The following is a 142,841-nucleotide window of genomic DNA, read 5'->3' on the forward strand; positions in this document are numbered from 1 at the left end:
CTTTACATAATTTCTGCTGTAAAATGAAATCAGAATAAAAAGAAAACTTGCACTTTAATTAATTTTTTTCCTGATATTTGTTGCTTCTGGTTTTTTAATGAGGGAGTATAAGTCTATCTGAATGAGGATTTGGTTTTAATATTGATTTGTTAAAAATTGAAATGGTATCTCTATAACTTCTAATCCTTCAAGGAGAGAAATTAGGTTCAACACATATATTTTTTTTTGCTTCACAATCATTTTATTTTATATACACTGTACACTGTGTCCATTCAAGTCTTTGTCAGCTCCAGACCCGACAGGTCACCCAGAGGCTCCGTGGGACTCGTCACTCCTCTGGTTTGGTGGTTCCTCCACAACAGGCTCTGATGACCTCACGGCCGCAGTTTCCCTCGTCTGCTTCAGTGATGGAGCGTTGAAACGCGTCCTCCAGCTCTCCGGAGATGTGGTTGAAGCTCTGCTAGCGGTGAGAGTTGAAGATGGACCCCACCTAGTCGCGTGTCAATGAATGGCTCTCAGTCTGACCTGTCCCTGAGGTCCAGCTTGCCTCGGGATACCAGGGGCGAGTGTCCCCTACGACGTGGCTCCTTTATGCTTCAAGGAAGGAGAAAAAAACACTCAAAGTAATTTACAACTGTGGGGGGAACTGGGATTCGAACCAGCACATGCCACCCACTGTACCGCCCGTTTTTGGTTTTATCCAATTCAATTCAATTCAATTGTATTTTGTATAGCGTCTAATACAACAAAAGTTGTCTCTAGGCGCTTTCCAGAGACCCAGAACATAAACCCCCGAGCAATTATTACATAAACAATGGCAGGTAAAAACTCCCTAGTGGGAAAAAAGACTTAAGCCAAACAGTGGCAAGAAAAAACTCCCCTTTAGGAGGGAAGAAACCTTGAGCAGGACCAGGCTCATAAGGGGGGACCCTCCTGCCGAAGGCCAAACTGGGGCGGTCGGGGACGAGCACACAGCAGACATCCACACAGCAGACATCCACATAGCAGACATCCACACAGGCATGTGGAAGCAGCAGCGGGATGATCAGGGGCTGAAGGAATAACCTGGGGTACATAGGGTGTGTTTCACCACAAAGTGTTCTTAGACCCATCTGATGCAAACCGCACACATGAGGGTTGACCGGACAGTGCATGAAGTTAACCAACCCTCTTAGCAGAAGTCAGAGGAGGACATTCAACACCCTAGTATGAAAGAAATTGAACCTCAACAGAGCGCTTCAAGTAGTGAGATCAAGTCCCATGAGGGGATGCAAGGTTTAATCACAAGTCTCAGTCTGCGGGCACGTTTTTAAGAGACCCATGGAGCCAAACCATTAATACCAACGTGGCAGGAAAATATAATTTAACTGTAGAAAAACAGGAGAGACTGTTAACCTGCAACTGCTGAGGAAGTGTCAAATCATGTGTGGATTAAATATCTTCCCCCCTCCTTAGGAGGTGCTGCCATGCTTTGCTGCTAGCAGAATGATCATTTCAAAATGATGGCCACTATTGGGACAACAACTGCACACCCTCCAGAAATGGCAATAACATCTCCATCTGGGTAGGAATGCATGCAGGAGCACACTGGGACATGGAGGATCTTAAGAATATGTGAGAGACTGTGTAAGGAAAAGCAGGATTTTCTGATGGGAAGAACGGTGGCACTGTTGCCTCAGAGCAAGAAGGTCCCCGGTTCGACTCCCAGGCCCGGCAGGGTTTTTCTGTGTGGAGTTTGCATGTTCTCCCTGTGCTTGCGTGGGTTCCCTCTGGGTAATCTGGCTTCCTCCCACAGTCCAAAAACATGCATATTAGGTTAATTAATGATTCTAAATTGCCCGTAGGTGTGAGTGTGAGTGTTTCTGGTTGTCTCTCTGTATATGTGGCCCTGCGATGGAAAGGCGACCTGTCCAGGGTGGACCCCTCCCTCTCGCCTGTAATGAGCTGGGATAGGCTCCAGCAGACCCCCGTGACCCTGCAAAGGATAAAGGGGGTGTAGATAATGGATGGATGGATTTTCTGATGCTGGAAAGAATAAAAACCTAAAATCTAGCACTGGCATCCAGCACCTGTGTCCAACTGGACTCTCAGCAGTCTGACCAGCACTTATCCTATGTGTCCTATGTGATTTCTTGCTTTTGTGGTTCTCTCAGATATAAGTTGCTTTGGATAAAAGCATCTGCTAAATTACAGTAGTAGTAGTCATAGATTTGGTGATAATTTTCACTTACAATGCAGATCAAATTTCTCATCAAACACTTAAGTAAGTACCTGCAAAACCTAAAAGAAACAAAAATTGAGAACATTTATTTTCCAACCATGTCTCCTTTATTAATTATTAAGTAGTAGTAGTAGTAGTAGTAGTAGGTCATTCATGAGCAATCAATGGAAAAGTAAAATGGAGATTGTATCCAATATATCCTTCTATCCATCCCTTCATTAACTAATTTCCCTTTGGGGGTGACTAAAGTATTTGTTAGAAAGCCCACACTGCTTATGTTTACTAGTTCATAGTATTTTATAGTATTCATTTTTTCTATGTGTATATTTAATTGTCCTACGTTACTTGACTTTACAGACTTTACCAACGGTCCCTGAACGCACCACAACCGTTACGTTCCGACGCCGTTGAACCAAGGCAGTTTACTTTCTTTCATGTGGCTGCCGATAGATGGTGCTGTTTTCTTCGTCCGTTTTAACCATCCGCCTGTGTTTTTGAGTTTTTACTGTGAGTAGATGCCTAAAGGTGAGCTTAACTTAAATGACATTATAAGGTGAACTGAGCATCAGCATGTTTATCCGTTCACACTTTGTTGAAGCTACAGTTAAATTGCTGTTATGTAATATATTAGTTATGCTACTATGTTCATTTCTATAGTTTATAAACCTCTTTGGAGGTGATATGTTAATATTAAATGGTAATTTGCTATAATATTTGACTAATGAAACATGTATGTTATGTTATTTACTTTGTATTCTGGTTTCAGTATATTAATACGTTTTTCTCTTGTTTGTATTGTTACAGACCACAGTTAATTAAATTCATTTGACCTGGACATCCGTATCCGTGTCCTTTAACTTGGACACACATCCATACCTTGCCGCTCTAACCAGATATTTCCTGGAGACCCCAATTCTCCTTTTTAGTATTGTTGAATTAAATTATATGTTTACAAGTCCTCCTATTCAGGGTCATGTGAGTCTGCTGGAGCCTATCCTAGTACTCCTCAGGTACCGGTACACCCTCCAGCATACAGCTCCAACACACACGCACACACTTACTTTTGTGGGCAGTTAAGAAAATCTGATATAGAATGAGATAATATCCAAAGTAATATCATCAGATTATGTTATCACAATGACAAATCATTTTTATGATTGAACCATGAGAAACAAGGATATATAAAGTATGTATCAACTTTCAGCTCCTAGTTTGACGTTTTCTAGTCCACCGCTAGATGTCAGTGTTTTCCCTTCAATAAAACAATAATAGTTGAAAATAAACAAATGTATGTTTCTTGTACACTTCCAAAGTGTGTGTGTGTGTGTGTGTGTGTGTGTGTGTGTGTGTGTGTGTGTGTGGGGGGAAGGAGAGAGAGAGAGAGAGAGAGAGAGAGAGAGAGAGAGAGAGAGAGAGGGGTGGGAGGAGTGAACGTGAGAAATACTGAATGTGGTTGAGGAGTTCAAGTTTGTCCCCGCGTTTGTGTTGTAAGATTCGGCGTAACTTTACCACCATTAGCTACTTAAAAAATGACGCAGGTCAGAAATGACCGTGTTTGCTGCTGAATCATTTGAAACTGTCAGTTGTCTACAGGACAGCCTGGTCTCTGACGGCCAGCAATGAGCGCGTCTGCGGGGACGGGGGTGTTTGTGCTCTCCCTGATGTCCATTCCCATCTGCTACTTATTCAATTCCCTCGTTTACAATGACAGGTGAGTGAGGTCTACATCTTCTTCCCCCACACTAAGAAAAATAATTTTTAAATGCTATTCTTTCTTCCTTTCTTTTTTTCTGTATCTCTCTCTGGCTTTATTTCTTTTTTTATAAAACATTGCATTCAGAGCTGAAGCCTTCTTCTTTGCTGGATGCACATCAGTCTTGATTCTGGCCATTTCAGCTCGTTTTATGCTTAAGAGAAAGGTTCCAACAGACCCTCTTTTCTACGGTATGACATCCCAACCTCTAAACTCTATTTTACCCAACTTTTAAATCAAAACATAGGTATGTAGTTTACATTTTTGTGTAGGTTATTGTTTGCATGTAAAACATTAACCAAAAGGATCCACAGCCTATTATGTTTGCACCACACTTATGCTGATGGAGTTTGTCACCAGCTGGAGGTAAATGAAAGGTGTGTATCTGTGCAGTGTATGCAGTGTATGCATTCCTCAGTGTGGTGAATCTGATCAGTGCGTTGGAGCAGGACAGCATCATTGATGGATTTGTGACATTTTATATAAAAGAGGCAAGTGCTGTGTGTGCAGGGTGTAAATACCCTAAATGCTTTTTTTCTTTCCCCAACACGCATACAATTTACTGATAAAGCTAACTTTTGCTTCAGGCAGATCCACATATTAATACGGCACATGGGCACATGGTTTCCTATTGGGATGGATGTGTACACTATCTCATGTATCTGCTCATGATTGCTGCAATTACGTGGGGGTAAGGAGTTTTATACAACTATTGTATCTGTCCATGTGTATGACAATCTATCTCTGTTTATGATGTGTTCATATGGCTTTAACAACGACAGTGTTAACGTCGTTTGCACAGGGACAGTTACCGAGCAATTGGACTCTACTGGGTGGGCTCTTTTCTCATGCAAGCCATAGTCTACATTCTTGGGAACGCTGTGGGTAAGCGCACTAAAAATAATGAGATGCTTTTAGCCTATGTCAAGCCCCTCAAGAATGTGATAATACTCCTGGTTTATTTGGATGCTCTGTGGAGTATGATTGGCTCGTTTTAATATCTTATCTTTTTTCTTCTTTTCCCAGGAAAATATGGGACCCAATTTGGCCCACTCTTCATCCTCTACATGCTCTACATCGCTGTGTCTGTGTGGGCCTGCTTCCGTATCTTCAGTCAGTCTTCTATGCGTGACGTTCAGTTGACGGTAAGAAGAAGATCACAGGAGACTGGTGAGAAATTTAACATAGAAGTAGCTTTTAATTCTTAAATGAGTGGATATTTGAACGACCACTCAGTCCAATCTCATCAACTGAGTTCCACTGCACTATTAGCTGATGTATCAAATGACCAGCCAGGTTTTTTACATTTGTATAACTATCACTAAATTATTACGATAGCAAATAGTGAGAGCTCCTCTCTCTAATATATGTGAGAACTATGTTTTAGCTCCAAAGACATTTAACAATGTCCAATATTTCTACAGGGACTACAGTAGACTTAAATAGATATCCATTATAATCATGTTTAGAAAGTATATTTTGTGATTTTTGTGTTGTGGTTGCCAAATGTTATGAGATATTTCAGTTACAGGGGTTAAGTTGTGGAATAGCTTGCCAGATAATCTTAAACAAAGTAAAAACATTATACAGTTTAAAAATAGTTTAAACCAGACCATGATTGGTAAATACCAACAAGATTGAAGGATAAGATGCAAGAGAGAGAATCATTGAATTATGCAGGTAATATTTACTGATCTTTTTGTCCCTGTTTTAATCGGGACTATTTATTATTTATTTTTCCTTTTTTCTTTTCTTACTAGTTCTTTGTTGTTACATATATTTTTTTTGTGTTTTGTGTTTGCTTCTTTTTCGGGTGGAAATGCTAGAAAGCATTTGTTGCAGAAAGTGTAAATAATAATAATGTGAAGGTTAAAGGGTAGGCATTTATAAGCTCAGAGATTCAGCCTATTCCTTTTCAATCCAAATGATTACACGATATGCTATGAATGAGTGTACCATATTGAGCACATGATCGAAATAAATAAAAAATAAATAAAAAAAAAAGATATGAAAGAGTCTTATGTATTTGTATGTGAATGCCGGGTGTATTACGCGGTCAAATGTGTTTGTCTCATAAATATTAGGGATAATGGATGCATACTTCCAGTTTAAACTTTACAAATATTCTGGTTATTTTATCAGGACATTCAGGAGGCCGTGAGGACCAACCTTCGCCACAGACCTCTGGATTTATTGTTCATTATCTACCTCATCCCAGCATTTCTGTTCTGTGTCTTCAGAGGCCTGGTAAGATAAACTGGGACAGCTCATTGGAATGGTAGATTTATTATTTTTTTTATTTATCTATTAAAATGTAGAATCACTTTTTTTTTGTGTTTAAGATTGTTTTGGACTGTTCCTCCAAATGGTGTCAAGACTACACACAGCAGTACGAGCCTTATCTGAGAGATCCCTCAGCCTACCCTAAAGTTCAGGTAGATCAGTGGACTTAAACATGGTAAACCTTCATCCTTAAGCTCTCTTAAGCAGTAAACTGTTTCCATGTTTGTCAGATGCTGGTGAGCATGCTGTACTCTGGACCGTACTACGTAATGTCCCTGTATGGGCTGTTGGTTCCAGGATGTGAATGGATGCCAGAGCTGTCTGTTGTGCACTCAGGAGCGCTGGCACAGGTAGGCACTGCTTCTCTTTTCTGTTGTTCATCTGGGGGTAACCGGGTTGACACATCCACCCATGAGTGTAAAACAGTCATATTTCCTTCAAATGCTGGTATCCTGCCCCCTTCCCTCGACTAATGGAGGTACATAACATCTGCAACCTGTTCTGAGACCCCCTAGGGTTTCAACAACTCTCACCAAGCAAGTTCTTACAAATCACCTTTATTCACTAATAATGTTTAAATCCCCAACTGCAAATTAGATTGTTGCAGTCAGTCAGTTAGTGTTACGACATCACGATAAAAAGTCCTTGTAGAAGATTAAAGCTGTGGATGGGAATGATGTCCTGCTGTACTGCAGTGAACCCACAGGAGCATCTCACTGAAGTCATGTCATTGTCTCGTACTGTAATGTGTAATGTTTAGAGGATTTGTCAGTGTTGTCCGTTAAGTTTAGAGGCTTGTGCAACCTTGCTCTTCACAACGCAGCAGGGCTATACAACTAATCAAATCAAATACAACTAATTTAGTCATGATTACAATTTTGACTACGAACAACGACTTAAAATTAAGTAATCAATGAAAAACAATCATTAAGGTAGATAGTCTGTCCTGTGTTCTGAATAACATGACAGGTATTAGACTCCACCTGTCCAGAGGTGAGCGATTCCTTCCTCCTGTTTGTGTTTAACCTGAAATTATTAAGTAATATCAGAGTCACAAAAATGTTTCTGGCCAAAAAAATGTCAAGAGTTTTCTGAGCACCCCTACCAGCATGTTGGCATTACACCACTTTTATGTGCTCTGATATTTTATTTTGTTTAAAGTTGAACTTGACTAAAAATGTCAGTATTTTTGTAGCAAGTTTGATGAATGCAACATCAAAAGTATCTAGCTAATTATTTTAAGTAAAGGGCCAAAATAGTATGATTTATTTTCCATAATCAAGCAGCTCTACAATGCAGGGATAGTTTGCATCTGTATTGTGAAATCCTGAATGTTGACAACTCAATTTTCTGCAAAGACACAGACATGCAATCCGAAATCACACAGGGAAGGTTTTGTGTTTCCTATTTTCAGTTTAACGATGTGAGATATTTGTTGTGAGGTCTTGGTTTTGCCTATAAAAAGGAACTTCTACTTTTTCTATCAACCCATTACCTTATTGGCCTTGTTGTATTAGGAAAAACATGATTAGTGTATTAACATAAATTGTTTAATCTTTACTCTAAATCTCTGAAAAACAGACAACAGGTCTGAAGGAATATTTAAGAGGCTGCATGCTGTGCTGCCCTGCTTCTATACACAGTCCCCGAGAGAGGCTGCACCAAACCATTTTGAAATTACATCAGTCAACAGGAATTCCTTATTGACACTTTTCTGGCTGGACAATGGTGTCATTTCATCACTCAGTCAACAGCATTTGTTAATGTAGAGCTGCCCCCTTTGGTCCCACTGAAAAGAGTAAGGCTACATTTTTCATGTGAGTTTCCTAAAGCTTATCTGGGACTCTTTCAAATGAAATTCAGATCCACTTAAACTAGAAAAGGAAGCCAAGAGATACGGCCTGGTCCAGTTCAGGTATTTCCATCGTTTTCAGTTCAGATATGAGGTGAACTAGGAGAATAGGGACAGTGGGGTCTAAAAATGGAAACTGACCGGACTGCCAAGACAGGCAGCAGCAGCTAGTCCACCATTCTCATTGTCACCATACAAAGCAGCTATTGTGTTTGAGCTGCAGGCTGACACGACGTCACTCATCATTGGTGGGACTAAGGGCAAAAGCTGACTTCAGACTAAGAGCAACTGGGGTATTGGTGGTATTCATTTAGATGTCAGCTGTTCGACCAGTCTATAAATAGAAATCCTGATGCCGCAGCAGCATGTGGTGCCATGAAATCTGTTCATTTTCAGTGACTTTCTATGAAAATACAATTGGCAAGAGTCAAGATGGAAAATTATTTGAGGATAAGGTAATGTCTTAATTTCTTCATATTTAGCCATGAAAGGCATGATTCATCCTAAAACAATGACATGACCTACATCAGAGTTTCTCTTTGAAATGTTTCTCTGGGTGTCCTGTTAAACCTAATTTGGACTGAAGGGACCAAGAGAGAAATGTATCAAAGAAACCAAGCCAAATAATCTCATTATAAAAGAATGCCATGTGTTAAGACACCATATACAGCATATTTTATATAATGAAGACAATAGTTCTGAGAGACACTCTGACCATAACAACATTTACATCAAATGTTATGGTGCAGTTTATCTTTCTTTCACTCTCATATACTGTACTTATGTCAATTTCAAAATAAACTTTTTTGTCTTTTAAAGGTATAGTCTGTAATGTTGGAGAGCTAGCAAGATTTGAAAGTGGCACCTCCTCTAAGCTCCGCCCCCTCCTCCTCCTCCCGTCAGCGCTCCGTCCAAAGCCACGCCCCTACAAACTTTTGGGAGCGCGCATTTGCAGGAGTCGAGTTTTCCAGGACATTTTGGACAGCACATTTTCAACAAAACTACCCCATGTCTCATTCACTGTAAGCGAGGCCGGTTTTAGTGGGGGGCAGGGGTGGGCTGTGCCCACCCAAACGTGCGTCCTGCCCACCCAATCAAAGTTATGGGGATCCTTTATCTTTTTATGATTTTATTTTTTTATAAATATAAAAAAATATCACAGAATATCTGTACCGTTTCTGATTGGGTGGGCACTGCGCATCATTTTTAGACACAACAATGAACGCATACCGCAAAAGTTGTGTCTCGGCGGAGGGACCCGGCGTCCCAGCAAAATGAGCACAACAGAGAAGTTCAGAACAGCACACAGCACACACTGAAGACTGATTTATGGTTCCGCGTTACACCAACGCAGAATGGTGCGCGTCGCCGCGTATCCTACGCCGTACCCTACGCCGTACCCTACGCCGTACCCTACGCCGTACCCTACGGCGTAGCCGTGGCTCCAGAGCATAGCACCGCAGCGAACCGCCACCCACACCGGCGCTCTCCGCCCTCGCCGGGATGGAGACGCCTCCATCCGACGTCCCAGCAAAATGAACACAACAGAGAAGTTCAGAACAGCACATAGAGCACACACTGAAGGCTGATTTATGGTTCCGTGTTACACCAATGCAGAATGGTGCACGTCGCCGCGTACCCTACGCCGTACCCTACGGCGTAGGCTACGCCATACCCTACGAAGTAGCCGTGGCTCCAGAGCCTGCAGCGCACCGCCACTCGCACCGGTGCTCTCCGCCCTCGCCGGGATGGAGACGCCTCCATCCCCACGGACCCCACGGTCCTTGGCAGACCCCCAGTAGTGGACAACCTGTGCCGCAGAATCGCACGTTGGCTTTCTTTTTTTAGCCTTTTTAGCAGGGCGAGCCGTTACATTCGACGTGACGAGTGCGCGCATGGGATAGAGGGGGGCATGGGCGGGACTTAAAATGAAGGCATCTGATTGGTTCTTTCCCCCCTGCCAATCCTCTGGTCCTCTGACCAATCCGTGCCATTCGGTGGCAAAAAACAGATTGGTCAGAGTTTTTACAGGATTAAAGCTGTCAGAGGTCGGATTTTTTTCTTTCCTTTTTCTGAACACATTATTCACTGGCTACTCTCAGGATGGAAGGACCATTTCACCCAGTATAACAATAAATGTGTTTGAATATGATTACAGACTATACCTTTAAGTTATTCATTTTAATTATATTTTGTTTAGAATATGTCAATTATTTATGGGGGGGTATCAATAGACAAAGTTTCTGTTTGTGCGTCACAGTTGTGTTTCCTCTCTGCTTAACTTCAAGGCCCAGTTTTCTCACATTGGTGCATCCCTCCACACTCGGACACCGTTCTCCTACAGAGTGCCTGCTGCCGGGCAGCCCGTCTTCTTGCTGGTCAATATTCTGTACACCATGCTGCCTCAGGCTCTCTGCTACCGCTGCTGCACACAGCCTGCTTTCTTCATCAAGCCAGTGGCAGAGAAGAAAAAACAATGACTCAGTTGTCAGGGAAAGACATAGAGCCACAGATGTCAAGAAGGCCTTTAAGACAAATGCCTTTTAAATAAATAATAGCTGTACACGAGATTATCTACCTTTTTTTCCACAATAGCCTGCTTTTCACATTTGCCATACCACCCAACCCTTTTTTCTGATGGTTTTGGGAATCACATCAGTTTTGTTATTGCACTTCTGAAAATGTGAATATTGATTGATTGATGATGAAATGTCTTTGCCTACAAAAATGTACTCTTTGTTCACACTGATGTTTCCCTCTGTACTGACAAATAAAGTCATCTTTCATGTGTCCATGTCTATTGTAATCTATTGTAATCTGCAGTAAAGATGGTACTTGGAAAATTCAGGGCATAGCCTATGGCAAAAAAAAAAGATTCATGTAAAGTTTGTCAGGAGTCAACTTATTTGCACACTTTAAAGCTTATAATTATGTCATACCTACTTTTTAATTAATTATTTGAATGATTTCTGTCATTTTAATTGTTCGTAATGTCCATCTTTTTTTATTAGCTATGTTTTATGGAAATGTATATATATATGTGTAACAGGAAACTGACGTCTTTTAATTTGAAACATTTTTTACGAGTTTAAGCCGGAAGTACGGCACCACGTTTCCTGGTACTAGCATAACAACGTGTAGTCTGTTATTATTAAACCTAACATCAAAATTTCGTTGACTTCTTCAACAACAAAAAAAAAGCTGATTGCAGGAACATTTTCTCAGTGTCTTCCTCGGGCTATTAAAAAGCGCTCATTTCAAAATGCTTATGAAAAGCAAGAGCTTGGTAAGAATCAGGTTCACATACTGACCGGCTAGTTAGCTCGGATGGCAGCTCGCAGTCCGCAGGTTCCTGCTCCAGCGGTGAGGTCAGTTTCTTTATAATCGTGTTGAAATAACAGACACATCCCGAGGGTATCCCGCTACAACATATTAATGCCAAAAGGCGTAATGTATTTTAATTAGTGCTGGGCGGTATGACCAAAAATTTATATCACGGTATTTTTCAAAATTATATCGGTTTCACGGTATATCACGGTATTTTTTTTTTTCATGCACAACTGGGTGTTAACCACATTTTCTAATGATTTGGAAAGGAATTGCTGCAGTAAATTGGCTTAGAATGGCCTATTTTACTGTCATGAGGACGAAATATTGTAGAAAAACATTAATGTCCACACTAGTATAAATACAGGTTTGCATGGCCTCACAAAATTATGCCGTTTACAATGAGGTGGCGGCACTTATGATTCTAATGTAGGGCTGAACGATTTTTGAAAATAATCTAATTGTGATTTTTTTCCTCAATATTGCGATTTAATATGCGATTATTTTTTTCAAGGTCCTGTTCTCATGTATTTTACAACTACACAAGCAATAAATCAGTCTGTTTCAAGTAGATTTTCACTTGAAATAAGTAGAAAAATCTGCCAGTGGAACAAGATTTTTTTGCTTGTAATAAGAAGATAAATCTTGTCCCACTGGCAGATTTTACTACTTATTTCAAGTGAAAATTTACTTGAAACAGGTGAAAATGCTCAAATAAGTTATTTTTCTGGTGATGACTCTAAATGTTGAAATAGCAGTAAAACCACATTCATTGATGAAATGACATAAGGGATGGAAAGGGGGGATGGCAGTTTTACAGGGGGGATGATTTGGACCGTTTTTATTTAAGGGGGGTGATTTGGACCGTTTTTATTTCAGGGGGGGTGATTTGGACCGTTTTTATTTCAGGGGGGGGGGTGATTTGGACCGTTTTTATTTCAACTCGAGTACTGCTCACAGGGAAATCAGCTCCGCGTCGATTTAACGCGGAACCATAAATCAGGCTTCACAGCGCGACTCACTGTGCGCCCGGCTCGTACTCCTCGCCGCGCGCAGCTCATATTTTTAATAAATTTATAAAGCCCATATATTTATAAAGCCTCACCCAGCCGAGCCCTAAAGCTGAGGCCATGGTAGATTTAGGTTACACGCGGACACGCGGCACTGTTGACTTTTCCCTGCCGGCTCTGCTCACTGTTCACTGGCTAAACAGTCCCCTCACAAACAGGGTCCAGCGGCGCTGCGTTCCGCCGCGCTGCGCGGCGCTCCCAACGTTGTGTGCGCTACTCACCGGTATTACGGTATATGAAAAATTCATATCATAAGAAAAATAAACACCGGTATTCGGTATGAACCGGTATACTGCCCAGCACTAATTTTAATGCTACTCTGCTTACTTGTCGCTACACTGATTAAGGGCACTTTGCGACTTGTTTCTCTTTTTTCCAGTCAAGTGTCCCTGATGTATTTGTTTTTCTTAGTAAGGGACACAGAAGGCATTAATAACACGAACATTGCTTGTACTGCAGGGAGAAAGTTCAGATCCTTTCTTACTGATGATGTCCACAGCTCCTCACACATCTACTTTGCTTAGATGCGCGTTTATGCGACTCTGTCTTCAATCAATCAATCAATCAATCAATCAAATTGTATTTGTATAACACCTTTCATCCAGGTACATGAAATACAAAGTGCTCAACATTTTGACTGAAAAATAAGCATAATAAAAACAAAAATAAAAACTGGGAGACCATTGCACACTGACATACATAGTTAATTAAAATGAAATAATGATAAAAGTTCAAGAATTAAGGCTAAAAAATAATTAGTCCACAACAATAACATAAAATAATAATTAAAACATTTACAATTAATAGATAAAACAAATACCTCTAAAAAATGTTAATCAGAATAAAACTATAAAATTTTATGCTACATAAAAGCCAGACCAAAGAGATGAGTTTTTAGTCTACGTTTAAAAATGTCCACATTTCCAGCTCCAGTCAGATCCTCCGGCAGGCTGTTCCACAGTTTTGGAGCATCGTGGCTAAAAGCAGCATCACCAAATGTTTTAGTTCTACTCTGTGGAACAGCTAGAAAGGAAGAGCCAGAGGATCTGAGGGGCCTTCCTGGTTCATAGAATAAAAACCTCTCTGAAATATACTCTGGTGCAAGCCCATGTAGCGCTTTATAAACTAATAAAAGAACTTTAAAATCAACACGAAAACTAACAGGTAGCCAGTGTAAGGATTTTAATGTCTTGTCTAGGTAATCACTTTTCTGTTTGTCATGTCAGCCAGAAGCAGCGGAAGGCTGCTCTGAGGAAAGAAAGAAGAAGACGGAAACGTCAAGCTCTTGCTCATGTCCAAGGATGTGGTATGAAGATAACGGCCTCGTTGTCAAATGTGACCATTTGTCATCTCTTCGGCTCTCACTCACCACCCCAATTACTCTATTATAGATCCTAAAAATGCAGCTGAAGAAGAGGAAGAAGTAAATGATGCAAGTAGCGAAGAAAATGTCGCCACTGTGGAAGAAAGGTAGGTCAATACGTAATGTCAATGAAACCCTGCAGGTGCATAATATCACTGACAGGGAAAACAATGATGGCACAGTCCTTGTTTTTGTTTTTTATTTGTTCTCTCAGACTGCGGCTACATGAAGAATGGCTGGAAAGAGAAAGGTTGGCCCAAGACGAATTTAGGCTGAAGTCAGAGAGGGAGGAAGCTTCAAGGCAAAGAAAAGAAGAGGAGGAGGTAATCTGTCCCACCAGAAAGTGGGGGTTAAAAACATTTTTGAAGTATCTATACCTTGTTAGGTACATAACTTTATAGTTGACTTTATTGACATACTGATTACGCACTGTAACAGCTTGATGATTACGAATGTATTGCCGATATGGAATATTTTATTTAAACACCAAAATATATTTTCTTCAGTGCTACAAATGTTTTAGAGGATCACCCTGGAAAGGTTCAGTAGTGTGTCTTCTTCCTTCCAACAAATTGAATGGATCAACAAACACCAATGTTAAATTGAGCTCACTAAGACCTATTTTTGAAGAAGTATTAGACACCATGTGTGCTCGATGATACAACAGATATCAGATGACTATGTTTTTCTCCAACCAAAAATAATTCCCTGCAAATGCATAGCTTCCCCTTGTTTAATATGTTAATTGAAAATCTGCAATATAAGTTGTTAGTTTGTTACAGCAATTAGCTGGCTCGTTTAAGTAAGCACCTTAGCCTTTTGGACAAGTCATTTATTTCAAAATTTCATATTAACTGGCTGGCTTTGTGTGTTTTTGTGTTCACAGCGCATGATAAAGGAAGAATGGGATTCACAGCAGAAGAAAGAACAAAAGGAAAAGGAGCAGAAGCAGCAGGAGAAGCGAGACAGAGAGGTGAAACGGACTCCTGGAGGATAGAAACAAAAAAGGAATATATCCTCTACTCATGGACGTTTGTGCTATTTATGCAAAAGATAATGATACTGTTAAACATAAATCATCAGCTGAATGTTTTTGTCAAATGTATTTCTGCTTTGTTAATGTCTCTTTCCTTGACTGAGCGGCACAAGCAACCGTCCTACTCCTTAACTTAGATACACTCAAAGAGAAAAACCTTTACAACACCTTCAGCCCACACAACAAGGATGTATCTTTTACTTTGTGTGTAAGCTCTCTGTGTAATTGGTCCACAGGTCTGGTATTGATAGCTGTTAATCTCAGTTAATTTTTGTGCCTCAGTCCTTGTGAACGTGGTCTTAACCTTGAATAACAGATAAGCTGCAGTATGTTGACGTCTTCACATTTTCACCAGCCGTGTTTTTACACCATTTGTAGGAGGCTGTTCAGAAAATGTTGGACGAAGCAGAAAATCAGGTACAAACACGGACAAGAATGTTATTAAAAAGTGCATTTTAAAGCTAAATGTAAAACGCTGTGGCAGCACGTCTAACCTGGTTAGAAAACTAAAAGTTAAAATGTATCATTTCTCATCGTAGTTTTAATTGAATGGATTGTATAATCATTTTCGTTGGCACTTTCAGCTTCAAAATGGAGGACCATGGATGAATCCTGAAGCTCCTCGGACTGTGAACTCAGACAATTATGGAACAGAGCGTGATATAGCTAACTGTCCTTTCTTCCTAAAGACCGGGGCATGTCGATTTGGTGACAGGTACAGTTTTGTATTATTCACACTGGAATTAAATGACCTCTGGACCTGCAGTAATTCTAAAAGTACACCCTGATATCTGTATTTAGTTCAAAGTATTCATGATGTATAAGCAAAGTCTGGTTTACTGTAATTTACAGACATTGATCCAGTAAGTAACATCAAGGCATTTTTTTTTTGTGCATCTTATGAAACACTGATCCAACACTCAAGAGTTAGATTTCAGTGACTACATGTCACATTTTGACAAGTAACATTGGCCTATGTGTTCAAGTTGCTATGGTAACAGTAAACTTGATAGTAAATGTAACCAGAGCGTTTGTTGAAGCCTAAAGGTTTGGTGCTGTCGGAGGGGCTTTGAGCTTGATGAAAATGTTTCTTACTGCGTGATGCAGGCGTTCATGTCATCATCTCAATGTCACTTTTCTGCTGAACTAAACTTCTTCTTCGTGTGGATCTTAATTTTGAATCATTTCTTTATGTTTATACACTAAAAATATTAGATCATTACACAATTTGTGGTAGATACAGTATAAGCTAAAGTCATAATATAATATCACTCTACGTAGCGCACCTGCCATAATTATGCTTGGAAGGAGGAAGAAGAGGTAGAGGTTTTTTTTTTTTTTTTTTTAAAGATTCCTGCTGCACATCAGCAAATTTCTGGCATGTGGATGGAATTAAAATCCTCTCATGACCTGAGTGTTTGGTGAAATAGGGAAGGTCATTTGCAGTGGAATTTTTACTTTACAAATCACAGACATGGCACATTTGCCCAGGATTAAAATCACTATGTCTTTCATGTTTATTTCAAATTACGGCAGGTTTCCAGATCATTTGAATCCCTTGGGAATGGGGCGTTTGACTTTTTTTTGTGACTTGTCTGTCCAAAATTACAATTTCTTTGTTTGGCTGTTGATTACAGGTTTAGTCAAACTGAAGACATCTTTCACAATATTCCACTGTCTTTTACCTTTGTGAGTGCAGATGTTCTCGGAAGCATGTTTATCCCACAGCCAGCCCGACTCTTATGGTCCGTGCTATGTTTACAACGTTTGGAATGGAGGAGGTACGGCGGGACGATTACGACATAGACGCCTGTTTGGAGCACAGTGAGGAGGAGCTGCAGGAGTCTTTCCTTGACTTCTACCATGATGTTCTACCAGAGTTCAAAAGTGTGGGCAGGGTGGTGCAGTTCAAGGTGAGACAAGTTTAGGTAACTCTCTGAAGTTACTGATTTCTGTAAGTGGTCTTTGCATGAGTCAGATAAACCACCACTATTTCTGTGATCAGGAGCTCAGTTTTTCAGGCATGTATAGTCATATTAAAAATAACCTATACCATCTTTCCAAGTCTAAGGTTTGCAACAGAACATGATTAACTTTGGTTTGTTTGTTTTATTTGACAACAAAACCAAGAACCCCCTTACTGTATCAATACGACTTTAAAGAGTAAGTAGCAGCCAGGTTAGCTGATCAAATGGACTCGTTATTTGGAAGTGAGATCTCTTCTATCAAAGCAGAGGATTTATTAATTAATTTTTACATTAACATTAATTTTACATTTACATACATTTTACATGTAAAATAAATAATCAGTCATGCAGTTGTTACTGCACATCTGTCTGGGAGGGGCTATAAAGACATTTAACATAATTTGAAGTCCGTCATTTCACAACTAGAAAGATTGGTCTCAAGTAGGAAATCAGGTCAGGTCTTGGTGCACTCTACTATCAAGCTTTAGTTTGCTTTATTCATTTGCTGAGGATTGGATTTTGCTGAGGATGTAATTTAGTCTACTCAGGAGTTGGCGGGACACTTGGCGACCAGCAGGGACTGATAGCACACGTCAGGATTCTTGTGCTTCTACAGTAGATTAATTAATCAATAGAAATAAGCAGCATTCACTCAACTTCCATTTAGCATTTAATCTTGAAAATAACTAATTCCGCTTTCCAGTTTTGTTTTCTTTTGACATTTTTTTTCCCAAATATCTGCGTACCTCTTTTGTAAAGTTATGGCTTTTAAAGCAACACGTTTAATCAAATGTGCAAAGATATCAAGAGTCTCTGTGGAATATTTTAACTCACTTTATTTGAAGAGGACTTTACACTTAAAAATAAACGTAATTTATTTCTATTATTATTTAGTCTCCTGATACCAGAACTCTTAGAATGGAAAGATGGTGTACTTTCTTGTGTGTGATCTTAATTGACACCATATAATCCCATGATTGATATCCCAGGTAAAACACCTGGGATCCTCGGCTGCAAGTAACCTAATACATTAGCCAACAGTTGAAATGGACAGCAATTTTAAATGGACATTTTACTGCCCAAACATGAAATAAATATACTGGTACATTTCTGTTCTTAGGTCTGCTGCAATCATGAACTCCACCTGAGAGGAAATGTTTATGTTCAGTTTGAAACGTAAGGCATCTTTCAGCCCCTCTTTGACTTTTTCCAAATGGAGAATTGCATACTGTTGAGAATTTGAATAAATTATTGAATTATTTATCATCTTGTCTTTGTTCTCAGAGAAGAACAATGCAAAGAGGCCTTTATTAAGTTCAATGGGAGGTGGTACGCAGGCCGGCAGCTTCACTGTGAGATATCCCCCGTTACACGGTGGAAGAACGCCATCTGTGGTTAGTTTTCATCTCTATATGACGGGGACACATTTTTTGATCAATATTACTGCAGAAAGGATATCATTATATTTGAGTTTCATATCTTGCTTGTTTCTGTCTTTCCCTAAGGACTATTTGACAGACAGAAATGCCCTAAAGGGAAACACTGTAACTTCCTGCATGTATTCCGAAACCCCGGCCGGGAATTCTGGGAAGCCGACAGGGATCTGCACCTTTCCCCCGACCGTAACGTGAAGGGGGGTCGCAGCGACGGATGGCATTCAGAGCGATATTCAGAGCGATCATGGAGGCAGCGTCGCTACAGCAGAAGCCCAGTAAGATCAGAGAGGTCTCACAGCAGGCGAGACGCTGACCGGCAGAGAAGCAGGAGCAGAGAGAGGAGGGACTCCTACCACTACAGAGAAGACAGACAATCGTCCAGATCCCGACACAGTGAAAGGACAGACAGACGCAGAAGTAGAGACAGGTCGAGGAGCAGAAGTAGAGATGGAGAGCGACGCAGGCTCCAAATCAGGAGCAGAGATAAAGACAAGGAGCATAACTGTAGAAAAAGAAGTGAAGAGAGAGACAGCAGAGATGAAGATGAAGATACTCGCAGAGAAGACGGAAAAAACTCAAGAAGCACAAGCAGAGAGAGGAAAAGAATCAAGCAAAGTAAAGAAAGGAGCTCAAAGAAACTAGATAAAAGTAAGAAAATACCCACAGATAGTACAAACACACCCCACCGCCACAAACACTCAAAAAAAAGCAAGAAGAGCAAGAAGAAACACAAGAAGAAAAGCCACATTCCTGATGTGACAACTTCATCCGGAGAGTCTGAAAAGGAGAAAGAATCAGAGGAGACCGAGGATAATCCTTCAGCACCAAGTCCTAGTGGTGACATTAATGAAACTAAAATAACTCAGGAAAATGATTTTGAGGACAATAACTTGTGTTCGGAGGCGAAAAGTGAACAGTCCAACACAGAACCCAGAAGTGAGCAGACTGAAAATGGCGACGTCGGCTCTTCTTAGGAGCTCCGATATTTGGAATATTACGATATCTGTAAAATTGGTCAGAATGACTGAAATTTGTTCCCTTATTCACTCATCCTTGCATAATAACTCAACAGTATATAGCATACGGACGTTTTGGTTGTGCATTGTCAAATTGGTCATCAATTTTCAACGTCCATTCACTATTTGCATTCCATTTAAAATTGTATTAGAGATTCTACATGCAAATTACATTGCATTGTAAATTAATATGAAGTTTCTTTGGAGTTGAATCGTCAAACTCTGGATATCGAAGTACGTCAGTATTATCAGATAGTGCAAAGGGAATGTATTCATACACAGCCTTTGGCACACGTGACCACAAATGTTTTGGAAAGGGTTTATATTGCTTTAATTAAATGGTCACTTGTTTGAGCTCAATGGTTATTTTCAGGAAATGAAATTATTAAAACAAATCTTATGATCCTTAATACATTTATTGTTAATATTTTCCAAATGTAACAAAGTTTTGGCAGTGGTAAATACAAAAAAAAAAGCGGTTTGTTGAGCACAAATAAAAGGTTTAATTTGTTCAGTAATGGCCCATGACAACACTCCTTCATGATCCAGATAAAAACCACCACAGTGTGAACGTCTGCTCGTATGTTTTGTTTTCCTGCATGCTGCTGGTCTGTGAATAAGCTGACAGATGAACATTGTAGATGTACATGATATGTGCGTTTATCCTAGTCTTTTTTGGAATCAAAGCCTTCTATAGACACCATAAAGACTTTTAAACACAGTGTTCTTTGGTCATAAATTAGTCTTTAAGAGTTGGCTGTTTTTCTTTTTTAAATCCCTCCTAATCCTGGAAGAACTGACCCTATAGTCCAAAGATGTCATCATGGATGTCATCAACTTTGTTTTTGAGGGGACAAAATAGTCAAACATCACACAAGAAAAAGGATGGTAAAGACAAAAAACAGAAGCTTAGCAAACATAATACAAGTTACACAAAGAACTCCCATGTTTGGTAAATGTAAACAATTCTTGAGGGGGATCATGAGCATTAATTTGAATAACCCTACTCAACTGAACATTTACACTTATAATTAACTACATATATAATTCTTGGCTACATCTACCCATGGTGTAAGGAGATTTTAATAGTGCCAGTAATTCAGGAGCACTAGCTGCAGAGGGAGTCTTTATGCAACGCTTTAAAGACAAGCATCAAATTATCTTGGGGAAAAAAAGTCCAATGAAACCTGTTTTCTGAAAGCTAGACTGGTTTTTCATACATTTCCTGATGAATGGCACTAAAATATGCATCAGAGGGAAAGTAAATAATTCTGTGAAAGCTGCTGTTGTGGATGTATTTCTAGACTCTACACAGACCAAAAATCCCTTATATGCTTCACGCTACTGAGATACTTGAACATAATCAGACAGACCAAGTCAAACTTTTAAACAGAAAAGGTGGCACGTGTGGCATTTTTTTCCAGGTAAACTAAACTGTCAAATGAGTCAATACAATTTATTTGTAAGAAGAACAAAGGCTGGGATTTGAAGTGTGTAAACTTTGGACAAATATTTTTTGGGAGAAAATCTGGAGATTCTAGAAATACTTTAAGAGCAGCTGTAATCTGTGTTGACCTTCTGGGTGATAGTAACATATGAGAGTGATGATATTGGTAAGAAACTGGACTTGGCATGTTGGTGCTACATTGCTCTTTGTGGAGTTCAGGGCGTCGGGGGGAATGATGTACGCTAACTACTGAAAAATACTGTGCAGGAGCCTGTACACAGAAGACACATTACAACCACAGTTGGCACCACACCGAAAGGGTATTACAGAACAGTACAGAATAATACAGTACATGATGGTGGTTTGATACATACAACACTGCACGGTGAACAGGCAAAGACACAATAAAGACATGGAGACAATGTGACAGCTAACATGAGGCACCATGTTGATCTATGTCAGCCCAATTTCCTCCAAGACACTACGAGGTGCCTCGGCCTCCTGCAGAAAAACAAAACAGAAGAAAGTGAAAAATCTTTCTTGCAGTTCAATCACTGACCTTTTAACAGCAAAATACATCTTCAATTTATAATTAATAGCACATGAGCTATATAGTAATCACAGGTCTGTCTTTATAACTACTACAGTACGTCATGCTTTGCTAAAAAGCAATTGCTGAACATCAAATCTGTCAACTGCCAGTGATCAATGCCAAGACAGCCATGTAAACATGCCGGACAGTTTTTGTTTTAGCATCTAGGATGCATAAGAGAGGTCTACCTCAAGTATTAGACTTAAAATAAACAACTGACAGCAAATGCAGATGATGGAAAATGAATGTGACATCTATACTTCTGACTGATTCAAGTGATATTATGAAAAAATTATACTTGTAAAAATGAGTCAGTTAAATAATTTAAGCATATATGCAATACAAAGTGATCAGCCTTAATATCTTATTGCAATGTAATGTGACCTTCACATGAATGTTGTTCTGCCAGTTGCCGCCATCATTGCCCTACAGTGCTCACATACCCAAACAGATCAACAGTGGGCCTCGTGACAAATATTTTAAGAAGTGCTCAAAGAAAATATCAAAAATATCAATTTGATATTTTACATTAAGTATTATTTGTTTTACAGTGACATGGCTGCAAAATCATATTCCAAACGCAATCTCTGAACTAAACAACAAATGGTCTAATTCCGGACATCACACTGTCTCTGTACCCCAGATATCAAACTGTTAGCTTTAAGTTGCTTTTAATTTATGTATTGTAAGAATGTACCTGCATTACCTGCCAAACACAACATGTGACATTGTTGGCACCCAAATGCATTCACAGCAACATTAGGAAAGTTTGACACCTCGCCCTCTGCTATCCACCAACTTTCCAACAGTTTGCACAATTGATTTAAATTTTTTTTTAATCTTCTGACATGTATTAAAGTACAATTTCCCTTTAGTCATGAATAACATATTACTAAGCAACACTGAAAACAAGGTCAAACAGGTTAAACCAGGTGTTGTTGAAGAATTGATCATACCTCCTGCAGCAGGTCAGCCTGCTCAATGGCCTTCAGCACATTCTTCTTGGATGTTTCCTGGGCCTCTCCACCCAGCAGGAACTCATCCAGGATAAAGTAGGCCTTTTCAAAATTGAAGATGATATCCAGTTCACATACCTGTGAGACCAAAACACCACAAAGAACAGGTGAGATAATATCTTGTCTTGTAAAAAATAAACTAATTTTCTTCAAATTCCTTTTGAAAATATTTTTTTCTTTTTCTTGGGCAGGATATTTATGAAACTCACGCTGCCAAAATATTTGTCAAGTAGCTCCACATATCTATGGATGATCTCCAGGGTGATCAGCTCATTATCCTGATCCTCTACTGCACAGCAGAAGTACAGGCTGGCATATCTAATGTACAGGGAGAACAGAAATACAACAGTTCACAGGGGGGGAGGAGGATGTCAATTTTCTCTGTTCACATATAGTTCTGCAAATGTTAGTTAAAATGCCATACATTAAAACAAAAAAAATACCCACAACAATAATATGACAATAATATTATGATGATAAATACAAGTACATTTAGTGCGTGCAAGTACAATACAATTAGATTGTGATAAACTCTACAAGAGAAAAAAAGGTCACTCTAGCCGTAAAATAACCAAACTGAGCACCAGTACTCAAGCAGTGTATTACTTTCGTCCAGGTTGAATGGCTAAGCACAGAAGTTAATCTCTATATGCAAGAAATCTCAGTACTTCTTGATGGAAAAAAATGTAATAAAAATCAATGAATCAGGCCTTAAGGAAAAAATTTCAACCATCCATCTCTGCAAAAGCAGCAATGCACATGGCATCATCAAAATCAAGCTCTGACATAGAACTTCCATCACAGAACAGCCTCTACTGTTCTGTACTGTTACACTGTGTAAATAAGTATATGTCTGTTACACTCTGACTTATTTACAAGTTCAATACAAAGTTAGAACCGTCTAAACTTAGTCCTCAGGATTTCACCCACATTTTTAAAGATTTTTTAAGCGAATCTGCTGTCTCTCTCCCAAAATATCCAGTCATAACTTGATCAAATGATGAGTTACATTGCCACAACAAAACCTTTTCCATGATAACTGCAGACTTTATCAGCTGGAGGCACATATAGTAAAGTTAAAACCACCATTTCAAAAGATAGGAGTGAACACAAATGTTAAGCGTATTAAAAGACTGCAAAATATAATGTAAAAACAACTAAATGAAAGCTATCGCAGGACGGATAAAACTGGTATTATTTCTGTTAACTATTAAGAGTGCATCTTTAAAGGTGTATATTTCACAATAAGTAAAAGATGAGAGAAAAAAAAACATCAATGACAGCAACTAAAGAATCAGTTGACAAGGAAAAAAAGCTTTGAGACACAAAAATGCATCTCTGCTGCATATCAGTCACTTTTTGTAAGGAATGCATGGGAATCTAAATCCAAATCCGAAAAAGTGTCACAAGGAAGGTACAACTAGAAATGTTGCGTAAATGTGCAAAATGTTGTTGAAATGTTGAGTAAAAACTGTTTCACCAATAAGCCCAGTATTACAAAGTCTCTTGGTTTTCCACCTTTTGTACACGATCTTGAGATCCCTCCACTCCAAGAAGCTGCACATCTTGGGTTTCCTGGCCAGTATGGTTTGGACCAGGTCCCTGGAGATCTTCTTCCTCTCCTTGTCAGACAGAGGGACATACCACTTCTGCAGCCGCAGCTTTCCCTGCCGGCTGAACAGCAGCATGAACTGCATCTGAGGGATCAAGTTCCACCGAGTTATCCACCGTAGACTTAAACATCAAAGTAATATATCTGAGACCAGAGGTGTCAAGTAACGAGGTACAAATACTTTGTTACCTTAATTAAGTAGAAAGTTTGGTTATCTATACTTCACTGGAGTAATTATTTTTCAGACGACTTTTTACTTTTACTCCTTACATTTTCACACAATTATCTGTACTTTTTACTCCTTACATTTTAAAAACAGCCTTGTTACTCTATTTCATTTCGGCCTTTAAATAAAAACTATCCAGTTAAATTGCTCCATCCGGATAGAGTGAATTTGGTTGTGGTTGTTTCAGATGTTCTTGTCCAGTTTTGTTCTTACATCCGTTACATTACAATACTTATAGGCAACTAGTCATCATATCTCCTGCTCTCTGAAACACATGTTAATGCTCAATAGTACACATATATGGTCCTTTAATATATTTGCATTATACTAAGATACATTCATTTTCAATGGCTTTTGTCCTTAATGGACTTTTCCCCCTTACTTTTACTTTTATACTTTAAGTAGTTTTGAAACCAGTACTTTTATACTTTTACTTGAGTAAAAAACTTGAGTGGATACTTCAACAGGAGTATTTTTAAACTCTAGTATCTATACTTCTACCTGAGTAATGAATGTGAATACTTTTGACACCTCTGTCTGAGGGATCAAGTTCCACCGAGTTATCCACCGTAGATTTAACCATCAAATTAATATATCTGAGACAGTTACATTGCATGAAATAAAAAGGCACAGGAATAGGAAAATCGAAATCGTCCCAAGTAAACGAGTGCCAAATAAAGTGAGGGGAAAAACACTAGCGTAATACAAAAGTTCAATCGGTGCAATTAGTAAACACAAGAAGTAGAAAGGAGCTAATGGGAAACATGCATTACTTACAATATCACCTTGTGACCTCAACAAATCTACCTATATTAAGTGACTTATAAACCAAAGCGGCTTTACCATAAGGATGTAACAGCTCAGATGATGTGAAGAGGTTTAATGGACACATTTTTAACAGACACTTGCGCCCCCTCCCGCGACGCTCTTTAGCATGCATGAGGCGGAAGTCGAGATTCTTTACCTTCAAATGGGTCTTCAAGTTTGTCAACTGAACTTCGGGAAATTAAAACTAAATACGTAAAACTGGAAACCGAAAGCACTGCAGCAATTTTTGGAGATTAGCTTCTTGTCCAGCTTGATGCTAAAATGCCTAGCGGATGTGAGTAAGCTGCGTTCTGATTGGCCGAGGAGGCCACAGTTCTGCAACGTGATTGGATGCGAGAATCCGTTATCCGTGACGTCACCGCGTCACGCCTAGAAAACTGCGATGGCTTCCTGTGGATAAAAGTTTAGAAGCAATGATGCTTTCACTTCTCTTTTAAGGTAATGATGACGATGATTAAAAAAAGAAACGAATTTATTATTAAAATGAATAAATAAATAAAAAATAAAACAGAAATGTTCCATGTAAAAACACAAAAATGAAGTGTTTAGCTTTCATAATAACAGTAATTATAATTATAATAACACTATCACATGCTGTAACAATGCACCTTCCAACAATAGTGAGTTTTCTTCATTGGGAATACGAATGTGACATTGTGAATACGAATCTGAAAGGGCAATTTCAGATTCGTATTCACAATAAAGAAAACTCACCCATGAAACTGCAATCTGTATTCATAATCTTGTAAAGTTTTAACTTTATGAGTGGTATTCGCACAGAGAAAATACACACTACATATTATATGTATGATTTGACTTAAACAAATGTTTACATTTTCATTTATTTATCCACAACTGTAGAATAATATGTACACATTTGATTTATGTGCACAAATTCAATTGACAGTTCCCTTACCCAACATGTTTGCAGTGAACCCATTATAATATCTATGCACTTTTTTTTTTTTTTTTTTTACTATATCTCTCTAGGTAGAAAATGCTGTGAGACAGGGGAAAACCGGGCTTGCCTGCACTGACGGACAGAACCAGTGGAATGCTGGGTCTAAAAGAAATGCTGGTCAGAGGAAGATGAAGTATGTACGCTTCAAACGACACAACAGGAAGGATCTTTACCAGCCGTCACCAACTTCACAGCCAGCTTCTACCACTCCAGAACCGGCACAGGAGGACTTCAGGAAGTAGAGCGGAAACGGCTGGAGATGTTTTAAGTTGTAATGTTAAACGTTTCAATGCTGTGCAGATACATTTTTATGATTTAATTTTGAATGTTGTTTGGATAAATAGAGGTTTTAAATGTTCCAACCATAGCCTCTTGAACCCCTCATTGCCTTTATACCCACGAGAGGGTTCTCAAAGTACAGTTTTAATCTAGATTCCTTCTTTAAAGTGATGACAAAAAGAAAAAATAAGAAACAGCTTAGAGGAACACAAATAATCTTTCTCCTAAAAGAGTTTTTTTTGTGCCGAAAAATCATATTTGTAATATACTTCATTGTGGCAGGGTGGAGGAGCAGCAGCCACTCAGGTGATGGGTCACAGGTGTGTCCCATCAACCTCTCCACCCTGCCTGCCTTCATAAGGCGTGGCTGCACAGGAGCTCGGGGCTGCTGTGGGAGAAGGTGCTTGTGCACGTGTGAGAGTTTCCGGTGAATAAAAGAGTTCTTGCACAAAACCCCGTGTCCTCTCTGTCCTGTCGTTCGGGCCCCGTAGCACTCACCTTGCTACATTCATTTTCTATAAGGCTATCAAACTCTTTAAAATGTATTTTCTCGAATAGAAATAAAACATCTTTCAGAAGGTAGGAACCCTGGAGTACAATAATTGGTTTTATTGCAAACAAAAGAACAAAAAAAAAAATTATCTACCACCCGCTTATCTCTGATTCCTGAACAACATACAAAATAATTGGTCACAAACTGTCAAGATTTTTCAATTTTCTATGTGGCTTGCCTAAATTAGCTGTGAAACTTTGCTTTATTACAATTCTCTCAGTAACCAACTTGTTACATGTGTCCTTTCAGCGTGTATAAGGCATGATAATCAAGCTCTTGTCTATTCTGATGCGCTGACAGCAAAAAAAAAAAAATTAAATATGAAGTTGAAATACATATTAAAAGGAGATATCCGCCATCCTTTTTAATGATATTAATATCCTTTACATAAATGTTTGCAGTAACTATCACCTTTTTGCATTGTTAAGCCCGTTTAAGGCAACCAGCCATCCATTAGGGGAGTCCCGAACAAACTGTACACAAACTACTGAGGGATGAGCCGGTTCCACGTTAGTCCTCCTATCCATAATATGTACATGTATACATACACGAGTGATTGAAAATATTGCTGCCAACAAATAAAACTTCATGCAACCAAGAGGTGAGAGTCCATCAAAAATGACAACGAACTTTACATAATCATTCCCAACTTCAGCTTGTTTCGGTTTTTTGCCCGTTAGCCTCACAGGCTGATCATTTTTAGAGAAGCAGCAGTAGTTTGCATGAACGTGACCAAATAAGAAACCATCATCTGATTCAAACCTGATTTTTGCTCCATTTAAGGCCAGCACCTTCTCCATGTAGCATGTTTTTATTTTACATTTTTGTCACAAACTTTACCCTCCAAGATGATACCACTCACACCCAAAGAGTGGGGTTCATCAGATATTACCTCCAGAAGTTGGGAGTGAAGAGGATGGATTGGCTTGCCAGCAGTCCTGACCTCAACCCCATTGAACACTTGTGGGATCACCTTAGGCACGCTGTTTGTGCCAGAGTGACTGACTTGTGACAAATGCTGGTTGAAGAATGGGATGCGATCCCACAGCAATGTGTGACCACCACAGGAAGTTGCCAGACTGCTGTGTACGGTTCTTTCACAAGCTACTCAGGCTAATCTTTGTTAAATGAATACATTGTTAAATTGCCAATATGTGTTGCTTCTTCAAACATCATTCATCCAATCCACCAGACATCAAACAAGAGAGAGAAAAACTGTTTAGGATTGGCAAAGAAGATTTGACACATTATTCATGGGCACAACCCACATCGTTCTGCTGCTCATCCCACAAATGCATGTTCCTTACAAATGTGTTACCATTTAAAAAAGAAATAAACAGGCTTTATAATGGTGTAAGAATTATTGCCAAGAAGCATTGTTACAACAAAGAAATAATCTGCCAAACACAAATATCCTTATTTTTGGTGTTAAATTTATTTAAACTGTAATGTGTTTTAGGATTTCTCAGTCTGTAAGCACTAAACGGTACCACAACAAAGGAAAAAACAGGAGACACAAGAACAAAAATGTTAAAGATAAACCAAATATTTGTAGAGCTACAAATGAAAAACTGGAACCAGATCCGTTTCTTCTTCTTATGTGGAACAGACTGTTCAAGTGTCACTAGGAGGCGCCAAAGATAGAATAAACATTACTGGGGAGAATGAAATTACAAATCTATAGTGGCCACCTAAATAAGAGCATTTAAGTGCTATAATGTGAAGTGCCCAAATCATCGCTTCTGATGTGTATTGTCTGTGTTGTGATCCGAAATTGTCTTCTTAGAAATCTGCTTCATAAACTTACACATTCTATGTTTTCTCTTGGAATGTTGCAAATTTATAAAGATGACATTTCTGAGATGTCTGAGATGAAAAATAAATGAATTACCACAAATCAGATTTACAAAATAGGCCCCCCCAAATGGAATCTCATATAAAAAGGTACTGTGTGTAACATCCAGACTTTGTGAGATTGTGAAATGTTACTTTTTCAATATATCACAAGAATGCTCAAGCTTCACACTCAAGACCCTCTCAAGCTCCACTACAATATTCTGATGATGGCTCCCCAAACATAACATTATTCTGGCAGAGAGACCTGACAACTGTCTTCAAGGAGGAGAAACTGAATCAAAAGTGTAAAATATGTAAAAGAAAAGTTCTGCATACAAAATTATATATTGATACTCAAAATGATGCATCAAAAGCAAACTGTAATGATTATTACAATTGTATAGCATTCTTGTCAGACACTGTAAAGAGGTTAAAACACAACTAAGGTAACTGTGCCAACACCCACATCAACATATTGAGTATAATGATAAGACCAACAGCCCAAGCAAGTTATAACATAATACTGAATGATGTACTTTTGTAATTAAATCTAAGAATTTTGCTTGAGTGTTTGACTCCAAATGCAACTTTTTTCTAAAGCATTAGTGCAGGACTTTTGTATTTAGAACAAGATTAGGTTTACTGTTTCAAGATATTTGTATCCCTTTAATTCAACACTCTTCATTGTAAAGTGCCTTGAGATTATACATTTCATGATGGACTTTAATATTAGTTAACCTGAAATGAAGTAAATGGACACATAATGTTAAAACTAGACTGAAACCAACCATACTTTTGAGGAGTCACACTAAATGATGAAAACCTGTTGAATATTTCTCTATCTAAAAACACGAGAGCTCCACCACTCATGACGTCTGGAGAGTTCATTAAAATGCTGCTCACGTGGAACAGCAAACACAATCAATCTGGGGTTCAGTCACCATTGACCTGTTTACGGATATCATTGCATCTGTTTTTCCCCAAACCAGTTATGCTTTTTATGTCATTCTTTTTTTTGTGTCTTCATCTGTTGATCGTTTCTTTGCTATATCTATGTTCATTTGAATATCATAGTTATATTATATTTATGATAGAGCTGATATCTTGTATTAAACAGGTTATTTAAAAAAAAATTATATATATTTATAAAATGGAGTGTATAGTATAAAAAATAATACAGACATATAATGTATGTTTAGTTGTGGAAAGGGGGTGAGATTAAATAAATGTATACTTCCTCCCACTCCTTTTCGAATATGTAACTGAAATATGTGTTTTGATGTTGTTGTTTTTTTTTCTTTATGTGGTGGAGTGCCCACCTGTATTTATTTGTTTTCTTATCTTTTTTCTTGTTTTTTATACATGTTCGAAATAAACAAAAACGAACGAACGAACTAATGAAGCCTGAATTATGGTCCGCGTTAAATCGACGGCGTAGCCTACGGCGTAGGGTACGCGGTAACGCACAACGTACGTAGGCCCTTCGTTGGTGTAAACGCAGAACCATAAATCAGCCTTGAGCCACGATAGCTTGAGGAGGTGGAGATGGGAGTGTTTGGCGCCCTCTATGGGCACGGAACAACGGGAACATAATGTATTTGTGCCAGAATGGATGTACAGTCGCTCCCATATGCTCCCGGTCACATGTGAAGCTTCACATGCTGTCATCGACCAGGCGTGAGTCCTCACACCGAGCAGGACACACGTGAGCCGGCTCCGCGGTGTGAATCAGCCCGTCAGCTTGTGGGTGAATGTTGTGCAGCAGCTGGATGCTGCTCGGCTAGCACTTTACCACGTTACTGACATCATTTTTTAAGGTATACATATTTTTTTTACTATGAAGTCGTATTTGAAAGCGATGAAAATATCCCAGCTTTAGGCGTCGGACGCTTGTTGCCCCCTGAGTGAGGATGAGGAGCCGCAGTAACTCTGGAGTGCGGCTGGACGGATACGCCAGGCTGGTCCAGGAGACGATCCTCTGCCATCAGGTGACCATAGGCTGATTTATGCTTCCGCGTTACACCGACGCAGACCTACGGGGTAAGGTTCGCGTACGGTGCGCGTAGTCGCGTAACCTACGCCGTAGCCTACGCCGTAGGCACCATAATTGAGGCTAGAGACGCAATGTAGGGTTGAAAAGATAGTGGTGGATAAACAGGTCTATAATCACAGATTTTACCATCACAATTTCTTCAGCCCCCCCCCCCCCCCCAATCTATCTGTATCAAGCAATATATGAAATCAATTTCAGTTAGTTAGATTTTTTTTTTTAGATTTTTTAGATTTAGCCTATTTATTTGCACAGTTAAACATTACACACATAAAAGTACCACAAGTAAGTTAGTTAGTTAGTTAGTTAGTTAGTTAGTTAGTTAGTTAGTTAGTTAGTTAGTTAGTTAATCTTTATTTCGGTCAATCACAAGCATAAAAATCAACAAGCAAGATAACAAACATCCACAGGTTTTTCCCTGGTCAACACTGTGATTATTTTCACCATCTTTTAACATAATGGAATATGCAAAAAGAACAAATTAACTTAAGTATCGAGGTTACACAAAATAATAATAATATTATTAATAATAATAATAGCTGTAATAACTGTAATAATAGTAATAGTAATAATAATGATAATAATGATAGCTCTGAAAACCGAAAGTGAAAAGATGCTAAAGAAACCGACAAAACCAATTTAGGTTGTCATTTCATCTCATGCATGTGTATCGTGTCGTGTGTTCACTTGAATTCAGTGAAATTTTATTAATCCACAATGGGAAATTACCCAAGTTCAGAGGGATCTATAATGTATAATTAGGTTATAACTGTTGCACTACTGTCAAGCACTCTTGGAGTGAAAGGTAGACTTGTAGTGGCCACTCACTAGCAGGACACTGTGTAGTTTCAGTGGGTTAGAATTCAAAGTCATCATCATCGTTAATAACAGCTAGATTCTTGTGAATTCTAACCAATGAAACTACACAGTGTCCTGCTAGTGAGTGGCCACTACAGACTAAAATATATCTTCGAGATTTGATTAAGTATAAAGTAACAATAAACAAGAACTTAAAAGAATAAGAAAATTATACTTCAGTACAATGTGCTTGTTTAATTGCATGGTGTTACTTTCCAATCTGCAGTTACATGCACACTTTAAGCTTCACTTGGTTTACATCTTTATGTAATCAAATCCTTGATTTTTCCAAGGTCTGTTTACATTTTTTTTAAAGCTTGTATTGGTTAAGGTTCATCTGTAGCCGCTGCATAGAAATAAACAAAGTGCGAGCAAAGTTCAGCCTCTGGAATGGGCTGAGGACTGGCAAGCGGTGCAGCTTTATCTATCAGCTCTTGAGTTTAAATTGGCGCAGCAGGAACTGTCAGTTCTAGCTGAGACGCTGAGGGTCTGCAGCAGATAAACTGAAACTGTATCAGCTTTCCATGCACAGCACATACTTGTATGGCCGGGTGCAGGTTTATAATCAGATGGAGGTGCAACGCCAGCAGTCACAGGTTCCTTTTCCCAAAACTGAAACTGAAGCGACTGTATTGTTATGCGCAAACCAATCTTAATACTGTGTATATTTTTTTAACGACCCGACACTAATTTTATGTTTAAACATCTCAAACTCACTATGTGATTTCCGTTATTAATCTCTGTCATCTATTTTCTGATTGTTTTATAGACAATTCAGTGGTATTTTAACAAAGTACTAATTTAATGTGTTAAATGGCTCAGGTGAGCTGATGCCAGAGAGACAAATACAACAGTTTATAGAGTCACAGGTCACACTGCAGTATATTTTGTAAACAAACAAGGGACAATTTATTAACTTAGAGACATTTTAATTAAAGCAAGACCTTTGAGTTATTGAATAATGGTAGTTAACAGAAAAAGGTAGTTGAGAGAGATTTTAGTGAGTGAATTGAACAAAGAGTTGAAGAACTACACATGCAAGGAGGACTTGTTTACTGTAAATTAAACGTTTGTTTGCGTGTCTTCTTGTCAGAACCCAGTGACAGGACTTCTCCCTGCTAGTGTACAGAAGAAAGATGCCTGGGTGAGAGACAATGTGTACAGCGTCCTGGCTGTGTGGGGGCTGGGTATGGCCTACCGCAAGAACGCAGACCGTGACGAAGACAAGGCCAAAGCCTACGAACTGGAACAGGTGTGTTTGATTATGTTGGATACAGTCTACAAATAAAAGTAAAAGCTAGAAAAGCTTTTAGTGTCATGTTGTCAAGTGTACAGTAGTTTACACAACTGTATGCTTCCTAATATGATGTATAAAACAACTAAAACTCAGTAATTATAGCTACTATAGAAATAACTTTAAAAAAATTAAATTTGTTTAAAGAAGTAATTTAGAGACATAGGGTCTGATTTACTAAGATCCTAAATAAAGAGTACTAAATTGCGTGTGCACTGAAAAAGTTTGCACGTGCTGTTGTGTGTTTTGCGGGTGATCAACTAAGAATGCTTGCGCAATTGATAACGGGTGCAAACAGCAGTATTTAAATGAGGTGTTGCGTGTCTTACGGTTTGAGCCATGGAGAGTCTGGATGGAAAGCAGGATAGTCGCAAGCGCAAAATGAAATTTGACGCGTTGGAGTTAGAGATATTAGTGGAAGAGGCAAATAAACACATTCATGAACTACAGCAAAGAAATTTAAACATTACCAAAAGAAACGCCATATGGGAGAAAATGTGTGATAGAATAAATGCAGTTGGTAAGACAAAAAGAACGGCAGATGAGGTTAAAAGAAGGTGGAAAGATATAAGGCGAAGAACTAAAGAAAAAGTGGCCTTTAATAAAACTTGTGCAACCATTTTTAAAATAGCATGCAGCAGAATAAAGACTCTCTCTCTGCGTATTCTTTGATTTTGGCGATGTCGCCTCCTTGCCACAATAACAGCAGCCATCGGTGCGCAATGCTGGGCAGATTAGCACCTTCCTTTCGAACGTATTAAATACAGACGCAATCACAATCCCCGCAATTACTTTCAGGCTTGGTGAATCTCATTGCGTGTGGTAAATGAACCTATTTGCATTTTCCCCTCCCAGTATTTAGCGCTTTCTGGCGGGTACGCCCCATATTGATTATTCATCAGGGCAAAAGTACTAAATGAACAGCGTGTGCTATTTTGCTCATTTGAGAGGCGCAGTCCTCTTTGCACGCTGTTAGTAGATCAGCTGGCACATTGGTTTGCGGGTGATGTCAAGTTTGCACACGTTTTTACGCACGCAAACCTTTAGTAAATCAGGCCCATAGTGTAGCTACATCTGTAAATGTGTTGGGACACGTCATCAAAGATGTACCCCAGACATTCTCATCTACAATTGATCAGGAGCCAACTTGTGTCCCCACATAATTTATCCAAAGTTTCAAATGTATCAATAAAATCCACCTCGCGGCTCTCTCTGTAGCGCCAGTGGTGGACTTGCTTCCTTTCCTCTTTAAGGCTCCTGTGATACCAAGCAGAGAGTGAATGGTGCACAGGGAGTGGGCAGGGGAGCCTCTACATCCCACCTCTGTGGACTCACAGCCTGCTTTCACAGCCATTCCTCCAGCATTGCTCAACCAGCTCATGATACTTAAGCCACGTCTGCTTGCTGGCATCTTTCATTCCGTCCCCTCAAGAGACTGTCGAAAAAACGTGTTTGCTTCTGGCCCCGGGCCTCCAAGAGGCTGGCGTCACGTGTTCTGGTAACTTGAGCTCCCCACGTCCATGTCAACAAAGTAGTTTCTAGTCTGATGCAGACGAGAGTGGGCCCATTGCTGTTGACTGTGGCATATTTTATGGATTGAAATAACTATAAACAAATAAATTTGACATGTTCGATATTTTTTAAATAAGATAAGTTGCAGTTGTTTTTTTTTAACCATTTTTGCTTTTTATAGTAATTTACTGTGAGAAAGCACATGTTTGTTAAAAAAGAAAAAGAAAAAAGAGTCTCACATAATAATGGATGTGTTCTGTTTTGTTTTCTTCCTTGATTGGTACAATCACACTTTACTGGTTTAGAAATAGATATTAGTTTGTATTATAATTGTGACATGTTTAATATTTTGAGTTTATTAATGAAACTTCTGTTTGTTGACAGAGTGTGGTAAAATTGATGCAGGGGCTTCTGCACTGCATGATGAGACAGGTAAGAAAAACACAGTGCTCATACAGTATTTCATGTTGGCCTGCTCCCTTGTGCTTGCACATATACACAGTTTATGATGGTCGTAGAAAACCAGATGGAAGCACATGTTCTGCTTTTGGGGAGTGGTAGTCTAGTGGCTAAAGAGGAGGGCTTGAATCTGGAGGACTGGGTTCAATGGCAACCAAGACGAACCACCTTGGGCCCCTGATAGGGCTGGGCGATATGGACCAAAAGTCATATCTCGATATTTTCTAGCTGAATGGCGATACTCGATATATATCGATATTTTTTCTGTGCCATAATTGGGGTTTCCCCCAAAGCATTATAGCATAGCATCTCTGTTAGCTTCATTTTTTTTCTGAGGCAAACCCTTAAAAAAACAGTCAGTTTTAATACAAAGCCTCGTGCCAAATGTCACACAGGTACCTTTATTAACAGAGGTCTGCACAATATCAAAATGTATAAAACAAATGAAATGAAAATAAACTGCCTGCATATATAGAATAAAAATGCTTCTTGAATAAAATAAAACAAATATCCTTTTCCTGCATAACAATTAAATTAAAATACCCTGTGCAATTAATACAATGTAGAAACAGTAACAGGCAGACTTTTCCACTGAGGTTGACAGTTGTGCAAATAACAAAACATTTGTGCAAATCTCAAATAAAACACTCAAGTCAATTTGTCACAAAATAAGCTATATGCTATATCAAAATCATAATTTTTTTTTTTTTTTAATAATCGATATAAACGATATTGTCTCGTACCATATTGCGTTTAAAAATATATCGATATATATTAAAATCTCGATATATCTACCTGCCCTAGCCCCTGAGCAAGGCCCTTAACCCTAATTGCTCCCCGTGTGTTTGTTCTCTCAGATGTAAGTCGCTTTGGATAAAAGCGTCTGCTAAATGAAAGTATTATTATTATTAAAACTCTGGTGATGGAGGTAGTTTATCAGAAAAAAACAACCAAGATTAATAATGAACAGTGTTTGGAGATCTGCATATCAAAGTGAAAGTGATAAGAGGCTGTAGGAGGATTGTATTTTCTCTCCTGCTGTTGGTGTCCTATACGGAACATAAGATGACGATGCCACATCCACCAAGGGTGTTAAAATGGAGAAGATCTCATAAAGTCATAATGCACGTGGACTTCATCGGCTGCTGCTCAGACACAGTCTGTTGAAAATGACCATATCTTGTACAGTTTTACAAAACAGAGCATTATGAACAAAATAAAAAGATCAGGTGTTCCTTGCCGATATGAAGATACGTTATGTGTGAAAAAATAAGTATCACATTATCCAAACGCTTCTAAAACCACATTGTCACAATAACTTCATGTATTTGTTTCAGGAGGATGTTTTTTAGTCTTTTTTTTTTACAATGATGCTTCAATATATTGATGCCAGCAGTCCCTTGTTTGTTTGTGTGCTGAACTCTTGAGGTGTCAGCACAGTAGTTCAATCAGGTTGAAGTCTGGACTTTGACTGTGCAGTTGCAACACTGTTGTCCGTTTCTCTTTCAGCCGTTCTGTGCGTGTTGTCATGTTAGAAATGTTTTTGAGGCCCCAAATACAAACTGGAATGAATGGTTTCCAAGGAGGCGCAAGTAAAGGTCATGAAAAGTCTTTTATTGCTCCAAACAATCAAGAGAGCAATATCGCTAAATGTGAAGATACAAACACACAAAGGACCACGACAGGAATGGTGGCCTGAAAAGGCCACAGGTTTGCTGGCATAGACTTGACCAGTGCTGAACTGCCAACCATCCAGTGCTGCATGCAAACAGAGCAGAGCTTACAGTAAGTACAGACACCCAAAGAGGGTAAATGGAAAACAGTTGTGCCAGACACATCCATGGCTGCTGCTCTGCCTCCTCCTGGAGGAAGAGCAAAGAAAGAACAACTCATTAGAAGAACAACCCAACACTGACAGTGGTTTTGTTTTGATCAGCTTTATTTCTTTATGTGACAGGGACGGTGCACAATTTTTACCGTTGCCCCAGAGTTAGCTGGGGTGATCTTTGTCATGTACGACTCAATTGTGTCTGAGCTTTAAAGTGCCATAAAGGCACCATAGACGTTCCCTCTCTGGTCTCTTTGTCCGTGGAGTTAGGTTCTTTTTATGTTCCTTTCCAAGATTTACTCTTGTTTGGTCTCTTGCTTGGTCACTGTGTCGTTATCTCTTGCATCACTACTTTCTTGAGTGTCATCTCTGCTGTGATGTTCAGTGTGGCTCTCAAAGCTACTTTCAAGGTCGTTTATGTGTGACATAAAGTGAGGTGCAGTGGTTGTAAGACATGACTTCTTCATTTTGGATTTTCATTTTTCAGGCATACCCAAGATTAAATTGAGGGCATTCAGTGACATTTTTGAGACTGAACAAGAATCACATAGAAAACAACTGTAGGATTGACTGCAAATGAAAACAAAAGTTAGGGGCATCTCTGGGCAAAGCTTCTCTCTCATCTCTTCTCTCTTATTGTATGCTTTTTATTGGTGGTCATGCTTGATTTGGATTGTGTGTCTTCAGGTGGACAAGGTGGAGAAGTTCAAGAGGACCCAGAGTACAAAGGATTGCCTGCATGCCAAATATGATACCGCCACCTGCGCCACTGTGGTCAGGGATGACGAGTGGGGCCATCTTCAGGTGGACGCCACTTCCATTTACCTGTTGATGCTCGCACAGATGACAGCCTCAGGTGCGGTAGCACTGCAGAGCAGGGTTTATATTTGTTGACTTTTAGTTATGAGTGTGTGTTTATGCATTTTACAATACTGAGACCACAGAACACAAGATGGTTAATGCCTTTGTTGTCTTGACACACAGGCCTGCATATCATCTCCAACCTTGATGAGGTAGCCTTCATCCAAAACTTGGTCTTCTACATAGAGGCAGCCTACAAAGTCGCGGTGAGCAACATATCCAGAGGTTTGTTTTTCTAAAGGGAAGGTGTTTGAGGTTAAAATATTGTGTACCCCTGCCTGGTGACCAGACAGAGCTGGAACAGGCTCCAGCAGATCCACGTGACCCTCAACAACAATAATAGATGGATGGATCTGTAACTAGCCTGTCATCGTTCTGACTGCGGCATCATTCAAAATCCATGGTCAAAATCTGAGTTCTAGATGAACACAGTGTTATAGTGGGGGGTATTTAATATTCAGAATGACACACTGGCACATAAAAATGTACCACTTTTGTGCCATTTGGTGACAGTTTTACTCCTGCAGGATTACGGCATGTGGGAGCGAGGTGACAAAACCAACCAGGGCATCCCCGAGCTCAACGGCAGCTCTGTAGGAATGGCAAAGGTACAGGAGCCTCATATTGCTTTTACTATTTTTAATGTTCATGATATACTGCACTATGCATTAAAGACAAAAAAACATATATATATATATATGAGATGTAGCGTAGTGAATGTAGCGCAGTCTTGATGGATTTTGCAGGCAGCTTTGGAGGCCATAGATGAGCTGGATCTGTTTGGTGCTCACGGAGGGCCAAAGTCAGTCATCCACGTTTTACCTGATGAAGTGGAACACTGTCAGGTAATGTTGAATTAACCTCCAGCCATCTCAGCATCACCTCTGCTCGTCTTTCCTGCGCTCAGCATGTCTTATCTTTTTCCATCAGGCTATTCTGTGTTCAATGCTGCCCAGGGCCTCAACTTCAAAGGAGATAGATGCTGGTCTTCTGTCTGTCATTTCCTTTCCTGCTTTTGCTGTGGAGGATGCAGACCTGGTGGCCATCACTAAATCAGAAATTATAAGCAAATTGCAGGTACAGTCTAAACAGAAAAACCTTTCAATTCAATAATTTTACCTACACGTTCAACACAAACTCTCCACTCTTGTTATCAGGGTCGCTACGGTTGCTGCCGCTTCATTAGGGATGGATATCACTGTCCTAAAGAGGTAATACACTGAAAATAATCTAGGAAACTGGCAGCTCTGACAAAGAGAGAGAATTCATGTGAGAGATAAATATTTTAGAAAGTAAACAATGACTAGGCAGCAGGGTTTGTGTAGAAGCTTATCTTGTTGTAAGTTAAGTTTGTTTTGTACCATTTGAGCTGAAAGGGTGATAATTTGACTGTTTTCTCACTAGGACCCGACTCGACTGCACTATGATCCTGCGGAGCTCAAACTGTTTGAGAACATCGAATGCGAGTGGCCTGTGTTCTGGACGTATCTTATTGTAGACGGCTTATTTACTGGAGATCCAGTGCAGGTATTTAAACCAAAAGTACCAAATTGGGTTATTCTGTCTTAACCTAAACGCATTTCTTTTTTTTTACTTTCCAGAATGTTTTTCTGTACCCTAATTTTATTAGAATATAAAGTAATATTAGACTTGCATGGAAAATATGTATCTATGTCTGTCCCAAATGTATAATTTCTGCATAATTAAGCAAACATTTTGGTAATAAGTTCATAAAGGCAACCTGGATATATTTTAGATATATCTGCCTACGAATATAGAAATGTACCTGGTCTAGCAACTCTGCCCAGTCTGCTGCATTTTGTTGGAAACTTAAAAAAACAACTCCAAAAAAGTCAATCAAAACAAAAAACATTTTTTCTTTCAAAATTGTATTACTTGACTTCCTGAAAAGTCTTACAAATAGTCAGACATTAAAATGATTCAGATATCTAAAGTCTTACTTTAACATACATTGTTGAAGAGGTTCAATCTGATGGAAACAGACCTGTAGAAATGAATCCAGAAAAAAAGTAAGTTAAATCCCATCTAATTAAAAACATAAACAAACAAAGAAATTGTCACTATAAACAAATGTGCATTTCAGTTCATGAATTACCGTTATAAATTGCAAACACACTTTTTAACCTAAAAGTTCCACATACAGATTTTGAGATCAAAATAAGTAATTTCAATTGATAAAACATCTTAGTAAATATGAAAGAACAAAAATGAGTTACTGTGAAACACTACAGCTGAAATGGGACAATGTTTTTCAAAGGTTTCACCAACATGTCTCCAATTATTTATTTGCATTTAAACAGTTATTTTAGGTATCCAAAGAACTATAAAATGTTCAAATGCTGTTCACAGGTCCAGGAGTACCAGGAGGCACTGGAAGGAGTTTTGATCAGAGGGAAGAGCGGCATCAAAATGGTTCCTGAACTTTATGCTGTGCCGCTTGACAAGGTACATTCATAGAAAATAACCAACACAGCCTAAGCACCCACATTGCTCATTTAGTATCGTCACAGTTTAGATGCCTGGTCGGACCAAACTTACAAATTTGTCTTGAGAGAGATGAAGATGCAAGAGGATAACTTTCAATATTTCTGTGTTGCTGAACAGTCCCATGTACTGTAGATGGGACTGCCAGTTACCAACAGTCCTGTTAATATACTCCGACAAGCAGAAGAATCAGCCAGCAAATGTTTGTACATAATATTACAGCATATATTCCTCCCACAGGTGGAGGAGGAGATCAGCAATCCTCACTCAGTGGACAGACTGGCCATGGGGCAGCTGCCTCACATGTGGGGACAGTCACTCTACATCTTGGGCAGCCTTCTAGCTGAGGTACGTTATCTGTTTGTTGAAAATGAAGATAAAAGGTAGAAGATATTACCAGACCACAATGGCACCATGCAAACGACGTCACCCATCAATGTAAGCACGCAGTAGATATTATAATTCTTCTCCTCTGTCTCCTGTTTTCCATGTTGCTTTTAGGGATTTTTAGCCCCAGGAGAAATAGATCCTCTAAACAGGAGATTCTCTACAAATTTCAAGCCTGACGTTGTGGTACAAGGTTGGTCATTTTTCAAAGGTGTTAAATCCTCAAAAACAAAGCAAAAAAAGTGGCCTCTGTCAGATGTCCTACTTTCATCATCTCAGCTGTACCCTGAGTCAGCGTGGCCTTTTTGGCTAATTTCAAACATATTTGAAAATATGGAAAACTGCAAATGTCAATATCATCAGCTTCTGGTGCTTTTAATGTGCCTCTTTTCTTTTCATGGACTTATATCCAAATTTCTGCACAAAGTTTGGGGAGTAATATAATTCTTTCTATCTGTCTTTCAGTTTGTGTGCTTGCAGAATCAGTGGAGATCCAGGAGTTGCTGAGAGATCATGGGATTGAGGTACAGACAATGTCAGAAGTTCTGCCTATCAAGGTCATGCCTGCTCGGATCCTGAGCCACATCTATGTCAGGCTGGGTAAAATACAGTTCTTCAGTTTTGCGTATAGCTCAGTATGTGTGTGTGTGTGTGAGCGTGAGTTTGTCTGTAAAACAGCAGTAATAACCGGTGCAATTGCCACAGGAAACTGCAAGAAGCTGAATTTGAGTGGAAGACCTTACAGACACATTGGAGTCTTGGGAACATCCAAATTCTACGAGATCAGAAATGGCTCTTATATATTCACCCCCCAGGTAAAACAGCGTCAAGCCGAGATTCTGGGATGTTTTCATACCCAGCAATATATATGTTTAGTAAGGCTGGGATAAACATGTTCATTTTGCTTTGTTTCTGCCTGTTTTTATCCTCTATTCGTCTCTGTCCTTCTTGTTCAGTTTTTGGATCAGCACCATTTCTATCTGGCCCTGGACAACCAGATGATTGTGGAGATGTTACGAACCGAGCTGGCCTATCTTTCCTCTTGCTGGAGAATGACGGGAAGGCCCACGTTGACCCTTCCCATCACACGCAGCATGCTGGGTACAGAGACTCCACACCCAAAGAAAAATTACTGTTTAATCTGCTACATTTAATGTGCTTCATAATCTACTACTTTCTTCAGCTTTTATAGTAAATGTGTGTATCTTTTCCATAAGACAACATAGACTACAAACACTAAATGTGTGCAGCTCTCTGCATGTCTACGTCAGTCTTGTCCTTTTGGCAAAACCTCATCCATGTAAAAAAAAAAAATCTGTATTTGCATCTTTGTGCAATTATTCACAGTTTTAGCAGTTCTGAGCAATTTTTTCCACCTTACTTGAAGGTACACCCTTAGAATTAATGTGTACTTTTGCTTGTCGCTTTTTGTGTTCTGTTTCTTTGTGTGAAAATCTAAAAAGCTGAATACTTTTTGTGCAGACATGAGCCATGTTTAAAAAGTCACATGACTTTATTGTACAGTCTAGGCTGCTTGTATCTGTGAGTGTACATATTGTAAATTTCTATACTTTGATTTTTCTCTTATAGTACTCTAATGTATTTCCCAATGTTTGTTTATTTTTCATGTCCAGTTGAAGATGGAGATACCGTGGATTCGTGTATCTTAGCAACACTCAGGAAGTTACAAAATGGCTATTTTGCTGGAGCGAGGTTTATTTCTTTTCATAACATGAAATAAGAGATACGTTTGTAACAACATCCCTGTTATTCATTCCCTCCTACGTGCCATTTTAGACTAATCTGTGTCTCTGTTACCACAGGGTGCAGATGTCAGACCTCTCTAGTGTCCAAACCACTTCATTTCACACCCGCCTCACCTTCCTGGATGAAGAGGATGACGAAAGCTTATTTGAAGATGAGGAAGAGGAGCTCAATGATGAATATGGAGAGGATTATAACACTTATCTGACCTCAGATAGTAAGTAATGAACAGCACTTACCGTTCTAAACATGCAGTTTTGATTACATTTGAATTCTACTCCTTTTTCCTAAATAGAGGGCTCAAAGGACATGTTCGACCAGTACCTCAGGCAGCTCCACCACTGCACCACCACCAAGTCCCATCTTCCTCCCATCCAGAGGGGGCAGCACCACGTCTTCAGTGCCGAACACACCACAAGAGACATCCTGTCATTTATGGCCCAGATCCAGGGCCTGAACATACCCAGTGAGTTTTTTTTCTTTAAGAATGTAAGGGTTCATCTACAAAGGGCTGGCCGCAACTTTAAATCGTTTGATGGTAATTCCAGTTTGATATTTATAATGAATAAGTTCATATGTTTCAGAGTCTTCCATGTATCTACCCATCACTCCAGTCCTGAACAAGCACCGCAGATCTCTCAATCTTCTTGAAGTTCCTCATCCACATTCTGGCCCGCCAGCAAAGCCGATCAAGGTAAAGACACCAGATCCTTCCGCCAGAATCCACCGGCTGGTGTGTCTTTCTAACACCGACGTCTCCTCTCAAAGCACCCCAGTGTTGCTGACCTGCACCTGCCTCGAGACTCTCAGGGCAACACAGACATTGCAGCGTTGGTGAGGCAGCTGAAAGAGTGTCCCACTCTGCAGGACCAGGCGGACATCCTCTACATTCTCTACGTCATGAAGTATTCACATAGAAACAAAAAACACACTCACGCGTAAACAAACAGTGTTGCCTTTTATCACTGCACATTCTTTGTTTTTGTTCCCACAAACAGAGGAGCTGATTGGGTGGTGGAGTTATCAGGCCCTGGTCAGGGTGGGGTTAGTGTGAGTTCATTGTTAGAGGAGCTATATGTACAAGCCGGAGCATGCAAGGAGTGGGGGCTTATCAGATACATCTCAGGAATACTGCGAAAGAGAGTGGAGGTTCTCGCCGAGGTCAGTGAGAGGTCCTGGTCTGGACTGAAATGTATGATTTTTTTTCTGTTATGTACCACAACAATATATTCAGATTAAAATGTGCCCAAAAAGTTGACTTTCCGCTTTAATTGTAGAGGTTTGACAAACAACATTCATTTTAAATTAAGCACCTCCATTTTAAGGGAAACAAAAGTATTTGGACAATAAACTTAAAGAAGTGAATTGGCCGGTTGTGATCTATTACCTTTTTACTTTAGGACAGTTGAAGCACATTAAAGGTGTTGAGGTAATATCAGGTTGGCATTTGGCAACTGTTTATCTGGAGATACTAATATGAAGTCCAGGGAGATGTTAGTGCAAGGGTAGCAGGCTGAAAAAGAAAGATGCATGTGGGAGACAGCAAAACATTAAAGGGGACCTATTATGGCATCTAATACCTATTTTAAACAGGCCTTGAATGTCTTAAAAACAAGCTTTTGATGGTTTTTGCTAAATAAATTTGAAATTCAGCCTCTGAGCCATGTCTTTATCATCCCAGTCTCTAACCTCATTATCTATGCGGGATTCTGATCAGAATTTGGTTGCTTTCCTCCTTCTCTGAGTTGGCAGGTTGAGGGGAGACCACTTTATATATGTTAAAGCAAGAAAAAACATGTTTTTCATAATAGGTCCCCTTTAAGGTGCAGCCAAACAACAGCTAGGTTCATTTAAATGGAAAAAAACTCCAGTGAGTTTAACTTTATTTTAATATTTGGAAGACCCCAGGAGAAAAAAAATAAAGTGGATCAATTCCTCGGAGAAGATGAACGCTTTCACAACATCAAGAGAAGTCAAGTACATATTCAAGTTACAATCTAAAGACACCCTCATGAATGTAAAAAGTAGAGGGAGACTTTCTGAGGTGCACAGGGATTTACTCTGAGCACATTGAACCAAATGCTACAAAACTGATAAGACAGCGCTTCTAGAGCAAATAGATGGTGAAAATATTGTGCAAAATTAAGTGGAATATTCTTCAGTGGTCAAGTCAGTTGCCTGATCTCAACCAAACAGAGAAGCTTTTCACTTGCTGAACATAAAACTGAAAGCAAAAAGGGTCACAAACAAGCAGGAACAAGCATGCTCGGTGGCTGCATTGGCAAATAAGAAAGGAAGAAACTCAGAATGAGATGATCTCCATGCGCTCCAGACTTCAGTCACTAATGGTAAAGAATTTTCATCCTACTATTGAAAATTATGGCTTTGTTTCCAATCATGTTACCATGTCCAAATTCTTTTGAGCTCCTGCGAATGGAAGCAACTTGATGAAAGCAACTATGTTTCTCATGGTTTATTTTTGTAAAACCTAAGATTAGTTGATAATCATATGTGAAGTAAAGGCTTACGATGCAAAACACTTCATCAATATTTTTATTTCTATTTGTCCTCTATCAGGCCTGCACAGATTTGATTTCCCATCACAAGCAGCTGACTGTCGGTTTGCCTCCTGAACCGAGGGAAAGAGTGATCGCAGTGTAAGCTGTTTACCAGGCTTTAATGTTGAGTTTTTATGTCCCATTGAAATGAATAATAACCTTTTAATCTTGCTCACTTGTTCTTTTTAGTCCACTTCCTCCTGAAGAGTTGAGCACTCTGATATTCGAGGCCAGTGGTCAGGACATCAGCATAGCTGTTCTCACTCAGGTAAACCTGCAACCTGTCGGGTTTCTAACATGATTATAAGAACTTCCATCGGTCAGCTGTTTTCATTTGTCATGTAGGAAATCATGGTCTATCTAGCCATGTACGTGCGCTCCCAGCCTGCTCTATTCGGGGACATGCTCCGACTCAGGATCGGCCTCATCATGCAAGTCATGGCCACCGAGCTGGCCCGCAGCCTACACTGTTCTGGTAAGGATATGTCAAATAAGATCAAATGGAAAACACTTGACAAGTGAAACAACGCAGATGAAAGACAAGTAATGACGTGCCTTTACAGGGGAAGAGGCGTCGGAGAGTTTGATGAACCTGAGTCCGTTCGATATGAAGAACCTGCTGCATCACATCCTCAGTGGAAAAGAGTTTGGAGTTGAAAGAAGCAGTGAGTGTTTTCCACTTTTTTTTCTAGCAGCACTACTGCTTACAAATCTTATTGCATCTTAGAAACATGGTAGAGGTAGTATGATGTTTTGTTTGCTGCATCTGGGCCATGATGAAGAATTATACCGGGACATCTGTCCATGAACTAAAATCACAACAGGAAATGCTGCAAGACAATGACTCAAAGCGTTGTATATTCCAGAATAGCAAAGTCATGGTCCTGAAAGTTAGTTTAGTAATAATGATGTGGAAAGAACTGAAGTGAGAAGTTAATCGGTGGAAACACTTGTTGATGGTGGTTGTGGCGCCTCGGAGGAGCTGCATGAGGTACTGGATAAACACATCCTAAAAGCCTTTGTTTGAAAAGAAATGCATAAATTAAGAGACCACATTTGTTAATTCTCATATTAGATCACACCAAACACAGAAAACAAAGGTTTGATTTTTATTATTTTTTTCTTTTACACTTATTAGCCATAAATGATAACTGGTCAAGTATCTTCACTTTAAATCTACTTTGAATTTTGTATGAAAATCTGAGGATAATTCAGACTTTTATGCACAACTGCGCTGACTTTATAACTACGTCCTAGTTCCTGCTCTACCAAATCATTAACTGGTGTTTTGATACCTGCAGCAGTTAACCTGGAAAAACAGCTGCCTGAGTGTATCTGTGAAAAATTGGTCATCTTAAAATCATACATTTTAAGACGAGCAAAAGTCATAGATTTATTCAGACATTCAGAACCATGTGAACTACTGTATATTGTTTCTCACTTCCTCTTTATTTTTCTTCATCAGTGCGTCCAATCCAGTCCACAGCCACTAGTCCTGCGATATCCATCCATGAAATAGGCCACACAGGAGCCACCAAGACTGAACGCACAGGAATACACAAGTTAAAGAGTGAGATAAAACAGGTAAGAATGTATCGATCCATCATCCATCTATTTACTGTATCTATCTCTTGATTTACAGGCATTATATAATCTAACTGTTAACTATTTATGGGCAGACTAACATTGTTCTTGCCTTTGATTGCAGCTGGATGACTCTCGGCCTGTCAGTGTGGGTTGGCTTTGATAATACTTAGCATGTGACTGTTTCTAATCTTGGTCTAAATAACCAAACCGCCGGCTAAAACCTGTTCACTGGCTGTCCATGTTTTGTGTACTTCCGTGCCGTCCATAGCTGGAGGAACTCTTTCATCACATATCAGTAGAATAAAGCGCTTTTTTACTTTTCCATGTGTCACAGGGATCATCTTTGTCAAGTATGTGCTTTTATTGGAGGAGCATCTCCTTTAATATAATATTTCTGCAAGTTTTAAAGCCCTTTAATAACCCACCGAGACATTGATTAGGCTGCATCTAAGTATCCTGCCTCATAACTTGTTTTTTTATAGCCTCAGTGGAGTGGCATGCCTTTTTATTTTCAGATTCTCTCTTTTCACCAGCTGTGTACAGTCTCTAGTACGAGGATTATAAAACCATTGCACACTGTTTCTGTCATCCATATTCATGTGTAGATCATCAGTGGCAGTCATTCCTTGAGTAGCAATGTGACTTCTCCTCGCTCCACGGTAATCCCCTCATCTCATCTGCTTCATATGAACTTACCATGTCCTCTCTAGGTTTGTTGTTTTTAATATATAGTATGTAGGATATATAGTGAACAAAGCTGTTCATGTTTCATTTAGACAGTCATCATGTGCCTTTCTATGTTTAACGATAAGATTTCTTTTTTTCATTTACTTATTGTCAGCAATTGTTAGAAAATAGAACCTAGATTTCTCTGTCCAACAAGTTTTGTCTGTGTAGTAATAGCTTGCTAGCTTGTTACTCCAGTATTATGAAGGAACTAAGATAAGCAGATAGGCACATGGCATATTCCTTAGCAGACAGTTATTTACAGGGCATTATCTTATATAAAGTCCCTTATATAAAGTCCCTTTTAAGGTGGTGTAAGCTGGATCAGGCTGTTGCTACACAGACAAAAATAACAAAAGCGTGCAATAACACCTTTGTCCTTTATCACCCGCTACAGTGTCTTGTTTTTACATAAATGACCGCGTGGACTGTAACAGATTCAGTTCAAATGGTAATTTTGCAAGATAAAGACAGCATGACAAACCTGTGCATGCTATTGGTTTTTCAGTACTCAATATCTATCGCCATCCACAAATCTGAAATGGGATGCAGCTTTTTGGATCAGTAATTGGACCTAAGCTCTGATATGAGCTCAATATAAAAACAAAAAACAGCAGCTTTTAATTGTGTTGTGCAGCTATACCATTGAAAACGCGTTGAGATTGGTCTTGTTCACTAATGACAGCGTTGCAGCAGCCCCTCCACCCCTAGTGGAATCCTGTCTCCACTGGGTCAGAGTTCAGGCTGTGGGCAGCTACACTGGGAGGAGAGGCAAGGCCAGTGGCTGAGGAGACGCAGGCTAGACGGAGCTATCAACAGAGTCCCAATGGGATTCTACCAGAAGGTCTGGAAGATCTTACAGAAGTGCCATGGCCTCTCCATTGATGGATATGTTTTGCCGTCTTCTACCACAAGAGAGGTAACATGCTGCCAAAGCTGAAGTTGTAAGCGTTTGTGCCCATGGAAGTGCGTTTAATGCTGTGATTTCTGTATAGATGACGGCTGGAGAGATCAAGTTTGCGGTTCAGGTGGAGTCTGTCTTGAACCACGTCCCTCAACCCGAGTACCGGCAGCTGCTAGTGGAGACTGTGATGGTCCTAGGCCTGGTGGCGGATGTAGACGTGGACAACATTGGTGGCATTATCCACGTGAATCACATTTTGCATTTGGCCAACGACCTTTTCCTCAATGACCAGGTACTATTACTGACAAAAGTTGAATGAAGTACATCCTTATTTGACTGTATGTTTTAGTGTACGCTCATTGATGTTGACTCTGTCCCGTTACTGAATCACCAGAAATCTCACAGTGCCGGCGATTATTTCCTGGAGAAGGACCCAGCGACTGGAATTTGCAACTTTTTCTATGACAGCGCCCCAAGTGGCAGCTATGGCACCATGACTTATCTTTCCAAGGCGGTAATCACATATGTCCAAGATTTCCTGCCAAGTTCCAGCTGTCTAATGCAATAAAGAAGCAGACCTGTCAGTCGGGCCATTACTGATGGTTACTAAAGACTTGTAGAAGCATGACTTGTAAAGTAAAGATCAACTGGCCAAAAGCAAGCAAGGCTTCTCATTATTAGCTCATGTGGCACTTTGAAGTATCGACTCTTTACTTAGCTGTAGCTCTCATTAATCATGTAACATCACAGCCTTGGCAGCTGATGCAAGTCACTTTAACCAAATACATTTTGTCCTATGAGTCTGTTCTGTGAGTCAAGCTATTCAAGTGCATGTATTGGACTTAAATTGTGTTTAACAAAATTGAAATTGAAATTGTCTATGATATAAACGCATCTTTGTGCTCTTGGGAAGTGTTCTAGTGAAACTGGACACCACCAGAAGTTAATAACACTGGATAATTTTGATCAGTTTTCTATAATACTGCATCTGCCCTTATTACATAAACAATACATAAAAGGAAATTAAATTAATTGGAATTAAATTAATTTTGAGATATATGGCTTATAGTTTATGACAAAAATGTATTTAATGTAATATGTAATTACACTGAGTGCATCAGTTATTAGTTTGATAATTTATTCACACGTTACTCATTCTTTCAGTGAAATAACTTATTTTCAGCTGTTTTATTTTTGTTTGTACTTGGAAAAATTATGTATTTTTTTTCCTCATGTAAAGACTAACCTAAAGATGAGAAAGTAATAAAATATTAATCCTGAAAATGATTAATACCCTCAGATAACCTTTGTGCAACAAATGACTGTTTATATCAACTACTGAAGAAAAAATGTCTATGACCTGCCAAGTTAATCATCTTGTACTGTAATTAATCCATGAAGTAGACTCCTTGTTTACTTTGAATGCCAATACCTGTGTCGTGATGTATGTATGTATTTTACAGCGAATGAAAATCTGTCCATCAGTCTGCCTTTGAATGTTACTCTGTGGTCATGTAACAGATATGTCAAGTCATATTACCTCAATATTGTTTTTTTTCCTTTATCTTGAGTGAAAATAAATATATTTCTGTTATAACAGCACACGTCTGCTTTAATAATTATAGGAACCTCCAAATGGGCATTATTACAGAGTGAAGTTTGCAATAAATTGAGATATTTACTGCTCAACATCTCATCAACTTCGATGCTGTGTGGTCTTCACGTGCACAACTAAAATGACTGCTGTGCTGATTGTAAATGATATGCGTTACCTAGATGCTTCTTAATCATTGAATAGGAAGTAAGAGAGTTTTTTTTTTTAATCTATTGAGGTTGTACTGGATATTCATCTTAACAGAAATTCACCTCAATCAACTCTAACATAAAATCATCTGGTCCCTACCAGGTTCTTAAATTTGGTGAATACAACTTTAGTCGAACCACATATTCCACATAAAAAATATAAAATACATATTCCTTTAAGTATGTTGGTTTATCCAGATTCTTTAAAAACTGAAACTGTGCTGTTTGTTTTAAATAGAAGCCTTCAAAACAAGCCATGCTTGTGCAGGCTTTTTCTAATTAAAATGTTATAACCTGTATCAGTTAACATGCTAAGTAAGGGCATGTAAAGTCTGAGATGCCTGGAAAGCTGCTGGATTCAATGTTATCTTTCCTGCTCTTGTAACTTTCAGATTGGCAGCAACAGTTCAATCACTAAGATCCCTGATGTCTTTCCTTTTAGGCATTGTGTTAACACAGACTTGGATGCTTCAGACCATCAAACTGCAACTATAAAACCATAAAAGAATCAATAAGATAACATGGTCTTGTGAGAAATGTCATACATATTAGCTTTTGCTTGAAGGGACTATGCTTATAAATTAACAACAAAAAAACACATTTTAGTGATAATCCTAATCAGGGCTGCTTATTTTCATAGAGAAACTGAGCTAAAGAAAAATAGAAAAAAATGTTTAATGATTACCTGAACAAAAGAGTAGAAATGATTATAAATTATTCAGATTATTCAGTACATGACTTTCTCATTATGTGAAATACAAAATACAGACAGTAGAATATTGAGCATTTACAGAGAGCATACTCCAGCCTACAGTAGGATGCCAGTCTCAGGCCTGACAGAGATGCTTTGATGCTCAGCCTGCAGTGTTTGCTGTTTCCCTTGGCAGGCATGTCTTCCAGCTGTAGGGAGACAGACGATGGGAGGCTGGACAGGCACATTTATGCCCTCCTCTTCTATTCACACACAAATGGGAGCAACCTCCATTCTCCCGACTGCACTCATTAACATCTGGAAAGGAGAAAATGTTGTTAAAACTCAACACTCATACACACTGTCACTTCAGTAACATTTTGAGGTTGAATGGTTTTTACATGTTAACAAAGGTAACATTAACCAGATCAACTTAGGCCCCGTTTACACGGAGCAAAAACGGAGGCGTTTTCATGCGTTTTGGCCGTTCGTTTACACGAAAAACGGAGGTCAAAGTCACCAAAAACGATCATTTCTGAAAACTCCGGCCAAAGTGGAGATTTTCAAAAACTCAGTTTTCACGTTTGCGTCTAAACAGAGGAAAACGGAGATTTAGGCTTCAGAACGTCACATTATGCAACAGAAACGTCACCAGCGTCATGTGTGCGACCTGTGTTTACAATTAGTTTGGCCACCGTCAATATTTTCTTGTATTTTACCTGTTTTATATCAATTTTTTTATATTAAGTCACACTTAAAAGTAACTCCACTTCTCTGTCACTCCAAACGAAAGACTCTCGTTCCGTCTTGGAAGTAAAGCCTGAATTATGGTCCCGCGTTAAATCGACGCAGAGCCTACGGCGTAGGGTACGTGGCGATGCGCGCCGTACAGTGTGCGTCGCTGCGTACCCTACGCCGTAGGTTCTGCGTTGGTGTAACGCGGAACCATAAATCAGCCTTAACTGGAAGTTACACGTGTCATTTGTTGATGTTTTTCCAGGATTCTGATTGGCTGGCATGACGTTAAAAGCGTATTTAATGCGGATTCGTGTAAACGAAGAGATTTTGAAAACAATCTCGTGTAAACGATGGAATTTTTCAAAACGTAGAAAGAGATGCAAGACTCTCCACAAGAGACTCAAGCGTCAATCATGTGTTATGTCTGTGTTTTGAACCCATTGTCCATGTTACATACACCACAGTGGTACATGTGTGTATTATTGAGCTAACATGACCTTACTGACCCTTGCATCGCTGGCCATCCTTTTGGAGTGTGTATCCACGAGGGCAGATACAACGGTGGGAACCTGGCAAGTTTATACACTGCCACTCACACGTTTCTTCCAGGCACTCATTTATATCTGTGCACACAAGACACAGGCATTGAAGAAATATGTTGATAAAATGTACACACGTGAAAATATGATCATTTTCTGACCTAAGCACTTCTGGTTTAGAGATGGTGTTGTTGAATTTTCAGGCGGTGTGGTCGGTTGTTTCCTGTATCCAGCTGGACACTCTGCAATGCAGCTGTGTCCGTCTCCAGCCAAGATGTGCCCGAACGTGCAGGAACATCTGTAGGATCCTGGTGAGTTGTGGCACCGCTGCAGACATGGCCCGAGTCCCAGATTAACAGCACACTCGTCTATATCTGGACAAAATAAGAGCATTTACAAGAATAATGCAACTGGGTCAACCTTACACTTGTCCCTCATACACAGTCTAAGACTCATTTTTGGTAGCATGTTTGTCAAGATTACTTTTTCACATCTATTTTAATTTTCCATCAAACGCAAAATTAACGTCCGATGGGGTGGGGAGGATCTGGCTGGAATAATGTGATCCTTCCCCGCGCTACGTCTGGCCGAGAAGCCCCACCCCGTCGGGTGAAAAGAAGCATTCTGTTCACTCCTCAAGTAAAGGAGCAGACCTGAGCTCAGTGCAGGGCCCTCCTGGGGTTGGCAGAGGGGAGCAATGCCCAGAACTGACTTAGGTAGGAGCGCTGGGTGAAAAAAATGGGAAAAAATCAGGGATAAAAATATAATAATTAAAAAAGAAAAAGCAAAAAAAAAAAAGCGCCACATGAAAACAGTAGAATAAGGGGTCCTGCCTAAATGGTGGCAAATGTTACAATCTTTGAACTTGAAATGTAAGTGCAAAGACCAGTGACGTGTCATATTGATACAAGGTTGGATGAGATTGATAAGTCTGAAGTGGAATTTGCATGTTTTTTTTTCTTAAAATTTTTCTTTTTTTAACCAGTGACTATAAAAAGAGTAAAAAAACTGCAAAATTTTGTGGGGGAGAAAACATCTTTGCATGTTGCTTTTTCTCTTTTTTTGTCTACAGTGCAACTGAAAAAACAAAAACAATTCATTAATTTACTTAAAATGTTAAATTAATGTTGCATTTTAAACATTATGGAATTTGGAAATCAAATCTCTATGAAGACACTCATTTAAACATATACAGTATTGTCCATTACATTTTTACAGATTGCTCTCATGCCCCCTTAGGGCATCAATTTGTTGAAAACCTGGTTGTGATTTTTGATTGCACATTTAAATTTCATAAACAGATTAGTCCTTGTTGATTAGTTGAAACCATGCTTAGTTACGCCTGCTTTTACGACTGCATGACTGGATTATTGTAATTCTTTGTTTCTGGGTTTAGCTCAGTCGTGTCTCTTTCAGATTCAGCTGGTATCGAAATGTTGCAGCTTGGCTCTTAACTGGGACCAGAAATAGTGAGTATGTCACTGCAGTTTTGCCGTCACTCCACTTCCACTTTAGGATAGTTAAAGCTTTATTTATTCTTTCTAAGCTTCTAAATGATTAAGAGCCACCATATTTATCCGAGCTTATACATGTTCACGGTCCATTCAGAGCACTGCGATCTTCCAGATGGTCCTTGATGTTCCCAGATCTAGACTTAAAAATAAAGGTCTCAGTTGCTGATTCCTTTCTGCGAAACAGCTTACTGCGACAAATTAGAAATGCTAAAACTGTTGATGTATACAAATCCTTCCTCAAGACTCATTAACACTCATAAGCCTTCAAATTGGAGGCAAATATGTTATGTTTTTCCTTTATTTCTTTCAGTGTGCATTAGTCAACTCTGTTTTGTGCTGCTATATGACCTTGACCAAACTGAAATTTGGATGATGATCAAAGTGAGGCCAGCTGAAATTACTGTTCCATTCTGCCAAAAGTGTTATTTTTGCAAATGTTCCCCAACCTTGACAATGCCCATATGCAGTGTGTTGTCTGTAGCCGGCTGGACAGAGGCAGTGGAAGCTCCCTGGAGAGTTAATACATCCAAAAATACAGCGTGTGACAGCCACAGGCAGCAGACACTCATCAACATCTGGAAAAGTGGAGAGAAAAATAGTTTGTTTGTTTGATGTAAATGACCTTAACAGACAGAAATACACAGGTACAAACATCTAAATCAGGTCAGGAGGTCTGGTCAGGAGCTCCAACACTGCTGACACGTCTGCTGACCCCCCACACTCATCTAAATCTAGATTCAAACACAAACATGCACAACAACAAAAACCTGAAGTGATCCAAAACAAGGTGACTTACCTTGTACTTCTACTGGATTTACATGGTGAACAAATTTAGTAAAATACAACTACATATGGACACTTTCACAGCTAAACAAACACACACAGGCTATGCTGACATAAAAGAGATGAGCAGATGAAAGGTATTGGACTACTCAGGATTAAGCTGGAATGTGAAACATCATTGACGCGTGTCCCTGTTGGCCTGTAATGAGGAAACCATAACACAGATGTTTTCTTGCATCCTGTTGCTCAGACAGGAAAGAGATCCCTTGGAAAAGTATTGCTGTATAGTAGATCTGCTGTGCATTAAACCACTAATTCCCTAACATTTCGTGTGTACCTATAGTCATGTGCAAAAGTTAATACCCTTCTTTTAACCCTTTCAGTCATGAATCATGACTACTTTCCTCGGGATTTCTTTCCCCCGAGTGTTTATTATTTACCAAAGTTTTCAAGGAGTTTGTGACATGTCCACAAGAGTGGAGAACATGCGTTTATAATTCTGACTGTTTAAATATGGTTTTAACAAAAGAAGGGCTAAAGTAAGATTATGTGAGCACTATGGTATACTTGTTTAACTAATGTGTTCTCATTATGTGAAACGTGTTTCAAAAACATTTAAACTCCCAACTTTAAAATAACTCTTCTGTCAGTCAAACCAGAAAGTACAGTCTGACTGACTGGAATCTATCAATATATCAGACAATGAATATGACAAACATTCTCTCCAAAATTAACTTTAGTTTATCTATCAAGTGTCTATCTACAGTTGAAAAAATCTGTCTTGTATGGAAATCACAGACCTTGACTACGTCTGCAGCCATTCCCGATCCACTGACTGCAACACACTTGGCCAAACCATGATACACTTCCAATCTATGCATGTATCCAGAGCTTTCACCATTTGAGCTCTGTAAGGTGGGAAATCCTCAGCATCTGTAGCCCCACTGGCACTACTGCTAGCATTTGCTAATCGTCTTTTATTCCTGCAAGCCATTCATCATTACTGCCACCATCGGCACCCTCACTTGACTCAACGGTATTTGCTCCCCTGTCTTGTGGGCTTTTTCTGTCTCTGTGTGCGCCTGACCTCTACAGAACATAAAGATGCGGATCATTACTCTCATAACAGAACTAATTTGCACAAAATATTGGAATATTCTCATAAAAAGAAAAATTACATATAACATCAATTAATTTATTTACAGACAATAAAGTTACTGCAGATTTCAAAGATTTCAGATTTCAAAAACAACAAAGCCACAGTATTTGTATGAACCTTAGTTAAATAATAGCCAACAATGCATGATGTCCAGTCTAGTACACACGTGAGTAATAACAATTTCTTCCCACCACAAAACCAATACTTGGAACTTTCAGTAATTATATTACTCAATGGCTGTTGCTTGATGTCACCATATTTTTTTTTTTCTGCATGGAAGGGTCTCTTCTTGAATAGCAGGATTAGACCGCTTTTAGTGCCCTGTGCAAAACTTCTGGCCTTCCAGCGACCATCTTGCTTTTGGCTACTGTTCTTTTGAACAACGGTTGACGGGTGGGTGGAAGAGTATGGGACGACACACTAGCGTCCACTGCAACAACTAATGTGCAACTTTGACATCAAGACTTATATACAAGAAAGTGGTTTTTGACCTCTATGCATGAAAAGGATTCCATGTTGTATAAAAAGAAACATTAAACTGTATTAGATCTGATTGTAGTAGATCTCAGACAAACACAACCTCACACAAATAACCTGTAACTTTTTTCACCATGTAATTATTTACTTACAAATCACCCAAATGGAAATAAAAATAAAAATATCATATGGACAGCACTACCCCCTTCCTACTTCTTCTAAGATACAGTAAAAGGGTAAATTACCAGGTGCTGTTATTCACCAACCTTTGATGAAATGGTTTCTTAACAGGTGTGCAGACATTTATACACCATAACATTTTGGTATTTTGCTGGTCTAAAGCATTTAGGTGTGTGTTAACACAATACCAAGAGGGATTGGATTGGATTTTTTGACAACAATTGCTCTTCCAAAAATATTGCTTACAAGACGTAAGCAATATTTTTGGAAGAGCAATTGTTGTCAAAAAATCCAAATGGAAAAGGATTATTTATTCATTTCCAGTCAATTTGGAGTAAATATGTTCTACGATGAGGACTTTGGCAAATGTCTTGAATACTGGTCATAGAAATAATAAAAAAGAAGCTAAATGTCAGACCTCATGGAGCATGTTAGATGTCCGTGTAAGCAAGATTAGAAGAAAAATGAAAAAATTGTTAATTTGGAAGGGTTGTCAAGAGAAAGCCTCCCCTGTATAAGAATGTCATGAAAATATGACTGAGGTTTGTACAATTGCATCTAAATAAATCACAGTCTCAAGAAGTCTCCATTCACCAAGTATGAATGGAGTGTATGAATAAATCGAATCCCTTATTATTATGTGAGTAAAGTGGAGTTCTTCTACCCCTCTGCAGCTTGCCGTCACTGAGTAAACTATGAACTTGTCTGGATATCAACATTTTCAGAAGGTGACAGTGATGCATTTTGTCTGACAACTAAATCTTGGTTGATATTGGGTCATGAAACAGAACAAAGCTCTGAGGCACACCGGTAAATCCAGATGAAAATAACAAGGTTTTGTAATGGCCTATTCAAAATCCAGATCTCAACCCAACTGAAATTCTATGGTCTCTGCAAAACAATGTGAGACACTGATGAAGTCACATGCAAAAGCCCTGCTTCAAGTTAATGCTGCTTAAAGTGGATGTACAACATCGAGGAGGGCTTTATCTGCATGATTTTAACTTTTGGGCTTTATTTCTGTTGAAGAAATTATGGCGCAGAGTTAAAACATTATATGTTACAATCAGATGTGTGCACTCTAACACACACTATTTTTTTGGGGGGGTTGGGCTCTAGTGGCCCTTTATTCAAGTTGCAGACAGGAAGGGGGTAGAGAGAGAGAACGGGGATGACATGCAGCAAAGGTGCGCAGGTTATTAGAACCTGCGACCACTGCAGGAGGACTGTAGCCTCAGTATATGAGCCGCTTGCTTAAACCACTGCGCCACCAAGCGGCCCCTAACACACACTATTAAAGGATTAGGTGCTACTGACTTGCATGACTCTATTTGTGCGCTTTGGGTTCAACATCTTTGTAACTTCTGACACACCTCTATAGAGGACCCTACTGGAAAGAAAGTCCTCTGTGAAACAAAGACTCAAATAGAGCCTCATTTGTCTTCTGCGAACTGTCAAAAAGGAATGTTTATGAGCTATTTTCCTCCCCAATGCAGTGGAAACAGCTGAACTGCTGTAACTGGACAGCAGAGCTGTCTGGGAGATTTGCAAGGCCCTGTGTGAAATGGTCAGGGGGGGCCCTCGGCGCGAAATTTTTGGGTTTTTCGGGTCGGATAGGGTGTCTATATGCGCAATTTTAACTCTCCAATTAGCAAAATACTGGATACCTTCCCCTGCCTCATCATCATTTGGCTTGCCTCGATGCGGGGCCCCACGGCTGCTTGAGGCCCGGTCGGATCGGTGATTTTTGTAACAAATTGATCAAACAAGACTTTCAGAGAGGCATTAAACTCTTCCATTTTCTTTAGTTTTTTTCTTTTTTCATCCCCTGATGGAAATTCCCTGAATCTGTCTCGTTCTCTCGACATTTTGTGACAGTTTGTTACACACTCCACCCATCTGGATCAGAGCAGCTTGTGTCTGCGCTTGGTCTGATCAGTTGTATTGAACAACAGACACGCGCATCATTGCACATATATTTATTGATATGCACAGACTAGTACACATTTAGGTCTGTAATGGAACGTGAAAAAAAAAAAAAAAAGAAGCCCAAAGCGCAAGGCCCCGTGCGGTCGCACGGTTCGCACACCCCTTGCGGCGGCCCTGCTGGACAGGATCATGTCAAAGTACTCGCTTGTAATTATATTCCTCCAACGTATCATCAACACCATCTTCTAATGGTGCTCTTGAATTATAGGTTTTCAGTGAGTAGGCTGTGATGTGTATCTTATAAAGTAAAAGATGTGACATGCGGTTTAAGTCCTACAGCAGTGACATAAATTTCACGGCTCTCTTCTGTTGTCTGTGAGCCGTGAAACATCAAACACAGAGTGGAGGAATTAGCTATTTTCTCACGTGTGATGTAGATTCCCTGTTGTGCTGTGACATGTCTCAGTCGCTATTAAAAAGAGGCTGTGGCATCCACAGAGGATTCAGGAGGAATGTTTCAGAGCAAACACAGATAAAAATACAACAACAACGCATTAATGTAGTCACCTCGACATGTTAGACCGTCATCCAGCAGAGTAAATCCAGGTTTGCAGTGACACTTAACTGTGGTCTGTGTCTGATTGGAGCTCTGATTGTACATCTGGGAGGGAGAGCACAGCTGGGAACAGCCTCCATTGTTGATTGAACATGGTGTCAAATCTAAAGCAGAAGAAGTAACAGGATTATCAGAACCATCTTTTGAACTCTTCTGAACAGTTAACCCCCTTGTGTTTTTTGCTTGTAAAATGCAAGTAAAGTTATAAAACTCAAATCAGAAGAGGCTACCCATAATAGGAGAACGCTGGATGCCAAAATGTCTTGTTTGAAGGAAATACCAAAGTTATAACCAAAAAAATAGGTCTATTATTAGATGGTAAGGAGTGTAAACCTGATCTAGGCACCAAAATAATGCACACTTAGGGAGATTTAGAATAAATGTAAAAATTGATTATTTATTTACAGCAAAATAGCAATTAATGTTAGCTCAGAGGGCAATTAGGCTAAGTGAAAATAAATTGTGATTTTTAATCCTTGAAGTGACAGGGTCCTTGCTGACAAACTGAGGTATTTTTCACTCTGTATCTGTGCAAAAAGCACTGCTATCTTGTTATAAGTCTTTACAAGGCGACTGCCAATGTCGGGCAAAAAAACCCAACACAAAATGAGAAGCGTGTATGGCCTCTGTTTCCACAATTGGATCTGTAGTTACACATTTATGAATGGATGGATGGCTGCTAGAAGCAAGTCTGACCCACTGGGCAAACTTCAAACCAAAGGTGAGCAGCTGTCTTGCAGTCTATTATTTCTTAATTTCATTTTAGATCAGATTACGGTACATTTTTTTTCAGGATAGTAGGGGGTTAAAGAGACAGCTTTTAGAAGAGAGGGACAATAAAGATGCCGAAGCAGTGAACGGCGTAAGCAAAATCTTTTATTATTTCAATTTTTTTTTTCTTTTTTCTTTTTGTTTTTAGCTCAGTGCATCCTGTTATAGGTGTGGAGGGACAGTTGCTTTCACAACATAGTCCAAAGGACGCTAGACAACACTTCCTAAATTGACCAAATATTCCTTCAAATGACATTGATTGAAACTGATCATTTGAGACTGTGCTCTTCTGGACCAAGATTTGTAATGTCATCCCTTGAAATATGATCAGTGCAGTGGATATTTCACTGCCTTCAGAGATCCATGATCGAATCCCACCATTGTTGGTAATTTGGCCATAGAAGGAAGTAAAAACTGGTAAGACATGGTTTGGCTTGTTTAAAATTTGAATTGCCTTTGCATGAAGTGAATTTCATTCACATGCTTAAATAACACATAGATGAATGTGTGTATTGGGATCTTCGAAATCCAGTGTATTTGTTGAAATGATATCTTATAAAACACCACCACCTACCCAGACAAACAGGTGTGACTCCGCTCCAGGTCCCTCCTTGCTGGCAGTAACTGTGCACATCTCCATGAGCCAGAGTATATCCGGGGTAGCAAGTATATTGAATATATTGTCTGGATTCTCGAGGGCCTGGATTTTCAACATTATAAAAGTAATAAGTCCCATGAGCAGGAACAGGAGGGTATGGGCACACAGGTTGTCTGCTGACGTTCAGAAAAGGTGAAATTGGTTTGAAGGTCATTGTAAAGTTGTTGTTTTCAGTCCTTGTAGATCTCAAGTCAGTGTTGTTGGAGATATATGAAGGAACAGCGTTCCCATCAGGCAGCTGTGATTTCATATTTGACAGGGTGAAGCGGAGAAATGCTGAGGTTGCTGGGGATGAAGTGGAAAAATCCAAAGTTGTCTCATGTGATTGATCAGTGGCTTTATTTTGCTCTATGAACTGAGTTTGAGGCAGAAAAGGAGACTTGAAGCCACTTTCAGCCTGTTGGACTTTGTTTCCAGCCGTTACTACTTCAGAGGGAGTTACGTTATCTTGAGACGGAGCAGCTTCTTTAAATCCAAGCACGGGAAGAGAAACGTTGGTGTAATGACGCAGTGAGGTTTGCCTGAGAGCAACATTTGTGGAAGTAGTGACAGCTGGTGCATGGGTGGAAGAAAATGATGATGGCGAAAATGTTGAATGCTCTGTTTCTGACGCTGATGACAAGGCAGATGAGACAGTGATGGATAAACTGTGTTTTGTGGCAGAAATTTGTGTAACTTCCTCCATCTTTCCTACTTCTTCCCGTGACATTGTGACCTCTGAGCCACGTTTCCCACTTCCTTGGTTTGCCTGGACCACATCGTGGGCTTTTAAACTTGTAATGTGATCATGCGTCTTCGGGGGAATTTCTGTTGTGATAACATTCATTCTTTCACTGTTGAACAAACTAGTTGGTGTGCTTGGTAATAGACCAAATTTGACGTCCACTTCTTTAGAGGCTGCCTTTGTCACAATGTCAGAGTGGGAATGTTGTCGGCTCTTCACACCTGCAGAGGACTGCAGGTTCTGGTAAGAGTTTGATTTTCCCACGTTGATGCTTGAAACTGAGCTCATTATGTCTGTCTCTATCAGGAATAAGAAAGAAAAAAAAGATCAAACAGCTAAAAGCTGAGGACAGAGTAAGTCTTTTATGCATACATTTTCATACATGTGTAAATACATTGCAAAGCATGACGCAAAGCTATTAAAAAGGGGACATATCAATATTTACATGCTTGAGACACATTCTGGTCTCAGAATACCAACTCAAAAATTCTGAGATAACACAATTACGTTACTCTGTTTAGAGCTGCCTAGGTTTAGAAGTATGTGATCCAATGAGCAGTTCAATTCTGCAGGGTCCAGTGACATCACAGACTCAGATAGTAGTAGAATTATCCAGTGACCCCATCTTCATCGCCACCCAACTTCACATTGATACCTTGGAAGTGGGTAACACAAAGCTGTATGGCCAATTTTGAAGGAGCTTCACCACACAGGAAAGGGGGATAGAGTAGAGTTGCGTGACTGACTCCACCTCTACCCTCCCCCATCCCCCACAAAACCAACTGCTATGAAGAGAGCTGTAAAGGCAAAGTTGATAAGAGAGCTTTTGTGCTCTATCTCTGTAATATTTTCATCAAATGATGTTACTAACATTAATGATAGTCTTCTTTCAGAGGTAGTCCAAAGCCGTCGTCTACAATTTCTCTGGTTTAACATCTGAAGGCTTATCCACACTCACCTTTGCATACAGGCTTTGTGCTGTTCCAGGAGTGGCCCTTGCAGTATAACATGGAGGGCCCATGTAAGTGAAAGCCACTGTTACAGCTGTACACTGCCCAGGAGCCATCCTGATTCACACTGCTCGTTCCATGGATGATCTCTCCAGGGTCGGAGCAGCCGGAGCCTGATGGAAGACAAAATAATGCTGGAATAAATAAGAAATTACCCCTTTGTGTTTCATTAATTTCATTAAGACCTAACACAAACTTGACCTACTGTATCTGTATTTGTCATTAGCTGTATGCAGAGCAGATATAAGACTGATTTATTTATTTAAAGGTTTAGATTATAGGGACAATGCACATTAATAACACATTTAAACCAATGTAAAATGTGCCGGAATTAGCCAAAAAGGCTATTTTGCATCCGCTGTCCCTGGACTGGTGTAAAAATAGTCAACCTAAAAGAAAGAATTATTAGATACAATCAATAAAACATTTCCGAATAAAAAGGTTATATCAGAATAGAGATTAAGAGGTAAAAACTAAGCTAAAATACATAAACACACAGGTTAACATAAGCTCAACAACAGACAATTGCTACACACGAAAACAGAACAACATGAAGCAGCAACAGTAACATCAGCATTAATAACACAAGACACAATAACACACTAACAGGCCAAACACAAACAAGACAAAAGCACTAAACACAGAATAAAAAGCCATGCACAAAAAGCAACATTATGACTAGACAAACTAATAGGCAACATGACAGGTGACATCAGACAAACACCGACAGGCAGGGCAGCAAGCCAGGAAAATTACGCACTAAAATTCAATGTTGACAGCCTTGACCACTAATTAACCACTTTTTTAAATAGACTGATGACAACAACACAGAAAGAAATATCTAAAATTCCACTAAAGTCCTCACCAACACAGACTGGCGGGTCCCGGGACCAGTGTCCAGACACACAGCTGTTGCTTTTATATCCATGGAGTTTGTAACCAGGATTACACTGGAAGATCACCAGCAGTCCACCATAACGGAAGAATGTCTGTCCGTTGTCCAGGTTCCTCAGAGCATTGCATGATCCCATGTCTCCACACACTGTAGACAGTTTCACAATCAACGTCTTCTCTCTCAAGAAAGAACTTTAATGTTGACCTCAAGAAATACCTGGAACGGCGAAGCAAACTAGCGCGACAAGTGCTGCCAGAGGTCCCATCTGAATGCGTGCTCAGGACGACACTGCTCTGCAGAGCTGAGGCTCCGGGGAAGGAATGGGAGGAGGAGTGAAGGACTTGGAGAGAAAGTGGGATGATTAGTGGAAGTGGACAAGCTGGAGTTTTACACATGGTAGGAAGTTACCACGTTGCATAATCACTGAGCACTCTGACAGATGGAGACAGAGGTAACAAATGCTGTTTTTCTGCCATGTAGCAAATAATTACTACTTGTATTTATTCTTAAAATGACTTAAAAAATATGCTTTGCACATTAACATCCAGTTTAAAAATGGTCCCTTCACTTGTTTTTAAATCCTGTTTTTAAACCCTTCTCAGACCTTGTCCACCTACCATGTGTGCTGCTGAAGTATTGAGTAAAATCTGAACCTGTTATTTACTCTGGTTGATAGGATGTCTGGGCCTGTTTAACTGCTCTCACTGTTTGTAATTATGGTGGGCTGGATGCCAGAGGGAAGAACATTATAAACACACAAACACACCCTGAAACACACATTCAGGAAAAAAAGACACCAATATTACAGCTAATTAAGTAATGGAAATGTTTACCAGCAGTGTTTATATTTTTCCCTTAGAGTCTTCAGTCATTCATACTTGTAACACTACATGTAAGCGGCATCCATGTTCTTAGGTACATATGTGCAAACCTTTACCCAGATATCGATAACTGGACGTATATCAGAGCTACAGACTTAGCATTTAAATTTTTTGTTGAATACTAAGCTCATAGTTAAAACTGGGCTGGAAAATTGCACATTTCATTGACAGATGTCTGTAATGAAGTGAAGTTTTCTTTTTATTTATATACATGTACATGAGTGCAAGGGCATGTTAGAGACATCTTGGATTAGTATATAGTAGAGTACATCATCATAATGTCAAATATGTTGCAACCTAATTTACTGAATATTTAAATAAAAACCAACACAATAAGATTTAATCATAGTTTTAAATATTTAAACAAAAATTAGATAGAGAATACTGAGTGTAGTGGTGCTTAGGAAGAGACAGTTACACTAAAGTAAAACGTATGTGAAGACCTGCTTAAAGGGGACCTATTATGGCATCTAATACCTATTTTAAACAGGCCTTGAATGTCTTAAAAACAAGCTTTTGATTGTTTTTGCTAAATAAATTAGAAATTCCCCTGCTTGAACCGCCACCTTACTGTGGTGGAGGGGTTTGTGTGCCCGAGTGATCCTAGGAGCTATGTTGTCGGGGGCACTTACGCCCCAGGTAGGGACTCCCATGGCAAACAGGTCCTGGGTGACGGGCCAGACTAAGAGCGGTTCACAAAGCCTAACATGAGAAGAAAGAAACCAAGGACCGTGATGTCGCCCGGATCGGCGTCACTGGGGCCCTGCCCTGGAGCCAGGCCTGGGGTTGGGTCTCGCTGGTAAGCGCCTGGTGGCCAGGTCTTTGCCCGTGGGACCCGGCCGGGCTCAGCCCGAAACGGCGACGTGGGCCCGCCTTCCTGTAGGCCCACCACCCGCAGGAAGGTCCGTGAGAGGCCGGTGCCATGTGGACTGGGTACCAGTCGTGGCGGGGTGCCTCGACGACCCAATCCCGGGCCAAAACCCTCACAGTGACACACACAGGGACATGGAATGTCACCTCGCTGGGGGGGAAGGAGTAGTGGACCCTCCACTACTCTGGAGTTGCCCAGGGTGAGAGGCGGCGGGCTGGTGTGGGCTTGTTTATAGCCCCTCAGCTCAGTCGCCATGTGTTGGAGTTCACCCCAGTGAACGAGAGGGTCGCTTCCCTGCGCCTTCGGGTCGGGAAAAGGTCTCTCACTGTTGTTTGTGCCTACGGGCCGAACAGCAGTGCGGAGTACCTGACATTCTTGGAGTCCCTGGGAGGGGTACTTGATGGTGCTCCAACTGGGGACTCCATTGTTCTACTGGGGGACTTCAACGCTCACGTGGGTAATGACAGTGATACCTGGAGAGGCGTGATTGGGAGGAACGGCCTCCCCGATCTGAACCCGCGCAATGCTTTGTTGTTGGACTTCTGTGCTAGCCACAGTTTGTCCATAACGAACACCATGTTCAAGCATAAGGGTGTCCATCAGTGCACGTGGCACCGGGACACCCTAGGCCGGAGGTCAATGATCGACTTTGCTGTCGTTTCATCTGACCTTCGCCCGCATGTCTTGGACACTCGGGTGAAGAGAGGGGCTGAGCTGTCAACTGATCACCACCTGGTGGTGAGTTGGATGCGCTGGCGGAGGAGGAGGTTGGACAGACCGGGCAGACCCAAACGGATTGTGAGGGTCTGTTGGGAACGTCTGGCTGAGCCCTCTGTCAGGGACATCTTCAACTCCCACCTCCGAGGGAGCTTCTCTCGGATCCCGGGGGAGGTGGGGGACATTGACTCCGAGTGGACCATGTTCTCTGCCTCCATTGTCGACGCGGCGGTTCGAAGTTGTGGACGCAAGGTCTCCGGTGCCTGTCGTGGCGGCAATCCTAGAACCCGGTGGTCGACACGGGAAGTACAGGATGCCGTCAGACTGAAGAAGGAGTCATACCGGGCTATGTTAGCCTGTGGGACTCCTGACGCAGTAGATGGGTACCGGCAGGCCAAGCGAGCCGCGGCTCGGGCAGTCCTGGAGGCAAAAACTCAGCTCTGGGAGGAGTTCGGGGAGGCCATGGAGGAAGACTTTCGGTCGGCCTCGAGGAAATTCTGGAGGACCGTTCGGCGCCTCAGAAGGGGGAAGCAGTACTCTGCCGGCACCGTTTACGGTGTGGGTGGGGAGCTGTTGACCTCGACTGGGGACATTGTCGGACGGTGGAAGGAATACTTCGAGGATCTCCTCAACCCCACTGACATGCCTTCCACTGTGGAAGCAGAGGGTGAGGACTCTGGGGCGTGCTCATCCATCACCCAAGCCGAGGTCACTGAGGTGGTTCATAAGCTCCTCAGTGGCAGGTGTCACACACCGGGCCAGATAGTGACAAAGAGGGAGTCCACACATGAGTCACCAAATTCAAAAATGTAATTTATTAAAGTAAAAATTAAATCAAAATAAACCAAAAGTATATGTAGGTTTAAATGTAGAGTGTCAGTCATGTATGCTGTGTGTGGGTGAATGAAGTATGCTGAGTGCAAGTGTTGTATGCAGGAGGAAAAAATACTTAGTTCCCCATTGGCAGGTGGAAACCCAGAACCAAGCGCAAGTCTGGGAGCAGCAAGAGCGAGCAAGCCAGATCAAGCAAGCCCCTAAATACCCTGGCTCCCACACACACACACACACAGATGAGACCAATTGGGCTGACGAACTGCCAAAATTTCCATCCAGGAAGCAGAATGGCCAATCAAGAGGGAGAGGGCCTGGCCGTCACACAGGGCACCGGGGGTGGATGAGACTCGCCCTGAGTACCTCAAGTCTCTGGATGTCGTAGGGCTGTCTTGGTTGACACGCCTCTGCGACATTGCATGGAGGAAGGGGACAGTACCGCTGGAGTGGCAAACCGGGGTGGTGGTCCCTCTGTTTAAAAAGGGGGACCGGAGAGTGTGTTCCAACTATAGGGGAATCACACTTCTCAGCCTCCCCGGGAAAGTCTACGCCAGGGTACTGGAGAGGAGATTACGGCCGATAGTTGAACCTCGGATTCAGGAGGAACAATGCGGTTTTCGTCCCGGTCGTGGAACACAGGACCAGCTCTATACCCTCCGCAGGGTGCTCGAGGGTTCATGGGAATTTGCCCAACCAGTCCACATGTGTTTTGATGATCTGGGGAAGGCATTTGACCGTGTCCCTCGTGTCATTCTGTGGGGGGCGCTCAGTGAGTATGGAGTCCGGGGCCCTCTATTAAGGGCTGTCCGGTCTCTGTATGATCGAAGCAGGAGTCTGGTCCGTATTGCCGGCAGTAGGTCAGACTTGTTCCCAGTGCATGTTGGACTCCGGCAGGGCTGCCCTTTGTCACCGGTCCTGTTCATAATTTTTATGGACAGGATTTCTAGGTGCAGCCAGGGGCCGGAGGGGATCCGGTTTGGGAACCACAGGATTTCATCTCTGCTTTTTGCGGATGATGTTGTCCTGTTGGCTTCTTCGGACCGGGACCTTGATCATGTGTTGGGGCGGTTTGAGGACGAGTGCGACCCGGCAGGGATGAGAATCAGCACCTCCAAATCCGAGGCTATGGTTCTCCATCGGAAAAGGGTGGCATGCCTTCTCCGGGTGGGTGGAGAAGTCTTGCCTCAGGTGGAGGAGTTCAAGTATCTCGGGATCTTGTTCACGAGTGAGGGAACGATGGAGCGTGAGATTGACAGACGGATCGGTGCAGCATCCGCAGTTATGCGGCCGATGTACCGGACCGTTGTGGTGAAGAGGGAGCTGAGCCGAAAGGCGAAGCTCTCGATTTACCGGTCAATCTACGCACCTACCCTCATCTATGGTCATGAACTTTGGGTAGTGACCGAAAGGACAAGATCGCGGATACAAGTGGCCGAGATGAGTTTCCTCCGCAGGGTGGCTGGACGCTCCCTTAGAGATAGGGTGAGGAGTTCGGTCACCCGGGAGGAGCTCGGAGTCGAGCCGCTGCTCCTTCACATTGAGAGGAGTCAGCTGAGGTGGCTTGGGCATCAGTATTGGATGCCTCCTGGACGCCTCCCTAGGGAGGTGTTCCAGAGATGTCCCACCGGGAGGAGACCCCGGGGAAGACCCAGGACACGCTGGAGAGACTATGTCTCTCGGCTGGCCTGGGAACGCCTCGGACTGCCCCCGGAAGAGCTGGAGGAAGTGTCCGGGGTGAAGGAAGTCTGGGCATCCCTGCTGAGGCTGCTGCCCCCGCGGAACGGACAAGCGGAAGAAGATGAGTGAGTGATGAGTGAGTAAATTAGAAATTCAGCCTCTAAACCAGGGGTGTCCAAAGTCGGTCCTCGAGGGCCGCAATCCTGCATGTTTTAGTTGTTTCCCTGCATCAACACACCTGATTCTAATTAACAGTCGTCACCACCTTGTCATCAGTCTAGATAGTTCTGTTGATGACCAAGCTCCTTGTATCACGGTTTGATAAAAACAGGGACACATCTAAAACACGCAGGACACCTGCCCTCGAGGACCGACTTTGGACACCCCTGCTCTAAACCATGTCTTTATCTTCCCAGTTTCTAACCTCATTATCTATGCGGGATTCTGAGTGGGTGGGGCTATGATAATGAGGCACTGTGCTGATTGGCTGTCTAAATGACGCGATACACCGCTACGAAAAAATGGAGGAAGCTCCGGCCGGTGGAGTTAGTTGTTGTTGTTCCGGCCAGAGTTAGTTGTGTGGTTTCACGCATCGGAGGCCAACCTATGCAAATTGCAATTTTGTTACGTAACCACGGGAGCAGAATCTGAAGGGCTCGTAGAAGCCACATCACACTGGATGGCTCATCCGGGCGCTGTACAGACACTGCAGAATTTGGTTGCTTTCCTCCTTGTCTGAGTTGGCAGGCTGAGGGGAGACCACTTTATATATGTTAAAGCAAGAAAAAACATGTTTTTCATAATAGGTCCCCTTTAAGAATCATTCAGAGCCCTTTTCCTCCATCCATCATCTAAGTCATAAAACAATTTAGAATTAAATAAATTAAATAAAGTGTCTAAGTTACCATTAGGTGTTTTAAACCTGCAAGCTCGTTGATTTGAGAAAGAAGACACTTTGTTAGAAATAAAGACAAACAGCTTCTCTCAATTAAAGTTTTTCTTATTGGAGATTCAAAGCAAACTTACACACGGACCTTTTCTGTGCGGCAGACAACATAACAGAATCTGCATCATAGTTTTCTACTGACAAAAATGCAAATATTTAGACATATGATTACAATATAATTGGCTAAACTGATGTGGAGGAGCCGGGATTTAGACTTAGCCGTTGGAGCCTCGATTGGTCTTAATCACTCGGCTCTCTTCGTCTTCTTTCGCTCCAAACATTGTGGAATTGGCCTTGTACTCAAGTAAGCACTCTTGGCTGACTCCTCTCCATCGCTGTTTGCTTGAGATAAGGGAACTACTTCAAGTGATTAAGAGCTAAACTACGTAAACGTGTGTGATACCTCCATATCATACAGGCTTTGCCTGCATAAGAGTGTGAGCCAGGCCACAAGTTACAAATTATGTTTGGGCCTTTTTAATCTATCTCCCAGTTCTCTGCAACTCCTGCAAAGGTTAAAATAAATGTATTCCTAACATTAGCAAAAATAAGACTTGAAAGATGATCCAGATTTCAGTAGATTTAATCAAACAATTGCATGCAATCGGGTCAAAACATACACGATGTGTCTCGATGCAGAATGACAATGAAACAAAGGAAGCATACCGATTTTAAGGCATAAAGGATGATTCATTCTTACGATTCGAGTAGACAAAAACCTTTTTAGGGTCAGTATTAATCTTTACAGACTACCAGTCTGTACATTTAGTCGGGCCAAGGCTGTATTTTGCTGCTCTCTGCAGTTTTGGTTAATCAAGTGGCCAAGGCTTAATTTTCCATCACAGCTGGTTACTTCCACAGTTTAGCGCTTTTGTTCCTCTTCATGAATATCTCCCTTTACCCATCTTTTCCTGGAGTTGTGAATCCTTGTTGTCCAGTTTATGCACCACCCTAAAAGCCTCAAGAAATTCTGTGAAGTCTATACTGCCATCTTTGTTGAAGTCAATACTGCGGGCAAGGTCATCAATGGCTCTGTCGTCGATGGCAACGCCCAGGTGAGCACTGAAAAGGCGCCAGGTGTGACGAAATTCCTCGATGGAGATCAGACCTTAATGGGACAACAGGCATTATACATACTTTCATTAAGAACATTTTGAAAGATTTAAATGACAGCTGCAGCAATGACTCACACATTTACCCATACCTGAATGATCTTTGTCTATAATGTTGAAAATTATCTCAATGTCCGTCCTGTATCTGAAAAGAGTTTCTGCCAAGTTTGGAGTCACCTAAAGGAACAAAAGAGGAAAATAAATGAAAATCAAAACTGTAGTTTAGTAAAGATGCATGGGCTGTAAATAAATAGTAGTTGTGAAGTACAGTAAGCACAGCAATAACCCAGATTTTTTCTTTGCTCACCTGAGGTAGAGAAACTCCAGGTCCTACATTTTCAAAGCAGGACTGATATTCAACACAGCCATCTGGTGCAAGATGAGCTAAATGTGGACGAAGTGTCCTCCAGGGCAGGTCCAGTCTCAGCACAGTCTCCAACACCTGAGCCCATTCACTGACTGACACGCTACCTGTAAAAGTGTTTGCAAATGAAAAGTGTACACACCAGTCTGGGTAAATGCACGTCAGAATGAACAAGAAATGGAAGAAAACTGCACCCGTGCCAGTTTGGTCGTACTGCTGGAAGCCTGCCACGAGCTCAGAGCGATGAGCGAACAGCTTCTCCTTTAAGGCTCTGAGAGCGGAGCCTTCAGCAGCTCGTACCCTGCAGGCATAAAGGTAAAGACGAGTGCACATTTTACGGCTCAATATAGTGAATAATTCCAATACAAAGAGCAACAGAGTTATGAGTTATTTCTTATTGTATTAGAATCACTAATCAGAGATTATTGGACCCACATGTAATATTCCTTTGAAGACTGTGTGATTTATTATCTTGTCAACCTCATTTCATTTGTTATATCCATTCCTGCATTTCAGGTCACTACCAGTCCAAAAAGAGCAGCAAACAGCTTTTACCATTTTAGAATATTACCATTCCTCCTCACTTTCACAAAGATGTGATATTTACCATTGAAGCATTTCAGGTCAAACATGCATTGGGATGTGCAACAGCATTGTAACATCTTTACTGCATTTTTTTTTCTTCAAACTTCTCATGTTCTATTATGGTTAGTTGAGGACTGCAGGTAGGCCAGTTCCGTACCTGTACCCTTCCTCAGGCATTCCTTTGAAATGTCAGGAGAATGTAGTTTTGAATTGTCGCGGCGCAAAAAAGTGTGAACGTCCCTGGTTCTCAAGGCCGCAAATGTTGCTCTAAAATCTGAGTGTTTAATTCTGGATCAATGCATGAGAGAACTGGAAACTACCTCTTTCATGAACACTGATGCAATACCATACCAACACTGTCAATGCTTTTCAGAGGATGTCCATTTCTTAGAAAAGAAGATCTTTAACACTGATTCATATGGCCACAACTGATACTTCGAGTTTACTGGTGTCTAGCAGGCATGGGATGCTAAAATACATTAATATTAACAAACTCAGTTGATAAGATACAACATGAAATACATGCAATGAAATAAAGTCAAGGAAAATGTAGGAGGATGTACCTCTGTGTCAGAGTAAGTCTGCGAGTTGTCCGGCTGACTTGGTACTGGTAGAAGCGAGGAACCAGTTCTCTCCCCAGTTTGATGTAAGCGCCTCGGTTACTTCCCTCCTCATAATAGTTTGATGCTGAGAAGATGGTGATCACCTACAGCATTCCCACATCTCTAGTCTCATACATGTTCAGATTTTTCAGAATTTGTTTGAGTTCACTGAGTCATACCTTTCCACCATGACAGAGCTCATATCCCTCTTGTTTGCACTCATGCGAGCGGATGATCAGCTGCAGCCCGTGTTGGACCAGCAGTCTTTGAGTGATGTCCGGGCCAAAGTAGCAGCCTCCACCCCGGAATGTGTTGGGGTTGCAGCCTTCTTGGGTTTTAGGGTCACTCCACAATATATCAACAATCTGGTTGACAGAAAAGCAGACTGCAGTGATAAATATCAAAGATCACACTAGACGGAGCTGAAAAGTCACTTTTCACCTGAATCTACTCCTCTAACCTGCTTCCATTCCTGTTCATGTTGTGGAGGTGATGGAAGGGGAATGGAAGACATAGAGTCCAGGAAAGGCACATTAAGGACACCATGAGGCATGCTGGGAGTGGATGGCAATGGACGAGGAGAAAGGCAGGAAGGAGTTTGAGGAGAGCACAGTGAAGAAGAGGATGAAGATGATGAGGAGGAAGAAGAAGATGCTGCACTATCTTGTCGGTTGAGCCTGCATCTCTTCTTTCTACGGAAGCAATAAGGAGAAGAAACGATAAAATTGAGCTGAAAGTCTAATTAAACACAAGTCTGCATTACAAAATAATGAAAAAAAAACAGAAACCGTGGTGTTTGCCAACCTGGGGTTGGGTGTTCCTTGGCTCTTGTAGCTACGACTGCTGTTGGGTCTTGAGCTGTCCGTTGACCTCATTCTTTTGCCGTGTTTGCAGGATTGACTGATATCCAGCTGCTCTAAACTGCGTCTAGGAAACCTAAGGGCAGATTTCACCTAAAAGAGCAGACCGTGTATGAATGCTAAGTGCAAGAATGCAAGGATGTGCAAGGATGCTAAGTGCAAGGAAGTTGATTTACGGTATATTAACAACAGGATTCAGCTGACAGGAATCAGCATGAGAGACCATGTCTCTCCAGTGTTAGCTTCACTTCATTAGCTCCCCGTAAAATTCAGAATCCAACTCAAAATTGTACTACTTGCGTATAAAGCCCAAAGCGGCTTAGTTCCGCAATATTTGCAAGACATGATAGTACCGTATGTTCCTAACAGAGCTCTCCGTTCTCAGAGTGCAGGTTTACTCGTAGTTCCTAGAGTATCCAAATGTAGATTTGGACGGCGGGCGTTCAGCTATCAGGCACCGTTACTATGGAACCAACTTCCAATCTGGGTTAAGGAGGCTGACACCACCTCCACCTTTAAAACTAAACTTAAAACCTTTCTGTTTAGTAAAGCCTATAGTTAGTGTGTTTAGTAAACCTCTAGTTAGGGTTTAGTAAACCTCTAGTTAGTGTAAACTCTAGTGTGTTAGGGCCAGTAGTCATAGCTGCAGCTATAGAACAAGACTATAATAGTTAGTCTCAAACACAGCTTTGTTGTAGATATGATCCACTGAGCGGTGCCCATCACCCCTCCTTCTCTCCTCTTCTTCTCTTCCTTTCTCATTTATTAATTAGAAGTATAATCACTATCATTGTTCTCCATTGTTCTTGTAGTTTGTTGTGCTGGTCTGCCCTTCCCCCCTCTTTTTTCTCTTCTGCACATGTTTGCAGGCCAGAGCTTCAGGAGCTGCATGCTGACCTGCAGTCCCCCCTCTGATCATCCCAGTGCTGCTTCCACCTATCTGTGTAGATGTCTGCTAGATGCCTGCTGACATCCTGACCTGCAGTCCCGCCCCCCTGACCCCCTCAGTGTCTGCTGTCTACATATGTTTATATAGTCACCCCTGTGATGCACTAGCTCAGTGGTCCTCACTCCTGGTCCTCGAGAGCCACTGTCCTGCATGTTTTTGATGTTTCCCTGCATCAACACACCTGATTCTAATTAGTGGTCATCACCAATGTTTCCTCCAGGTCTGCACAGTTCTGTTGGTGACACAGTCATCTGTATCAGGGTTTACTGGAGCAGGGAAACATCAAAAACATGCAGGACAGCGGCTCTCGAGGACCAGGAGTGAGGACCACTGCACTAGCTGGACATTGTGTCTGTGTCTCTCCTTTCTCTGTTCTTTATTCTCTCTGTCTGTTTTCTCTTTTCCTGCTCTGCCCAGCTGGTGATCTTTATGATCCAGGTCCTGGGGTCCGTTTCACAAAGCAGGTTCAACAAACACTGAGTCTAATCCTGAACTCTTAGTTGATCTACTCTGAGATCGGAAACTCTGAGTTTTCGGTTCCAGAACAGCGGATTTGAGGTAATTTACTCAACTCTAAGTAGTTTCACCGGGAGTTAAGCGCGAGCGTGAGGGAAATAAAAAGCCAGCATCAGTAGATCGCTGATACAAGGATTCACCATGGCAACCGGCGACACAAAAGAGCGACATACATTTTCTTTTTAACTTTATTTATCTTTTCAATTTACAAAATCCCTTTGAGGAAACGTTAGTTTGCATCTGAAGATCCACATACTTCACGCCACTGGAGTTAGAAGCGTTAATACGTGCATATGGCGAGTATGAGAGCATATTTTGAAAAAAAAAATGAAATTTTATTGTCAATTAGATCAGGGCCGTCAATTGGGTACGGCAGCTGCCACACCTCGGCTTCAGGGGAAAATGTAAATGTTTTTTTTTAAATACATTTATGGAATTACTCTGTATCTATTTGTATTGATGTATTCTATTACTTCATACATATAAAATAACTACAAATGCATATCAGAACAACATGATGGATTTCAGTAGGTATTATCTTTCCCAACACTTGTACCCCCCCCCTCATATCTTGAAATGTCCCAGCGTCCCTGACGACAGTGGTCGCTATCAATCTCGTTTTTAGTGCGCTCTGCAGATATAATATATGTCCTGCCATTTTCTTTCTTTTTATTTAAATTGATTTATTTTATTATATTTATGTTACTTATGTAATGACTTATGCACTTCATCCACTTTATGTCTCATACTGTATTTGTTTATTTAATTCCTTGATGCCTGACTGTCCACGGTCAATGTTCTGACTGTAATTGGAACTTTTAAATAAAGTTTTAAATAAAGTTAAAAAAAAAACGTGCGCTCTTCAGTGTTACTAACTTACAAAAATTAAAATGAAGCAGACAACCACGCAATAAAAAAAAAAGAAAGAAGGCAAGTGATGGGTCCAGAATATATTAACGAGGCTGTTAGCCACTGATGGATTAATTATGCAAGTTCATCTCAAAGTAAGATATAAATCCTCTTATACATCTGTTTAAGGGAAATATTTGACTTTTTTTTACTCTCCCTCTCCTTTTTGCATTTGGACTTTAACTGTTTGAAGTTAAACTGGGATGTCCCTGTGATATTGTTGCACTGACATAGTGAATAAAATACGTTGCGTTTGTCAGATACGCCTTTTCTGCTCTCTAACTCTGCCGCTTGCTGTCCGTGGTGCAGAAAACGGATGCGTATCGCGTAAAGACCCATTGGCTGAATTGACGCCACTGAGGGAGGAGACGGAGAGAAACTCCAGGTTCGCTGAAATAAACCTGGTCCCGACCAGGTTAGGTTCAGAGCGTCTGTTACTACGGTAACTGACCGAGAGCTCAAGTTACCTCTCTTTGTGAAACGGGCTAGAGTTACCTCTCTTTCTCTGGTTTGAGTTACCTCCCTTTGTGAAACGGAAAACTCAGAGTTTCCCTCATTTCAGGGTTAACAGACTCAGAGTTTTCACTAAACCTGCTTTGTGAAACGGGCCCCTGCTCAAGGTTTCTTTCCTTCTAAAAGGGAGTTTTTCCTGGCCACTGTTTGGCTGAAGGTTTTTCTCCCACTAGGGGAGTTTTTAACTGCTATTGTTTATGTAATAATTGCTCGGGGTCATGTTCTGGGTCTCTGGAAAGCGCCTAGAGACAACTTCTGTTCTGTTCTAGACGGTATATGAATAAAATTGAATTGAATTGAATTGAATTGATGCACAGCGTACTTTTTTTACTCTCCAACTATGATGATAACATTTGTCACTGGCCTAATTATTGCCAGTGGCAGTTTATAATGTTTAGATATAAGATTATACACAGTATTTCAGCAGAACAGTTGTCAATATGATGTTGCAACATGCATTTTATGAAAGTAAAACAAAAGAATGAAATATATTTGAAACATACATCTCTTGATGTACTTGGATACACCTTCGGTCAAGTACCTAGGGTCATCTGGGGTTTTGGGTATTTCAACTTCAGACCCCTAGGCAACCCAACTGGAAGTGTTCAATTCCTGGCCTGGATCCCAGTAGCATCAGCCCATTTTTGGCCCTAATGATCCACTGCCAGCTTGAGGCCTTTTTGCAGCCTCTCCTGCCCTGCTGATTGCTTTCCTTTTGCGAGCTCCAGCAATGTCTAGGGTGTTGTAGGCTTTCAAGAGTGATCTCCCTGCAAAACCCCTGCACCCCACTTCAATGGATCAGCTCTGCATATTTCCATCTCTTTCTTTCACTGGCCTCCTCCAACATCTCCTACCAGGGCACTGTTAGTTCAAGCATAGGCACCTGCTGTGATGTTTTTGAGTAGAACACAGTCTATAGTCGGAGGCTTGTGTCTTTGATGGATTCTGGAAACCTCAGCTGTCTCCCCAGGTCTACCCTCATCCGTCAATCATGTGCTGTTTCCAGGAGGCTTAGCTGAGGTTTTGACAGGGAATTGGGACATTTTTCTGCTTGGATGAATGTTACCTGATGTTTTGATGGTTTAATTAAATTAAAACAAATACGTTTTATACTAGTAATGTTTGTGCACCTACTGACCTTGCGCCTCTCTATGCAGCTGAGGAAGTCCAAGTCAGTCTGGTCTGAAATACCTCCATGCACAATCAGGATCTTTCCATCAATGACTGTTGCTATTGGTAGAAGGCTGAAGACATCTTGAAATAGCTGGAGAATCTCACGCCCATGAGTCTGCACGCAGTCAAAAGGAATTTCAAAGTGAGCTAACACGGAGGTCAAAAAGCTGCCCCCAATCCACAGAAGGAGTTCAACAGTTTACATAGGGAAATAAGAGTTTTACCTTGTACTTCTGCATGACTTCTTTTGTGAATCCATATCTGAAAACAAACCAAAAAATGATCAGGGTCAAGGTTGGGGATAAACGTATCACTCTCCAGATTTTCCTCCACTCGCCTCAGATTCATGATGTGGTCTTCATGGTTTCCTCGGTTGAGGTGCATGTAGTCGGGATAAAGCAACAAGTAGGCAAAGAGGAGAATGACTACTTCAACTGATTTTTTCCCACGGTCCACAAAGTCCCCGTTGAACACATATGGCGTCTCAGCAGAAGGAAGTCCATTCTAGACCATGTGTGCAAAAAGCCCAAACTTAAAGTATTTACTAAACAAGCTCTGCCTGTCATACACATCAGTTGTAGTTTGGGGAAAAAAGTAGTATTTGAGTATTATTATGAGTTGAGTATGAAGATAATGTATAAACAATTATAGAAGAGATCAATTTGGTTAAAACCCAGTTTAAATCAGGAAGGCTTAAATTAATGTACCACTGACAACATTACTGATACCAATTCTTAAACACTGAAGTAGTTCAAAGTGCTTTACATGATGGAAGGAATTAATTAGAAACCCAAGGAGTAATACAAACCACAATTATTCACAATACCAATTCAAAAACACAAGAATAATTTGTATGCATCTTCTCCATCTTGTTGAGGATCAAGGCAATGTTTACTTACATAACACATTCAAAAACAATGTCAGTTCACCAAAGATGCTAGAACAGATATAGATATGATCCAAAATCAATAAATCACTAAAACCTTGATTGTATAATTATTTTGTGAATGTGAATAAATATGTATTTTTTAGTAGAAAAAAAGAATATAAAATTTACCTTATAAAATATTAGAAGTAAGTCATCAAGCCGGCCATGCAGATCACCTGTGCCAAGAGAAAGATCACATTAACTGAGAAATAATTTAATAAGATTCAGTCTCAGTTTAAAGATGAGGATGACAACCACTCAATGAGACACTAAAATACAACATCTTGACAATAAACAATGTGTGTTCTTTGTTTTTCTTGAGTTCTCGAGTTTAATGAGATGTAACTCGGAACAAGGAGGCTGTCGTGGAAGAGAAGTCAAGTGCCTGATAAATGTGCAAATAGACGAGGCTTTTTCTTGGAGTACGGCAATTATAACAGTCTACTGTAGTTAAATCTCATTTAAACACATCAGCATTCACGATCAGCATATTTTAACCAATAAGCAGAATGCTCATTTATTCAATGTTCCACTACCCTGTCGATGGAGGTGGGGCACACTTAGCAGCATCATGACATCATAGTGAGACTGATTTATTATTATTTAGCAATTTCTCTTGAATTAGTAAGTCAAATCAAACCCCAATTGTCCACAAACCTGAGGTCACTTACCACAAATAGTGATCTCCTTTGTGTAGGATGTTGAAAAATGTGTGATGTTTGGCATCTGTTTGAGGAGTTTTTTGGTCTCGTACAGCAGTTGCAAAACATATCTGGCATGTAAAATCTGTGGGGAAGAAAGTTCTAAAGCTTTAAAGTTGACAATTGCAAGTCAAAATGACAAACATGAAGGTATAGTGTGCATATACAGTATGAAAAATGACAGACAGTGGGGCAAAAAAGTATTTAGTCAGACACCAAGTTCTCCCACTTAAAAAGATGAGAGGCCTGTAATTTTCATCACAGATATATCTCACCTATGGAAATCCAGAAAATCACATTGTCTGATTTTAAAAAAATGTATTAGCAAATTATGGTGGAAAATAAGTATTTGGTCAATGATTAAAGTTCATCTCAATACTTTGTTATATAACCTTTGTTGGCAATGACAGAGGTCAAATGTTTTCTGTAAGTCTTCACCAGGTTTTCACACACTGTTGCTGGTATTTTGGTCCATTCCTCCATGCAGATCTCCTCTAGAGCAGTGATGCTTTGGGGCTGTCGCTGGGCAACACGGACTTTCAACTCCCTCCAAAGATTTTCTATGGGGTTGAGATCTGGAGACTGGCTAGGCCAATCCAGGACCTTGAAATGTTTCCTAAGAAGCCACTCCGTCGTTGCCCTGGTGGTGTGTTTGGGATCATTGTCATGCTGAAAGACCCAGGCACGTTTCATCTTCAATGCCCTTGCTGATGGAAGGAGGTTTTCACTCAAAATCTCACGATACATGGCCCCATTCATTCTTTCTCTTACACGGATCAGTCGTCCTGGTCGCTTTGCAGAAAAACATCCCCAAAGCATGATGTTTCCACCCCCATGCTTCACAGTAGGTTTGGTGTTTTTTGGATGCAACTCAGCTTTCTTTCTCCTCCAAACATGACAAGTTGTGTTTCTAAATGTTCTATTTTGGTTTCATTTGACCATATAACATTCTCCCAATCCTCTTCTGCATCATCCAAATGCTCTCTAGCAAACCTCAGACAGGCCTCTTTTATACTGATAATGAGTTAAAAAATGTGCCATGAATACAGGGTAAAGGTAAAGAATGGAGGACAGAGGAGCCTCTAAAAGAAGAAGTTACAGGTCTGTGAAAGCCAGAAATCTTGCTTCTTTGTAGGTGACCATATTTAAGTGACCACTTATTTTACCAAGGAATTTACCAATTCATTCAGTAAAAATTCTACAATGTGATTTCCTGGATTCTTTCCCCCCATTCTGTCTCTCATAGTTGAAGTGTACCTAGGATGAAAATTACAGGCCTCTCTCATCTTTTTAAGTGGGAGAACTTGCACAATTGGTGGCTGACTAAATACCTTTTTGCCCCACTGAAGGTGACTTAAATGAAAGACAGACTACCTGCTGCTCCTTAAATGCACTGAGGAGAATGCTAGTATCAGAGACAGAGAGAGGAAAAGATATCCGCGGTCCGGTGTAAGTCTCAGGGACAGAGATCAGGTTGTAACAGGTCTCTCTTTCTAACCAGGGGTCAACCACTGGGTCCAGCAGCTGGGAGATCAGATCTGAAGGGCAAAGTGTGTGTACATGTTAACACAATGAACTCAATACTCATTAGGGGTTGGCAAAAGTATCGATATGGCAATATATCGCAATACTTTACGGGCCGATTCGATATCGATATTCAAAATTGTTAATAATAATAATAATAATAATAATAATAATAATAATAATACATTTTATTTAAAGAGTGCTTTTAAAAGATCTCAAAGACGCTTCACAAACACAAAGATAAAACATTGAGATCAAAAAAATTAAAAATTAAAAACCACAGGATAAAAAAAAGATAAGAAAGATAAGATAAAGGATAGGAAACCTTTTTTTTTTTAAATAATAAATCATATTTTAGATGGATTGTAAATCCAGTATGACTTGATTGTATAAATGGGCTTAAATAATATTGTAAATGTTAATTTCATAGTGTAATTTAAATAATATGAAAAGCATATGCAAATATGTTGTAACCTTAGCTTGTTACAATAAGATGGAATGGATCATTTGAATTACATTGTTTTGACTCAGTTTGTCCCATGAATTGTCACTATAATCTGATGTTTGTGCAACTCATATTTTAAAATGCATAATGTCTTTTACAGTTTTCAGCAAACTGTAAAAGACATTTTTGTCTATGTATACCATTGCAATATATCACAAAATTTGGATATCGCAATATCGTATTGCATCGTGACTCAAGTATCGTGATGTGTATTGTATCACGAGGTACTAGGCAATACTCACCCCTAATACTCAACTCCACTGGTGTCTTTTGGATTTTGCTACAGTTAAAGCTTGAGGTCTATAATGTAAATATTAACCTCATTAGGTAACCTGTGTCAGGGTTTGACATTTCCCCCAGTTTGTGTTTTCTGTTCTGCCCCGCCTGTTTTCCATCTGCCCTGATTGTTCGCACCTGTGTCTCGTTATCTGGTCATGTCTGTCCCTGCTCCCTGTCGGCCCGTACTGTTTGCTCCCTCCATGTTCTCCCGTAGTTTCTTGGATTCCTGTTTTTGTTCTGCCCTGGCGATCCTGCTCTGCAGCATTTTTGGTTCTTGTTTTTTTGTGGAATAAACTCAGTTTTTGGAACTCCTGCCTCTCGCTCTCCTGCTTTTGGGTCCTCAACAAACCACACTCGTGACAACCTGAAGCAGCTCCTCGACTTTAAAAGAATCTACTTTGAGCTGGTTCAGCATCTGGTCAGGACTTCTTCCATGTGCTTTTAATGTGAAAACATTTTTTGGGAGTTGCTATCATCAGTATTAGAGTCTGTACACAAGTTGGTAAATTCAGTAAGAGTTTGTGTTTTATATTATACAAATACTTATACATTGAATGCTTGCTTTTAAACAAGTGTGTAACTGTGTTTGACTTGTTCATATCATGAAACCTGTTAAAAAAAATCTGATTTCAGTCCTTGATCTGCTGTTCGTTGAGAATCATTTTCATTTTTGATCATCTGTCCAGCGATTCATGTATTGCTAACAAAAACATACCAAAACATACACAGGCTCTAATTTGCTAGTCTTCTCATCAGAAATAGCTCATGTGGCTTCACATCCAGCACCATGTGACATAGGTGCTCTCCAACATGCTAATTTAATCGGATGGCCACTAATTTATGCAAGGCACGAACAGACATCTATTTACACGTCCATTTCTCCTTTGTAAGCCTATTGTCTATTTCCCCTTCAGAGTCTTTTTAATGTCCTTTGTTCTGACACACACACACACACACACACACACACACACACACACACACACACACACACACACACACACACAGTAGTACATGTCTCCAACAGATTTTAGCATCACTAGCTGGAAGTGTATTTAAGCCGCAGGTTGTTCGAAAGCAGCACACTAATACATTTAGCCTTCACATTTACATCGGTTGCTAAGCAACAGAGTGAAGGCAATGGGTTTTCTTATTTATATCAAAAACCATTGGTAATATCCCAAAATACTGGTGATAATATAAATAATATATCTATATATTTTCATTAATATTTTAAACAACTAAAGACCATCTAATGACTAATAAACAATAACGTGATAGTTTCAAATACCCCTACAGTGGTATAAATTAAAGGAAAAAATACCAAAACATATACAAGGCCAATACAAAAATGAACCAACTGGATTTTGGTCATTAAGTTTAGACGCTCCCATTGGAAAGTACGCTTATTATTAATATGCGTTTGCTGGCAAATAGTTACCGGTATTTAACTTTAACATCTGCAATGGTGGCAGCACAGTGGCTTAGTGTTTAGCACTGTTGCCTCACAGCAAGTAGGTTCCTGGTTTAAATCCTGGGCCCGACAGGAGTCTTTCTGTGGGGAGTTTGCATGTTCTCCCTTTGTTTGTGTCAGTTCCCTCTGGCTTCCCCCACAGTCCAAAAATGGACTGATCCTAAATTGCCTGTAGGTGTGGGTATGAGTACTGTATGCATGGTTGTCTGTCTATATATGTGGCTCTGCGATAGACTGGCAACCTGTCCAGGGTGGAACCCTGTAATGAGCTCGGATCGGCTCCAGCAGACCCTGCAAAGGATAAAACGGGTATAGAAAATGGATGCATGGACCTGCATTGATTACATTTTACCTGTATGTCTCACAACCATAAGAAGCCACCAGAAACCAACAGTATATTCCTCTCTGAGACTGGCCATACAGTGTATATTATCAGCTGTAATAAATACAAAAATAAAAGGCAAAAACTTAAAAAAAAAAAAAGAACAAACTGAGTATTCTGCACTGCGTGTGACATACAGGCAGCTGCACTGCTACTATCAGGGGCGAATCCTTTACACACAGAGACCAAAACCACAGTATTTACTGACAATAGACATTTAAATGTCACCATTAAAGTATCTGTAAGTGTTGTTTGGCTCCAAAATAAAGAGTACAATTACCTGTTGTTTTGAAAGACAAAAATCAGACTTTTCCGTACTCTTACTACCTGATTCCTCTTCGTAATTGTAGAGTATTTTTTTTTATTCTTACCTGGCCCGTTTTCATTAAGTTGAGTGAAGTTGTCCAGCATGAAACTGAAGAAACTAGAGAGCTAAATAAATGAAGATAAAAGAGCATGGGTAAGCTTTTTTGATGCCTATAAAAAATTAGAAGTTATGTGACTAAGAACAATTCTCGTATCGACACACCTGCAGCTGGTCCTGTTCTCCGGCATATTCAATGGACTGAAAGATGTTCCAGGTGTATCTGCGTCTCATCTCAAGACGGGCCATGTAGCGCCGGTACCATCGCTGGATCAAAACAGCTGCCTTCATAGCTACAGAAAAATACCAGTTGATATGTTTTATTAATGGAGGAATCCTAAGGTCTTATTTATCACTTGTTTGCTATGACATTGTGCTGCTATGTTGTTTTCATGTATGTTGTTGCCTTTGTAAATATGAAAACTGATGCATGCATGTGCCACAGACTGATATAAATAAAGACCTGCAGGTTCTTACTTAGAGCTGGACTGGGAGCCTTAACTGCCTCATCTGTTAGAAGAAACATTAGAAGTCAGCAAAAGAAACTGGTAATTGAATGAAACTACGTGCAAGGACGCGCAGGGACAGATACGCACCCATACACACACACTAAATGAGAAGGATAACAAGACACAAGGGAGGTCATGTGCAACAGTGGGACGGGAAAAACTACGCAAATTATATGAGCTTATGGGAGTAACAGCACTCATTAAAGAGAGCAGAGAAGACAAGTTGTGAAAAAACAAAAGGATCTGTCAAAGATGTGTGTGTTGCATCATGTGTACGTGTGTGTTAGCATCCAGGCATTTAAACAATGAGGTGTTAAAAAAGCACACAAAAAAGCAGGGTGACAGAGATGAGTAAAACCCTAACCCTGATAATAGTGCCATGGTTACTTCTCTCAAGTTAGAAACATATCAAAGCAAAGACTTTCAATATTGTCAAGTTAGTGTAATAAATATTTACAGCTAATTTAAAAAAGTAAAGCTGTCTCTTGAAATCATCTGTAGTTTTTAAGAGGATGCAACTAATGATTATTCTCATTACTTTTAAGTCAGATACATACTCTTCTAAAGACCGTAATCCTTCAAAAAACTAAAGTGAATTTAGGGTCTCTGCTCCAAACACTTAAAATTGCATCCATCCCAAAAGCTTGTTATGAAATAGGAGAAAGGGTATTTACATGTGCTACCTCAATGGAATCAGAATTAATGTGAGACTTTACTTTGAAAGCTACTTTGAGAGTACAAATATTTAACATACTAATAGATTTGACTGGTCAATAAAGGTTTTTGTTCTCTGCTGGTTGGCTAATTTGCTTTGCAATTTGTTTTAAAAAATACTACAGAGTATTTGATCTAAGACGGCAGAAATATGCCATGCTTTCTTTTTTGGTAAAAATGAGGCGGCCAATTTTGATTTAAAAAAAATGAATTTAAGTTTTTCACAGCACACACATTAACACCAATAATCCAGACCTATTTACTACAAAGTGCTTCAGCATGGCAAATGTTGTTTTTCTCTGTCTTTTGTCAGAAGAAACATATCTGAATATCCATGTGTATTCAAATATCTTAAAACGGAAAGAGTTGATGAATTTCAGGAACAAAACCAAATTGAGCCAACTGCCCTTTGTTCAGCCTGTGCCGCGCCACGTATTTACCGGCTTCCAGTTTCATCACTTGTGTTTCCGTGGCAACAGAGGTGCCACATCCCATGATGGCCAAAGGTGGAGATCAAGGTGTCACATCAATTACTTCTTCTGGATACCAGGGTCACAGCGGCATGGTAGGAAGTGACTGCTGCAATGAGACTTGAGAAGTAAAGAGTCAGAAGCTGTCTGGGAGAAGTTTCGGTGGTTATTTATTTTATTTATTCTTTATTTCATTCATTGATAAAATAAAACCACAAACAATCCAATATAAACACAAAGTTCCCAAATTGTGAATGAAAGGGAGCAGAAAGAAGAAGAATCTAATTTAATCTGCCCCTTTTTCCCAAGAAATCAATTCACAAAGAACGTAAATTAAAAAATTAAAAAACAACAAAGTAAACAAAAAGATAAAAATAAAATAGCCGCCGGCCAACACAGACAGTCACATTCCTTCTTAGTTCCCAAGTCACAACTCAGTTAATACCACTCAACAACAACAAATAATGTTACCTTTCATGACAATGGGTATGTCAATCAAACGTAACCAACATATTACATTATATTTCATTATATTTCCTTAAAATACTGGCTAATTGTTCTTTTGAATGTAATGTTTGATTTGGATTCTTTGTTTTCTTTGTTCAGATTGTTCACTGATTCTTTTCACAGAAACACAACGTTCCATCAATTTAGTCCTGAATCTTGTTTTTTTTAAGATCTCTGTTCCTTTTAAGTTATACTTGCTTTCTCTTTTTTCAAATCTTTTCTGAATGTTGATTGGTAAAGTTTTCTTATGAGCTTTAAACATAATTTGCAGAATACTATTACTATTTATCTTTACTATTTACTATTATTCATTTATGACAGCCAGTCAAACCAGTCACAATTAAATCCTACAGAAGTGAACAACTCTGCAACTATTTAGTGTATTTTCACAGAGTTAAGGTTCAAATATGCACTAACCTTTAAGCTCGTTAAATCTGCCATAAAAGTGTACAATGAACTTCACAAAGCTGGTAAAAACGATAAACGGCCTGTAATTAAGCTTGATACTTTTTATAGCTATGGGAGAAGGATAATAAAAAATAGAAATAAAACATGCTGTTGTCGTGCAGCACTATCTCGTGCTGCATGATATTTGAGCGAACATGCTTGTTGCGCACCTTTTCATGCGTTTCTCACCTGAAGCTGCAATCCACCAGGAAGCACTTCCTTTCGTACACAAAACCTCGCATCCAAAACCTTCTGAATCTGAATCTTTAGCTCCGTGTCTTCGAGTAATTTAGAAAAAATGGAAATGTTACGAGCCAAATTCAGGAAGCACTTTCAGTAATGCTGCGGAGACAGAGGAGATGCAGCAGGAGGAGGTGCAGCTGCGGAGGAGGCTTAAGGCTGATTTATGGTTCCGCGTTACGGTACGGTTTGCGTCGCCGCGTACCCTACGCCGTAGGAAACGCGTCGATTTAACGCAGAACCATAATTCAGGCTTTAATCTTCATTGGATGGACGGAATCACCAGCAATCCACGACAGTGGGGTCGCTGTTTCTCCTCTCTGAGAGTCCTCCTCACGTATCTGCCTTGAATAACGTCAAACCAGAAAACCTGCTTAGATTCAGAGGAAATTACTCGAAAACTATGGTGCTCCACCGCTGACAAAATTATTGCCATGCGATTCCATTTGTTTCGATGTAGACCATTAGAAAAACGTTCATAAAAATAGCTCACTTATATAACTTTGCAGATGAGTTGTCTGCTGTTGACATCCTCACCTGACTAAACACCCGGGCTTGTCTCTTCAACTTGTGCACTCCTTTGACTCAATTTGTGCTTTTTAATGCTGATTATTCTGCCTCATTCAATTTTTCCCACTGAAATTAATTTTTATGAATCCCTTAGGGTTTATTTTCCATATCTTAAAAAAAAAAGTGAAAATTACAAAAAAAATAAGAAAATAGTTTGTATTACATAAAAATCTCTCAAGTTTAACATTAACTTTTAACTACAAATGTTCACTTTTCATTTGTAAATGCCTCATTTTGAACAAGACTAACATGTCAGCAGAGGGGCTGTGAGGTTAACACAACCCATTTATGTAACTGCATTGATCATGAATTAAAAGTTGCCCTGCAGACAACTGCAATAACTAATTTGCATTGTTCATTACAGCACAGCAGAAACCTAATTAACAAAAACCATGAAGAGGCATTGCATTCATTTTCCTTTGACTCTTCCTAAATTGTACTGTAGCTCAAACATTTCTGACAAAGTTAATCAGTATACCCATAACTTGGAGTCCAGCGTGGGACCATGTTATGTTTCTACAGCAGCCAATAAATGACAAATACTTGGAGGCAACTTTCGTACTTTTTATGGGCCATTTTCCCTGCGGGGATCTACAACTTTTCTATACTGTCACATTTGCATTTTAATCACAAAATCTTTCAAGTTTTCATGGTGCTTTTCCCTTTTATTCCATGACTGAAGAACTGGCCACATTGGGCTTAACTTGGGCTTAAACTAATTTGATCATTTGCAGTACAGTGCAGATCTGTTGACAGGAAAAGGTCATTAGAAACTAATTGGGATGGCTGTGACATGGCAGGTTGAGAGCATTTCCTTTTGCATTGGTCGCCACAGAGGATTTGTTCTACAGGTTTCACATCAGATGCCCTCCCCAGTTATCCAAAACTGGCAATGAGTGGATGTTGCAATATGCAGTTTAGCCTCTTGTCCAGAGACACTTTGGGGTGTTATGAGCAACTTGGAGGAAAACTGAGTCGACCGTAACCACCACCCACACCAACTGATCCAATTGAGCCTCATAAGCTCCCAAGCTTTCCTCCCTGGTGCACAAGAGAAGACCTGCGAAAAGGTCTAGTGATAAAATGCAAATATAGCCAATTCATCCTCCAGTTGCCAGTTATGCTAAACAGTCACGCTGCAAATATAATTTGTCAAGCTAGTATCTGAATTAGGTTTTAAAATTGCCTATTCCTTCAGTTTAAACCTGCAGATCTACATTTCACATTTGGAGCACTCATGAGCAAATTACAAAGTACAAGCTCACGTGCCAAAACAAAATGCATCTAGTGGTAAAACCTTTCAAATGGCACAAACAGTAGCTAGTAAAGATGGTGCCAAGTTAGAAAAGCAGTGTAATTTCCTTCCAAAACTCCTGACAACCTCTCCACCAACAAGCTTGTAGTTTAACAAAAGCAATCCAGTATGTTGCCAGCGCCTCATTTGGAATTTTGCATAAAAAAGGAGACACATCAAAACATGTAAAATTAAACATTTATTGTTGACAGTAAAAGAGTAAAGCCAAGTCTGATTAAAGTCCAAAGTTTCAGGCTGCAGGTCGACAGCAAATCCTCTTCTGTAGGAGTGTGACGGCAGTGGTGACCTCTTGTAGAGTCACAACTTTTAACCTGTTGTTCTTTGACAACCGAAAGGCCTCCGAGCTCACCAATCTGAGCAGGACTGGTCTGGGAAAACCGAGCCGTCGACTGGCCAGGAAGTCTGGACCCCTCATCCCAGCTAGACTAACCTACAGGAGAGTGATGGGAAAAACAGAGTTCTTGCACAATAGCCCACATGACAAAAAAAAAAAAAAAAAGTTCCAAATTATTTTAAGAAAGGAGGCAAGATGGAAACTATGGAGGATTTTTTGTGCCAAAATTAAATAAATAAATACATTATTAATTAATTAAAATGGGAATTAAATATATAATTAATTAAATTTGTCATTAATTAAAATTAGAATGAAATATGTCATTAATTAATTAAAATACAATTCATTTTAAGTAAAAATATATATTTATTATTTCAGCATTTAATTAATTACACATTTAATTAATGATTTCGTGTTGCGTGTGAATCATGAAATGTAAAACTGCATTTAATTAATTAATGACACATTTAATTAATGATTTTGTGTTGCTGAATCATGAAATGTAAATGTAAAACTGTCAGTTTCACTCGTCAAACTCAGTGGGCGGATTCCAAACACCTGATTGGTTCCCCTGCACATCAAGTCAAGATGGGAAAGTGCAGAAATAACTCGAACAACTTCGAGCAGTTCCTCTGCTTTACACGCTACATGCTCGGGGTCAGCAGGTCCTGCTTCCACATACTCTGCAAGGTCGAAGATATCGCTCACCAACTCTGTACAAAGTTCACGAAAATCCTCCAAACTCACAGCTGTCATGTTTAGAACGAACGGCTCCTCTTCCACCTCCAGTTTCAGACCAAAGCAGTGGATTCCACTGGATTTGCGTTAGCTCCGCCCACTGAGTTTGACGAGTGAAACTGACAGTTTTACATTTCATGATTCAGCAACACGAAATCATTAATTAAATGTGTCATTAATTAATTAAATGCAGTTTTACATTTCATGATTCACACGCAACATGAAATCATGCATTATTAATTAAATGCTGAAATAATAAATATATATTTTTACTTAAAATGAATTGTATTTTAATTAATGACATATTTCATTCTAATTAATTGACACATTTAATTAATTAATGATATATTTCATTCCCATTTTAATTAATTAATGATGTATTTATTTAGGCACAAAAAATCCTCCGTAGGAAACGGTGACATGTTGTAAATATTTAGAAAGGGGCCAAACCTCTTTATGAGCTCTGTAGATGAGAGCAGAGCAACTCCGGAGCCTTTTCTTTGCTTGTGGAGGAATTCTTCGGGCTGCTCCAACAGGTGCCTTCATTTCGCTTTGTTCAAGTTTACTGAAATTTTGCTCACAAACAATTAAACAGAAGCCTTTTTTTCATTTAACTCTTTCAACAAGCGAAAGGAGAAGAAACACTGTGCGAGGGGAGGAAAAAGGAAGTTTTAATGACCACAAATTGAAAACAGCTTTGCTTAATTAGGCTTAATTACTTTCACCCAGCTGGCTCTAAAGCCCTTCCTGGAGCTCTGGCACTCTCTCCTAGGGAAATAAAAGCGCAAATAAAAGCAGTAACTTGCCATTAGATCATTTAGCTATAATTGTGGTTGGTGATAACATTTACTTGCCTTTTCATGATCTACTATGCCTCTTTTAATTTACTGTTTCAAAATAGACAAAGGAAGTTTGTAAGCAGTTGTCACCTCCTGAAAATCCACTGAACCGTTAAAGAAACAGGCCATGTTCAGATCGCTATTTGCTTTATTTTACATCATCAAATGTGATTATTTATGAGGTACAGTTAATACAGCTAATTAATGATAGTTAATGCAGCTTTGTGGTACTTCTGTTTTACTTAGGTCATTGTGATTGAGACTTTCACTCCACCACATTTACCTGATTGCTTCAGTTACTTAACTTTAGTTTAAGTTTTACAGCAACACTTTCAAATGCAGCGCATCAATGAAAATGATAGCTGTGGTTTCCATTTTCTTCTGATGTCTTAGAAAAATCTGCACGTGGTTGGGCTCAAATTTAACGCGTCCCTTAGTTGTGACAGCTCAGTCTTTCCCCTTTGAAGTTCTTAGATGTTAATTATCAAGCAACCCAATGTATTGTTAAAAGTGAAAGTTACTGAAAAAACTGAACTGAAAAAACAACAACTATAAAACTGAAACTTGACCTGTGTAGTATATCCTCAAAGGAAAACTTCTATCTACCCCTTACCCCCGTTCGCCCAGATTTCCCTATCCCCAGCCACTTCATCCAGCTCATCTGGGGGGGTCCAAAGGCTCCAAACCAGTCAAGAAACATAGTTATCGGGGTTATCTTCCAAGTGAAAACCTCACCAGGCAGGTGTCCAGGAGGTATCATCACCAGATGCCCAAACCACGTCATCTGGTTCTTCTCGGTGTGGAGGATCAGCAACTCCTGGATGACCCAGCTTCTAACCCTATCTCTAAGGGAGACTCATTTTGGCCTCTTGTATCCACAATCTAATTTTTTCTGTCACTACCTGCTTATAGATCCAGACCCAAGCCCAACTCTGTAGCCACTAGACTACCACGCCCCCTCCATAAGTACATGATAAAGCCAACAGAACCAGTTTTGATATCACCCCTAATGCAGTAGAAAAATGTAATCAAAATTATGGGATCATTTTTGACAATTTTAGGCTTTTTTTTTGTAATTTTGTAATGCAGGATAATCAAACTGTATGTTGTTTAATCTCAGTGTGTCCAGCCAAAATCATGATTGTTTTTGCATGCACACTGTAGTGAAGATCTATACCAATATATACAGTAATAATCTTCGCTTTGATAACTACATCGCTTATGGCAGTTCTTAATACATATATTTCCCTATGCAACATTTGGGATCAAGAAATGTCTTGATTGGCAAATACACCTTTAAAAAAAACTCCTCTTTTTTTCCCTTAATAACCTCAAATGTCTTGTGTGACATTTCCAAAAGTGTGTGAGAAGGTTTTAGAACAAAGATTACTTTTTTTTGAAAAGGAAAAAAAAATCATTGCTGATTGAGTTTTTTTTTAATCTTGTGGTAACACATTCCCTCTTTATTGTGTGTTGTACTTTTTCTTACTTTACTTTGCTTTCTAACTTTAATGTTATATTTCCAAGCAAATACAGCCTTCCAAGTCTATGAGAGCCTTAGATTCATCCAAAAGCAGACCTTCTGTCTCACCATATGGAACACAAGGCCCAGAATAAGCATCAGTTTGATGTCACCCTCATACACACTAAACTCACATTCGTGTGTGTATACACACACACACACACACACACACACACACACACACACACACACACACACACACACACACACAAACTAGAAATCTTTCTTTTTTCCTGCAGGGTTTCTGACGTCACCCCTTTGACAGTACATTGATTTTCAATGATTTTCATGTCGTTGATGGTGTTGATGATGCTGGTTGAACCGCTGTAGGAGGGGCTTGGTCAGATAAGGATGGCATTAGGTAAGGCCATTAGTGTCCTGTGGATTATTGTAAGCCAGCCTCTCTATCACGGCTGCCTTGGGTACTCACTCTTCAGTCGGTCCTGGCTGGTTTGGAGCGTGTTGGAAGATGGCTCTCAACGTGCAGCATTTCCTGCTGGCTCTGCTTCTTGGAGCTGACGGTACGATTTAAGTCCTTACAACCGTGTCTTTACTCAGCTGTTGAGTTGTAAACTCAAAGCTCAGGTTTAGAAGGGTGAAGTTTGAAATCTTTAAAGTTATTTCTGCTGATAAAAAAAGAAAAATCTCTGAAGATCTTCTTTAAAATCCTAAATTACTTGTTAAGTAAGATGTCAGCATTTGAATCTGCAACAGTAACTCGGTGTGTATGTGCTGTGTTTATTTACTTTATCTTAATTTGGTTAAATGGACAGATTGATGCACAGATTGTATTCCCATGCTGGGTGACTGTTTTGTCCTACAGTCTCTTTTTTTCCCCCTCTCTGTCTTCTGTGCCTCGTCGGCTGCCGTTTTTTTTCACCGCGTCCATCTGGTTGGACAGTGTTCATCCGGGCTCATGCTCAAGAGGTATGAAGAAACCCTAGCAACACAAGATATTAAAACTTTTTTCATGTTCAGAGCGCTGTAAAAGTGCTCTAAAAAAGAGATGTGGATAGTTTCACCACTTTCTTTTTTAGTAATGCATGACATTATTCTTTTCATATTTTGTAAAACAGGTATATCCGTAAAATGACTGTGGTTATGATTCTGAATGTACTGTTTTCTGTGCATATGATAATTCCTTGTTGTATTTTATTTTATAAACAGTCCGGTGCATCTGAGGCGTTGAGTAAGACCTGCAAATGTGACTGTGAAGGACAAGAGTCTCCAAGCACGTTTCCCTCCTTTGGCTCTGGGTCCATGGTGAAAGGAGTGGACTGCATGCCAGGTCAGGGTTTCTTCACGCTCTTCTCTCTACACACCTTGTCCTTGTCCTAACTCTTAATTTCTGAGGAGATCAAAGTTACCATGTATTTAGCATATGTTTTGCTGCTAAAATCGTCAAATAAGAGGTTAACTGCTTTCTCATGATGTAAATGCTAAAGCGTGCAAGAATACAATCTTGTACATGCTGCTCTGAACAGCTAAATATACGATTTTTACATTTGAGAGGCTGAGGTATGATGATTGGTTTTTTTTTTCTAGATTTTGTTTCTTTTTCTCTTTTTGATTTGGAACCTTCATTTCCCACACATAAACAAATCAGTTTATTCAGATATGAGCATTTAGACAGAAGGAGAGTTTTAATTTACATGCATGATGTGATCATCCCAATATGATCGTATGCTTCCTGAGAGAATTAGACTCCAGATTTGACACCACAGGGTGGGCACGCTCCACTGGACATGCTCTGAGAAGATGATGCAGATGGAGGCATGAAGAGAAGCACAAACTACCGCAGCCACGCCATAATCCTCTTCTGTCATAGTTTCATTAACAGGAAATGTGCATCTCATATGTAATCTGTAAAAATTGACATGGGACATCTTCGAGATGTGACAGTTATTCTTCATTGACATAAATCAAAATCCTTCAGAGATGCACTATCAACCCTGGACGTGCACAAGGAAAAAAGTATCAGCCAAATTGTCACCAGAAAATCGTGTTTTTTCCTACGATATTCATCAGTGGACGGAATCTCACTTTTTTGGCTTTGCTGTAAAACTTGTCCACAATATAACTTCAGAGTAAATCTTTGTAAATCCGTATTTCAGAAGCGGGTATAAAGAAAATGACAATAGGCTCAATCAACAAGATTCACCTTAAGAACTAATACTTTGATGTACGAATGAAAAAAGTGTGTGTCAAATGAGTTACAAATTACTTGGCAACCAGTGATGGGGAGGAAAAAGAAGTCGCGCAGATAATAATTATCTCATGATGCAGAGATTGTGGGGCTCCTAATAGATTGCTGATCATAGTGTCACAGAAACCAGTGATTTTATCTACAAGAATCCAGTGGATATACATTTTTAAGTGAAAACTGCTTAAACATGTCGCCTCAGTCCACTGTGTCTCACCCCTTGTGGTTTTCCAGGAAATACATTAGGGAGGACTCGAAAGGCATTCGCTTTACTGTTATGTAAACGCTTATCTCCTGTCTCACACAGACGCTTCTCTTGTTAACATTGTATCACTGGGATTACAACGAATGCAACCGTTTGCCAGATAAGCTTAAGACAGTAGTAAACAAAAGAGCAGCCGGTTACATCCCAAGCAGTTCCTCTAAAATGTTTCCCTCACGCGCATGAAGCTCCCTCTCTCATTCATGCATGCAGAGTGTACTTAGTAAGCCGCCAAAGGTCAGGGCGGCTCAAAACATGAACGCAACGTAGAGTTAAAGCTGTGGAGAGAAAAATATATAGCCATCTGTCTGCCTGCCACCCTAATGGACTTCACTGATCTTTCTCTCTGTGGAGAATTAAACTGCAGGCTTTTAGGATAAGATATGGGTCAGGCTCGGGCCGATAACCACAGGGGTCTCAGGATCCGGAGAGTCTGAGGATGAGAATAGGTATGGGAGAGGACGGAAGAGCAGAAAACAGCGAGAGTAAAAAGAGAGAGGCTTAGGGATGATCATTTACTGGTCAAATTTCAACAGTTTCCTGTTTAAGTGTAGTAGCAGAGATGCTGACATTTACTCTCTCTTCATTATTCATCCCTCCAATCCAAAATCTTCTTTAGTGAAAAAAAACAACAGCATTAAATGGAGATTTTTTTGCTTGTCTGGCAGAATGTCCATACAACAAGCCTCTTGGCTTTGAGGCGGGATCCATAGATCCAGAGCAGATCACCTGCTCCAACCAGGACCAGTACACCGGCTGGTTCTCCTCCTGGCTCCCAGGCAGGGCCAGACTCAACGGCCAGGGCTTCGGGTAGGTCCACTCCAACATCTTGAAAGAGAATTATTTTGTGGGGCGTGGTAGTGGCTACAGAGATGGGCTTGAGTCTAACGGATCCCAGGTTCAAGCCCGGGAAAGGCAACCAAGACAAACCACCACCCTGAGCAAGGCCCTTAACCCTAACTGCTCCACAGAGGGTACGTGTGTTCTCTCAGATGTAAGTCGCTTTGGATAAAAGCATCTGCTAGATGACAGTATTAGTAGTAGTAGTAGTATTTCAGACCCACACACTACAGAGAGTACTGTATCACTGTATAAAGGTTGCTGTGACTTAATTTTGTCACTTTACTGTGAACGTGGACAATAATACCGTCACTACAAATAGCTTGTGCTTTGCATCAAGAAAAACTGAATAAATGAACAACAATAATTACAAAGATGACAAAAATAGTAATTAATTGAAATAAAGTATTTCCCCATATGAGGAAGAGTTAATGACACACTAATTTTGAGGAGTGTATTTGAGTGCATTTACTTAAAAACATGAAAATATAAATGGGACATTATGGTTAGTGATTTGCTGACACTGAAGAACTGTCATGTAGTTTTGAAAAAAAATCCTCCCACATGATTAAACCCTTGAAACTTTGGGAATTAAACCTCAGTCTTTAACATAATTATCCAAAATCAGAATAAGTGCGTTTAGAAACTTTGTGCAACAGAATATTGAAAGCTTTCAAATCACATGAGTTTCTCATAGACGACATCAGGAAGGCCACAACTGGAAATTACCAAATATGTTGTTAGCAGCTTCTTAACATTTGTGCTCCATCTCCAGGTGTGCCTGGCTGTCCAAGTTTCAGGACAACAATCAGTGGCTGCAGATTGACCTGAAGGAGGTGGTGGTGGTGTCGGGGATCCTCACACAGGGCCGCTGCGACGCTGAAGAGTGGATCACAAAGTACAGTGTTCAGTACCGCACAGACGAAAAACTCAGCTGGGTCTATTACAAGGACCAAACTGGAAACAACAAGGTTAGCTGATGTCACTAAAAACAAAACAAACAAACAAAAACCCTGAATAGGAAGAGGATGGGAGAAGATGGGTGCATGGATGGATGGATGGATGGATGGATGGATGGATGGATGGATGGATGGATGGATGGATGGATGGATGGATGGATGGATGGATGGATGGATGGATGGATGGATGGATGGATGGATGGATGGATGGATGGATGGATGGATGGATGGATGGTAGAACTGGCAATAGTTGCTTCAATATTGGCGGCACACAGTGACTGTTAACAACCTAACCTCACCTTTCTGTAATTCCTTAGGTGTTTTATGGAAACTCTGACCGCTCCTCGTCTGTCCAGAACCTCCTGCGGCCACCCATCGTGACGCGCTATATCCGCATCCTCCCCCTGGGATGGCACACGCGCATAGCTCTGCGCATGGAGTTGCTGATGTGCATGAGCAGATGCATGTGAACCTCTCGTCCTCCTGCCATCTTTGTGGGCTCGTCTCAAAAGCTTGTGTTGTGTGATTTTATATTCACAGATTCTGTTCCCGAATAGCAAGCTGACCCTAAAACATTCAGCACGAGTCCCTTTTGCAACTTGAATGATTCCATTAAAATAGATTTGTTTGATATGTACAACAAGCTTTCATTCGCCTCAGTCTGTATTGTCTGTGATAAACCGGCGTCCCACCGAGGGCTTTAATTTGGAGAGTCCTCAACCGATTGCTCCATTTGTAATGAAACTGCATAATTTCAAAGCAATAATTAGAGGGTGCTGTAGCCACAGGTCTGAGACAAGCTCTTCCAAAACATTTGTGTTGCTCCATGAGTTGCTTACATGGGGATATAACATTATTTCTGCCCCTCCTGATATGTGATTGTAACAGTAATTTGTAATTTGTTCTTCTCATTAAAGCTTGTATGTCTTATTCATGTTAAAAAGCAGGCTGGTGATATATTCTACATTTCTATACAAGTAATAAATCCCATTAAAAGACTAAGAAGACTAAAGTACCCACTGAACAAGTGTTGTATCTGCAACCAAAACCTTCTTTTTAATAGTGTGTATGTTTCCATATACTATTTAAACACATGCTAATGGACCTGACTAACCGCTGCACCAAGAAACGTGTTCCTTTATTACTTAAAATTGTGAGCATTGGAGCATATTTTGAATCAGTAACAAGAGTAACGTCTCAGTCCTGTCAGCCATTAACTGTACCGTCAGTGGCTCAACATTTAGGATTTGATCATGATGTCTTTAAACATGTCTAAACACCCTTACTGTGTACCCTTTCTTTTTTTTTTTGCTTGTGTTTTTTCATATTTTTTTTGTACCTAAGACACATTTTATAAACATGTGAAGTTTCAGTGTAAAGGTTGAAGTATGCTAGTGTTACGATTTGGTGTTGTGGTAATGCTCCATTTCTGTTCTTTGTTACATCTCAGACCACTTTCCTTTTATGTACCAGGGGCATAAGTTCTGTATTTTGTCAATTACCTTCACTAAATTCATCCATGTATCATATCTGTATCGATGTCTATTTCTGCAACAAAAATAACATGTGAGCCATTCAAAAATGTACATCCGGCATTTATTATGAGAACCTATCATATTTAAAGTAGAATGGTCAGTATAGATTCACTCTTATCTGTATTTACACCCTGTCAGAAGTGGTAATCAGCTTAATGGAAAAAAAGAAAGAAATTATGTTTCAGGAAACACATTCATATTTGTGAACAAAACATCGTCTTCTCAGTCGTCTCTCAGTGTGTGTGACTCTCTGGGGGTCGACGCCTCCATTTCCACCTGACGTGTTACAGTCAGTGAGCTAATGTAAGGCTTTGGGTCACTGGCAAGGCAAACTTCGTCATCGCTCTGTCCAAGGATGATACAGACACACCCACGGCAGCAGTCATTTACAATCATTTGTGATTAGGGTTTATAGTGCACAACATGGGGCAGTTTCAGGTATTATGGGTCATAATAAAAGAAAAAGCAAAAATAAACATATTGCAGAATGATATTATGTGGACTATTCCATCGTTTTAATCACAATTTGCTGCAGAAAATCCTCCCTGGTACCATGTTTGGCTCTAGTTTAACTTATGGTTTCACTCAGCTGCATCACTTCCTTTCTCAAAGTTATTGCTTTCAGTAAGCCGTGTTATAATTTCTATATCTAGTCCACAAGGTTACAATAAGAAAAAATAAAATCAAATAAAAATCAATAATCCCTTCCCTCTGTCTGTTCTCTCAGGAACAGAAGATGAAGACTTGAAAGATGAAATTGAAATGATTCAAAAAGTGTTACACAGTTTAGTCAAATCATTCACATGTCAGAGGATAAGTAAATGCTTTCATAAATAATCACATTAAAATAAAATCATCCCTTATGACTGCCGATACCGCAAGTGATGCAAACAAGAAAATTAAATTTACAAAAGGGTTTACAAAAACCTTAATGACAAACTGTAAGCTTTAAAAATTCATACAGAAGCTGTAAACACATATCATAGGATAAGTCTAGTGTTATTTCATATATGCTGTATTGCCCTTAAAGTCGAATGAAAAGCACAAAACCACCTAAAGTATCAACGAGGAAGTGTACGTTAATGTACTTAAAACGTATTCCAATTTCTGAAAAGGAACTTGATTTTTGCTTCATTCTTTTCCTCAACATTTTAGGAGGAATATTGCACCTTTTTTATGCACTACATTTACGTGACAGTCAAAGTTACAATTTCAAAGCATTCGATGTAGCATTACCATTTCTAAGCACAAGTGCACCTCAAGTGGGACAAAGTGGTATTACAAGACATGCTCACCCATCCCTCACTCATCAGCGTTGCATTGTCAGGGGCTGTTTTGTCAACACAGTAGAGCTAAATGCCCCCATCTGGTCAGAAGTGGTACTGCTACATAGAGCGGCTTTAAAATCAAGACTTTTACAGAGAATGAATATGGTTCCTATTTATTTTGAGTGGGGACTCCTTTCCAAAAAGCAGCATCTCATTTGAGTGCCTCACAGATTTCTCATGTCATCAGTATCATTACTTAACCGGCTTTGCTATGTGGCTGAGTTAATGCAGGACAAGGTAACAAAAACAAGATTCACATGATTCAGTGCTAATGACAGCATAATTGTGAATATCATATTGCATTTCTGCTGAGTGAATGGCCTACTGTAATTGTTGCAGACCTGAATATTGAAAAAAATGTCTTTATTCCTGCCAGCAGCTGGCAGCCTTGGCCTGCTGGTTGTTACCGGAGAGGTATAATCATCTTAAAATATATTTTAAAACCTTAATATAGTGACTTAAATGGAACTCCTAAGATTTTTACTTTCCTAAGGCCAGGTTTTGGCTCCAAAGACAATTCTTTAGGAGTTTATAAAGATAAGAAATATAACTAGACTCATCCTTTAAGGTCTTACATTAAAGATAAGGTTTTTTATGTTTTGTTTAGATATCAAAACCCGTTAAAAGTTAATCCTATATTAGGTAAACCTCAGATTTAGAGGCTAATCTCTGTCTTGGGCTCATCGGGAGAGAATATGCCTGTAAAATGCTGTTAAGGCTGTGGACAAACCCAACATGGCAGCATGGAGCTGGAAAGCTGTTGTCGCTGAACTGAGGGATGGAATTTGGGGCTTATTTTAAAATGGCAACACCAGAAGTGGATATAAAGTGTATCAACAATAACTGTATGTAAAGCACAAAGCCTAACAGTCACACTCTGCTACCAAACTCTGCTGACAAATAGCCCGACTTGTCACAACACTTCAAAACTGATGTCATGAAGGTGATGGGCAGATTTGTATTAGATGTTATATAGATATTTTCTGTATTCATATATTATATATATATATATATATATATATATATATATATATATATATATATATATATATATATATATATATATATATATATATATATATATATATGCTTTTACATTTTATATTTTGATAAAACAAACAGATAAAGGGTAAAAATAACATAAAATAAACATCTGTTAATAACATCATATTGAACGAAAAAGACATTCACCATTATTAAATATTCCTTGTGACGTATTATATTACCAACACATAAATATCTATGCATTTCTTTGTGTTGCAACTAAAGCTCTTGCAATTACACATTTAATCCTAAATTATCTTATACAGTAATATTCCCATATAGCCTACATACTGTGTCATTTATAGCTTATATCCTTTAACTTAAAACAAATAAATATTTAATAAATAATGTTGATATAAATCTTTCTTTTTTTTTTTTTTATCAAATATCAGAGCTTGAAAAACCTTTGAGTTTATTGGCCACTGGCGTGACATTGGCATCTGAAGTGTTGCAGTAGTGTTCTGTGAGAAGAAGATGGCAGCAAAGAGGCCACGTAGGCAGTATCTCCTTGACAGGACGGATCAGCTGATTCTGATGAGTGTGGAGATAACAGCTGATCCAGGTGTGGCATTGTGATACGGCGTGGGCCCTTCCCAGCCTTTTCCTTTTCTTTTCCCTAAACGACACTGCGACTGGTGTTCGGCCTGTCAATGTCTAGACTTTTTGGATATCAGAGACATGACAATCATCGGATGACTACATTTCTGAATGAGGACTTGATCCAGTGAAGCAGGCTCTCTTGTGGATATCTAACACAGAACAAAGATGTCTGCATCCAGGACGGAGCCGCGTCGGAGGTGGTCTGGTTTTTGAAGGTGTTACAGGGCGGTCTCCTTCAGGTCGTTCAAGTTTGGTATCCTGGTGCGAGAGGCGCGGGTAAAAGTGGGTCCGTTCTGACCCGGTTTGATCCCCAGCTGTTCGGGCGTGAACTGCGCCCCCTCCGCCCGCTGTAATGCGGACACGTGCCAGCTGGACTCGATCTGTCCGGGGAGGGGGTAGCTGGGCTTGCGGTTCTTAGCCTGGTTGGAGGCGTTCACCCCCGAGTGTACCCTGTTCTCGGGGTGCCCTCGGCCCTCGGGGTAGCCTGCTTTGGTGGAGGGCTGCGGAGGGTTGGGGAGCGGGCCCTGGAAGCGCAGGTCTGGAGGAGGGGGAGGAGGAGGCTGGCCTTGGTTTGAGGAAGACGGGGAGAGGTGGAGCAGCCTACGGAGAGACTTGAGTGGCTGGCTCTGGCAGAGGAGACAATGACAATTTATTATTATGAGAATCTTATGATGTTTATTGGATAAAATCAGTTTCAATATTTGTTTTTATGGTGATCATATGATGATAATGCAGAATGTGCTTTTACAAGACTAATTAGGGCCCGAGCACTGACAGTGCAAAGGCGCTTTTGTATCTGTAGGAATTTTTTTTTCTCGTTTTTTTTCCTTGTTTTATTTTTATTTTTCCGATGAAATATGGGCCTTTTTGCCAACCTAAATGTGCCCCAGAAGTCATCAAATTTTGCACGCAAGCCAGGCCTGGCAAAAAATGGGATATTTAATGGTTTGCATTAATGGGCGTGGCCTAATGGCTCAACAGCCCCCCATAGAAAACTTTGTGCCTCAAGCCCCACAATACGGTTTGACGTACATGCACGAAAATCGGTATACACCTGTATCATGTCGCAACTTAAAGAAAAGTCTCTTGGCGCCATGGCCAAACTGAACAGGAAGTCGGCCATTTTGAATTAATAGTGTAATTTTGGCGCAATTTATGCAATTTCTTCAGCCGTTTCTTCACCCGAACCGTAACGTGCACCCAGGTGTGTTATACATCAAAATGTGTGTCTCCATCCTGCGACGACGGGCATTACTTTTCTCAGTCAAAAGCGTTACCGTGGCGACGCTAGATGCCAAAAAGCGCGCCCCCCCTTCATCTGATTGGTCCATATATGGTTGTTCCTACTTTCTGCCATAACTTTTCAATGTTTTGACATAAAGAGTCATGGGTGGTGTCATCAGACTTAGTTCTGAGTCCTTGACTTTTATTGGGGAAAATTGCACGCGCGAGGGCCTGTTCATCGCTGCTTGCAGCTTTAATTATACCTTTTAGTTTCCAGCTGAGATTATAAGTAGTTGCCACTTTGTATAGTATCATCCACAACTAGCTCTTTTGTGACTTGTTTCACTTCATTTATATCTACAGTAATTTACCGACAAGATAAAAGTAGAAATTTTGTCATTTTGGATGATACATTCCTCTTTCCAAAAAACTTTGGGAAGCTGTGTGAATGCAAATCACAATCCATCTTCTATATCCGCTCCAATCCTATTGAGGGTCACAGGACTGCTGGAGCGCATCCCAGCTGTCACCGGGCAGAAGATGGCTGCGACACCAGGATATCACAGGGAAACAAACAACCATGTGTACTCACACTCCCTCCTGGGGTTCATTTAGAACCACCAGTTGGCCCAATGCACATTTTTTTGGACTTTATGAGGAAGCTGGGTAGCTGGAAGAAAACCTTGGAAGTGCAGGAATAGTATACAAACGCCGCACGGAAAGCGCTTGAGATTTGAACTCCCACGAGCTGTGAGCTGCGAGAAAACAGTAACTGTGTCTGCAGCACAGCTTTGACATTAAACTTAATCTGTATTATGAAATGTCAACAAAACTACCGCAGAATTAATGAACATAATATATTTTTATTGGCCATAATAGTATAAAACACATCAAGTTTTGATAGTGAGGAATTTTTATTTAATGCCTACAAAATGTTTAAAAATGTTGCACAGTGTAGTCTTTACAGCTGATATTTTTTATTCTCTCTAATTTTAAGAACACTGCATGCATGCAGGACATGAGGAAACGTGTATACATTTTTTTTAAATATACAAAGCCTACCCTGGTGAAGACATCATCAGCATAGGACATGATTTTAAAAGAAACATTTCAGATTTGCTTTAGCTTCGGCTAGTCCAGAAATGATCAGGTTTAGTTATGTTTTTCTTTGCACAGCAGCAAGCAAAAACAGTCTGCGTGGACTGATGACAGTATTCAAAACTGTTTCTGAACAGCATATTATGTTTTAAAATTTAAGCTGATACCCTCTATGAGATCTTTGAGAATCACTACTGGTTTTCACCCTTGTTTCCTGTGTCCATATTCTGTCAATCTTGTCAATCTTTGAATGTTATTATACAACAGAGATGATGCAATTCATGGCTTAGAAATGTTATTATTATTGATTTGTGTTTTCCATTGCAGTTACTTCATTGCGTAAAAGAAAATAGCTGGTAAAGTATTGAATTTCCCATCAACTTTTTTTTTCTTGAAACACTGTCTCTTTCGGATGTCTTTTCACACCTAATCTTGTTACTAACTTCTCGTCAGTTAACCTAATTAACTGTGAGATGTTGCAACAAATGCCAGGCGTACTATTACACTATTCCTCCAGTTTTATGCTGTTACCCACCCAGTTTTTTCCCCTAACATGCAGCAGATTCATTTCATAACAAAACCTATGTATATTTAGATTTTAATTAAACTTTCAATCAGTATCTCAACTCAGATTTATGGGAAGAGCATACCTGAGAGTGTGAGTCCACTTGCTTGTCCGGTAGCCAGTCACCGACTCTCTCTCTTTCCCTCCCTCTCTCCCTTTCTCTCTCCCGTTCTCGCTCTCTTTCTCTCTCCCGCTCTCTCTCTCTCTCCCTGTCTCGGTCTCTGTCCCGGCTCTGTTCCCGGTCCCGGTCTCTGTCGCGGGAGCGCTCTCGGTTTTTTCGCCGGCTGCTGTGGTGAGAGGACGACTTGGAGCTCCTCTGCAGGGACAGGTGGTCTTGTCCGTTTCCACTTACCTGGAAATTCAGAAAGAAAAAAAAACAGCAGAACAGGATTATTATAAAACATCCAAAAAGTTGTAAAGGTCTCTAAAGTCGGTTTTCAGTAAAGTTTTATCTAAAATCCCGACGAGTCTCCGCATGCACCCCTCTGGCAGCAACCAACAAAGCACAAGTAGGTGGTGATCATGATTAGCAATGACCTTTACATGAAAAAAATGGGTTAGTCCTCTAGAACGTTTATGATCATCAACTGTATGATATGACTGGAGTAGGAGTAGTACACATTTGAACCTTCAAATACATAAATAATGTATTGAGCATTTTCTTTCATTATCAGTGGGTCAGTCATTAAGTTGATCTTTTGTCTGATCAACAAGTCAAACATGGAATAAACTACAAACCCAATTCCAAAAAAGTTGGGACACTGTACAAATTGTGAATAAAAATAGAATGCAATTATGTGGAAGTTTCAAATTTCAATATTTTATTCAGAATACAACATAGATAACATATCAAATGTTCAAACTGAGGAAATGTATAATTTTAAGGGAAAAATATGTTGTTTTTTAATTTCATGGCATCCACACATCTCAAAAAAGTTGGGACAAGCCCATGTTCACCACTGTGTGGCATCCCCTCTTCTTTTTATAACCGTCTGCAAACGCCTGGGGACTGAGGAGACAAGTTGCTCAAGTTTAGAAACAGGAATGTTGTCCCATTCTTGTCTAATACAGGCTTCTAGTTGCTCAACTGTCTTAGGTCGCCTTTGTTGCATCTTCCTCTTTATGATGCGCCAAATGTTTTCTATGGGTGAAAGATCTGGACTGCAGGCTGGCCATTTCAGTACCCGGATCCTTCTTCTACGCAGCCATGATGTTGTAATTGATGCAGTATGGGGTCTGGCATTGTCCTGTTGGAAAATGCATGGTCTTCCCTGAAAGAGACGACGTCTGGATGGGAGCATATGTTGTTCTAGAACTTGGATATACCTTTCAGCATTGATGGTGTCTTTCCAGATGTGTAAGCTGCCCATGCCACACGCACTCATGCAACCCCATGCAGGCTTCTGAACTGAGCGCTGATAACAACTTGGGTTGTTCTTGTCCTCTTTAGTCCGGATGACATGGCGTCCCAGTTTTCCAAAAAGAACTTCAAATCTTGATTCGTCTGACCACAGAACAGTTTTCCACTTTGCCACAGTCGATTTTAAATTAGCCTTGGCCCAGAGAAAACGCCTGCGCTTCTGGATCTTGTTTAGAAATGGCTTCTTTTTTGACCTATAGAGCTTTAGTCGGCAACGGCGAATGGCACGGTGGATTGTGTTCACCGACAATGCTTTCTGGAAGTATTCCTGCGCCCATTTTGTGATTTCCACTACAGTAGCATACCTGTATGTGATGCAGTGCCGTTTAAGGGCCCGAAGATCATGGGCATCCCATATTGTTTTGCGGCCTTGACCCTTACGCACAGAGATTGTTCCAGATTCTCTGAATCTTTGGATAATATTATGCACTGTAGATGATGGTAACTTCAAACTCTTTGCAATTTTTCTTTGAGAAACTCCTTTCTGATATTGCTCCACTATTTTTTGCCGTAGCATTTGGGGAATTGGTGATCCTCTGCCCATCTTGACTTCTGAGAGACACTGCCACTCTGAGAGGCTTTTCTTATACCCAATCATGTTGCCAATTGACCTAATGAGTTGCAAATTGGTCCTCCAGCTGTTCCCTATATGTACATTTAACTTTCCCGGCCTCTTATTGCTACCTGTCCCAACTTTTTTGAGATGTGTTGATGCCATGAAATTGAAAAACAACATATTTTAACCTTAAAATTATACATTTCCTCAGTTTGAACATTTGATATGTCATCTATGTTGTATTCTGAATACAATATTGAAATTTGAAACTTCCACATAATTGCATTCTATTTTTATTCACAATTTGTACAGTGTCCCAACTTTTTTGGAATTGGGTTTGTAAAGTTACTGCACGATACAAAGCATGGATGTAAATATTGTGGTAGTAATAGGACTTTTAATTATTTAGAACATATATACACAAGGGGTAGATACATTAAACAAGGTAATTTAACTTTCAAAGGTCTATATCTTTCCTGCTTGGAGAATCACCTCAGAGCCGGAATGGAAATGCTTTTTCTTAAAAACACCTCTTTGACCTACACAGTGCACTTCCAGACTCAGAGAAAGACATCTGTACTAGTTTCCAACTGATTCCAAAATTCAAAACATTTTTCTCCATGTAAAGAAGATCCAAATGCTGTAAGTATGCTGATGTTGCCATCATGCTTTGGATTTGGGTAGTTTGTACAAAATGCGTCCCAACAGCACAATGACCACAAACATATATCAACATTGATTTCATGATGGATAAATAAAGCTTATATTAAACTTCTGAAATGGTCTTCTTTCTGAAAATGTGTAAAACATGTCTAAAAACGGGTCCTTTTACAGGAAAACAACATATTTTAATAGCTTTTTTTTCCCATGTATAGTTGTTGAATATAAAACCAAAATACAATAAAGCCATCTGGGGAAAGTACAACTTACAAAAAGAAGAAAAAAAAATAGTAGTGCCATATAAATATATTTGCGCCTTTATAATTTTGATATATAATTAAATTTGGATGTTAAGATGTTTAGTTGTTAAACCTTGTAATTTTGACCGTTAAATGAATATATATCTATTTTTAAGTATATTATGCCATCCTAATAAAAACAAATCAGCATAAATCATTGGCCTGCAGTCCCACCTTCTGATCATCCCAGGGCTTACTTCCACCTGTCTGTATTTGAGCACATTGAGTCCATGCTCATCATGTGAAATGTGCTTTATAAATAAATTTGCCTTTGCCTTTGCCTTTGCCTTTGTATGGATGTCTGGTAGATGCCTGCTGACATCCTGCTCTGCCCAGCTGGTCCCCCCTTATGATCCAGGTCCTGGTCAAGGTTTCTTCCCTCCTAAAGGGGAGTTTTTACCTGCCATTGTTTTTGTTATGTTTATGTAATAATTGGGGTCATGTTCTGGGTCTCTGGAAAGCGCCTAGAGACAACTTCTGTTGTAATAGACGCTATATAAATAAAATGGAATTGAATTTAAAAATGTAATGGAATAAAAGGACAAATAAATTATTTAAAATCCATGTCCACAATGATGGCATGTAAGCTGTTGTCTTGAACAACATTTTATTTTTACGCGATAAATGATTGTAACATATACTTGTTAACCAGTTTGCAACATTAAATAAGCTTTGCAGATGCTGATATGTATATTTTGCAACATTTGAACCTCTACATTTCTTCATTTCATTCACCGCAACTCCTCATCTAGCTATCAGTGACTAATTGAATAAGTACATTTTGCAAAATGCTTAACTTTTCCCTAAATCAAGCATGCACGTTATGAACTAGGCGTGCACCTTTCTGTGCTGAAAATGTTCATGACCCTATTATGAAACAATGATGTGAAAGAGTCGGCATCAAAAAGAGCATGAACTGCAGCATGGAATCGGTGCCTTACAAAAGTAATGGGAGCACAAGCTGATTACATCTGACATACACTACAGCAAGACAAATGGATGCACAAAAAGCGTGCAGTTTTAAACTCTAGCAACATTTGAAATTCCCTTCGATTTGAGGAATTTCACACTCAGTCGTCGAACTTTTGAGAGCATTTCCAAGCATGTCTGGTGAGAGCAGTGTCAGTTAACATGCAGCTGTAGTGTTGAGGTTAGATTACTGGTGAGGCAGGGTAGGGCACGGTAGGCTGGTGTTGTACCATGGGCGAGGCGACAACAGGTAGGACTTTGACAGCTGAGTTGTGCTTTAAGCTATTCTTAGAGCTAAAAAGGGGAAAAAGGCTTTTCTTGATGTTGGGGTTCCTCCCGTCTTCCATGTCGGTCTGTGGAGCAGAAGATGCACAGCCAACACTTTCAAACAAATCTCTAATACCAGACCGAGAAGCAACCACAGCAGCTGATGCTTAATGCTCCTCAATCATCAGGAAGTACAACTTAACAGGAGACACTGACTTAAACAAAAATGAAAAGAGAAGTCACTAATGGGTTGCACATTTTGTTGACAGTCAGGCTAACATAGAGAGGATGCACACACTTAAGGATTACAATGTTTTTTTCACCAGCTCATGCCTTTATTTCCTACTTTCTGGCCTGAATTTCATGAGGTATAAGACACAAGAGAAGAAATTAATGTTTAGAATATGAAACCGGCTATGAATGCATTTATCTAAAGCTTGTTACTTGGAATTATAACCAAAAATTACTTTTCTACTCCCTAATATCAACGCTAAGAAATTCTATTAATGGGTTTTCCCAGTAAAGTGTGCGTCAAAAATCACCAGAGAATTTTGAAAAATATTACAAAAATGAAAAAAAAAAAAATGCATGCATAAATACATACACAAACACACACACACACACACACACACACACACACACACACACACACACACACACACACACACACACACACACACACACACACACATAACAATGTTGAAATGGTGAAACTCTTACTATTTGTGTTTTTTTTGTTTTGTGTTGTGTTTTCTTCTTCATGGATCTGAAGAAGCCTTGCTTTTCCTTTTCTTTGGTGGGCTCGGGAGGATTCATGACCATCGCTTCTGCAGTAGTCCTGCAGAAAGCAAGGATTAACAGGGTTAAATTGTGATTTCCTCTCTAGTGTGTTGTGCCTCATAAATCTAGGAACAACCTAAATACTGTAGATGAATTGACAATTGGCAAAACTATACAAGAGAAAAAGTACATGACTCCTGGAATTAGAGCTGACCTGGCATGACACTATCACTCAGCTGTGTTTTACAGGAGTACACCTGAGCGATGATTAAGAATAAAATAGATCTTAACTGGTGTCAATTACAGAGCATCATGAGACAGTCCAGAGAACGATATCAGGTGGTTTAACTATGTCAGATCAGAGAGGTCGTTCCTCTCAATCACAGCCCTTCAGGTACCACTGTCATTTCCCACATAAACACTGAAGTCCTCCTGCAGAATGAGGGAGTCACCATTAGAAACACTTGCCAGCACCCATGCTTAACACTCCGAGAATGCTGGGTACTCTGAACTGCCATTTAAAGCACGTGCACAGATGACCACCACAGGCCATTCCCCCGACCCAAAAATGTAAAGAAGTTACCCATTTATTAGATGAGATTAGATTGTCCTTTATTCATCCCTCAGTGGAGAAATTCACCTTGAGCAGCAGCAGTACAAACAACACACACATTCAGCGAAAAAACGCTGAAAAGTAAAAAATATATAATAAAAAAATATAAACAGTATATACAGTGGAAGAAAATAGTGCAATACGTTATCCACTGATGAAAACACAATGTAAATGCTCCGAGCCAGGGGGCTGTAAGTAAGCCCATTAAACCTCAGCGACCCTCACCCCGAGCAACCCCAGAGTGGAATAAGGTCCAGATTGGCTCCATACTGTGGGTTAAGGTGAGCCCGACTTTATCTAGCTAATACTTCTCAATCTCACACATAAACTCACATTCCTTGTGTGCCAAAAGCCAAGGGTCAGCACACCAAGGCCAACACTTTCTGGTGCTATCAAAACCACAAGGCACCCTTCCCTCATGCAGGTGGTGAGCCCACAGGGACACCATCTCTCCAGTTGTGTCATCAGGCCTATGGCTTTATGGTTTAGACACAGATGAAAAGAGAGGCTCCGCTGTTAACTGGGGTGGTGTTTCGGGCATATCCAACCAGGAGCAAGCCCAAACCCAGGACACACTGGAGAGATTATATTTCCCAGTTGTGATGAGAATGCTTGAGGCCCCGTTTACACGGAGCAAAAACGGAGGCGTTTTCATGCGTTTTGGACGTTCGTTTACACGAAAACGCAGAGATTTTCAAAAACTCTGTTTTCGCGTTTGCGTCTAAACAGAGGAAAACGGAGGAAAACGGAGGAAAACAGAGGAAAACGGAGATTTAAGCTTCAGAACGTCACATTATGCACCAGAAACTCACCAGCGTCATGTGTGCGACCTGTGTTTACAATTAGTTTGGCCACCGTCAATATTTTCTTGTATTTTACCTGTTTTATATTCTATATAAAAGACTCTCGTTCCGTCTTGGAAGTAAAGCCTGAATTATGGTCCTGCGTTAAATCGACGCAGAGCCTACGGCGTAGGGTACGCGGCGACGCGCGCCGTACGGTGTGCGTCGCCGCGTACCCTACGCCATAGGCTCTGCGTTGGTGTAACGCGGAACCATAAATCAGCCTTAACTGGAAGTTACACGTGTCATTTGTTGATGTTTTTTCCAGGATTCTGATTGGCTGGCATGACGTTAACAGCGTTTTCATGCGAGTCCGTGTAAACAAGGATATTTTTGAAAACGTAGAGGGGAAAATATCCGTTTTTGTAAATACCCGGCTACGTGTAAACGTGGCCTGAGTGTCCTCTTGAAAGAGTTAGAGGAGAGGGAGTCGGAGGTCTGATTAGGCTGCTACTCCCATGACCTGAACCCAGATACGCAGGTGTAAATGGATGGATGAATTGGCATAGTGGAAGACCAAGTTAAGAAGCAAAATATGAAGAAAAAAGATAAACCTGCCCGAAATCCTTCTATGTGTTGCATTTTTCCACAGATGATCCCCAAGTGGATCCACAAATTGATTAACTGTCTTTTTAGCTCCTTGTGTGGGAGAGAGCTAAATAGTGTCCCGACTGCAGGTCGTATTATTTGAACATTCCATGAATTCTCACCAGTCAAAAGCCGCCTGGCGTTTGGAGTGGTTCACCATGGCAACTGGGTCACCGGCTACAACGGGTACGACCGGTCCTCGAACCTGACCAACACCCTCATGGAAAGAAGAGGAGTTATCCGGTCTGGGAGAGGGGACTGACATTAAAAACAAAAGAGAGAAAAAGATCAAAGATAAGATCATTACATTTGTACGAATGTTAATAAGAAGTCTTTGTTTTTGAAGAAATTGTGTTCCTTTCGTTAACCTTTGTGCTGTTTAACATGCTGTACACAGTATTTCACAATATTCCCTTGCTCTGCTCACATTTCTCTTGTTTACACCTAACCTCTTATTTCTGCCTGTTTTGTTTGGGACTTTTCATTATTTCGTTGTTGGACACAATGCTAAAATAATTGGTGTAGTAGGAAACCTAATTACTACCTAATTAGAACAAAATTACGTTATTAAATGAAAAGAAACCCCAATTACTGTAGATGCAATGTCAAAATTAATTATCATAGTACTTTGATTATGTTTTATGTTGAAATTAGCTTTGCTAAATTTCCATTTCCAGCAATCAGTGTTTTAGTATTTTTTCAAACAATTTGTGTTGAACCTGTTCAGAGGTTATCAAACTATAACATTTAGAGAAAGTACAGAGGAGAAGGTTTATGTCTGAAAAAAGAAAAACAAAGACCAACGGGCCAAAGGAAACTGGAGTATAAATAGGGAGGGAGGGGAATGAACAACATGAAACAGATGTGACAATCAGTAAAGGAGCCCAGATGTGAAATGGACAGGAAGAAAAACTAAACAAAATGCACAAAAAGCAAGTGAGGGCTGTTTTCAAAACTGCATATTATACAACTAGTGCATACTGATTTTTGTCAAATTTTAATAAACAGTATGCAGAATGTGAGCAATTACTGAACATTAATACAAAAATACTCCTCAGTGTGCCACTTACAAGAAAATTTCCACTGAGCAAGTGATCAGTCTACTTCACATACCTACATACATCCCATGATGCAATGTGCAACTACAGGACAAGTGGCAACTAGTCTATCTTCCGCATTAAGGCTCATGTGGAACTAAGGGTTGCAGTTCCTCGACTGGCCGCTAGAGACTGTCCGCAAAGGCGAGTCGATCTCCATTGACTCCCAGGTTAAAATGTTTATCCTTAAGGTAAAAATAAACTTATTTACAGCCTGGTTCAAAAATAAGTTTTGGTCTCAATTGTTTGATTTCACACCCATGAAAACTCTGAGTGGGGTGCATTTTTTTTGTACCACGCCAGCAGAGTTTATATAAAGCAATACATTTATTACTAATATGATTGATTGACAGTCAGCTCAGCCAATAGCCAGCCATGATCACTTCCTCATTCGTAATCATCGAATCATTGAATCAACATGTTAAACAGTATATCCCACTGTAAACATTTGACAGCAGCTCTTCAGATATGTCAGCCGGTTCAGCTGAAGGAGCTGGGAGCAAAGCTAACTTTGATTGACATGGTGTGGGCATAGGTTGTGCCTGGCATGGAGAAAAACAGGCTTCAAAACAGTTTTCCAGAAGCCAGTGGGTCACATCACCTAATGCTTTATCCATTGTTTTATAGAGTCGAAGCTACAGCAGTGATCAAGCGACAGGTGTCCACTTGTTGACATAGTTATATTAACAGCCGATGACAGACAAATTATACAAAAAAAAAGAGGAAGCAGAAAGGCATACGAGACATAAAGAACCAACACTAACTAGACACAGAATAGGAACTGACAAGACCAAAAGATGTAGACAAATACTTAACTTATTACTTAACACTTAACTGAACAAAAAGTACAACTCCCCACACATCATATGTGAAGGCTTTGATTGCTCATGCTGAGCATCAACATTATGTACTGAGGTAAGAATTCAGCTCAAAGCAAAACTTTTAGGGGATGCAGCCTTGATGAGTCACCAACTCATCTGTCTCATTCCAGTTTTATGAAATTAGTGGTTATCAATATCCTCAATTTAATTCTTGTTTAAGTACAAGAATTGTTTATAAGTACATCACTTTCAGTACTTCGCACTTTTCCATTTTCAGTCATGATTATATAAAGCATTTTTGATTTTCTTGTTGGTGGACTGTGCTAATAATGTTAACATGGCTCAGACTTGTCCGTACCTCGGTAGAAGCTGCCTACTCTCCGAGGCATAGACTCAGTGAAGATCATCCGGTTCTCCTTGGAGGAAATTCCATCCTCAACATGAGGGTCGTGATACATAGCGACCTAAGAAATACACACGCCATGTAGAAACACACACAAAATAATTATTTAGCTGCTTCAAATTTCTGATTCACAACACACTTTATTTTGACTGAATTTAGACATCAATTTTTTTTTTTTTTACAAGCATTTGTCACAACACAGTGAGTTTACATTTATATAAGCAATAATGTGCTGTGAAGCTGCTGAAATAAGAGGGGGGGTGAAGTAAAAAGAAAAGGGAGCCCCTGTCTGTGTTGGCTGAGTTGGGAGTAGAGGAAAGAGGAATCAGGAGGTCGGACCTCATTTTTAGAGCGCTGTGTATGAAAAGCAGCTGTGTTGTCCCACGCAGAGTCTTTGATGGGGGCACAAGGGTGGCTCATGTCTTTAGGGGACTGCTCACTCTGTTGAGAAGATGGACAGGTGCAGATCAAAGCAGACTGGAGGAGCAACGTGAAGCAATGGCAACGCTGATGCGAGATAGCGACAGGTCTTACAAACATACATTGACTCTTGAAATATCCATGCATACAGACATGTTTTCATTGCAGACATGGTAAACAAAGAGTGGAAAAGAAATAATGTTTTGGGTGATTTATATAGTTTAATATCACAAGTAAGTGATGTCCAATACATTTCAGCATGTATTTCTTTCTGTGTCATTTTTCTCACCAACCTGCCACGTCTGCCTTGAAGCGCTGGCTTATTGCATGCAGATATTTAAATCCCCAGGAAACTACTGCCTCCATTACAGCCAAGTGTACTTTTTATGCATTATTGTGTTTAATATTGTCATGCAAGGTAGTTGTGCCCTAATTGACTTTTTTAAATTATTGTCATTTTTATCATTATTATAATTATTATGATCAGTCATTGACTGTTTGACAAGACTCCAGCTATCTACCTATCTATCAAAACAGTATACCAATGATCATCTATACCACTTTTTTAAATATTGAGATAAAGAAGGACACCTAACAAATGAGTTGCCGCAGTAACCGCAGTAACAGTAGACAAACGTCTTTCCGACTCTTCACGAGAAGAACATCTTATTACTGTCCAGTCTCCAAGAATTATGAAGCTCCTTTATGTTTATTTTTGTCATATCTAATTGTGGACACCATAAATATAACATCAGTACATTTATTAGCCTTAGGAATATAGTGTCTCTTCCACCGAGTGAGATAGTGGCGTTTTTTGAAGCAGCTTATGTTAATTCGTAATGAAAAGCCAAACTATCTTTTCCACTAGTACTGAAGTGTTTTATTTCTTAGCCCTGTGGCTTGCATACATGTAAAAACCAAGCCTTTAATTGAGGTCTCTTGAAAATGTAACATGCTGGAATGTTTAAGTAGTCAATATTAAGTGACTAAGACTGATGCTGACCCTCCTGTATGTATCACGTCATAAAGCCCTCCCCCATCCTGTTGTTAATGGTTTGGTATATTATGTACCGGTGGAAATGGCAGTAAATGAGAAGGGGTATTGGCCCCCTTTCACAAGAGATTTTTTGTGAAACAAATGGGTATGGCAGGCCAAGCCAATGACTACGTTTACATGCAGTCAAAATTCGGGTTATTGCTAATATTCCGGTTACTGAAACATTCAGAATATTCCATTTACATGGTAATTAATCATTTGGGATATCTCGATCAAACCAGCAACGCAATTATGACACAATTACCGTCATTTCGGCTTCTCCTTCCTGTATCCAAATTCAAAACAAATGCTGCTTCGCGCAACTTTTCGCTCACCTTCTTGTAAATCTCACTATCCCGGTACTTTCTACCGTCTACAAATGCCAAAATGTTCATATCCTTCATTACATTTATAAAATGATCAGTCTCCTCCTCACTCCAAAAGTGTGGTGTGGTCTTGCGTTTCTCCGTGTTTATAAGAACTTCCTGAATTCAAAAGACCAGGATTCCTTGCGAACAGAGCATGCACAGAAAACAAATTAATGTTCCGTTTGATGGGGATATCCCGTTAGGCGTTTACAAGACCAAATATTCGGGTTTTAAAAGGAGTAACCCAGGGGTCATATTCGGGTTTTTAAAAACCCGAATATGAGCAAATTCGTGTTATTCAAAGGGGTTATTGGTGTTTACATGCCCGTGCAAAACCGGGTTATTGCTAATATTCGGGTTTTAAAAGGGTTATTGACTGCATGTAAACGCAGTCAGTGATTCTCATCCTAGGTGCAAAACCTTAATTTTGGGAGTCACAGGCAAGTAGATTTTTCTGAGGAAGGAAGGAAACCCTGAGAACCACTGCTGTAGCGTGCTAGCAGGAGGGTTATGGAATGTCAGAAGCCCAAATTTAAAATTCAGAGCCCATATTTGAATGACAGTGGAATTTCGAGCTTGGATTCAAATGGTCAATACAACAACAATGCACCACTAGAGTCAGTGATGTTAACTATAACACTCACAGAACTATTGGCCACTAACCCTGCTTATGTCTTCAGTGCAGTCCTCTCTGGAGGAGCTCACAGAATGTCCGGTCAGGGTGGTCCGGTGCTGCAGCTGGGGGGAGAGAATCTGCAGGCTACTGGCCCGTGTCGGTATCACCTGCCCCGGTGCAGGCAAGCCCACCATTCCACCCTCGGTTCCGTGTGGTCGGTGCCGTTCCCTTCTCACGTACATGGAGTGTCGCTGAGGTCGTTGCTGAGAGGAAAACGGGGAGGTATAGCCCAGGCCGTAATGATAAGACTCGTGTGGGGAAGGGAGGGTGTGAGTGGAAGGCATCCCAGCTCCTCCTGGGTCCAAGAGCTCTGGAGGTCCAGCATCTTCTGACGAAGAGAGCAGAGTTAAACAGCAGCTGAGCTTACTGACGGTCTCTATGATCTGTTCTATTATTAACGCTGATTCATTACTTCTTAAAGGGGACCTATTATGAAAAACACGTTTTCTCTTGCTTTAAAGCAGCACAACGTAACTTTCAGCTTTTCTGAGTTTGACGGCATCTTTTGGACAAAAGCGGTAGTGCTTTACCAGAAAGAACACTACGTTTCCCATGAGCACCAGCGCGTACTGCCGGAAAACTCCTGTCCCGTCGCATGCATTTGTTTTGAGAGAAGACGGGACGCTTTTCTGTTTCACCAAGTGAACAGACGGAACGCAAAAAAAAAGATGTTAAACTGCTGGAAAGGAACTGGAATTTACCGGGATACCTTAAACAACGAAGCCGTGAGCAATATTTTTTTTTTCCTCGTGAGATTATTTTTTTCCTCTGCAGCTACAAATCAAATAGTTAATATTTTTTCCTCAACAAAATTAATCGCACCGCAGAGAGCTGGCCAGCAACTGCGTTTAGCTGGAGAAGTGGGGAATAAAACCCGTTTGAATGATCCGACCCCGGTCTGTGAGTGTTTGTTTGTGGTTTAATAAACCCGTGTTTTGATCCGACCCGGTCTGTGTGCGTGTTTGTTTGTTTACTGAGGAACGTTATGTTTGGTCGGACTCGTTACAGCCGCGATCCAACCGAGTCGACAACTCTTTTACTCTTTTAATTTGTTATCTCAGATAATTGGCCGGCCTCCGTGGTTCTGCCTCCGAGCAGGAAAGCGGTGAAAAGTTAAACCATTAGCGATCTTTTCCCCACGTCTGTTGTGTGGAGCTGCTGCAGCCACAACACAGCAACGGGTTACCCGCTTCTGCGGAGCTCTCGCTCCATGCCCCGCCCATTTTCGTCTCGACTACGAATCGGGAAGGAGGCGGAAGTGACGTATGCCGTAAAGCAGTCAAAGTCGTAACGATTTGTAGTTTTTTAGTGTGGCAGGGTTCCTACCATGCTCCTCAAAGTTACATAGTCCCAGTGAAGGCGATACAGACCCCTCAGACCATGACAGAGGTGTCATTAAACCTGTTGTAAGTTGATGTACCATCACAATGACTCTGGAAATATGATATTAAGGTGGAAAAGTTACATAGTGCCGCTTTAACATATATAAAGTGGTCTCCCCTCAGCCTGCCAACTCAGAGAAGGAGGAAAGCAACCAAATTCTGCAGTGTCTGTACAGCCGCCCGGATGAGCCGTCCAGTGTGATGTGGATCTACGAGCCGTTCAGATTCTGCTCCCGTCGTTATGTAATGAAAATGTGATTTACATAGGTTTGCCTCTGATGCGTGAAACCACGCCCACAACTGACTCTGGCCGGAACAACAACAACTAACTCCGCCGGCCGGAGCTCCCGCCATTTTTTCGTAGCGAGTATCGCGTCATTCAGGCAGCCAATCAGCACAGAGCCTCATTATCATAGCCCCGCCCACTCAGAATCCAGCATAGATAATGAGGTTAGAAACTGGGAAGATAAAGACATGGTTTAGAGGCTGAATTTCTAATTTATTTAGCAAAAACAATCAAAAGCTTGTTTTTAAGACATTCAAGGCCTGTTTAAAATAGGTATTAAATGCCATAATAGGTCCCCTTTAAGTCTATAAAACATGAGAAATTCCGATTTTTACGATGCTGTCTTCTTTGTTTTTCAGCTGCCACTACTAATTTACACCTTACATTTTCACCAGTTTCTGGTTAAAACGTAAATTCAGTGTTGTTGATAAACCCAAAATATTACAGCTCTGTAGAAAATACTTCAAAAGTTTCAGTCTCGTTTTAAAGATGTCGGGTCAGATTTACCGTTTTCACGAACTGTCATTTCTGAGTGAGTATTTGGGTCCAAGAAAACCACCTATTGTTGTTGAAATTGCAAATACATACAGAAAAGTCCAGTTTGAAGACAGTTCCCATGAGAAAAAAAAAATGTGCATGGAATACTTATACCTTAAAATAGACTTTTAGAATCCATAAACTTACTCAGTTTAAAAAGAAAACATTACAATCTGAAAACTTTATCGTTACATTATAGAAAAACTTTACAATCTGACCCACCCTTTTGAAGAAGTTGCCTCAACTTGTTAATAAACTACAATGACTGGAAAATGTGCGCTTTCTTTATCATATTGACTACTGTAAATGTCTAAAAAAATTGTAAAAAACCATAATATAATTTGAAGTACTAACAGTGGATTGAGTAAAGAAAACACAGATGTAACTGCAGGGCTCTTCTATCGTTTTTGGGCGATGAAAGCCATACAACTTCTGAAGAGTTGCTTTTTTTTTGTAATTTTTTTTCTTTTTGTTTATGTTGCTCAATGGAGTGTTTATATATGTGTACTGAAACCTATAAGGCACTGACTAAAAACTCTTAAAAAATCAATAACCTCTGAGTATAACATGTATAAATGTTACCCACGATCCTACCTGGTGCCAATGCTTTGTGTCTGGATTTGTGTCTAGATGAGGAGTCGAGCGTGCTGCTCTCCATGCGGGCATTTCCACCACCACGAGAGGCGGGGCTGTGCCCAGATCGATCGCTGTGGCGGGCAGAGGGGCTGCCGGGGGGTCCTGGAGGACCTGAAGGGGCGTTGAGATCTAAACAGCTGGCAGGGAAGAAGCGGGCACTGGGCCCTACACCAGCTGCTGTGTTGGAGTTCGGGTCATCCGCGTGAAGTCGACCATCGCTGAGATTCCCCACCGATTTAGCATCGCTCAGAGCACTGTGGCTCTTGGACAGGCTGAGATAGGAAGCTGAACTTTTAGAGGATGAGGACATAGATCCATGGGCGGAGTCGGCCATACTGTGGCCATGCCGGGCGTGTTGTTTCTCTGCTCCAGACTGTAATGTATTAGTTTTATTTTCCAGAAAAGTATGCCGGCTGGCTTGCTGCTGCTGCTGTTGCTGCTGAGAGCGAGAAGAACTTGACTTGCTGTGGCCGTACTTCGCTCCATGCCCCTGGTCTTGCATCTTTGGGGAGGGTACCAAGTTGAAATCAAACTCTGTCTTGCCTTTTGCTTCTTTAGGACTGAGGAGGTGTGGCAGGTTGTTGTTGGCCAGGTCTTTGCTGGATGAGGCAGAGCGATTGAGGGTCTGGGACATGTATTGGCCCTTGGGGTGCAGCGTAGGGCTTAAACTAGATGGAGCTGGCTTGTTACCATTCAGAAAGCTCTCATTGCTGAGGTGATGGAGGTCCCCATGGCGAGGGAGGCTGGAACATTCTTTGCTGTTGGAGCGACGACTTGAGCTCTTGTTGTGACTCCTGCAGGGGCAGAGGAAAGGGCATGCAATTACTCCTCCTATTACAGTCTAACCAAAACCTTAATTTTCTGAACGCTCTCAAAAATCCTGCAGCTACCACAAGTATCAAAAAAAATCTCTAAAGCTGGACGTATGCTTTTTCTGTAAACAGTAATTAGAAATATTTAGTATTATTGGTAAAATGTTATTTAAAGTCTTCGAAAAACATAGACGTGTATGTTATATGTGAGCATTTGGAAAATTTGCAATAAATTAGCCTAAAGATTGTAAGAAAATAAAGTGCACGCGCACTCACACGCATTTGGTGGAAGTTTATGAATGAACAAAAAGGACAAAGTTACAAAATTACACCCATACTGTCGCTGTGGAGAAGCAGCAGCTCTCCTCCGACTTCCTGCTGGATGACTGAACTCGTCACAGAGGCAGAATGGTGGAAGGTTTTGTTTGTCTTTGTTACACCTGTGCAGGGCTGGACCTCCAATCTGGCATATTGACTAGCCTTGGGGCCAAGGGGTCCAATATGAATTGATTTTCTTAACACCCTGCATGCAATCTTATGATAATTTTTTATTGATGAAAACAGACTGACTGATTCACATCTCCCTCTGTGTTAGCCCCACTCCACCCCTCCCACTTTGTCCTTATAAATGCTGCTAAGGTCGAAGGCAGAGCCCAAATATCAGAAAAAATGGAACGAAGGGCTGAGGAGCAGAGAGAAAAGCTCAGAAGAAGCAGAGAGTAGCATGCAGGTAAAAAAGGACACACAAGGAGTAACAATAGGCTGTGTGTGTATCGAGGCCTTAATGATTATCCCGATTAACATTAACTCAATTAAAATGGTTGCTTGACCGTCGTAAGATAGACTGATGTTACACTGGAGCGAGATGACCGTCTGCTAACGTTTCTGCAGATGCTAACCCAGACAGTCAGTGCCACATAGTACACTATTGCATAATGTCCCTTTGGTGTTAAGTTATCAATGCCTTTGGGAATGTATTGATTTATCAATTACATTAATTGATACAAATTTAAATAAAAAATACAATTAATAAAAATTGAATTGAATAGAACTGAATTGAATAAAATTGACATCCCCCGGTAGCTACAGCACACCCTCCCCAATAGATACAGTTTACAATAAATACATTAGGAACATAATATCACTTAAATTATAATCTAACAAAAGATAAAAATGATTTCAAACAGTATACTGCGGAGATCAGCACAAAGCGGTGACTTAAAAGTTGTAAGGATCTGCGGTGAGACCTTGTAGGAACTGTGTTTTCCCCATGATGGTGTGTTTTCCTCTTGGAAGTGCGTGGTGGATTGGGGGATGCAGGTGAAGGCCTCTCGCGCTCTGCCTGCCTCAGAGGCTGGAAGACTGGATGGTTCAAACTCTGCTCCGTCAGGTAGCGCTCAGTAGGGTTTAACAGCAGCAGATTCTGACGGGAAGAGGTGCACATGCAAATGGATGTATACATTCTGGGTTTTCATGTCACAATTATATTAATGTATTGTTTAATGAACATTTCCTTGTGGCTTACCTTCATCAAATCCAACATCAATCCACTCAGGATGCCTTGGTACCTCCTCTCCAAAGTCTGAGGGTGAGTGACTGAGGGAAACTGGCACACACAGTGATGTGAACAAGGGATCATTTTTGTGTCCATCCTGCACTTTTTTTGTTGATCAAATATTACTGCTAGAATTTCCAACATTCAGTTGATGATCGTGCCAACAAAAAGTATCTCTCAGTTCAAATCACACAGATCCCACTGAAAAAAAACTCCCAAGAACACACACACACACACACACACACACACACACACACACACACACACACACACACACACACACACACACACACACACACACACACACACACACACACACACACACACACACACACACACACACACACACACACACACATCTTTTTTTCAGCCTTCTGGGACATTTTTCTCTTGCTGCTAAACTGAACACCAACCACCTATCTCATGAGTCATAGCAATCCGCTCAGTCATGGTGCTGGGAACGCTGCCACAAAAGCAAGAGATAGAAGGAGACAGAGCTGAGAGGGAAGGAGAAGAGAAAAAAGAAGAAGCAAAAGCAGCAGAGAAGAAGAACGTATCGGACTACAGTTAGTGTTTCCTACCCTTATTCCATGAAATCGCGGGTTGTTGTAGAAGAGTTTCATCTGCTCAGCAGGAAGTGGCCCTAACACTTTCTGAATGGTGAAGAGCTGGAGACAAAAAGATGTAGCATCCTGGTCATTAGTGCATCATTAATTATTATCGTTTATTCTTTTTTACCATAAGTACATTATCTGAAAAAGTCTTTGACCTCTTTTTTCTGTAATATTATTAAACATCCAAAAGAAGAGTCTGTAAAAAGTCATCTGGATTCGGAATTTTGAAGGTCATACCTTGGAAATGGCTGGAGCCGACAGCCGTTTCCAAGGTATGCTAAAAAAAAAAGCAACATATTTTTTCTCGAATCTTCACCTAAAAAAAGGGGTTATTAAAAATCTGTAAAAGATTACAGGGATATTAGCACAATACAAATTTGACAATATTGTTTATATCATGGCCTAAATTATTCTTCATCAGCTTGAAGTTAAAGTGAGTGGAATTATGTAGCCTAAAATAGGAACATTAACAACTCCATAAGTTCAAGGCAAGCCCATTTTTCTGTGGGTTTGACTAGGAAAATCAAATATATTTCAACAATAAGATCCTTAAAGAGACTTTCACTATAAAGTATTCCCTTTTTTCCACAAAAAAAAAACTGCCCACGCTGTAGTTTCTTTAGCAACAGAAGACTGTTAAGCTGTTAAATGGTAAAATAACTACCATTACTCAAAAAGGGTGATGGTAGGTCATTCAGATACAAGGCTTATATGTGATGATTAAAAATATTTCTCTTTTTCCATCTTCCTGTCTAATCAACCGCTTATTGCACCACTACCAACCTGATCAATCTCGCTTTCCCCTGGAAACAAAGGCTGTCCATCACTCAGCTCTCCGAGGATACATCCCACCGACCACATGTCCACAGCCTTTCCATAGGGAGCTCTGATTTGGACAAAAACAAGTTGACACTATAATTCAAATAGAAGAAGAAAACCCCTCATGAAGAACATGTTTATTCAATAGCAGAGCAATAATTAAGGTAGAATGAGGTGGTGAACATGAAGTCATCAAATCAAGTGGCAGTGATTACAAGATAGTTCAGTTTTTCATCGTGGTCACAGGTTGAATTAAATAAGACAATGGATCGTATGTTTCTTGTGGGGATGCTCATGGAGAAGATGGTCATTTCTGAGAGAACAGAGCTGAAGATTCTGGTGAGAAATGGCGAGGGATGTGGCAGCAGAGAAGCAAAGGAGTGCTGGTGTTAGAGAGAGAGTATTTGAGTGGGCGGCATTCAAACACTGTCTCAATAAATGTTCCAGGGCATTTACTAAATCAAGCTACAGCAGTGAGGCTAGATGACGTCCAGCTTCAAGCTAGAATGGACATTTGATGCAGCAATATCACCAAAACAACATTATTTAAAAAAAAAATCAATATCAAGATACACTGAGTGCATGTTGGTTTATGTCAGGCCTCGGCAAATTAAAATAAATCCTCTCAACAAAACATTATCAGAATATAAAGGTTATCAAAAGGATGATGTTTATGTCAAACTACAACACTTAAAGGAAGTCGTATGCTTTAACAAGCCTAAGTTGTCAAATAAATAACTGTTTTGTTTGGCAGACAAATCTATTAAATCTTTCGCAGAAACCTTTTTCAGAAAAGAGCACAACCCTTTGAAAAAATTGCTGATTTAATGACACATTTGTTTATTAGAGTGTATAATGAGTGAACTTAAGTCATTCATAACAACAAACCCTGCCAGACAATAAGTAGAAGATGCTGCCAAATCTACGTAGCTGTCTTAGGTGTACTTGGGATGAGGTTTAAACTAAAGAGCATATAATTACCGCAAGCCCCCAGTTATGTCATCTGAAGGTTTTCTAAAGAGCACCTTTGAAGCCTCTTTTGCCTCATACAGCATGATGCCATGACTCAAATAGGCAGAACAAACACGGTTGAGAAGCAAGCAGGAACACGGTCACTGTATGTCAATCAAAGTCAGCTGGCGCTACCAGCTTCTTCAGCTGATCTATTTAATGAAATTATTGTGTGACGTACATTACTGTTATTTGAAGCAGTTGATGTAGGATATTTGAGAATTTTTAATTTTGGACACCTGTAAGAAGGTACAGAGGTGGAAGATGACATTAGTCCACTATACAGCATGACTAAAAGACCCATAGTCCCTTTATTTTTCTGCATCGTTCTCACTCGTGATTCCAAATGTATCGACTTAGCAAACATGTGGTGCGGGAGATAATAAGAATTTATGGCTAAGTTTAGCTGTAACAAAAATTCAAGGTTGGTACAAGAAAAATATAAATAGTTAGGGGCTACCTACTTTACTACACATGGATCATGACAACTGTGCTCTCATGTGGATGTTGACCAACACAAAGCTAAAACCTACAAACACCAATGGCATCTCATGATTTGTAACCTGGTATTGTAATTGTAGCACTGGCGATATGAGCAAACATAGCTATTACATGTTTTATTGTACGACAACCGTGCATTCACTGTACAAAGCTAACTAAATCAATTGCTAAGTCGCTCTGTATTCCATCCCATCATTATGTTTGTGAGCTACAGAGGCTAAATGGGTCAACAAAACTGGTGCAGCTCTGAGCACTGAACATGCAGTGCTAGTCATCAATGCTGTTGTCACTCTTGTAAAGCTGCAACACCAGCATGTAATTTGAGAGCACATTGGTACAGCACTACACTGCCAAATGCTATTTTTATATGCTTAAGAACATATAATCAAATAAACAAGCAGCAAACACCATGGCTGAGCGTTTCCACTTTTGGCAATACAGTGGACCGCGAACAGTCCCCAAACACTGAATTCAAACTGTTAGATTTTATACATAACAGGCCAATGAAAGAAATTCTGTCCAACTTGTTGGGTAATGCTGATACTGAAGAGCGGGAAACCACTGGAAAATAAAAGGTTGATTAGCATCATCAATATAAAATGTTAATAATAATAAATTAAATATTCTTCTGTACAAATGAACAAAATACATCATAAATTATTTTGTGGCAATTCCACGAGAATGTCCAACATTATTCTATTAGAAATTAAAATTCTCCTTTTTAAACGGATATATGAACTGAACACTCAAAACTAAAACTATGTCAGCCAGTGACAAATACAATCAAGTCAAATCCAATCGAACTGTGTATTTTGCAAATTTGTAATCCTAACCCTTTGATGAAACATCCACTTCACAAGTATTGCAAGTTGCCCTGTTGTCATCTTTTTTATTGAAATATAACCAGACTTTTGAGTGTTTGTATCGCTTGGGCGCCATGTTTAATATTGACTGCTGGCTTACGTGCTACGCAGCGTGCGTGATGACTTCATTCGTGCCCACTGGAATCGAAAAAAGGAATCTTTTGAAACATTTGCAAACAGTTGCAAGGAACTGAAACACTGGTTCTGTAAAATAATCGGCTCTCGATTCCCATCCCTACTTTTTTCACACATAAACTGTAGGCTCTGGTGACGTTACGCCTCATCTGGTCAAATGCACCTCTGTGTTCATCTCCCACTCTGTTACAAAACGCTCCCAGAGTGTGTTGTTTTCTCTGCAACGCATGCAGACACTCCAGAGCAGAGAGCATTTTCAAGCACAGGCACACGGGGTTAATTTGTATATTCACAGATTCCAGATGAATTAATAAAGCAAAAGGGGAAGGACTAAATCCTAGTAATTTCAAAGCATAAAAAGATTATATGTAAAAAAAAAAAGAAATGTAATAATAAACATGTAAATAATAAACAGTTGTAGGGCTTTAATTGATATAAATGGAAAGTAAAACAAAACTAAATTCAGTTCAAAAGGATTTTTGGATATACAATAACAACGATGTGTTTCCATATTTTGTGACTTGAACTTTCCAAATAAAGGCAGGTTAGGGGATTTCTTGATGATATCACATCTGTTGATATTTGAACCCCCCCTCTTTTCCTCCAGCGATCCTGAGAAAACAAATCCTTCCCTGAGCTTTCCCAGGCTAGATAGTGAGGAGATATTCACTGAATATGACAAAAAGTGTCACTTTTTACGACAAATCACAAAGAACTGAGTCTATCTTTAAAGGGAAAAAAGGGTTTCTCTACAACGTTCAAAGCAAAATTAAAATCACGTCTTTTTTCATGTAAAGTTGATGTTTTAGAGACACATTGTTTGAAAGACAACTGCACTGTATTTAAACTTTTATATAGCATTTGCTAAAATGCTTGAAAATTTAAAAAAATCAAATCTGTGGGTTACTGAAAAAACTTACAAGACTTAATTTTACTTTTGTAGTTTAAAAACAAAACATAATTATATATATGTCTACCAAAGTTTCTCAATACAGTAATTTGTCTGTTGAGTGTTAATTCAACCATGTTTGGGATAAGCCATTGACTGGGACGGATGACAAACTCTGCATTTAAATACTGTGATTAGTTTGACAGGTATTCAATTTAGGAAATGAGATCACGGATGCTGGATTTGGACTGAGGTGCTGAAAGCAGCATCATGAGAGGAAATTATGGATTTTGTGTGTCGCCATCTTATACAATCTGTTGAAAAACTGCAACACATCTCATGATGTGGGGGTGGGGGGCAGCACTAATGACCTATTAGAAAGAGTATCCTTATGTTCAGTTCTTGTTTCTCACCAAGTTTCTCAACAAACACACTGACAGATGCACAGGGACTCACCCCAGCAACAGCTCAGGTGAGCGGTACCATCTTGTAGCAACATACTCGGTGTAGTTGGCGTCTGTCCCTTCAGACAGGTTCCGAGCAAAACCTGAATCAAATGGAAAGTAAATTGAATATATTAAGTAAATCTGATTCTGTCAGCAGAGTGTGTGGCAATAATCCACAGAGAATTCACTCTCTCTCAGATGGCAGTCTAAATGGCCAATTAATAACAAGAAAGGCCATTCAATGTTCAAATTATTTGGATGACAACAGTATCAACATGGTCGTCTTCACCATGTGACCACACTTTAATTACTGTTGTCACTGCAGGCGGTCTGAAACTGCGCTTTAGATAACTTGTGTACAGGGAGTCCAATTTTAGCATAAAAAGTCGTCATAAATGCAATGCCAGTTCCAACAGTGAATAACAAATAAATCTCACCCCAGCTGAGTCAGTTGGATTGCATTAGCCAATTATGCAGAGCCAAGTCGCCATGTGATCTTAACAAAGACTCATCCAAATGTAGAATATAAGCCTGGAAAAAGGCGACATCAAAGCTTTGCAATCTATGTAGCAATGCAATTTATGAGTATTTAAAAGTTTCCAACATCTACGCAATTGTCCTGATAAACGAATTTGGCAGATTAACTGTTATAAGCAATCACCAGCATAAATTTTTGTATCCCTTGTTGGCAGCTTTCCAGTGGCAGAATTGATCTACAAGGCAGAAGATTTACAGTGAGATCCTTTACAATAAAACTAAGCTCAAGAAACCAAAGTAACGAGAGATATAAATGTAAACTCAGATATTACAGTGGAATTGTACATACAGCCAAGTGTCTGATAAATCAGAAAAAAAATGTTTTATTTTTTTTCCAGCAAAACAAGCTTTAAGTTTTTATTTAGCAGAGAAAGTCAGCAGTGTTTGGGGTTTTACCATATCAAACATTAAGAATTTCAACTACCTAACTCAAGAATAATCGCTAGAGCTACAGTTAGCTCCTTGAATACATGTGCAGCAGTACTCGAGTTGAGGGGGGATGAGGGGGGATGGCATCCCCCCTGAAATAAAAACGGTCAAAATCATCCCCCCAGTAAAACTGCTACCCCCCCCTTTCCATCCCTTATGTAATTTTATCAATGAATGTGGTATTACTGCTATTTCAACATTCACCAAAAAAAAAAAACACCAGAAAAATAACTTATTTGACCATTTTCACCTGTTTCAAGTAAATTTTCAAGTAGGAAAATCTGCCAGTGGGACAAGATTTATCTTATCATTACAAGCAAAAAAATCTTGTTCCACTGGCAGATTTTTCTACTTATTTTAAGTGAAAATCTATTTGAAACAGGTGAAAATTGTTGTTTTTGCAGTGATCCATTTTACTTATCCTGTGAAGGACAGAGTCATATTGATAAGTTCAGAAAAGTGTTTTTTATTTTTGTGTTTTGATGTATTTGATGTAAGCCCAGTGGATATTTAAAGCTTACAGAAGGCTGCATTTAACTGCTGCTATGTCATTCCTGCAGTATTTCTGCAGTTGTTTTGGTCAGTGCTATTATTTGTAATATATTATATTATTTGTAATCAGCACAAATTATCTGTCCCCATATGATAAAATCCACCATCCCCCCTGATTTTTTTTTACAACTCGAGTACTGATGTGCAGAGACAAGAGTTTTTGTGATTTTGTCTTTACTTACTAGCACAATTGATTTGAAATAAAACAATCAAGATGTGATCATAGATTCAACTTTCAGCTTAAAAAGTTTTGCAGCACAGCCCGTGGACATCACCAGAGTTCAGTTTTGTTTTTAGTAACTGAAAAGCTGCTGTTTGGGCTTGAGATCAGGCAACTGACTTGCCCATTAAAAGAATTCAGAATTCATCTTTCTACTTCTGTCAGCACTCCCATCATCAACAAACACCAGTGAACCTGCTTCACTGGCAGCCATACCTGCCCATATCATAACACTGCCTCCACCATGTTTGAGACATGGTTCAGCATGTTTTGGATCATGAGGTGTTCCTTTCCTTCTGCAGAATCTTCTCCTCCAATCAATCTGACACAAATGTATATTGGTTTCATATCTTTAAAGAATCTGATTCCAGAACACGGGAGGTTTTTTTCTTCTTCTTTCTGGAAAAGTCTCATCAGCCATTTGCATCTCTCCAAGGAGCTCCAAATACTTCTTGACACAACTGTATTTCATTTGATGGTAACGAAAAAAAGACAACAAGAAAAACTTACCAAAGTCACAGAGTTTGAGAACATCCTCAGAGCTGATGAGGAGATTCTCTGGCTTGATATCTGGAAAAAGAGAAGCAGCTCATTTCAATCACTGTGCTACAATATTCCAATTTACTTGTAAAAGAAAAAAAGAAAACATGGCTTGTTTAATCATGCAAATATTTAGTCAGTGGTACTTTCTGTTTTTGGCTTCCATTCAGATGGTAATCAAAGATCCTCCTCTCTAAAAAGATGACGCATGACAAACTTCACTAATGATTTGAAATGGTTTACCCTTAGTTCAACAAGCAGTCGTAGTCGTATTACTCATCTTGTGTAGACGGATAAAAATACATATGAGTATGCTCTGTATGATTGTGGATGAGTTGATGACTAAATATAGTTTATAAATGTTTGTATTATATGCTTACGTTTTTACTTTGCTAAGATTTGTGCTGCTGGACTGTTGAAAGTGGTTCATGAGACACAAGCATGGCAAGTGCAAAGTAAATTTTCCTCTCGATGAGGAGGTTGAAAAGATTTGACTTTAGTTTTAGAATAGACAAATAATGTGTAGCTTGTGTAACAATCTTCTAAAATCCTGTAAAAATCCGGCTTATATCTAATTTGGAGACAACTGAAAAGATAAATCAGTCAGAATCAATGCTCGGATCTGCTGCTACACTCATAAAGGGGCAAGTAATTAAGTTCCCTGATTTCTAATTATTCTCTGGTATTTTTGACATAATTGTACAAATCCATTGGATTTCACATTAGAAAACATTAAAGTCATTCTAAAAAAAAGTGAAAGATAAGTTGAAGCTCCCCAAGCAGGTCACATTATCTATTGTTAGGAAATTAGAAAAGGCTTTTTAGGAGAAGCTTATACACAAAAAATGTAGTTAGTTTGTTTATTAGTGTGTCCACCTCCAGACTGGTGTCAACAACTGTGAACAAACCAGCCTTATTTACAACGTACACAGGCTCACCGATGATAAAGAAAGCATTACACTACTAGATTTTTTTCACAAGTAATACACTGCCACCTCCTTAATAAAAAGAAATAATTTAAAAAAATCACACTAATATTTTGTTGGGCTACATTAAGTACTGATTTCAGCAGACATGACCATGGCTTTGCCAGGCTCTCAGGACCATTTCAGTCTCTGTGATGGAGCTACCAAACTTGGAAATACAGTGATAAAATATCTGTTGATAATTGAATCAGGTTAGCTTGTCAGTTCTAATCTTTTCAGTCCAGCTTTTTTTCTGTGGTGCCAAATCCATCCAAATTTCATCTAAAGGGACTTCAAGAATACAAGACCTATAAAAGAACGAGGCTTGCACCATGATGCTCTCAAGATATCCTTTGCTTGTTTTTAAGAAATTAATCTGTCTTTCCCGTGGGTGAGGAAATAGAGGTCATTTCTTTTAATTTGTAATAGTTTAAAACAGGGAAGTATGAGATCCTGGCAGTTGTCTCTGCCACTGATGTCTTACAGCTAAGAGGTTCCTGGTTAGAATTTTGACTGTCGTCCATGCTTGTGGGGGTTTTCTCCGGGTACTCCAGTTCCCTCCAACGGATCAAAAACAGCTGTGTGATTCTGAATTCCCCATAGGTGTGAGAGCATTTGATTAGATTTTGTGAATATGTGGTCCTGAAATGGACATTTGACCAGTCCAGGGTTCATCCTGCCTTTCACCTAAAGAGATCTGGGATAAGTTCCAGCGGACCCCTGTCACCCTGAATAAGAAGAGGTGGATGTGATAATGGATGGAGGGATGTCTTTAAAGCTCGTAACATAAGGAACATGTCTTGACATGTCTCTATTTTTAAGATTAAAGTATGGGTCAGGTTAAAATTGATATATTTGCAGCTGAGATAGAAAGAAAGAACTAAAAGCACATTCCTCACCTCTGTGCACTATCTCATTCTTATGACACCAGTTGATGGCTTTAATTAGCTGATAGATATAGCTGCGGACCTTATCCGGTGGTGCACCATTGGGAAATTCCTCTAATAGCTCGAGCATGTTCTGCAAACCACAAAAAGAAATGATCTGTAAAAAGAGCTCGAGCGTGTAGATGCATGTTAATATGAGTGGATTGAAACTACTAGTGTGATAAATATCTATCTATCCATCAACCTGCCAGGGACTGCAGATGTAAATCAGCCTGTATGGCTAAATCTGGCACATTTACATGATGGACTCAAGTGCTCATGTCAATTAATTTGCGTTGTCCCTTTTAAATAAAAAATAAATAAATAAAAATAAATACAAATAAATAAATATAAATAAATATATAATATAAATCTATCTATCTATCTATCTATCTATCTATCTATCTATCTATCTATATATATATATATATATATATATATATATATATATATATATATATATATATATATATATATATACATACATATACATATACATATACATATACATATACAGTGGGGCCAAAAAGTATTTAGTCAGCCACCAATTGTGCAAGTTCTCCCACTTAAAAAGATGAGAGGCCTGTCATTTTCATCATAGGTACACTTCAACTATGAGAGATAGAATGGGGGGAAATAATCCAGGAAATCACATTAATTGGTAAATTCCTGGGTAAAATAAGTATTTGATCACCTACAAACAAGCAACATTTCCAGCTTTCACAGACCTGTAACTTCTTCTTTAAGAGGCTCCTCTTTCCTCCACTCGTTACCTGTATTAATGGCACCTGTTTTAACTGGTTATCAGTATAAGAGACACCTGTCCACAACCTCAAACAGTCACACTCCAAACTCCACTATGGCCAAGACCAAAGAGCTGTCAAAGGACGTGAGAAACAAAATTGCAGACCTGCACCAGGCTGGGAAGACTGAATCTGCAATAGGTAAGGAGCTTGGTGTGAAGAAATCAACTGTGGGAGCAATTATTAGAAAATGGAAGACATACAAGACCACTGATAATCTCCCTCAATCTGGGGCTCCACGCAAGATCTCACCCCATGGGGTAAAAATGATCACAAGAATGGTGAGTAAAAATCCCAGAACCACACGGGGACCTAGTGAATGACCTGCAGAGAGCTGGGACCAACGTAACAAAGGAACCATCAGTAACACACTACGCCGCCAGGACTCAGATCCTGCAGTGCCAGACGTGTCGCCCTGCTAAAGCCAGTACATGTCCAGGCCCGTCTGAAGTTTGCTAGAGAGCATTTGGATGAAGCAGAAGAGGATTGGGAGAATGTTATATGGTCAGATGAAACCAAAATAGAACTTTTTGGTAGAAACACAACTTGTTGTATTTGGAGGAGAAAGAAAGCTGAGTTGCATCCAAAGAACACCAAACCTACTGTGAAGCATGGGGGTGGAAACATCATGCTTTGGGGATGTTTTTCTGCAAAGGGACCAGTACGACTGATCTGTGTAAGGGAAAGAATGAATGGGGCCATGTATCGTGAGATTTTGAGTGAAAAACTTCTTCTATCAGCAAGGGCATTGAAGATGAAACGTGGCTGGGTCTTTCAGCATGACAATGATCCCAAACACACCGCCCGGGCAACGAAGGAGTGGCTTCATAAGAAACATTTCAAGGTCCTGGAGTGGCATAGCCAGTCTCCAGATCTCAACCCCATAGAAAATCTTTGGAGGGAGTTGAAAGTCCTTGTTGCCCAGCGACAGCCCCAAAACATCACTGCTCTAGAGGAGATCTGCATGGAGGAACGGAGCAAAATACCAGCAACAGTATGTGAAAACCTTGTGAAGACTTACAGAAAACATTTGACCTCTGTCATTGCCAACAAAGGGTATATTACAAAGTATTGAGATGAACTTTTGTTATTGACCAAATACTTATTTTCCACTATAATTTGCAAATACATTCTTTTAAAATCAGACAATGTTTGGAGACACCTTCTCATTCAAACAAATGGGGAAGTGTGTATTGTACTTGTGATGAAAATTACAGGTATATCTCATCTTTTTAAGTGGGAGAAATTGCACAATCGGTGGCTGACTAAATACTTATTTGCCCCACCGTGTGTGTATATATATATATATATATATATATATATATATATATATATATATATATATATATATATATATATATATATATATGTACATGTATGCACTGTATACTGTATAACCATCACAAAATAAATTCTTGGTATTCCCCAGGCAACACTGGCAACACATAAGGGAATACCATTACTTCACAGGAACGTGGTTTCTGTGTTGCCATGGTGACACTTTTCTATGGTTAACTAAGCGGTCTCATCATCCTTAAACTTTATAGCAGGCAAGATGCTGCAGCATGTGTGCACAGCATGCAGACACAGTGAAATAATCATGACGGCATCATCAAGCTGACCCTCTCCACATATTCAAAGACAAGGTAGAGCTTCCCCCTCCTGCGAAAAGCCTCCTTCAGCTCGACGATGTTGTCCTGCTTCAGCGTCCGAAGCATCTTCAGCTCCCGAAGCGTCGTCTCCTTAACCTCCTCATTTTCTATGCAGAAAATAAAAACAGATCTAATACAAGCGCACTTCCTCTGCCTCTCTCCTTTGCACCAACCCTGGTATGACTCACCTTCGCTGTCTTTGAACTTCTTAATAGCCACCAGCTCATTAGTTTCCTGTGAAAACACAAGGGTATGAGTGTTATTTAAAACAATTACAAGATCTCGCTAAAATTAAGGAACGCAATTGCTTTTTAGGATAAATAAATGTGAAAATATCAGACAAGAAGTGGTTACCGAAAAAACCCAAACATTTAAGAACAAAAGGTGAATAACAAGGAAAGGAAAATAAAAATTTTACACATAAATATCCACTCATGCGCACGGATGAGTTCAGTCTCACCAGAATAATAGATGCAAGTGTCCATCATCTCCAAAACATAGAAGTGACAGACTCCATCGACAGAAACTGAGATGACAACAAATCCTTAGTGTTTTTTGTGTGTAGGACAGCACCCACATATACTCATTTAACCGTAACTGTCTATTTTCAACTCCTAACCCCCACTTGTTTGCAGGTAAGAGCTAAGTAAAGAAATCAGCAGTATCATATAAGTAAAAAATTGTCATCTAGCAAAGGGTTGAGTGTTGAAGAAAAAGGAAGATGAATGTGCACATAATGATGTAGCAAGATGCTGAATGTTTGTGCCATCAGATAAATTCGCTGTGTGTCTGTAGGGAAATCAGTAAGAGTTTTGAAGTGTGAGACTAACAACTCCAACTCCAGACTTGAGGCTTTTGAATGCTGAAATCTTAAGCCAGTTTGACTGTTTCTGAGCTGACTGAGAGGCTGCAGAGAGAATGCCAATAATTTCTGTGTCCGCATCATCGCATCTTCTTTTGAAGTTCAGCTAAGGTGGTTCAATTCTTTTTCTCCTCACAGTCTGTTTACCAGCATGTGACAGAGGTCCCTACAAATGTCCTCTTTGGCCTGTCCCCCATCGCCATATCCATGCTTAGGATGGTGAAGTGAAGATTTGATGCAATCTGTTGCTCACATTAGCCAGCCTGTTTTTAGGGGAAATCTGTTTATAGGAGCTTACAGGAAAAGTAGATCCTCGCATGCCTGCAGACATGTCAAGTAATGATAAATCATTTATTAGGTCATTTGGGAGCCGCAGAAACAATCCATGACCGTAACATTGAATCCGTTTTTGATGTAAGTTGTTGAACCTTTTAGGCTGAACAGCCTCTTGTTTACACACCCATCAGTTATTGAGCAACAGTATCACTGACTTGGAGGTCTGTTACATAATTCTAAATATTCCTTCAGCTCCTCTTTTGATCTGCACTAACTCTGAAGGAAATGTCTGCCTCTTCTGCTGCTAAAAGCTCCACTGTGTTCACCAGCTGCCTGCTAGTGACCTTTGCTGCTGATTTCAGATTTTATTCACATATACAGACCCGTCCGGGTTGGCTAAACAACACCGCGAGGGCGGGTCAACCAAACTGAAAAGTAAAGTAAAGAAACGTATTTAAGTAAATACATTCTGATCAATACAGCTATAGATTTTTTGGTGATTATTCTGTATGCAACTTTCATAATGGCACAGATAAAAAATCGATACATATATCATATATATATATATATATATATATATATATATATATATATATATATATATATATATATATATATATATATATATATATATATATATATATATGTATATATATATACAGCATCTGTTCAATAATAACTAATAACTATTTCTCACAGTGTAACGCATCATCTCTTAACATGTTTTAGGTTATCAAATTTGTGAGAAAAATGGTGTTGTACTCCAGCAAGTTGTGCTAAATCAGATCATCTCGAAAACATTTATCATTAAGTCACTGTTTGGCCTGATGCTTGATTTAATAGGGAAATTGTCTTTTCTATCATATGTTGTACCCACAAGCTGTAATGAGTGAAGACAGAAGGCCGGGGGGAATTACATCATGCACTGTCCACGACTACGCTCGCGCTCCTCTTTTGTCCTTGTGGCCTCAGTGGTTCAGAAAACAGAGCCAGAGCGATGTGTCCGGAGGAGGCGACACAATGAGGAGCTGCATGTCAGTGACAGAGCTCTCCCTTTCTCTCTCGTTTACAAAAGCCGATTGTTTGACTTAAGTGCACAGTTGTCTGCTCAGGCACTTTTGCTTCGGCAGCAAAATCAGATAAAAGAATTTGGATTTACAGTACAGCTCTGACAGCACTAAATATTGACTCTGAAGTTATAATGATTTAGTGAAAGGAATACGTCTGAGGATCAATCTGGTGGGTTTAACATGCAGTAAAACACACACACACACACACATTAAAAAACAACTGTGAATTTTTGCCACTTTTTTTTCATAAACTCAAGGTTTACATTGGAAGTTAGATTTAGTTATTCAAAAGATACAAGTATGAGGTTCACTTTTACATCATTTGAATTTTGGCCTTAAAAGAAATGGACAATAACACAGCGTCTTCCCATGACAGCAAAACAATGATGGTTTTTCACTGCAAACAATGCCCTGGAGTGGGAGGGTCTGTAGTGTGACCTTGTTGTGGTTGCTTGCTCTTACCCCTAGCAATGTTGTCTATTATTCAAATATTTTAAATCTTATCACCAAAAATGTGGCAAAACATTAGACCTCACAATTGCCTTATCATTGATTAATAATTAGTATTATTATCCTGTATATGCTATACATTTTCAGATAAGAGTGACAATCTGTATCTATGAATATTTGGTGCTTTTATTTTGCAGAAAATCCTCAGCTATCAGTTATCTCTGGTAATTAATTAGCACATCCTCTAAGCACTCTAATACCACACAGACATCGTACAGGCACCAGCAGACAGGCTACCGTGTAGGTTGTGGTATTGTCACTCCCAAAACACAAATTGAAAAAATAAATAATTCAAAAAAAATAACACATAAGCCTCCACATAAACACCCACATACACTGAGACAACTCTTGCATAAAGTGGCAGAACATTGCAAAAATCCTGGCACACATGGGCTTGCTTAATTAAATGTTGCATCAAACATACACTGCACTGTAAAGTATATCTAAATTACACAGCAGCACACATTTAAAATGACTTTATATTCTTTGCGGTACAGTTGGAGCCTACTGTGTCACATGCTTGGGTTTCAGCCCAGTGAGGCTCAAACATTTATAGTCCTATTATTCCCTCAGTCATATACAGGTCTGCTGTGGACTCCTAATAGGGTGACCCATTTACCAACAGTATAGTCTCAGTGTTCAATAGTGCTTTCTGCATCATCAGACACACACACACACACACACACACACACACACACACACACACACACACACACACACACACACACACACACACACACACACACACACACACACACATACACACGTGCACAATCTAACGCATGCATTGCTTCTTTCTCTCTCTCTGCTAGCCTTCTCACTTTCACCCTGCTTCCAGCTGAGAAACATAAAAATAGCTGCTCTCTTGCTAAAAATCTAAAAATGCTTTTATTGTCATGGTCCAAGTCTCTGGAATTACATGTGCGCACTTTACCTGAGTAGGAAACATGTCACATGACACTTATTACTGAGTTAGAAAAAGTGAAATATTTCACTGCTTAAACATGTCAGCGGCTAGTTACATTTTCATGCACAGGGGATTTGCTGAGATTATCATATTCATGGACAGCAGAATGAAAAGATTTCTTTCTTTTTTTGGACCGTGTTGGGCTGCCAGCCAAGACTAAGTCTAACAGCATCTAGGTCCTGAAAGAACTCACTGCCCATTAGTCTTAGGCTACTGCTATATTAGTCTGTTTTTCTTTTTGATACAGGGTTTTAAAAAGAAACAGATCCACGTAAGGAATACTACTATGAAACATGATTGAGGCTCAGACTGCGACCTGGTCCACATAGTTCCAGCTCTTTAGAATCATGCACATAGTTGGTCCACAGGAGGGAAAGTTTCTGACAAATTAAAAATTAAATCTGAATTAGATCTGTGCAAACATTTGTACAATGACGCGTCAGTGACGGCGTGTGGTACGCGTCGACGCGTACCCTACGGCGTAGGCACGGCATCGTTTTGACGCAGAACCATAACTCAGCCTTTAGCTTCTGTCTGAAATGTATTTCTGTTAGTTTTGACTGGTTCCTGATTCCTGCCACCACGTCTAAGAACTGCAGTTCATAACTTCATTCATGCAATCCAAGGTTTACAAAATAAAACTTTTAACTAATTTTTTTATGTAAAATTACCAAAGATTGCCATCCAAATGCCGAATTGTTTTTTCCAAGCAGGTTCACATGTTTGAATCACAATAAGAAAATACCTTAAATTCAAAAGTCTAATTCAAAAATTCTGTATATTTTATGAAATACAGCACTGTGGAATGAAGAATTTTATGTCAGCTGATATATTTTACCCACAATAAATGATCAAATAAAGGTCACCTTTGCAGTAACTGCAGCACTCACTGAGATTAAACTTTTAGTTAAAAATTACTTTATTAATGAAGACCTCAATACAAGTGTTCATAGCAGTGGCAGTAATCTGCCATTAACCCAATTCCTGTCTGACTGAACTATTCACAATGCTGTTGATGCATGCAGATTTAAAGAACTAAGCGCAGTTGCTAATGTGGAAATAGCCTTTATATCTGTTGTCTACCAAAGTAGAATTCCTGCTTTAAAAAAATATACTGTAAATCCTCCAGCACAGTTAACCTGGAACATCTACATATGCATGTAACAGGCATGCAACTAATTAAAATAAACCCTTGGTCCCTGACACTACCAGGTGGACGCCCTTAATCAGTGTATGGCACCAGCAGTAAATTTGAAAGAAATGTGCACTCTTATTACATTATGTAAGAATCAACTCTTTGCAACTTAAGGAAAAGAAAGAGTCTTTCACGGATTGGTGAGCCCTCTCCAGCTTTACTTCTGAGAGACTTCTCTCAGAGGCCCTGTTTATTCACAATTGTACTTCTAACCTCATGTCAGTTAATTAATTGGCTGTAAGATCTTCCATATGGTGTTTCAGAAACATCTTACAACTTTAACAGCGTTTTGTTGGTCCTATTTAAAATGTTCTGAAACATGATGCTGAGAAGTGCAAAAGGTGCATATATGAAATTCAAAAATATATATCACATGCAATGTGTTTTTATTTACAAGTTATATGTCCCATATTTTAATTGGTTTGTCGAATAATCAAGTGTTTCTTCAAACCCACAAATGCTGATCTGAATAGTGTAGGTGTGCAGTCCAAAATGTCACTGTGGAACCTGTCCACATTATGAACTGAAAGCAATAGCATTCTTGAAAGCAATCCAAAATACATTTTATATCCTCTTCTGCTGGAAAGATCAGCCTTGAACTGGAAGATCAATGAGGCCAAAATAATTGACATATTTTTCAGAGCTTTATTACCATATTACTCTTTGCTTTCATTTGGGAGATAAAATGCACCATAGCACAAATGCCTCAAAGACAGAAAAACAATCAAGAAGCTTTACCTTGTGCCTGCACTTAAGCACCACTCCATATGCTCCTGGACAGCATGAAACAGAAAGAAACAAACAACAGATCAATAACACGTAGTTACATTTCCACGCTGCAATTATGTTTTGGCTTCCCACCTCAGAAAAGTTCATAAAAACAGTGCAGAATGTGAGAACCTCCAAAGAAACAACAGTTACTAAGTGAGGAGGAGGTGCTGTACTGTATGCACACTCTCCCACACACTCCACAAACACTTAGGCACATACATTTGACAAATAATGCACCAGAAATGACCCTGTACATCTCTGTCTTGCAGAGACAGAGGACTGTGTCCATTTAGCAAGATTTGGTTGACCATCAAAATACCAGTACTCATATGTGCTGATCTGTATTTTATGGATCTTAGGGTTGTATTAGCCATCACTTCAGCCAACAGTACCGCTGATCCATCCCACTCCAACTGACTGATACTACCATTTTGAGGTATTTCCAGGCTCCTATGCTGGATTGATGTTGTGACTCCCTGTATTCTAGACCAAGACAAGACTTTTTGCTAAACTTTAACTGAATAATTTTTGGGAGAGGGGGCGGTTTCACTGATGAGATAGTAACCTTGTGATGATCAATGAACAGATGCATCTAATACATTTCAATAAAGAGCAAAGTACCAGGATCAGTGTGAATGATCGTGAGGTAGTAACCATGGAAACCTGTTAATGAGTAGAAGTTGGTAAATGACTGTACTAACAACACAAGTGCTGACATGCACAAAGGTAATAACTCAGAAAAGTACAATTATGACTCTTCTTATATGTTAAAACAGTTTTTCAATTTCAAGGATATCTTGATTTTCCTCACAAAAATATTGTTTAAATGTATTCTTTATACACAACTATCATGAGACTAGTCTTCAGGTTCAAGAAATGTATTTTTTAAATGATTTTTGAAAACCATGGACCATATCTTAAAGCCAGGAGTTTCAGTCATTAAAACCTAACAAATCTGACTTTGGACGTATCCCACCGTTGCCTCCTACACCCCTCAATGTATACAAAGATTTCCATTGCAGAAAATGAACCGTAAACCTGCGTAAGCCTCAGATCAAATTCACTACACATCTTAGGAAACCAGGATTCATTGTTGTAAGACTCTTGTTTTCTGCAGAAAAGGGAACTCCCTGTTGTGGAAAAAAGTATCTAATAAAAACGTTTTAACCACTAGTTGACTGCCATACTTTAGTAAGACTGAACTCATATAAGAGCACTTTAAAATAAAGACTTGGCAATATGGCTTGACTTAGTCAATGATTTAATTATCTTTTGCCTGCAAAAGGGTAAAAAAATTACATCTCAAGTTTCAATGCAGGAGTGACAGCGCATCGACAGTACAGCACTTTTACACAACAGATCTGAGGGCTCTTTAGACAAAATAATATGCAGTTCTCCAAACAGCATCTTTGCAGCTGTGTATAACAGCTGAACCCAAACTGCAGATACACAAAACTGATCTGACCTAAGTGGACTCATAATGAACTCACAGTGTCTAAACATTTTCCATCACACTCCCTTAAAAAATATTGGAATGGAAAAAATCTGCAAAAATCTGTCCCTTTGTGCATGAAGGATGGCTGAAGTCTGTCTCAGCTGTCATCAGAAGAGGGATGGGACACCCTGGACTGGGATATTATACTGGGATAGGACCTGTATGATTGATGGTTGGATACTAGAAGTACTTATCTATTTACAGTATGTGCACAAAGCAGGCTTATCTGTTTCAGAAATGTTGTAAGGGTCAAATTTGATGCAATTAAAATTATGGTTAGGACCACAGATTCACTTTATCATGTTTTTCTCTACTTTTTAAATATTCACCTATAGGTTCTGAATAAATGAATGAATAAAATGATGATGAGCAATTATGCCATTGTTGTCTCCTGAAAACTACAGTTTACTGGATTTCCTTCAGAGATCAGTCTAAGAGCATGGTGTGGAATCATTTGTTAGGTCACAAAAGAACCCACAGTAACTTCTGACCATCATAAAGCATCCCTTATGCTGGTTAATATTATAGTTCAGGTGAACACTAAACAGCAATAGTGTGCAAGTTTAAGCCGCAAGAAGAGCCCTTCTGCTCTAATTGTACGTAATTAAACTAGCGGGCTTTGAACACACAAGGCCATAATTTACTTTTTGCTTTAAATGAGAAGCTTCATGTTTTGACAAAGATAGACGCAGTTTCCACTTTTAAAAAATAGTGGTTGTGATATCATGATGAGGGTTCTTTTGGCTGTGTTTGAACCAAGTGCCAATATTCTAATTTCTGGCTTAAGGCTCATGCAGAACCTAGGATTCGTTGCAGCTCCTCGACTGGCCACTAGAGGCTTGTTCTAAAAGCGAGTCAATCTCCACTGACACCTATGTTAAAGGGGACCTATTATGGCATCTAATCCCTATTTTAAACAGGCCTTGAATGTCTTAAAAACAAGCTTTTGGTTGTTTTTGCTAAATAAATTAGAAATTCAGCCTCTGACCCATGTCTGCAGCTTCCCATTCTCTAACCTTATTATCTATGCAGGATTCTGAGTGGGCGGGGAGGCTATGATAATGAGGCTCTGTGCTGATTGGCTGCCTGAATGACGCGATACACCGCTACGAAAAAATGGCGGAAGCTCCGGCCGGCGGAGTTACACCGTGTCCGTGTCCTCACCGTGTCCTAACTGCATGCGATTCGAGCGAGCGTCAGCGCGAAAATCAATTCCATTGCTTTATTTTCTATTGGACTGTCCTAACTGGCCGCGAGCGACGCAGCGCTGCGCAGCGTGAAGCAGCGCGCCGTTTTGAGCTGAACATTTGTCGGATGCCCTGCTTCTATTTTCTTCCTGCTGCTTGCGTTTAAAGCCGGTTGAAAGCGCTGTAGGAAACGGTCACGGATGAGGAACAGCTGATCCAGTTAGTTGAAATGAGAAGTTATCTCTATGATTCCTCCTCATTTCACCACAAAAACCTCAATAAAGTGGTAGCTACTGGAGGGAGATGGACAGAGAGCGTCCAATGTCACGCAATGCAACGCGATAGTCGGACGGTCGCATGCAGTTAGGACACGGTGTTTAGTTGTGGCCGTGGTTTGCATTTTGGTTACGTAAGGAAAATCAGCAGAATCTGAACGGCTCGTAGAAGCCACATCACACTGGATGGCTCATCCGGGCGGCTGTACAGACACTGCAGAATTTGGTTGCTTTCCTCCTTTTCTGAGTTGGCAGGCTGAGGGGAGACCACTTTATATATGTTAAAGCAAGAAAAAATTTGTTTTTCATAATAGGTCCCCTTTAAAATGTCCAGTTTTAGCACAGAAATAAACATATTTACAGCGTGGAGTCAATCATTTGATTTCACATGAAAGCTCTGAGGGGGGAGATTTTCTTTTGTACCACCCCAGGAGAATTTATATCGCATTCGACTAATTTCTAATATTAAGGATTGACAGTTGGCTCAGCCAGTTATCACTTTCTCATTCATAATCGTGATGCTACCTGAAATAATTGATAGGTAGAAGTTGGTCAGATGCAGAATACCACATGCAGAAAGTAAAAGTACACATACTTTTGTCTCTCACAGATACAGTATGTAATGTTGCATAATTCTTCCCAAAATGTGTGAAACAACATAGACATACCAAATGGTATCTTTTCATCTCATTTGTAAATTTAAAACACTTTTATCTATAAATAAAAAGCAAGTGCCTTCTTAGTTTACATTTATGCTCATTAAGCTAAAATAAAATAACCATAGCCGCAAAGTAAAATTACATTCTTTTGTTTTCTGTTTCACTTCTTGACATAACTGCAGCTTTTTTCAAGGGTTTTTTTTGTTACTGCCCATAAAACCCAGCACTTCTTGCCAAGCTGGAAGTGGGTGGAACATGCAGTTTGAGCTCGGAGGACATTAGATGTGAAACAAAAAGGTTCAGTGTGTTCGATTTCAGCAAATCTTGGATATCTCTCGCCTGCTTGAGAAAATTGACAACAAAAGAAAAAGTTTGGAGAAATAAAAGTGTTAATAAAAGGAAAAATACTGAACAGTATGAAAGTATGAAAATCTAGCCCTACTTTTGTGAGGATGAAGCTGCAGAGTTAATGAGGTTAACATGGAGGATGCTTTAGTTGCATCTTCTTACTAAAACCACAGAAAGTGTGGTTATCAAACGAGAAAACACTGAATAATAAATAATCCTGTCACAAATAAAAATGTTACTTTCCCATCAGTAAAAATAATAAAGTACCAAGAATCTTTCTTAAAATATATGAACAACCAATGTTGACATTTCCCATGTATTTAATTGATTATACGCTCTTTATGAGAAACTTCTCCAACATCTAAGGTTTATGAACTTCTTTAAAATCTATTTGCACTGTTACGAATCCATCAGAGGCAGAAATGTGGGACATAAACCATCTGAAAATTGCAGTGAGTATGTTATAGCAGTGTGTTATAAATAAAACACTTCTTAACCTATCGGTGTCCTTAGTCACCCAGATCTCCATGCTTAGATTAGATTAACAACAATAAATACAGTAAAATAAATAATCTTAGTAAAACCACCCACCTTCTCCCACAATGCCAAGGACTTCAAACTTATTCATCACATCACCAAGTATGGGGTCTCCTCCAGCAGGTGAAACGTGCTGCTCCGGTTTTACTGAGGAGACTCCTGCTTGGATCGGCGACTGATGGAGTGAACTGCAGACTCCAGGAGAAACATGTCAACCATCTTACTATGTGTCATCTTCGCTCCCCTTCCACTATAGCCTCCTGCTCTCTCCAGAAAGCTTTTAGACAAATTAAAATGTTGTTTTTAGTTCTTTTATTTATGGAACTGATGCAATATTTTTTCAAATGTCCCTTTATTCCATTTCTTTATGTCGGCCTCGTGCTTTTAAAGAAAACTCCACGCAGGCACATCTGGAAGACAAGAGAGACAACGAAGAAGTGTTAAAATAATGTTAAGTGTTGATCATTTCCATAACATAACTCCTAGATGATTACATAAGGATTTCCAGACAAGTCTTATCACAAAAAATCAGCCAAACATCAGTAGGAGGGTGAAGCAATCATGTGAAAGCATACTACACAACAGTGACTAAATGCATGTGCAATATCACTAAATTGCCAGATTATTCCAAATTGCATTAGCTGTCATTAACCATATACCTTCCAAGATGGTACCAACTAAGATGAGTACCGTACCTCGAAAGCAAACACTTTAGGAAAGCTATGTTGAAAAGACCCACAGTGCAACAGTGAATACAGTTCAATTCAATTCAATTCAATTCAATTGAATTCGATTCGATTCGATTCAATTCAATTCAATTCAATTCAATTCAATTCAATTCAATTCAATTCAATTCAATTCAATTCAATTCAATTCAATTCAATTCAATTCAATTCAATTCAATTCAATTTTATTTATATAGCTTCTATTTCAACAGAAGTCGTCTCTAGGTGCTTTCCAGAGACCCAGAACATGACCCCAAGCAATTATTACATAAACATAACATAAACAATGGCAGGTAAAAAACTCCCCTAGTGGGAGAAAAACCTTAAGCTAAACAGTGGCAAGGAAAAACTCCCCTTTAGGAGGGAAGAAACCTGGACCAGGACCTGGATCATAAGGGGGGATCCTCCTGCCGAAGGCCAGCTGGACAGAGCAGGAAAAGAGAAAACAGACAGAGAGAATGAAGAACAGAGAAAGGCGAGACACAGACACAATGTCCAGCTAGTGCACCACAGGGGCGACTATACAAGCATATGTAGACAGCAGACACTGAGGGGGTCAGAGGGGCGGGGGACCGTGGGTCAGGATGTCAGCAGGCATCTAGCAGACATCCATACAGACAGGTGGAAGCAGCACTGGGATGATCAGAGGGGGGACAGCAGGTCAGCATGCAGCTCCTGAAGCTCTGGCCTGCAAACATGTGCAGAAGAGAAAAAGAGGGTGCAGACCAACACAACAAACTAAAAGAGCAATGGAGAACAATGATGGTTATGAGATACTTCTAATTGATAAATGAGAAAGGAAGAGAAGAAGAGGAGAGAAGGAGGGGTGATGGGTGATGGGCACCGCTCAGTGGATCATGTTGGTGCCCCCCTGCAGCATAGGCCTACTGTATAGCAGCATATACAACAAAGCTGTGTTTGAGACTAACTATTATAGTCTTGTTCTATAGCTGCAGCTATGACTACTGGCCCTAACACACTAGAGTTTACATTAACTTTACCAAACACAAACGTTTTAAGTTTGGTTTTAAAGGTGGAGGTGGTGTCAGCCTCCTTAACCAA

The 142,841-nt window shown here is 39.9% G+C and overlaps 8 protein-coding genes across 18 annotated transcripts in view; 4 read left to right on the top strand and 4 right to left on the bottom strand.

Annotated features, from left to right (window-relative positions):
* Positions 1 to 3,705: 3,705 nt before the first annotated feature.
* LOC133420088 (transmembrane 6 superfamily member 1-like) lies at positions 3,706 to 10,890 on the top strand. The gene is made up of 10 exons (XM_061709660.1): positions 3,706 to 3,932; positions 4,062 to 4,165; positions 4,368 to 4,469; positions 4,566 to 4,665; positions 4,777 to 4,859; positions 5,001 to 5,119; positions 6,117 to 6,221; positions 6,317 to 6,409; positions 6,488 to 6,607; positions 10,398 to 10,890. Exons 1-10 carry the CDS (start codon positions 3,841 to 3,843, stop codon positions 10,587 to 10,589), a joined length of 1,110 nt encoding a protein of 369 aa, XP_061565644.1. The 5' UTR covers positions 3,706 to 3,840; the 3' UTR covers positions 10,590 to 10,890.
* A 546-nt stretch (positions 10,891 to 11,436) lies between these two features.
* On the top strand, positions 11,437 to 19,294 carry zrsr2 (zinc finger (CCCH type), RNA-binding motif and serine/arginine rich 2). Its single transcript, XM_061734839.1, has 11 exons — positions 11,437 to 11,477; positions 13,733 to 13,812; positions 13,898 to 13,976; positions 14,084 to 14,192; positions 14,756 to 14,842; positions 15,284 to 15,322; positions 15,490 to 15,620; positions 16,605 to 16,818; positions 17,993 to 18,048; positions 18,157 to 18,266; positions 18,378 to 19,294. Exons 1-11 carry the CDS (start codon positions 11,437 to 11,439, stop codon positions 19,280 to 19,282), a joined length of 1,851 nt encoding a protein of 616 aa, XP_061590823.1. The 3' UTR covers positions 19,283 to 19,294.
* Positions 19,295 to 20,772: 1,478 nt separating this feature from the next.
* On the bottom strand, positions 20,773 to 25,334 carry LOC133460043 (AP-1 complex subunit sigma-2-like). The gene is made up of 5 exons (XM_061740539.1): positions 25,182 to 25,334; positions 23,898 to 24,076; positions 22,589 to 22,697; positions 22,320 to 22,457; positions 20,773 to 21,272 (listed from the first exon to the last, which is right to left on the bottom strand). Exons 2-5 carry the CDS (start codon positions 24,074 to 24,076, stop codon positions 21,225 to 21,227), a joined length of 474 nt encoding a protein of 157 aa, XP_061596523.1. The 5' UTR covers positions 25,182 to 25,334; the 3' UTR covers positions 20,773 to 21,224.
* Positions 25,335 to 30,275: 4,941 nt separating this feature from the next.
* Positions 30,276 to 49,411, top strand: phka2 (phosphorylase kinase, alpha 2 (liver)). 7 transcript variants are annotated; one of them, XM_061740570.1, is made up of 33 exons: positions 30,279 to 30,417; positions 30,548 to 30,662; positions 32,676 to 32,834; positions 34,773 to 34,820; positions 37,363 to 37,531; positions 37,660 to 37,742; positions 38,064 to 38,144; positions 38,283 to 38,381; positions 38,467 to 38,613; positions 38,694 to 38,747; positions 38,941 to 39,063; positions 39,907 to 40,002; positions 40,282 to 40,389; positions 40,543 to 40,621; positions 40,894 to 41,028; positions 41,134 to 41,243; positions 41,385 to 41,529; positions 42,063 to 42,141; positions 42,252 to 42,409; positions 42,488 to 42,658; positions 42,777 to 42,886; positions 42,961 to 43,097; positions 43,191 to 43,353; positions 44,770 to 44,849; positions 44,940 to 45,018; positions 45,096 to 45,225; positions 45,314 to 45,415; positions 46,216 to 46,334; positions 46,459 to 46,482; positions 46,943 to 46,996; positions 47,749 to 47,982; positions 48,059 to 48,259; positions 48,362 to 49,411. In XM_061740570.1, exons 2-33 carry the CDS (start codon positions 30,585 to 30,587, stop codon positions 48,533 to 48,535), a joined length of 3,729 nt encoding a protein of 1,242 aa, XP_061596554.1. In that variant the 5' UTR covers positions 30,279 to 30,417; positions 30,548 to 30,584; the 3' UTR covers positions 48,536 to 49,411. The 7 variants fall into 7 exon arrangements, with proteins under 7 accessions (XP_061596536.1, XP_061596570.1, XP_061596562.1 ...); XM_061740562.1 differs by having other exon boundaries at positions 30,281 to 30,421; XM_061740552.1 differs by having other exon boundaries at positions 30,276 to 30,662.
* A 9-nt stretch (positions 49,412 to 49,420) lies between these two features.
* si:dkey-163f14.6 (uncharacterized) lies at positions 49,421 to 62,794 on the bottom strand. Of its 2 annotated transcripts, XM_061740613.1 has the most exons (9): positions 62,671 to 62,794; positions 62,425 to 62,601; positions 61,508 to 61,672; positions 59,742 to 60,848; positions 58,348 to 58,500; positions 53,699 to 53,827; positions 51,900 to 52,112; positions 51,706 to 51,822; positions 49,421 to 50,779 (listed from the first exon to the last, which is right to left on the bottom strand). In XM_061740613.1, exons 1-9 carry the CDS (start codon positions 62,717 to 62,719, stop codon positions 50,625 to 50,627), a joined length of 2,265 nt encoding a protein of 754 aa, XP_061596597.1. In that variant the 5' UTR covers positions 62,720 to 62,794; the 3' UTR covers positions 49,421 to 50,624. The 2 variants fall into 2 exon arrangements, with proteins under 2 accessions (XP_061596597.1, XP_061596606.1); XM_061740622.1 differs by lacking the exon at positions 53,699 to 53,827.
* Positions 62,795 to 69,177: 6,383 nt separating this feature from the next.
* ppef1 (protein phosphatase, EF-hand calcium binding domain 1) lies at positions 69,178 to 83,832 on the bottom strand. The gene is made up of 18 exons (XM_061709671.1): positions 83,778 to 83,832; positions 82,592 to 82,624; positions 82,280 to 82,407; positions 82,122 to 82,182; positions 78,964 to 79,127; positions 77,560 to 77,674; positions 77,018 to 77,064; positions 76,298 to 76,464; positions 76,185 to 76,221; positions 75,926 to 76,075; positions 71,845 to 71,993; positions 71,501 to 71,732; positions 71,220 to 71,405; positions 71,002 to 71,144; positions 70,048 to 70,154; positions 69,797 to 69,960; positions 69,582 to 69,666; positions 69,178 to 69,485 (listed from the first exon to the last, which is right to left on the bottom strand). The coding sequence occupies exons 1-18, from the start codon at positions 83,830 to 83,832 to the stop codon at positions 69,259 to 69,261; spliced, it is 2,250 nt and encodes a 749-aa protein (XP_061565655.1). The 3' UTR covers positions 69,178 to 69,258.
* Positions 83,833 to 90,710: 6,878 nt separating this feature from the next.
* Positions 90,711 to 96,110, top strand: rs1a (retinoschisin 1a). The gene is made up of 6 exons (XM_061740633.1): positions 90,711 to 90,840; positions 91,221 to 91,246; positions 91,487 to 91,607; positions 93,453 to 93,594; positions 94,400 to 94,595; positions 94,901 to 96,110. Exons 1-6 carry the CDS (start codon positions 90,789 to 90,791, stop codon positions 95,051 to 95,053), a joined length of 690 nt encoding a protein of 229 aa, XP_061596617.1. The 5' UTR covers positions 90,711 to 90,788; the 3' UTR covers positions 95,054 to 96,110.
* A 2,435-nt stretch (positions 96,111 to 98,545) lies between these two features.
* Positions 98,546 to 142,841, bottom strand: part of cdkl5 (cyclin dependent kinase like 5) — a 47,115-nt gene continuing 2,819 nt past the window's right edge. The window contains exons 2-21 of one of the 4 annotated variants that reach the window (XM_061740655.1): positions 141,109 to 141,464; positions 136,521 to 136,555; positions 131,091 to 131,136; positions 130,873 to 131,009; positions 128,421 to 128,541; positions 126,527 to 126,586; positions 124,289 to 124,379; positions 120,398 to 120,500; positions 119,582 to 119,668; positions 118,971 to 119,051; positions 118,693 to 118,868; positions 116,592 to 117,427; positions 113,780 to 114,117; positions 111,632 to 111,733; positions 111,248 to 111,353; positions 109,094 to 109,229; positions 106,869 to 106,986; positions 106,073 to 106,234; positions 102,063 to 102,329; positions 98,546 to 99,716 (exon numbers count right to left, since the gene is read on the bottom strand). In XM_061740655.1, the coding sequence (XP_061596639.1) occupies positions 99,309 to 99,716; positions 102,063 to 102,329; positions 106,073 to 106,234; positions 106,869 to 106,986; positions 109,094 to 109,229; positions 111,248 to 111,353; positions 111,632 to 111,733; positions 113,780 to 114,117; positions 116,592 to 117,427; positions 118,693 to 118,868; positions 118,971 to 119,051; positions 119,582 to 119,668; positions 120,398 to 120,500; positions 124,289 to 124,379; positions 126,527 to 126,586; positions 128,421 to 128,541; positions 130,873 to 131,009; positions 131,091 to 131,136; positions 136,521 to 136,555; positions 141,109 to 141,145 (3,447 nt within the window). In that variant the 5' untranslated portion in view covers positions 141,146 to 141,464 and the 3' untranslated portion in view covers positions 98,546 to 99,308. Of the gene's footprint in view, positions 99,717 to 102,062; positions 102,330 to 106,072; positions 106,235 to 106,868; positions 106,987 to 109,093; positions 109,230 to 111,247; positions 111,354 to 111,631; positions 111,734 to 113,779; positions 114,121 to 116,591; positions 117,428 to 118,692; positions 118,869 to 118,970; positions 119,052 to 119,581; positions 119,669 to 120,397; positions 120,501 to 124,288; positions 124,380 to 126,526; positions 126,587 to 128,420; positions 128,542 to 130,872; positions 131,010 to 131,090; positions 131,137 to 136,520; positions 136,556 to 141,108; positions 141,465 to 142,841 lie in introns of all 4 variants that reach the window. The other 3 variants (XM_061740664.1, XM_061740645.1, XM_061740671.1) reach the window with 3 other exon arrangements.

This window comes from Cololabis saira, chromosome 2, assembly GCF_033807715.1.
Source record: "Cololabis saira isolate AMF1-May2022 chromosome 2, fColSai1.1, whole genome shotgun sequence".
In the NCBI taxonomy this organism is placed as follows: Eukaryota; Metazoa; Chordata; class Actinopteri; order Beloniformes; family Belonidae; genus Cololabis; species Cololabis saira.

Excerpts from the sequence above, each read along its gene's own strand:
- LOC133420088 (XM_061709660.1), top strand. The coding sequence starts at position 3,841 with ATGAGCGCGTCTGCGGGGACGGGGGTGTTTGTGCTCTCCCTGATGTCC. Across the intron at positions 4,860-5,000 it reads CATTCTTGGGAACGCTGTGG|GAAAATATGGGACCCAATTT; the intron begins GTAAGCGCACTA and ends TTCTTTTCCCAG. Across the intron at positions 5,120-6,116 it reads TGCGTGACGTTCAGTTGACG|GACATTCAGGAGGCCGTGAG; the intron begins GTAAGAAGAAGA and ends TTATTTTATCAG.
- si:dkey-163f14.6 (XM_061740613.1), bottom strand. The coding sequence starts at position 62,719 with ATGGGACCTCTGGCAGCACTTGTCGCGCTAGTTTGCTTCGCCGTTCCA. Across the intron at positions 53,828-58,347 it reads TGACGGTCTAACATGTCGAG|ATGTTGATGAGTGTCTGCTG; the intron begins GTGACTACATTA and ends CCACTTTTCCAG. Across the intron at positions 50,780-51,705 it reads GGATGGCCAGCGATGCAAGG|ATGTTAATGAGTGCAGTCGG; the intron begins GTCAGTAAGGTC and ends TCTCCTTTCCAG.
- phka2 (XM_061740552.1), top strand. The coding sequence starts at position 30,585 with ATGAGGAGCCGCAGTAACTCTGGAGTGCGGCTGGACGGATACGCCAGG. Across the intron at positions 30,663-32,675 it reads AGACGATCCTCTGCCATCAG|AACCCAGTGACAGGACTTCT; the intron begins GTGACCATAGGC and ends TCTTCTTGTCAG. Across the intron at positions 42,142-42,251 it reads GGCTATTTTGCTGGAGCGAG|GGTGCAGATGTCAGACCTCT; the intron begins GTTTATTTCTTT and ends CTGTTACCACAG.
- rs1a (XM_061740633.1), top strand. The coding sequence starts at position 90,789 with ATGGCTCTCAACGTGCAGCATTTCCTGCTGGCTCTGCTTCTTGGAGCT. Across the intron at positions 91,608-93,452 it reads AGGAGTGGACTGCATGCCAG|AATGTCCATACAACAAGCCT; the intron begins GTCAGGGTTTCT and ends CTTGTCTGGCAG. Across the intron at positions 94,596-94,900 it reads ACCAAACTGGAAACAACAAG|GTGTTTTATGGAAACTCTGA; the intron begins GTTAGCTGATGT and ends GTAATTCCTTAG.
- LOC133460043 (XM_061740539.1), bottom strand. The coding sequence starts at position 24,076 with ATGCAGTTCATGCTGCTGTTCAGCCGGCAGGGAAAGCTGCGGCTGCAG. Across the intron at positions 22,458-22,588 it reads TTGACAAATATTTTGGCAGC|GTATGTGAACTGGATATCAT; the intron begins GTGAGTTTCATA and ends TTGGTCTCACAG. Across the intron at positions 21,273-22,319 it reads AGGCTGACCTGCTGCAGGAG|GAGGCCGAGGCACCTCGTAG; the intron begins GTATGATCAATT and ends GTTTTTCTGCAG.
- zrsr2 (XM_061734839.1), top strand. The coding sequence starts at position 11,437 with ATGGCAGCTCGCAGTCCGCAGGTTCCTGCTCCAGCGGTGAG. Across the intron at positions 11,478-13,732 it reads GTTCCTGCTCCAGCGGTGAG|CCAGAAGCAGCGGAAGGCTG; the intron begins GTCAGTTTCTTT and ends TTGTCATGTCAG. Across the intron at positions 16,819-17,992 it reads GCAGGGTGGTGCAGTTCAAG|GTCTGCTGCAATCATGAACT; the intron begins GTGAGACAAGTT and ends TTCTGTTCTTAG.
- ppef1 (XM_061709671.1), bottom strand. The coding sequence starts at position 83,832 with ATGGGATGTGGCACCTCTGTTGCCACGGAAACACAAGTGATGAAACTG. Across the intron at positions 79,128-82,121 it reads ACTTAATGAAAACGGGCCAG|ATCTGATCTCCCAGCTGCTG; the intron begins GTAAGAATAAAA and ends TTTGCCCTTCAG. Across the intron at positions 76,076-76,184 it reads AAGTCATGCAGAAGTACAAG|ACTCATGGGCGTGAGATTCT; the intron begins GTAAAACTCTTA and ends GACTGCGTGCAG.